The 109,798-nt window shown below is 40.0% G+C and overlaps 1 protein-coding gene and 1 pseudogene across 2 annotated transcripts; both read left to right on the top strand.

Moving 5' to 3' along the window:
* The first annotated feature begins 18,947 nt into the window (after window positions 1–18,947).
* On the top strand, window positions 18,948–108,520 carry GTF2E2 (general transcription factor IIE subunit 2). 2 transcript variants are annotated; one of them, XM_052661349.1, is made up of 8 exons: window positions 18,948–19,192; window positions 23,573–23,736; window positions 42,000–42,091; window positions 68,932–69,039; window positions 70,559–70,741; window positions 81,199–81,292; window positions 106,663–106,778; window positions 108,009–108,520. In XM_052661349.1, exons 2-8 carry the CDS (start codon window positions 23,577–23,579, stop codon window positions 108,123–108,125), a joined length of 870 nt encoding a protein of 289 aa, XP_052517309.1. In that variant the 5' UTR covers window positions 18,948–19,192; window positions 23,573–23,576; the 3' UTR covers window positions 108,126–108,520. The 2 variants fall into 2 exon arrangements, with proteins under 2 accessions (XP_052517309.1, XP_052517310.1); XM_052661350.1 differs by lacking the exons at window positions 106,663–106,778; window positions 108,009–108,520 and adding an exon at window positions 95,517–95,768.
* LOC128068232 (60S ribosomal protein L12-like) lies at window positions 48,135–48,682 on the top strand (annotated as a pseudogene).
* Window positions 108,521–109,798: the final 1,278 nt, after the last annotated feature.

The raw sequence follows: 109,798 nt of genomic DNA, 5'->3' as shown, positions 1-109,798 counted from the left end.
GACGAAGCCCAACTCCCCACACAGAACCTAGAAATGCTGGATGCAAGGCTTCCCAGTCTCCCTTGCAGCTAAGGAGGAGGCACGTGACAGACTTGGCCAATCAGACTCACCCATTCCTGACCATTCACGAAATCAGTGATGCAAAGGAACGGGGATAGGAGGCTCCATCCTAGTGGTAGGTGATAGTAGTCCTGGCAGTAAAATCAAGGGGCAGCCTGGCTGCAGCCCCAGTGCCTGTCTTGTTGGTTTCTAGCTATCGTGATTAGAGCACCATGACGCTAATGCTGACCTCGCGGGCCCATTTCAGAGTCATGGTTTTGGCCACTGTGACTCTGGCTGCCTAACTTCTGAATATGGGTCACCAGTCCTCCCAAGATTCTGTGAGCTACCCTACATAGGATACCATTCCTTTTGCTTAAATTAGTCCATGGTTGTCTGAAAGTTACACTGACCCTGTCTTATTTTCCTAAAACCATCTTGAATTTCAAGAGAGCTTGTCTATCTAGGTGCACTTGCTGCACTGCCATTAAATATTTTTCCACGTCCTTTGCTCCTTTCAAAGTCAGGGAGCACACCCTACACATTTTTGTGCTGTGTGTTCCTCTTGTTCACTGCAGCGTCCAGTACTGTTGAGTGACTGGGAGCAGTGGAAGATGACAGTAGAAAATTAGGTTGTGCTGTGCAAAGAGAACCTTGATAAATGGATGAGAAGATGAGTAAAAAGGAATCATTGAAGATCGTCAAAGGAGGAAATGTCACCAAAGTGGGGGTTAGAAGATGAAGGTGGAAATAGCAAAAAAGTAGAGAGTAGGATGGAGATCAGCAATGAGGCCGATACTGTCTTTGTGTGAGTCCATAAAGGGCCCAGACTAGGGTGGTGGCAGTGGGAGTGGAAAGGAACACACGCAAGAAAAATTGTATTAAGATGAACCTGCAGAATTTGTGAGCTGATTGAATTTAGGGCCTAAGGGGAAGGGAGGACTCAAAACTAGGCCTGACATTTCCAGCAGGAGGGACTGGGAGAAGGATGATACCATTCATAGAAAGACCATTAATAAAATACCAAGAACAGGCAGAGGAACTGGTTGACAGGGAGCAGATGCTCCAAGATTTGGGCATGTTGAGTTTGTGGTCCCAGTAGGGTCGTGAAGATAAGCTGGAGTTTAGAAGAAAAGTCAGGACTTGGGAGAGATTTGTGAATTACACACCTGGAGATCATAGTTAAAGCCACAAGTCTATCCATGACCCTTAGGGAGTGTGAAGAGAGACGAGGCCAGAGCATCAATAATGCCCACATTTAAAGGATGGATAAAGGGCTAAACTCTTGGAGGAAAAAGACAGGCTAGGAATAAGGTCATGGGGAAGGTGCTCGAGGAAGAGGGAGACGAGTCTTAGGCCACTGAACCTGAAGGCAGAGGAACGTTCACGGGAGTGTCGGTTCTTCAGCCAAGGAGCATCGCATCTTTGAACAAGTTTTGCATGCGTGCTAAATTGCTTCAGTTGTGTTCTACTCTGCGACACCATGGACTGTAGCCCGCCAGGCTCCTCTGTCCATAGGATTTTCCAGGCAAGAATACTGGAGTGGGCTGCCATTCCTCCTTCAGGGGATCTTCCTGACCCAGGGATTGAACCCAGGTCTCCTGCGTGGCAGGTAGATTTTTTACTGTCTGAGCCACCAGGAAAACCCCATGCTTGAGAGGGGGGAGGAATAAATACTAGAGTGAATAAGACATGCAAATCAAAAACCACAGTGAGATAGCACCTCTCACCTGTCAGAATAGGTATTGTCAAAAAGAACACAAATAACATGCTGATGAAGATGTGCAGAAAAGGGAATCCTATTATACTCTTGATGGGAATGTAAATTGGTGCAGCTAATATGGAAATAAATATATGGAGGCTTCTATAAAAACTGAAAATAGAACTACCATATCATCTAGCAATTCCACTCCTGGATGTATATCTGAAAAGAACAAAAACACGAACTCACACATACATGCACCCCAGTGTTCACAGCACTTGGAAATTATTTACAGTTTCCAACACATATGGAAGCAAGTGTGCATCAAGGGATGAATAAAGAAGATTTGGTGTATATATATGTGTATATATACATGTGCTATGCTGTGCTTAGTCGCTCTGTTGTGTCTGACTGTGTGCAACCCCATGGACTGTAACCCACCAGGCTCCTCTGGCCATGGGATTCTCCAGGCAAGAATACTGGAGTGGGGTGCCATGCCCTCGTATTTTACATACATACAGTGAAATACTACCCATCCGTAAAGAAGAGTGAAATAGCAACAACATGGATGGACTTGGAGGTTATTATGCTAAGTAAGATAATTCAGAGAAAGATAAATACTGTGTGATATCATTTGTATGTGGAATCTAAAAAATTAAGCGAACTAGTGCATATAACAAAAAAGAAACAGACTCACAAATGAGAGAACAAACTAGCGGTTACAAATGAGAGGAAAGGGGAAGGGGCAATATAGGAGTAGGGAATTAAGACATACACTCAGTTATGTGGAAAATAAGCTATGATGATATACTGTACAACCCAGGGAATATACCAGCATTTCAGAATAAGTATAAATGGAGTCTGAGGTCGGGGCGGCCGGGAGAAGACACCCTGCATCCAAGGTCAGGGGCAGCCGGGAGAAGCCACCTCTCACCCGAGGCCAGGGGCAGTGACCCTGAGGAGCCACCCCGAGCCCAAGGCCAGGGGCAGCAGCTGGGAGGAGCCACCCACACCCAAGGCCAGGGCCAGTGGCCGGGAGGAGCAACCCAGGAGCAGTGGCTGCACAAGCACAGGAAGGCCTAGAGGAGCTAGCCCACGTTGAAGGTCAGGAATGGCCACGGTAAGGAGATACCCCTCGTCCAAAGTAAGGAGGAGCGGCTGTGCTTTGCTGGAGCAGCCGTGAAGAGATACCCCACGCCCAAGGTAAGAGAAACCCAAGTAAGATGGTAGGTGTTGTAAGAGGGCATCAGAGGGCAGACACACTGAAATCATACTCACAGAAAACGAGTCAATCTAATCACACTAGGACCATAGCCTTGTCTAACTCAATGAAACCAAGCCATGCCAGCGGGGCAATCCGAGTTGGGCGGGTCATGGTGGAGAGGTCTGACAGAACGTGGTCCACTGGAGAAGGGATTGGCAAGCCACTACAGTATTCTTGCCTTGAGAACCCCATGAACAGTATGAAAAGGCAAAATAGTAAGATACCAAGAGAGGAACTCCCCAGGTCATTAGGTGCCCAATATGCTACTGGAGATCAGTGGAGAAGTAACTCCAGAAAGAATGAAGGGATGGAGCCAAAACAAAAACAATACCCAGTTGTGCATGTGACTGGTGATAGAAGCAAGATGCAATGCTGTAAAGAGCAATATTGCATAGGAACCTGGAATGTCCGGTCCATGAATCAAGGCAAATTGGAAGTGGTCAAACGAGATGGCAAGGGTGAACATCGACATTCTAGGAATCAGCGAACTAAAATGGACTGGAATGGGTGAATTTAACCCAGATGACCATTATATCTACTACTGCGGGCAGGAATCCCTCAGAAGAAATGGATTGGCCATCATGGTCAACAAAAGAGTCCAAAATGCAGTACTTGGATGCAATCTCCAAAATGACAGAATGATCTCTGTTCGTCTCCAAGGCAAACCATTCAATATCACAGTTATCCAAGTCTATACCTCAACCAGTAATGCTGAAGAAGCTGAAGTTGAACGGTTTTATGAAGACCTACAAGACCTTTTAGAACTAACACCCAAAAAAGATGTCCTTTTCATTATAGGGGACTGGAATGCAAAAGTAGGAAGTCAAGAAACACGTGGAGTAACAGGCAAATTTGACCTTGGAATGCAGAATGAAGCAGGGCAAAGACTAATAGAGTTTTGCCAGAAAATGCACTGGTCATGGCAAACACCCTCTTCCAACAACACAAGAGAAGACTCTACACATGGACATCACCAGACGGTCAACACCGAAATCCGATTGATTATGTTCTCTGCAGCCAAAGATGGAGAAGCTGTATACAGTCAACAAAAACAAGACCGGGAGCTGACTGTGGCTCATATCATGAACTCTTTATTACCAAATTCAGACTCAAATTGAAGAAAGTAGGGAAAACCGCTAGACCATTCAGGTATGACCTAAATCAAATCCCTTATGATTATACAGTGGAAGTGAGAAATAGATTTAAGGGCCTAGATCTGATAGATAGAGTGCCTGATGAACTATGGAATGAGGTTCGTGACATTGTACAGGAGACAGGGATCAAGAGCATCCCCATGGAAAAGAAATGCAAAAAAGCAAAATGGCTGTCTGGGGAGGCCTTACAGATAGCTGTGAAAAGGAGAGGCAAAAAGCAAAGGAGAAAAGGAAAGATATAAGCATCTGAATGCAGAGTTCCAAACAATAGCAAGAAGAGATAAGAAAGCCTTCTTCAGTGATCAATGCAAAGAAATGGAGGAAAAGAACAGAATGGGAAAGACTAGAGATCTCTTCAAGAAAATTAGAGATACCAAGGGAACATTTCATGCAAAGATGGGCTCGATAAAGGACAGAAATGGTATGGGCCTAACAGAAGCAGAAGATATTAAGAAGAGGTGGCAAGAATACACGAAAGAACTGTACAAAAAAGATCTTTACGACCCAGACAATCATGATGATGTGATCGCTAATCTAGAGACAGACATCCTGTAATGTGAAGTTAAGTGGGCCTTAGAAAGCATCACTACAAACAAAGCTAGTGGAGGTGATGGAATTCCAGCTGAGCTATTTCAAATCCTGAAAGATGATTCTGTGAAAGTGCTGCACTCAATATGCCAGCAAATTTGGAAAACTCAGCAGTGGCCACAGGACTGGAAGAGGTCAGTTTTCATTCCAATCCCAAAGAAAGGCAATGCCAAAGAATGCTCAAACTACCGCACAATTGCACTCATCTCACATGCTAGTAAAGTAATGCTCAAAATTCTCCAAGCCAGGTTTCAACAGTACGTGAACCATGAACTTCCTGATGTTCAAGCTGGTTTTAGAAAAGGCAGAGGAACCAGAGATTAAATTGCCAACATCCGCTGGAAAAAGCAAGAGAGTTCCAGAAAAAACATCTATTTCTGCTTTATTGACTATGCCAAAGAATTTGACTGGATCACAAGAAACTGGAAAATTCTGAAAGAGATGGGAATATCAGACCACCTAACCTGCCTCTTGAGAAATCTGTATGCAGGTCAGGAAGCAACAGTTAGAACTGGACATGGAACAACAGACTGGTTCCAAATAGGAAAAGCAGTACGTCAAGGCTGTATATTGTCACCTGCTTATTTAACTTATATGCAGAGTACATCATGAGAAACGCTGGAGTGGAAGAAACACAAGCTGGAATCGAGATTTCCGGGAGAAATATCAATAACCTCAGATATGCAGATGACACCATCCTTATGGCAGAAAGTGAAGAGGAGCTAAAAAGCCTCTTGATGAAAGTGAAAGAGGAAAGTGAAAAAGTTGGCTTGAAGCTCAACATTCAGAAAACGAAGATCATGGCATCCGGTCCCATCACTTCATGGGAAATAGATGGGGAAACAGTGGAAACAGTGTCAGACTTTATTTTTTTGGGCTCCAAAATCACTGCAGATGGTGACTGCAGCCATGAAATTAAAAGACGCTTACTCCTTGGAAGAAAAGTTATGACTAACCTAGATAGCATATTCAAAAGCAGAGACATTACTTTGCCGACTAAGGTCCGTCTAGTCAAGGCTATGGTTTTTCCAGTAGTCATGTATGGATGTGAGAGTTGGACTGTGAAGAAGGCTGAGCGTCGAAAAATTGATGTGTTTGAACTGTGGTGTTGCAGACTCTTGAGGGTCCCTTGGACTGCAAGGATATCCAACCAGTGCATTCTGAAGGAGATCAACCCTGGTTATTCATTGGAAGGAATGATGCTAAAGCTGAAACTCCAGTACTTTGGCCACCTCATGCGAAGAGTTGACTCATTGGAAAAGACTCTGATGCTGGGAGAGATTGGGGGCAGGAGAAGAAGGGGACGACCGAAGATGAGATGGCTGGCTGGCATCACTGACTCGATGGACGTGAGTCTGAGTGAACTCCGGGAGTTGGTGATGGACAGGGAAGCCTGGCGTGCTGTGATTCATGGGGTCGCAAAGGGTCGGACACGACTCAGCGACTGAACTGAACTTATAAATTTAGTATAGCCTTTAGGATTGTGTATCACTATACTGTACACCTCTAACATGTAATTTTGTACATCAACTATCCTTGAATTACAAAAACAAGAATGAAGTTCTGACATACTCTGTGATGTAGATGAGCCTTTAACACGTTATTCTGAGTGAAATAAGCCAGACAAAGAAGGACAGGTATTGTATGTGTCTACTTATACAAGGTGCCCAGAACAGGCAAATTCACAGAGACAGAAAGTAGGATAAAAATTGCCAGACTGTGGGGAGGAAGGTGTGGAGAGTTCACATTTAACAGGTGCTGCTTGGGATGATGAGAAAAAGTTCTGATAATAGGGAGTGGTGGTGGCTTCATAACATAGTGAATGTACTTAATCCCACTGAATTATGGACCTAAAATGTGTTAAAATGGTAGATTTACTTCATATTTTACCTCATTAAATTTTTTTTTTTAATTATGAGGGAAGAAAATAATATCTGGAACTGCTACAGCCACCTTGTGGCCATGAGGGCAAAATTTTGCCACAGTTAGAGGATGTGAAGATGGTTCCTAATTACGCTGTGGTGTTGTTGAATTAATGAGACCCCGAAATATCTGTCTCTGCATTTGTTATGTGAGATTAGAAATTACATATTATTTCAGCTATATTTAGATAGATCTTTTGTTACTTACAGTCAAAATATTCTAAACCATAGAATACATTTCCATAGTTCTGAGTTTGCTTATATTATAAGCAAAAAATAAACTTTTTCTTGTAAAAATTTAATTTATAAAACTGCATTTACAAAATTGTAGGAAATACCTTTAACATTAAAGAAACTAAATAGCAGGATTGTTTTCTATAGCAAGTTTCATATGTGATAGCATATGCAAAGTATTAGCAGTTATCAGACATTTAGGTAATACTCAGTAAAAGTTAGTTCCTTTTTCCTTAGTGTTTTAAAAATATATTTAAGTCTCAAAATTCTACTTATATAAAACCTCTGGAGTATATTGTACCACTACTGAATAAAGTAACCTATATTGTATATAAAACATCTGTAAAATACATAAAATATTTCATAAAGACTTTCTGTTGAAATTTTTATTCAGATGAACCCAATATCAATACCCCAGGGTTTTAATAATTTGAAAAAATGGAATATTTGGTTATAGAATTTGTAATAGTTAATAAATACTTTGAAAGCTCAGTCTGCTTTAAAGATTATTGGTATGCCTAGATATCTCTTTAATTGTAGCCTGCTTTATTTGTTTTTGCCCAACTTAAAAATTTCCTCCTTCTTTCCCTCCTGTTTGAGTTGTCTCTTTACTCATTGTCTTCATGGAAGTAAATGTCAGGGCAGAGAACAGAAAGATTTCTGAAAATCAAAATTTTTTATTTTCAGAAGCTTAACTCTCTAGAAATTTAAGGATACCCTTTATCCCCTTTCTTAGCATACTTTTTTTTCCCCCCCTGAATAATATCTTCTTCCTTTCCTTTGAAAACTCAGATACAAACTCATCAGCATAGATGTTGGTTTTTGTTTCCAATTTGACTAACAAAAATGACATCTCATTGTGGTTATGCTTTGCATTACTGGGACTCTATGAGAGTAGATCTATTTTCACATCTTTGCTATGATGGGTTCCTGGTCTTCAAATGTTAAATAGGATCAGAATGGAAAGTAAGAACGAGGTGAATATAGAAACAAGAAATTTGCTAGGCCAACACTACAGTAGACAGGGAACTTTCAGAAAATTATACTTAGCATGGAGGTGGAGGGTAGACCGACTCCTCCAAGGCAAACACTTGCAGTGAAATAAAGCCGCAAAGCCTGATGAGCAGAATGGAATCTGAGTGTCTAGAGCAACTTTGTGGCATATGCTGGAGGCTCAATTACTGACTGGGAAAGGGAGAGAAGGCTGAGGTTGGGCCGCCATGAGGTGGTATTGTGGGTGGTTTATAGGGTCTGGAGCCAGGGTGCCTGGCTCTGAGCCTATGGAATACTGTTTATCTGCTGGGTGACCTTAGATAAGTTACTTAATATATTGCTGCCTTCCTTTTTTCATATGTAAAATAGGGATAGTTAAAGTATTTACTTCACTGGGTTCTTGTGAGGATTAAATGAGTTAATGCAGGTAAAGAAGTTAGCGTATTAACTAGTGCATAATAAACTGGATTGCCCGTGACTATTCTTTGCTTTTAAATTTGATTAATTTATTTCCCCATGGGCTGTAGCCCGCCAGGCTCCTTTGTCCATGGGATTTCCCAGGCAAGAATACTGAAGCGGGTTGCCATTTCCTTCTCTGGGGGGGCACTTAAGTTATACCCAATCTTTAAAGTATTGCTGATTTGTTTTAAAATTTAATTAATTTATTTGAGCATGCTGCACGGCTTGTTGGATCTTAGTTCCCTGATCTGGGGTTGAACCTGCACCCTCATCAGTGAAAGCTGAGTCCTAACCGCTGGACCGCCAGGAAATTCTCTAAAGGGTTGTTCTTAAAATGTTCATCCTCTTTGTTGTCCTCCAGCAAACCTGGGTTTTTTCTCCTAAGAGTAGCTTTATCCATTCCCCAGATTGTTAGCTATCAGGAGGGAAAGCTCATGAATGCACAAGTGTGGTGAGAGCTGTGATAGGAAAGCTCAGGAGCTGTGGAGCAAACCATGGACAGGCACGACCCGGAGCCAGGGTCCAAGGAGGCGTCCGGATAGAGAGAATTGAGGACTTTGCTCCCTTCTCTCTCTGCATCATGAATTTCTCTTTCCTCATTGGATGAGAACCATCAACATACACAGTTCTGTAATCAGCTCCCATTGATTCCAAATCCTTTCTTAACCTTATATTCCTCTCTTGCTGCTGCTTCATCACTTGAATCTATTTCTAGCAAAACCCTTAAAAGAGTTGTCTGGATGTTCAATACTCAGGCATTCATCCTCACCACAGTAAGATAACTACCCTTGTGAAGGTCACTGATGGCCACGTGGTCAACCTTTTCTTCTTGAAACATTCCTTCACTTAGCTTCTGGGATCTTCCTTGGTTCTCTTTCTGCTTCATTAGTCCCTTCTCAGCATCCTTTCTGGTCTTTCTTCGAGGGACTTTGAACTCACTTCTTGTCTTTCTTTTCTATTTTCATTTACTCCCCAGATGAACTGAGCCAGTTTCATGGCTTTAAATCTTTTTTTGGCCATGGCACATAATTTGCCGGATCGTAATTCCCTGCCATGGATTGAACCCATGGCCCATGCCCCCTGCAATGGAAATGCAGGGTCCTAACCACTGAACCGTCAGGGAAGTCCTCAGTTCTGTGGCCTTGAATGCCATCTCTAAGCTGACTCCTGGGGCCAACTGCCTACCCAGCAGCTCCACCTAGGGACCTAACAGGCACTGTCAGCTTCATGTGGTCGAACGAACTCATTTCCTGCTCCAGAATCGCTCCTTTCCCATCTCAGTACATGGGTCACCACTCACTCAGTTATGCAAAATAAAGATTTGTAGTCATCCTTGACTTCACTCTTTGAGTGAAAGGTTTTCTGTTTTATTCATCTTTTGGATGTGCCCTGTGGGATCTTAGTTCCCAAACAGGGATCCATCCCACATCCCCTTCATTGGAAGGGTGGAGTCTTAACCATTGGCCTACCAGGGAAATCCCAAGTGAAAGTTTTTTGTGATGACTTACAATGCAGTTGCTGCCAGGCAAAGGGTTACTGGGACAGCTGACTTTCATATACGGACCCTAGTAGAGAAAAGGATGGTGTTGAAAGTAGCGAAAGTTAGTTACTCAGTAATGTGTGTCTGACGCTTTGTGATCCCATGGACTGTAACCCACCAGGCTCCTCTGTCCATGGAATTCTCCAGGCAAGAATACTAGAGTGGGTTGCCATTTCCTTCTCCAGGGGATTGTCCTGACCCAGGGATCAAACCCAGGTCTCCTGCATTGCAGGCAGATGCTTTACCAACTGAGCCAGCAGGGAAGCCACTGTTGAAAGTATAGAGACTAATTACAGCTGTTGTATGGGGAGACCAGTTGACCCCTCAGGAAGAGTCTCTGAGGACGTTGGTAGGACATAGGTTGGTGCTTAGCTCTATGGGCGCAAAAGCTAAGGTTTCAGTGCACTCCTCTAGCAGGCTAGGGATGAACCCAGTGGCTTTCAACCATAAAGTTTATTTCTCACTCATGCTCCGTGTCTATTGTGGATGGGTCATAGCTCTATTCCATGTCATCCTCACTCCAGGATCCAGTAGACACAGTGCCCCAACCTGGAATATGGCAAGTGAAAAAAAAACAAGACAGTGAATCACAAGCTAGCTCTTAAAGCTTCTTCTTAGTTATTACGTGTGTCACATTCCATTAGCCTAAGCAAGTCACATGCCACTCCTATGTTTAACAGGGCGGTGTAATCTTCCTTCAAGAAGAGGTGAGTAATTACGAACAATTACACAACTACCATAGAAGCCACTGGATTTGGCAATTGGGAAATCATTGGTGACCTTTGAATAGACTCACTGGAGACTTGGCTACTAATAATAATAGCTATAATTTGCTGATTGCTTGCTGTAATCCACATACTCTGATGAATGGCTTACCTTTATGGTCTCGTTTAATCCTTATTTGATAGCCACGATGTTTGATGATCCTGGAGTGAGGATGACATAGAGTAGAGCTATAACCCATCCACAATAGACATGGAGCATGAGTGAGAAATAAGTGATGAAGTGATCACTCACCTGGAGCCAGACATCCTAGAATGTGAAGTCAAATGGGCCTTAGGAAGCATCACTATGAACAAAGCTAGTGGAGGTGATAGAATTCCAGTTGAGCTGTTTCAAATCCTGAAAGATGATGCTGTGAAAGTGCTGCACTGAGTATGCCAGCAAATTTGGAAAACTCAGCAGTGGCCGCAGGACTGGAAGGTCAGTTTTCATTCCAATCCCAAAGAAAGGCAATGCCAAAGAATGCTCAAACTACCGCACAATTGCACTCATCTCACACGCTAGCAAAGTAATGGTAAAAATTCTCCAAGCCAGGCTTCAACAGTACGTGAACTGTGAACTTCCAGATGTTCAAGCTGGATTTAGAAAAGGCAGAGGAACCAGAGATTAAATTGCCAACATCTGTTGGATCATGGAAAAAGCAAGAGAGTTCCAGAAAAACATCTACTTCTGCTTTATTGACTACTCCAAAGACTTTGACTGTGTGGATCACAACAAACTCTGGAAAATTCTGAAAGAGATGGGAATACCAGACCACCTGACCTGCCTCCTGAAAAATCTGAATGCAGGTCAAGAGGCAACAGTTAGAACTGGACATAGAACAACAGATTGGTTCCAAATAGGAAAAGGAGTACGTCAAGGCTGGATATTGTCATCCTGCTTATTTAAGTTATATGCAGAGTACACCCTGCAAAATGTCGGACTGGATGAAGCACAAGCTGGAATCAAGATTGCTGGGAAGAATATCAATAATTTCAGATATGCAGATGACACCATTCTTATGGCAGAAAGTGAAGAAGAAACTAAAGAGCCTCCTGATGAAAGTGAAAGAGGAGAGTGAAAAGCTGGCTTAAAGCTCAACATTCAGAAAACTAAGATCATGGCATCTGGTCCCATCACTTCATGGCAAATAGATGGGGAAACAATGGAAACGGTGACAAACTTTATTTTGGGGGGCTCCAAAATCACTGCAGATGGTGACTGCAGCCATGAAAACATGCTTCCTCCTTGGAAGAAAAGCTATGACCAACCTAGACAGTGTATTAAAAAGCAGAGACATTACTTTGCCAACAAAGGTTCATCTAGTCAAAAGCTATGGTTTTTCCAGTGGTCATGTATGGATGTGAGAGTTGGACTATAAAGAAAGCTGAATGCCGAAGAATTGATGCTTTTGAACTGTGGTGTTGGAGAAGACTCTTGAGAGTCCCTTGGACTGCAAGGAGATCCAACCAATCCATCCTAAAGGAAATCAGTCCTGAATATTCATTGGAAGGATTGATGCTGAATCTGAAACTCCAATATTTTGGCCAACTGATGCAAAGAACTGACTCATTTGAAAAGATCCTGATGCTGGGAAGTATCGAAGGCAGGAGGAGAAGGGGACGACAGAGGATGAGATGGCTGGATGGCATCACCGACTCAATGGACATGAGTTTGATCAAGCTCCAGGAATTGGTGATGGACCAGGGAAGCCTGGGGTGCTGCAGTCCATGGGGTCACAAAGAGTTGGACATGACTGAGCCACTGAACTGACTGAACTAAATTCTTATGGGCTGTGTGTTTGTGCCCCCCTCAATTCGTACTTTGAAATCCCCAGTGGGATGGTATTAGGGGGTAGTGTCTTTGGGAGGTAATTAGGTGGGTGGAACCTTCATGGTAATACTGGTGCTTATAAGAAGAGAAGGGAGAGAGCTTGGTTCCTTTCTTTCGGTCACTTTGTTCTCTGCCACGTGAGGGCACAGCAAGAAGGCAGCCGTCTACAATCCAGGAAGCAGGCTCTCACCAAACACTGGTTCTGTTGACTCCTTGATCTTGGGTTTTCTGGCCTCCGGAAGTGTGAGATATAAATGTTTGTTATTTAAGCCACCCAGTCTATGGTAATTTGTTATAGCAGCCCAAGCTGCCTGAGAAGATCCTTTTCATCACAGGTGAGGAAGCACAGGTTTACAAAGATTAAATATTGCCTCAAGGCCATATGACTACTAGTAAGTGGTGGATCGTGCTTCCCAGGTAGAGCTAGTGGTAAAGAATCCGCCCACAGTGCAGGAGACCCGGGTTCAATCCCTGGGTTGGGAAGATCCGCTGGAGGAGGGCATGGCAACCCACTCCAGTATTCTTGCATGGAGAATCCCCATGGACAGAGGAGCCTGGCGGGCAACAGTCCATGGGGTCACATAGTCAGACACGACTGAGCGCACACAGCAGCAGTGGCAGCCCATGAAGAAAAGCTCTCTGGGGACTTCCCTGGTGGCCCAGTGATTAAGACTCCACCCTCCCAGTGCAAAGGGTACAGGTTTGACCCCTGGCCAGGGAACTATTATCCTACGTGCCACACTGCATGGCCAAAAGCAAACAAAACAAAAAATAAAGGAGAAGAGAAGAAAAACTATCTGCCCTCCCTCTGTTTGCTTAGAAGCGGGATATAAATTTGTGAAGGTTGCCCCTTCCTCTCTCTACCAGGAAGGCTGAAAATTAATCATTGGAGACAACTTTGGATCCTTGACATCACAGAGATGGCAGCAGAGGGAGGTAGGAGACAGACTTTACTAATGAGCCCTTCTTTTGCATTAGTTTCTCCAAATGTTTGCCTTTACACAGTCTACCATCCTAGAAAGGCTGAAAATTAATCATTGGAGACAACTTTGGATCCTTGACATCACAGAGATGGCAGCAGAGGGAGGTAGGAGACAGACTTTACTAACGAGCCCTTCTTTTGCATTAGTTTCTCCAAATGTTTGCCTTTACACAGTCTACCATCCTAGAAATTCAACGTCCTTTTAGCTCAAAACTCTCATCAGTTCTCTAAAAATGTATTGTTCTTTTGTTAAGATGCTAAGGGACTTCTCTGGTTATCCAGTGGTTAGGACTCTGCACTTTCACTGCAGAGGGTGAGGGTTCAGTTCCTGTTGGGGAAACTAGGGTCCCGAAAGCAGAACCGTGCGGCCAAAAACAAAAGGTGCTGAGTAAGTTCCACTTCTAACTGCCTCTTTGGGTTACTCATCTCTTGGTGCTCCGGTGTGTGTGTGTGATGCCCATGCTAATAAACTAAACTTCTTTTTCTCTGGTTAGTCTGCCTTTTGTTAGTCTAATAATAGGACCCCAGTCTGAGAACTTACGATGGGGTAAAGAGACTTTTTTCCTCCCTTACTGGGTAAATGATTGAGACGGAAGCAGGGTCCTAGAAAGATATTTTCAGGAATGGGCAGGCTGCATCAGAAGGCAGGGTAAATTCTCCAAGTGAGCAGAGACTGTCAATGCTAGAGAAACCTACATACGTTAGCTCATGATCTGTGTGGATGTGGGCTAATTTGTTCTGTCAGCTATTTTGAGAAGGTGCTTATCTACTTAATTAGTTGAGATGGATCAACTGGTGAGGAGAGTTGAAAGGTAGTAATTATTTGATAGAATGAAGTAAATTTTGTTTTTTGCTTTACCCAGTTTTCCTCTACCAAGCAATTATTTACTGTGAAAAATCAAAATGTAAAATTAAGCCACTACATAAAAAAAAAAAAAGATGTTCTGATACAGGCTATGATATAGTAAGTAAAGTAAAGTCACTCAGTCGTGTCCGACTCTTTGCGACCCCGTGGACTGCAGCCCAGCAGGCTTTTCAGTCCATGGGATTCTCCAGGCAAGAATACTGGAGTGGGTTGCCATTTCCTTCTCCAGGGGATCTTCCCGACCCAGGGATCAAACCAGGGTCTACCCGCATTGGAGGCAGACACTTTAACTTCTGAGCCACCAGGGAAGCCATTATATCAAGTGGAAAAGCCAGACACAAAAAGACAAACACTGTGTTGTTCCACTTATATAAAGTGTCTAAAATTAGGGTAAATTCATAGAGATAGAAAGCAGTTTGGGGGACTTCCCTGGTGGTCCAGGGCTGACACTCTGTGCCCCCAATGCAGGGGCCCAGGTTTGATCCCTGGTCAGAGAACTAGATCCCACATACTGCAACTAAGACCCAGTGCAGCCAAATCAATAAAAATAAGTATTATAAAAAGGAAGTAGATTAGAAGTGAGCAGGCACTGAGGAGAAGAGGAAATGGTAAGTTATCCCTTAATGGGTACAGGGTTTCTGTCTGAGGTGATGAAGACTTTTAGAAATTATGATGATAATTTCACAGTATCTTGAATGTGATTAACGCCACAAAATTGTATGTTTTAAAATGGTTGAAATGTCAAAATTATATATATATATATATATATATATATATATATATATATATATATATATATGAGACCTGGGTTTGATTCTCTGGTCTGGAAGATCCCTAGGAGAAGGAAATGGCGATGCACTCTAGTATTCTTGCCTGGAAAATCCCATGGGCAGAGGAGCCTGGTGGGCTACACAATCCATGGGGTCACAAAGAGTTGGACTTGACTTAGCAACTAAACCACAACCACAATATATCACAATTAAACAAAATGGTAAAAAATAATTAAAACACTATGTTGGAATTAATCATGCAGTTATATTCAGTTGTTCCTTGGGGTAAGAGGGTTCGGATAGGCCAGGAGGGAAGAGTTTTTTTTTAAAATATACAAAGTATATCTCCCTGAAGAAGTCACCACACTGTCTACCAAAGTGTATGCAGTATATTTGAAGCATTCATGAGATAAGACATAAATTGCTATTGCATTAGTAGCTTGGATCCTTCTTCATATAATTTGACATTCACCACACCCTTCTGACCTGGAAATATTGAGGCTATAATAATTAAACTACTATGAAGCATCAGTCATGGAGACGGTGTATATTACACAAATAGCCATTCCTATAAATCATCACGTCCCTCACCTCAGAGTGAAATGTTTTTCCTATTCCTTCCCTGAGCCCTGGCTAGAGGTTGCTTCAGAATCCATCCACATGGTGTCTATATTGTGTAACAAGGATGAGAAGGCAGAATGAAAGTCTGTGTGTTTAACCTCACATCTTTAATTGTCTGAAATCAGGCTAATTTGGGCTGATGTTTGGAAATGTGGTTATCATTCAGTCATCAACATTACCAGCAGACAAAAACGGAATCCTTTTCTAGTTCATTGGTAAGGGTGTTGTCCACGTGTAAGTATGTTTGACACAAAAATGGCCTATTTACAGGCCATATAGTGACTTAATTTTTGGTATCACTTGAAGAGTACCTTCAAAGTGCAGGATGTCACCCAAAAGTGTTTTGAATGAATGCAGTCATTGCTTTCAGTGTTATGACTTAGTCACAGGAAATAGCCAGAATAAAGAGAAATGATGCCACTGGTTGATGTTGTTGATCATTTATTTATTTTAATGATTTGCTGGGGTGTTTAGGAGAGGGTTTCAAGTTGGAGAATGATAATAATAGCTATAATTTTGGGGTAAAGGTGGGGGCAGTTGAGATTTGAGGGTTTGTATTATAAGCAACATATTCTAATAATGGCACGAGAAGGGTTAACATGTCCTATAGCTGTTCCAGGGCTTCTGGGATGGCTCAGTTGGTAAAGAATCCACCTGCAATGCAGGAGACCTGGGTTCAGTCCCTGGGTTAGGAAGATCCCCTGGAGAAGGAAATGGCAATCCATTCCAGTATTCTTGCCTGGGAAATCCCAGGGACAGAAGAGCCTGGTGGGCTCCGGTCCATGGCGTGACAAGAGTTGTACACAACTTAGCAACTAGAACACCACCACCACCACACAGGTGTTTCAACTGGCTGAAATGAGACAGAATATTGAAATAAAGGAATGCTTGTGAGCCTTTTGTCCAAGCACTTAAACAAGGAGGCCATAGACTTGGGTGGCTCCAAAGCCTTGGTAAGTCTACACGTGAAATGATAACCTAAGGCAGAGTCACTGGAATCCAAAGAAATGAAACTTAAGAACAAATCACCAACAGCCAACGAGGATTTCCCAATAAGGCAGCCACTTAAGAACTGTAACCAATCAATACTTTCTTTGATTTGCTTCCTTGTCTTCTGTGTAAAAAACTTTTCCCCTCATTTCTGTGGAGTGGAATGTTAATAATTTTTGGTTTGGGGCTAATTTGAATTGGCATTTGCTCAAACTCTTCAGAATTTTAATGTACCTTAGTTTATCTTCTGACTTCCTTGCATGCTGTTCTGTCAAAGTTCTGTCAAAGCATGATTCTCTAATTGTTAAAATCCTGTCTCAAGTGATTAGTAAGGAGCATATATGTATCCAAGTTTTATTCAGTTCGGTTCAGTCGCTCAGTCGTGTGTGACTCTTTGCGACCCCATGAATTGTAGCACGCCAGGCCTCCATGTCCATCACCAACTCCCAGAGTTCACTCAAACTCATGTCCATTGAGTCGGTGATGCCAAGTTTTATTAAACCCTAGTAAAAAACGAAGACCACTCAAATGAGAAGAGAGATCACATCCCTTGCTACAATGTTAAGCAAGAGAGTCAGCCACCATCTCTTGCATTTAGCAGAGATTCAAAGGCAATCATGGAGCGGGAAAGCTTTATAGAGGGGAAAAAAAGCGGCGGGGGAACGCTTCTAGTATGCGCTGGAAGGGGAACTTGGAGGAAGGATGTCTGAAATAGGGAAGTTGGCAGCTTTTAAGTAAATCTTGACCATTCTGAGCTGATTGCTGCAGAGGTTGTGGCTTGGTTTCTCAGGTGGGCCAGAGTTTTATCAGCATATATGGTCTAGCCGCTGTTCATTTATAGGAATTCTCTCATTCATTAAGAAGGAAGCTAGCAGAATGGTAGAATCGATTCCATGAGTAAATTGAGACTTATGTGGTAAATTGGTACTTACATAATCACTGGGGAAGGGATGAAATAAAAATAAATTTATACAAAACTGGCTTATGTTTCTCAGACAACGTAATTTTAAGCTTTGGAATTTTTTTTCAGTGTATGACTGCTCCTCCTCATTACACCTCATCAATTTTTCTTGGGTTATAAAACCTTTGAGTCCTAATAAATTGTTATCCAAATGAAGTTATGTTTCCCGAGGGTGTCAAATGAATATCAAGTGTGTTTATTACAAAATCCTATAGAATGAAATCAATATTAAAAAGCCATACAGGGACTTCCCTGGTTGCCTTCCAATGAGGGGGCCGTGGGTTCGATCCCTGGTAGGGGAACTAAGATCCCACAGGCTGCTGGGCAACTAACCCCTTGCACCACATAGTTGACAGCAGGAGCCTGCCTGTCACAATGAGGCCTCAGCACAGCCAAAATAAATAAAATAAAAACGTAAAAAAATACCCACACAACCATCTTTTGGCTTTATTCCCAAGTTTTGATTAAAAATTTATGTATTATCTCATTCAGTCTTCACAACAATCCAATGAAAGTAACCCATTGTGGTAGTTCAATTATTATTCCCATTTCCCAGATGTGAAAACCAAAACACAAGTAACTTGAGTAACCAGCATTAAGTAAAGGACAGCAATAAAATAGTAGAGCACTGGCCATGCGGTCGCTTCAGGCTGCAGGAGTGAGGCAAGGCCAGCGCCACAATTTGGCATGGTCCAATACATTGCAGGCTGTGGACAAGGGCAGTTGTCCTTTTCGCCGCTTTATTTTTATTTTTACCCCTTTACGCTGCTGCTGAATCCCAAATCCTTTTCTAAGAGAGTTTACAGGGATGGGGGTTCGGAGTTCAGAAATCGGACTTTGCTTCAGAATTTGCCATTGTTAGCGGGGCTGTCTCGAGCCAGTCATTTAGTTTCACTGGGCCTCTTGTTTCAGTTGTGTAGAGAGAGAGCTGGAACAATGTTCTCCGAATTTTAGGTGATGGTAAATAGCATTTAATGTAAAGTCGCACCATTTTAGCTGCGGCTACTCAACTCCGGGAGTTGGTGATGGACAGGGAGGCCTGGCGTGCTGCAGTCCATGGGGTCGCGCAGAGTCGGATACGACTGAGGGACTGAACTGAACTGACTCAACTCCTAATTACGTTCCGCCCCCATCATCCTCCCGTTGTCATGGAGATCGGGACGCCCAAGTTGGTAGATTTCCCTCCCGCGATACCTGGGCGGAGCGCGGGATGACGCATGCGCGTTCTCGGCGGCCGAGGCGCCGCGGTGCCTACCGGGACTGAGCTCCCAGCCGCCCGATCAGGAAGTGGCGGGCGGAGCCGGGGTAAGAGTCGCCGCTTCAGCCGCCGCCTCAGCAGCAGCCGCCAGTGCGAAGACCCCCGAGCTGGCGGGGCAGCGCTGGGCATGCGTACCGGGCGGCGGAGGCGCTGACAACGAGCTCGAAGCGGCAGCCACGCGGGCGTGGGCGGCTGGTCCAGGCGGAGGCTCTGGGAGGCGGCGGCGGGGCGCGTGGGGCGGCCCTTCTGGCTCAGGTAGAGCTACGGACGCCGGGTTTGGGGCGCGGAGCCCCAGCCTATTCTTCGGGGCCTCCTCCCATTCCCGGGGGCACCTCCCATTCCCGGGGGCACGCGGCCTCCCATCCCGCGGGAAGCCGAGGCTGCGGTTCCCTGCCCGAAACGCTTAACCCGGTTACAGCCTCTCGGGAGCATTGTTTCTGAGGCCGGAGGTTCAGTGAGCAAAGTTTTGGGTTGGAAAGAGGGCAAGTTCGAATTGGAGCGCTGGTCGTGCCTTTCCTGAGCCCCCAAACTTACATTAGCTGTAGCCGCACGGACCAGGTGTATGGAGTTTGGGGAACCGCGGCGCCCAGCCAAGTAAAGGCTGTGATTTAGGCGCTCCTTCACGGATTTTTTTTTCTTTTTTTTTTTTAGCTTCCTCTTGGAAACCTAGTTTGGAATGATTCCTGACCTTGAGTTATAATAGTTTTCTGCAAAGTCTAAAGACATTTTCCAAAACAAGTCGCTGCGGTACTTTTTTCACTTCCACTTCTACATTGCTGTCTTTTCAGGGTTAAGCAGTCTCTTATTCTCAGCTTGCCGGCTATTCAAAGCACTATTGGCCCCTGCGAGGCTCAGGCAGGCAAATGAAGCAAGAGAGGAAAGAGTTGGAAGGTTGAAAGAAATCAAATGATAAACTGGATAAATGATAAAGTCAAATGATAATATGGGAGGAATGTGGGCTTTGCAGTTAAAAGATTTTCACTGAACGTTTGGCTTCTCAGTGGGGGAACACGTGAACTCACTCAGTTGTGGCAGTGATGTGTGTTTTAATGTAAAACGGGGAAGTTGATGTGTCCTGTTTACTACACAGGACATATGAAACTCTACAGATGCGGAATAGTCTTCTGAGAAAAAGGTGGAAAAGTTAGAGCATGTGATGGTGAAAGACATTAAACCTTCTGTTCTAGGGACCATTGAACTTTACCCATACCACACAGGTCGCTTTTGTTTTGGAGGCTTTTACCAGCATTTTAGGTCTGGAATAAGGAGCACCTGGTTTAGGAATCAATCTCCTGGCATCCAGGCTGTGTACTTTCAGCTGTGTGATCTTAACTCTGTGTGATAGGATAAATACCTGGTATCTCATAGAGTTGTGAGGATCAAATGCTGTTAACATCCAGGTCTTTGTAAGGCTTTTATTTAAATCTATGTTAAAATCGTGATTATAAAAGCCTGGGTTAATAATCTGTCTTTACAAAGTGAAATCAGCAGATGTTAGTTGTTTTAGGCTTGTCTCCCCCCTCCCTTCCCCCACCACATCATTGGGGAATTCTCCTTTCTTGTTCTAATACACTTTCCCTCCCCCAAGACTGTCTTCTGCCTTCCTCACCTGAGTATAATCACTGGGTTATTTCTTTTCAGATCCAAATAATAGTTCTGAAATAACACGTTGGTCTAGCTTTACTACTTAAAAAATCACTTTCACAAACATTTTCTCATTTTATTCTTACAGTTGGGCTAGATGTAGGCAGCATTGGTAGAATCCTCATTTTACTTATGATGAAATTGAATTTAGAGAAGTCTAGTGGATTCCCTAGGTCATGTTACTGTTAGGGGTCAGAATTTAGGGAGGTCTTAGATTCGAGGTCCAGGGTCAGTGATTCTTCTTTCCTGAACTAAAGTTTGACAAGTTTATTTCTTATCAGTGCTTTTATAAAATTTTATTGAACTATAGTTAATTTACAGTGTTTCTAATTTCTGCTGTATAGCAGAGTGCCTTAGTTAAACATATACTCTTTGTCATATTCTTTTCCATTATGGTTTATCACAGGATATTGGACATAGTTCCCTGTACTGTACAGTAGGACCTGTTTATCCATTCTGTATAATAGTTTGCATTGGCTAATCCCAAGCTCCCAACCCTTCTTTTCTCTTCTCCCCGTCTTGCTTGACAACCACAAGCTTGTTCTCTACAATTGTGAGTCTGTTTTTGTTTTGTAGATGTGTTCCTTTATGTCATGTTTTAGATTCCACAAGTAATGAAATCATATGCTATTTGTCACTTTCAGACTTAGTGTGATAATCTCTAGGTCCATCCATATTGTGCATATAGAGTATTTCGTTCTTTTTCATGACTGAGTGATATTCAGTGCTTACATTTTTAACTTTTAGCGTGCTAAGTCACGTTTTATTTATTCATTGCTTTTTAAGCAAGTTGCTGAGTGCTTTCACGTTCTCAAACGTAAGCTGCTTACTTGCAGGCAAGGATTTATCTTCCAAAACTTTCCAAAGGCTGCAGTGCAGTACAGTGCCCCGCAAACAGAAGACATTTAATAAAGTCTTGTAAAACTTATTAACAGAGAGGCTAGGGCAATTTAAAGATGTTCTTCTGTTTGTTAGTCATTTACAAAATACTTATTGAGCTACCCCATGCCTGAAAGCTTCGAAAGTCTGAGAGTCTCTCTTCTCTCACAGAAGGGTGTATGGGGTTTGGCTACCTGCTGCTTAAAAGCCAGTAAGCAGGCCAGCTTGGTGGAAAGGAAAGTTTGGTTATTTGAAATAAAGCAGGCTGGGAGAGGGCATATGTCTGTCCAAAGGCCCATTCACTGCGCCGCCCCTCCCTGCCTCCCTCTGCCCCACCATTGGTGGTGGGGCAAGAGCTTTTATAGATAAAAGAAGGGGGCTGTTGCAGAAACAGCACAGTCAGCTCTGACAGTTATCTTCACTTTGGTCATCAGTGGTCTGACCAGCATCACCTTGGCTGCTTTAGGTACAGTTAATCTTCAGTTCCAGGGTCCATTTGTTCGAATTTCTCTGAGGCCAGTTCTCAGAATTGTGGCAGCTTCTGTTGTGGGTACAGTCTGGTCATCATGTAGTAACTTCTCCCACCTGGGGTTTCAGTATCTTTAAGACAAGCTCACAGGATATGGCTCAGAATATTATCTGTAGTCCTTGAGAAGGAACTAAAGGTCCTTGACTATGCTTAATGACTACATTACTATTATTTAGTCTCCTTTGATTGTTTTCCCTTGTTTCTTCATTTCTCACTTCTCTGAGTAAACTCTGAACCTTCCCACAGACAGAAGGCAGGCAGAGGACTTGGTCGGGGCAAGGGCCATAGGGTCCTGCTCCGTTTCATTTCCTCTGAGACTTTGCTTATGAGCTTATGAACACTGGTCTAAATAGCATAGAAATCGTTTACATAGTCATTTCGTGTACTTCTGAGACTCTCCATCGCGTTCTAGGGAGAGTTCAGACAAGAGAGGAGTGTTTTAAAAATACTTGTTGGATAACCTGTGGTTTCTCTGGTTGTATTGAAGTTGCTCAGAATGTTGAATTTTAAAACGGAAAAACCCCCGAAGAGATCTATCTAGTCCCACCTCCTTCCAAAGCAAGAGTTTTCTGTAGATATTTCTTAACAAATATTAATTCAACCTCTTCATTATTTATAATAGAGAGTCCACCAGTTTGAAAATATGCTGCTGCTGCCAAGTCACTTCACTGTCCGACTCTGTGCAACCCCATAGACGGCAGCCCACCAGGCTCCTCTGTTCCTGGGATTCTCCAGGGACAATGATACTGGAGTGGGTTGCCATTTCCTTCTCCAATGCTTGAAAATATACCTTTTAATTAACAATTAATTCTGATGGTTCTTTTTTTGCAGTGAGCCTAAATCTGTCTCCTAATTTCCTCCCAGTGCTTCTGAAGCTCCATTATCCAGTAGGAATACTGTGTGAGCTGTGAGTGTCAGCCACACATGTAATTTAAAATTTTCTAGTGGCCATAATTTAAGAAAAAAGAAAAAATAGGGCAAATTAATGTTTTATTTAACCCCGTATATCCCAAATATTATTATATTAATCTCTAGTTATCACATCCATTTAAAATATTTCAGTAATTTAAAATGTTTTTTCGCTATATTGAGTCTTTTTAGTTTTTTGGCTGCACCTCATGCCATTCAGGATCTTAGTTCCCTGACCAGGGACTGAACCTGTGTTTCCGGCATTGTCAGTGCAGTCTTAACCACTGGAGTATCAGGGAAGTCCCTGTATTGACTCTTTTTAAATCTGGTGTGTACTTTACACTTAGAGTACATCTCAGCTCTGTCCCCACTTAAGGTGCTCAATTGGCACTTCAGCCAGTGGCGGTCATCTTGGACAGCATAAGTTCTGGAGCTTTAGAGAATAATCCTGTTTTTCTTTACTAGAACCTAGGGCAGTGCTTGGCACATAACAGTCATGAGTTAAAGATTTTTTTTTTTAAGTGAATGAGTAAGTGAATGAATACAAGTCGTAGAGAACTAGTAATAAAAGGCAATTTTGTTTGGGAAGTAACTTTTGTTGAGACCTGTGGATTTGGCATATACATTTGAGTTACTTGAATCTATATTAAAAAAACTTATTTTTACCTTTGCAGCATTATGGATCCAAGTCTTTTGAGAGAACGGGAGCTATTCAAAAAACGAGCTCTTTCCACTCCTGTAGTAGAAAAACGTTCTGTGTCTTCGGAGCCATCATCATCAAAGAAGAAAAAAGCAAAGCTAGAACATGGAGGATCATCGGGCTCCAAACAAAATTCTGGTTAGTAGAATTGACAATTTAGTTTTTGTTTTTCAGGGAACCACTTAGTCATGGTAAGTTCATTTTTTAGTTCAACATTAATATTGATTCTTAGATAGTTTGTTAAGTATAAGGGCTGGAATGATGAGTTTTTTTGCTCTTAAGATGTTAATAGTTGTTTTGAAGTTAGAATTTCGGTTATTATCTCTCTTAAAAAAAACACACGTTCATTGAGGGTTAAATTACGTACCTTATAGTTCACTCATTTTAAGTGTATAATTCAAAGATTTTTAGTAAGTTTACAGTGTTGTGCAGCTGTTACTGCATTGAATTTTTGAACATTTCCATCAGCCTCAAAAGATTCCTTGTGCCAATTGGTAGTCACTCCTTGTTCCCACCTCAGCCCCTGATAACTGATAATCTACTTTCTGTCTCTTTGCCTTTTCTGGACATTACATGTAAATGAAATTGTACAGAATATGTTCTTCAGCATGTGGCTTCTTTTTCCTGGCATCTATTGCGATGATAATGTTGTTCTTGTTTTTTGTTAATATGGTGCTGTGTGCTGTGCTGTGCTCAGGCTTTGTGACCCTGTAAACTGTAGCCCATCAGGCTCCTCTGTTCATGGAATTTTCCAGGCAAGAATACTGGAGTAGGTTGCCATTTCTTGTTCCAGTTAATTAAATGGCAACCTACTCCAGTTAATCAATATGGTATTAATTAATTACTTGATTTTCAGATGTTAAACCAACCTTGCATTCCTGGAATAAATCCTACTTGGTTATGGGGTATAATCATTTGTTGTATGTTTCAGTTTGCTGATACTTTATTCAGTGTCCATCCGTGTCATCCCATATATCAGCATTTCATTGCATTTTTATTGCTGAAGAGTATTTCGCTAGATGGATATACCACAATTTGCCTATCCTTTTCCTGTTAATGGACATTTGGATTATTTCTACTTTCTGGCTGTTAAGAATAGTGCTGCTGGGAACATTCATGTACAAGTCTTTGTGTGGGCGTGTGTTTATTTCCTTTTGCAAAGAGACCTGAGTGGAATTTCTGGGTTATGTGGTAAATTTATGTTTAACTTTTTAAGAAACTACCAGAATGGCTGTACCATATTACATTTCACTGTCAATGCATGAGGAATCTGTTTTTTCTCATCCTTGCCATTTTGATTATAGCCTTTCTAGTGGGTATGAAGTGATGTCATTGTGGATTTAATATGAATAAAATTTCATGTGCTGTTGATCATTCATGTGTCTTTTGATGGAATGTGTATTCAGATTGTTTTTTGCTCATATGAATCACTTGCGTTGTCTTCCTATTGATTTGTAAAAGTTGTTGTTTTTCTGCGGGCAGGTAGAGGGGTATGTTATGGCTTGCGAGATCTTAGTTCGCTGACCAGTGATTGAATCCAGGCCTTGGCAATGAAAGTGTGGAGTTCTAACCACCGGACAACCTTGTGGAATTCCCTTATATGTGTTTCTGGTGTCAAGATCATAAAAATATTTACTCCTGTGTTTTCTTCTAAGAGTTTTATAGTTTTAGCTCTCATATTTAGGCCTGTGATCCATTGAGTTGATTTCTTAATGTGTGGTTTTAATGTAAGAGTCTAAGTTCATCTTTTTGTGTGTGGTTATTCAGTTGTCACTGTGCAATTTCTTGGTTGGGGGGGAACCACTTTCTTTTCACTTTTGACTTGCATTGGCACCCTTGTTGAATATCAGTTGACTACAAATGAGGTTTTTTTTTTTTCCCTTCTGGAATCTCAGTTAGTTTCCATTGACTCACATGTCTAGCCTCATGCAAAGATGGGCACAATAAAGGACAGAAATGGTATGGACGTAACAGAAGCAGAAGATATTAAGAGGTGACAAGAATAAATACACAGAAGAATTATACAAAAAGATCTTCATGACCCAGATAATCACAATGGTGTGATCACTCACCTAGAGCCAGACATCCTGGAATGAGAAGTCAGATGGGCCTTAGGAAGCATCACTATGAACAAAGCTAGTGGAGATGACGGAATTCCAGTTGAACTATTTCAAATCCTAAAAGATGATGCTGTGAAAGTGCTGCACTCAATATGCCAGCAAATTTAGAAAACTCTGCGGTGGCCACAGGACTGGAAAAGGTCAGTTTTCATTCCAATCCCAAAGAAAGGCAATGCCAAAGAATGCTCAAACTACTGCACCATTGCACTTATCTCACACGCAAGTAAAGTAATGGTCAAAATTCTCCAAGCCAGGCTTCAACAGTATGCGAATCGTGAACTTCCAGGTGTTCAAGCTGGATTTTGAAAAGGCAGAGGAACCAGAGATCAAATTGCCAACATCCGTTGGATCATCAGAAGAGCAAGAGAGTTCCAGAAAAACATCTACTTCTGCTTTATTGACTACATCAAAGTAGTGGATCACGACAAACTGTGGAAAATTCTGAAAGAGATGGGAATACCAGACCACCTGACCTGCCTCCTGAGAAACCTGTATGCAGGTCAGGAAGCAACAGTTGGAACAGGACATGGAACAACAGACTGGTTCCAAATAGGAAAAGGAATATGTCAAGGCTGTATATTGTCATCCTGCTTATTTAACTTAAATGCAGAGTACATAATTTAGAAACGCTGGGCTGGATGAAACACAAGCTGAAATCAAGATTGCCAGGAGAAATATCAATAACCTCAGATATGCAGATAACACCACCCTTATAGCAGAAAGTGAAGAAGAACTAAAGAGCCTCCTGATGAAAGTGAAAAACGAGAGAGAAAAAGTTGGCCTAAAAGTCAGCATTCAGAAAACTAAGATCATGGCATCCAGTCCCATCACTTCATGGCAAATAGATGGGGAAATGGTGGAAACAGTGATAGGCTTTAGCTTTATGACTCCCAAAATCACTGCAGATGGTTACTGTGGCCATGAAATGATGCTTGCTCCTTGGAAGGACAGTTATGACCAACCTAGACAGCATATTAAAAAGCAGAGACATTACTTTGCCAACAAAGGTCTGTGTAGTCAAAGCTATGGTTTTTCCAGTAGTCATGTATGGATGTGAGAGTTAGATTATAAAGAAAGCTGATCACTGAAGAATTGTTGCTTTTGAACTGTGGTGTTGGAGAAGACTCTTGAGAGTCCCTTGGACTGCAAGGAGATCCAACCAGTCCATCCTAAAGGAAATGAGTCCTGAATATTCATTGGAAGGACTGATGTTGAAGCTGAAACTCCAATACTTTGGCCACCTGATGCGAAGAGCTGACTCATTTGAAAAGACCCTGATGCTGGGAAATACCGAAGGCAGGAGAAGAAGGGGATGACAGAGGATGAGATGGTGGGTTGGCATCACCGACTCAATGGACAGGAGTTTGAGTAAACTCTGGGAGTTGGTGATGGACAGTGAGGCCTGGCTTGCTGCAGTCCATGGGGTCACAAAGAATTGGACACGACTGAGTGACTGAACTGAACTGATGCCAGTACCACAGTCTCTTGATAGCTGTAGCATTCTAGTAACATTTTGGAATTGGGAGGTATAAGTCCTTCAGTCCTGTTATCTTTTTCAAGGTTGTTTTGGTTTCTCCTGGATCCTTTGCATTTTCATATAAATTTTAGGATCAGCTTGTTTTCATTTGTGAAAGAGTCACCTGTGATTTTGATGGAAATTGCATTGAGAATTGCTACCTTAACAATAGTAAGTCTTGCAGCCAGTTAAAATGGCTGTGTTTGCATTTATTTAGGTTTCTTATTTCTTTCAGCTATGCTTTTAGTATTTAATGTGTAAGTCTTGCTCTATTAAATTCAAAATGGTTTTTTTTGATACTGTGAATGAAATTATTTTCTTAATTTGGTATTTGGATTGTTAATCGCTACTATTAGAAATACACTGTATTTGTGTACATTGATCTTGAACTCTGCAACTTTGCTGAACTCATTATTTCTAGTTTTTGTGTGTGAAGTTTTACGGATTATATGAGATTGGGGCTTCCCTGGTGGTCCAGCAGTAAAGAACCCACCTGCTGTAAAGGTCCCACCAGGGACCAGCATCATTCCCCGGGTCAGGAAAATCCCTTGTGGAAGGAAATGGCAACCCACTCCAGTATTCTTGCCTGGGAAGTCCCTTGGACGGAGGAGCCTGGTGGGCTACAGTCCACAGGGTTGCACAGTCAGTGCAGCTTAGTGACTAAGCACAAGCACGTGTAAGACAATGTCATTTGTGGATAGGAAGTTTCACTTCAGCTTTCCAGTTTGAATACCTTTTATTTCTTTTTCTTGTCAATATTGGCTACTAATAGTAGTAAGTGTAATATCTTTGTCTTATTCCTAGCCTTAGGGGGAAAGCATTCAGTCTTTCATGTTGTAATATGTTGTTAGCTGCAGGGAGTTCCTCTCTATTTCTGTTTAGTTTGTTGAGAACTTTTAATATAACTGTGTAGTGGCTACTATTAAATGCTTGCTTGGCATCCATGGACATGTTTGTTCTTTTTGTTATTGTGGATATTATGCTAATGCTAATTGATTTTTAAATGTTAAACCAACCTTATATTTTTGGAATAAATTATACTTGGTTCTGGTGTATAATCCTTTTTATTTGTTGTAGGATTCACTTTGTTGATGTTTTATACAGGATTTCTGTATCTCTATTTGTGAGGGGTATCATATGGTCTGTAGTTTTTTTGTGCCTGTTGGGGTATTTCTGGCCATAAAATGATTTGTGAGGTATTCCCTTTTCCTCTGTTCTCTGGAAAGTTTTGATAAAAATTTCTTCTTAAATATTTGATAAAATTCCCACGGAAAGCCTTTTGGGCCTGATCTTTCCTTTATGGGTTGCTCTTCATAGAAATTTCTCCCTATAGATCTGTTCAGATTTTCTGTTTCCTCTTGAGTTAATTTTGGTACTCTGTGTCTTTCTTAGGAGTCTGTCCATTTCATCATCTACATTGTCCAAAGTTTTTCAGACTATTCCCTTGCAATGCTTTGATTTCTGTATGATCAGTAGGGCTATCCCTCCCCACTTTTGTTTCTGATTTTAGGAATTTTGTTGTTGTTTATTTGTTTTGGTTAGTCTTGCTTAAAGGTTTGTCAATTTTGTTGATTTTTTTTTAAAAGCTAACTCTTGGTTTCATTGGTTTTTCTCTGTTTTTCTGGTTTTTAAAAATTTTATTTCTACTTCATAATTTCTTCCCTTCTTATTTTGGATTTAGTTTATATATATTATTTTTTAGAGAACTAGATCAGTGTAACTTAGTTCACAACAGAAATTATTTATCTACTTAAAAGTGTAGCGGTAGTAATCTTTACTGATGTCATCTTGTTATGTGGTTTTCAGACTGTTTTACTAACTGATGTTAAAGCAGAGCCAGTCTTTCTATCAAAGCAGGTTTATCATTCTTTAGCACATACATTAGGTTTGATTATCTTTCCTTTTAGTTAAATTTAAATCAAACTTCTTTTTGTTAAGTTTAATTTTTTGGCTGTCTTGTGCCCCCCAGGGATCCTGCCTGTGGCCCCTGCATAAGGACTTGGAGTCTTAACCACTGGAGTTTCAGAAGTCCCTTAATGAAATTTATATTGAGTTAACTCATAGTAAAGAAAATTTTGTGCTCCCCCAAAGGGGTTCAGTGGTAAAGAATCAGCCTGCAGTGCAGGAGATGTAGGAGATTTGAGTTTGATCCCTGAGTTGGGAAGATTTCTTGGAAAAGGAAATGGTAACCTACTCCAGTATTCTTGACTGGAACATTCCATGGTCAGAGGAGCTTGGCAGGCTACAGTCCATGGGGTCTCAAAGAGTCAGACATGAACGACTGACTAAACACACATGCACGAACAAAATTTTAGAAACTGTTTTAAGCATTAGCAGAAATCTACTCTTAGAACTAGTCTCTTTTGTCTATTTAAGAATATCGTTTGGAGAAGGAAATGACAACCGCCTCCAGTATTCCTGCCTGGAGGATCTCATGGATGGAGGAGCCTGGTGGGCCATGGGGTTGCAGAGTTGGACACAACTGAGCATCTGAGCAAGAATATTTTTGCTCCAAAATCTCAGTGGCTTAAAACAGCAAAGATTTGTTTCTGTTTCATATCACATGTTTGTCATGTGTTGACAGGGGTCTTAACTCATTGTAGTCACTCAAGGACCCAAGCTGACATAGTAGGGGATACTTCAGATGTTGTTGGTTTCAATGACTGAGGGAAAGAGAACTCTGGAAAATCTTGCCTGGCAGTTAAATGTTCTGGGTTGGACTTCCCTGGTGGCTCAAATGATAAAGAATCCACCTGCAATGCAGGAGACTTGAATTTGATCCCTGGGTCAGGAAAATCCCCTGGAGAAGGGAGTGGCAACCACTCCAATATTCTTGCCTGGAGAATCCCATGGACAGAGGAGCCTGGCGGGCTATGGTCCGTGGGGTCGCAGAGAGTTGGACACAGCTGAGAGACTAGGACTTGGAGGTGACACGTATCACTTCCTCTCACAGCTCATTGACCAGACCTCATCACAGGGCTATGTACCCCACCACTTCCATGTGCTGCATGAGAGGGGAGCTGGAAATACTGAGTGTGAACACCCAAGACTGCCATACCAGCCTAGCTTGGGTCCTTATCACTGGATTGCCTGGTCCGCTGCTTGCCAGGTCTCCTGGGCTCACCTCTCTCCTGGCCATTCTGTTCACGACAGTCAGTGATTCTCTGCTGATGAATCTGATAGCTCAGTGTTCTTACACTCGATGCTAGTGCCCCTGGCTTGGAGCCCCTCTAACATGCTTTGCTTTCTTCTGCCTCTTGGTCTTTGGTCATAATGTTTCCTCTTCATGGAACATTCTTTCTTACCTCCTTCCCTCTTTCCTTTGGTGAGCTCCTATTTCTCTTTTAGGTTTCAACCTAAAAGTCTTTCCCACTTGTCAATTTGTGTTCATTGTTTAGCCTTTGAATTCCCACAGCACTCCCTGTTCTGACAAAGCTGTTTGTGCTACTGTAATTGCATGATTGTGCTTAGTCCGCTCAGTTATTTCTGATTCTTTGCAACCCTTTGGGCTGTAGTCTGTAGTCTGCCAGGCTCTTGAGTCAATGGGATTTTCCCCATGGGAGATTCTCCAGACCAGAATACTAGAGTGGGTTGCCATGCCCTGCTCCAGGGGATCTTCCCGATGCAGGGATGGAGCTTGCATCTCCTGTGTCTCCTGCATTGCAGGCAGATTCTTTACCCACTGAGCCATGATTACCTGTTTGCTGTTGTAACCTAATCACTCTTGCATAGAAGCACGTGATACGTATTTTTTGAATGAGTTAAATAAATTACAGAGTAAGGTAGGGAAAAGATAGTGCTCATGATCAAAAAGTCTGTTTATTAAAGGACCCATATGCTTCCCATCTATGGCATGGACCCCAAGTTTTTCAATTTATGAAAATGTGGTTTTAACAATTGCTGAGAATTGCTCCTGGTTACCAAAATATTCTGTATATCTAAGTTTCAGAAGTCCTTTGAAAGTTGATTATGTGATTTGTGTTAGTTTCTAACATTAGAGGAAAAACATAGAAAAAAACAATACTCTAGGTACTTCCCTGGTGATCTGGTGGTTAAGACTTTACCTTCCAGTGCAGGGGTGCGTGCAGGTTTGATCGCTGGTCCGGGAGCTAAGATCCTACATGCCTAGTGGCCCAAAACAAAACAGAAACAACATTGTAACAAATTCAATAAAGACTTTAAAATAAATAAATACTCTGGATAAGGGATTTCAGACTGGCATGTAGGGCTCTTTAAATTGAAAACGATATTTATTTTTCACTTCACATATCAAATTTTTTCTGTTTTGCCATAATTTTCAGTAGCTTCTTAATCTTTTAAGTTGATATGACACATTTAGTTACAGGCTGTTGCTTCCATTTTTTGTTGTTGTTTTGAATAATGCTGTTGTAAACATCTTTGTATCTTGAGTTTTTTTCTTTGGAACTAATTTCTCAGAATAAATTTCCAGATGTTTCTGGCTTAAGGGCAGTTGTAGTGGTTAAAACCATGTTTGCTCATGGCTTGTAGCGAAGTAGTATCAGGGTTATAAAATTTAATACTGTACAGCCTTTGGCATTTCAAGAAATAAAACTGCCATATTAACAAGTGTTAAGTGGTCCTAACTTTTGATATTTTTAGCAGTTTTTTTGCATTGGGTATCTTAGTTCTTGAGAGTGTGAATATGAGAGGCATAATGAAAGGACAAGGTTAAGTGAAATTAGGAGGTGTGCTAGTGAGTTTCAGTTTGAAAATAGCTTGTCTTAGATCATGAATTTCTTACTAAAGAGTAAGTTGGTTTTATGAAATGTGTATGCAAGTGTCCTTGTGACCTTGCTGAGTATTTTGAGTCTTTCGCACTAATTCTGCATAAAACTTAAGTCTTTAAAACTATGAAAGTTGTCTGTAACTAACTAGAAAATATTGCTGCTTAATAAGTAGGGTCTTACATGTAAGTGGGAGTATTTTACTTTGGACTTAGATAAGCATTTTAAGTAGTGTTTTAATTACCAAAACACATTGGCAGTACTGTTTTTTAGTCCACATGATTTGTTTAGGTGTAAGTCATTTTGGGATCACTAGCCTTTCTTTTGTTTTTCAATTTACCTTTTAATGTTTCATATTGAATTCTAAGGATCTAATCCAGTTTTTGAAGTGTCATTTTACTTTATTTTTTAAAATTTATTTATTTGGCTGCACTGTGTGGCTTGTGGGTTCTTAGTTCCCCAGCCAGGGATTGAACCCAGGCTCACGGCGGTGAAAGCGTCCAGTCCTAACCACTGGCCTGTTGGAATTCCCTGAAGTGTCATTTTAAACAGGTTGGTCAATTACTCACATTTGTCAAAGTTTTATTGTATATTTAATGAAATAGATACAGACACAAAAAGTGCGTATTTAGCTTGTTTTTCCCTTCTGGTAGAAATCTTTTAATTATTCATAGTCAATATTATAACAACTGGTCTCAGAAATTCTTTTTTTCCTCAGTAGTTGAAGACTGTTTTCAAAGCTTTTGTTCATTCTGTGTAGAGTACTAGACCACTTCAGTTTCACGTTTTCTGATGTTGTCCATCATACTTCTGATAGGGTTTGGTTCATTTTTCAAGTCTTTTACAGTTTTGTTTTTCACAAAGCAGCAGCAATCAAGTACTTCATAAAGAAAAGCCAGCACCACTAAAGAAACCACTGTAAATATAAATAAAAGCAGAATGACAAAGCAGGCAGTGTTCCAGTTATCGTGGAAAGGGTAAATTTTTTGAACTTGAAAACCAAGGTACTGATAAACAGATGTAGTGGTTTCATTCCAGAGGCTGGAGCTCAGTGAGGCCATTCTTAGAGATTCTACTTCTTATATCGCTCCTTTGAACCTATAGAAGGTAGAAAATGAATATATGTAACCAAACTCAACAAATTTGTCAATTAAAATCTCAGTTCTAAGATTTGTTAGTCAGTTTATATAGACTGCGTGAATCTGCCTTATTTTCTGTCAGAATTAATACCAAAATGGTGTTCTTGAGTTTTTCTATATTTCTGTTTATACAGTATAAAATTCTATAAACCATACCATGGTTGTTTTTTTTTTAAATACGTATCACTTGTTAGACAAGTGTTTATCTTCAAGATTCATATATAGAAATTAACTGCTAATGGAGGGAGAAAAAAGGCAGCTGAATTGGTTTAAAATTTGACTAAAGTGGTAGTCACAGAACTTTTATCTAAAAGAAAAAAAAAAAAGAAAGCAAAACCAAAACAGCATTTTAGAGTTGTGTTCTTCAAACTGCCCCCAGAAAAGCTTTTCTCATACCTTTGTAGGTCCTTCTCACCTCCCTGGTTCAGTGTATTCTGTGTTAGTTCCACGCCTTTAAACTTCTAAGACAGGTGATGTAAATCAGGAGATAATGGCTGAGTGAAAAACAGTAGAGAAAGAAAAGCCAAATAAAAAGTTTTCAGAATAAGGATAATACAGTTTTAGATTAAAGTTGCCTATGAAGAGACCTTAATCTTAGGGTTTTTTTGTTTTTATATATATATATATATATATATATATATGCATATGTTAATCTTAAATGTTTCATAATACTTAAATGGCCTATGGACAGGAATAGTTAAGGGAAAAAAACCAGGCAGATTCAGCATTTCACAGGTATGTATTATTAAATTTTTATTCCATTTCACAAAATTACCCAGGGAATTAAAGTTTCACTATTCTTGCATTGAGCTTTGCTCCTGTTGAGCTGATATTTGTTGGGCCTTAAGTGGGACCATAAGGATTGAAGATTTGATAGTATTAAAAATAAAAAATGACTTTTTATTATCTTAATCATCAAATATAATCTTTTTAAGCTTTTTGAAAGACGTTCTAAAATACATAAGTACTAAGAAATTTTGAAATGAGAGGAAAAAACCCCAGAGTCCCACTTCCCTAATTCAGTGACTGTTGTCAGTTGTATGCTTTCTTTTATGAAAGAAATGAATTATTTAGTGTGTTTTTTTTGCTACATAGTTGTAAGTAGACTTTTATTCTTGTAAATAAGTGTTTATTGATTACCTGCTATGTAGCAAATACTATTCTAAGTGCTAGAGATAACTTGTGTGTGAGAGTATGTTTCATTTACAGACAATTTCAAGGTAGTGTGAAAGTGCGTGATAAATACCTCCATACTTATAACACAGCTTCATTTCTCAACTCTTGGCCAGTCTATATCTCTACCCACTTCCATCCCATGGAATATTTTGAGGCAGATTCCAGACATGTCACTTCATCTAGGAATATTTCAGTATGTATGTCTTAAGAGGTGAGGACTCTGTTTTTAAATATAACTGCAGTATCATTTTCAAAAATGATTAAAGCTTAAACCCCTTGCCCCCACAAATATAACAGTTTAATTCCTTAGATTTCTGTTTTCCTTATAAATATAACTAAAACTTTGCTGTTAATAAACTAATATTTTCCAAGCTTTTTTTTTTTTTCAATCTGGTTTGCTTGGCAAGTCCTTTCACTTCTGGATGGACTTGGTTCCTTCCTTTCCTCTTTCGTGTATTTTGAAGGTTAAATTGATGATCTGAGCGCAAAAATAAAGGTTTAAGTTCATTTTTTCTTGTTGGATTTAAGAATCCTTCCGTTTTATGATGCTTGGTGACCTTTCATCTTGAAATGAGAGACAGGAGACTAATGGACAGTAATTGAATCAGTTGCTTATGGGAGATACAAAAATACGTTGTCTGGCATGTGGGTATCTGATAACTTACAGTCTTGTGGTGGTTATTGTTTAGTCCCTTAGTTGTGTTCTACTCTTTGATTTGTTACCCCTTATTCTTTGCGACTGTAGCCCGCCTAGGCTCCTCTGTCCAGTGGGATTGCAGACTATGTCAGGAGACCCAGCCTTTCAAAGTTACTCTTTTATCTTTTGGTTTTTTCTTTTCCAAGTCCACCCTAGGAGAAGGCAGGGTTTCTGCGTTGCACAACTCCAGGGAGTATCAGTCACGTTCGGGGTGTGGTGGGTGCCTTTCAGATAGAATACAGTGTACCCTGGGGTTGTGCAGTGTGAAGGTCCTGATAGCCCACCCTTCCTCCTCTGCGTGGTCGCTGCCTCTGTTCTTAGCGCCTTTTACACAAACAGTCAAGTAACCTGTAGAAGCTAACTCAAATGGAAACAAAAGTTACCTCCTTTTGACCCAGCCTTGCTGATAAAGTAGTGTCATGTATGCGTGTGCACAAATGCCTGAATAATGGGAAAAAATCCTTTTGAATTGTTAACACTGCTAAAATAAAATGCAGATATTCCTTGGAGGGGTAACACAGATTGTTAGTTATTTTTGCTTCAGTATGAATGAGTTTTAGGTTCTTTTTGAAAAGCAGAGCGAATAGAGGAGAGGGAGAGGAAGAAGATGAAGGCCTCGGGGAAATCGGGGTAAGGGTGTCATATGTGGATGCGTAAGAACAGGAAGAATTGCCTGAGCCCTATCTAGTAATTTTACCTTGGTCCACCTAGCCCTCTCCAGCACACATAAAAGTATTCGTTAGGCCTTTCAGGTTGTGATGCAGGTTGTGTTAAGGCCTTTCAGGTTGTGATTCCTTTATAAAATTTGGAAATTTCTTTTGAAATTTCTAAATCTGACATTAGAACTGACTGCAGGGAGAATCATGGCAGGGGAGGGAGGAAAGAGTAGAGTCAGGCAGTTTCCACATTTTACCTCTCAGATTTAACCTATCCTAATAATTAATTTAAACTTCTGTTTTTCATGACTGATTTCAGAAACATTATTCTAGCAATTTTAAATTAAAAAGTGTCATTTATAATCTTATCTCCCTAACATATCAAACTTTTAATTTTTTTTTTTCTCCTAGAAATTGGCTGTGTAAAATGTGTAAGTCATACCTGGTTGAAATTATACTGAATTTACTCCTTTGTATTTTAATTTATTATGAGTAAGTCTTTTAAAATTGGTGGTGACTTTTTAAGACTGGGGAGAAATTATAGAGACTTAATAATTAAGTTATTTTTTCAAAATGAAGTTTTAGAATGATCAGAAAGTTGGCTTAAGGAACTTTGTATTCTATTTATTTTTGAGGTACAAGTGAACTGCTTAAAAATTTTTCAGGTCCCCTTCTCCCCTTAAAAAAGAAAAAAAGAGCGCGAGGGAGGGAAAGAGATGGAATGGGAGAGACAAGGAGAGGAGAGAAGGGGGCAGAGAGACACACACACACTGCATTCACTTACTTGAGGCTGACTTGTACCTGTCGTTGAACTGTTCTTCTGGTTACATTAATACAGTATAGTCACACAATCGAATGTTATGCGTGAATGCGCGACTGTAGTGACCCGGAAAGATCTTAGGATATGTTGTTAACTGAACAAAGTGCAGGACAGCATGTGGAGGAAAAAGGGAAATAATATGTATTTTTAGTTACTTGTATCTGCACAGGAATCTTGGGGATATACAGAAATTAATAACAATGGTTACTTGTGGGGTTGGTTGGAGAGTAGAGTCAGGTGATAGGAATGTGTGTGAAACTTGTCAAGGTGTACCTTGTTATAATACTTTGGTTTTCGAACCATTTGAATGTAGTTATTCAAAGCCAAAAGTACTCCTTGCCTTTGGCTTTTAATAGTTTATTGTGTTTAGATTATTTCTAAAATAGAATTAGTGCATCGTGACTTTGACTAGACTGTGTACTTTATCCACATGCAAACATGCTTATAATAATTATGCTTGGAATGGTGACTATGGATAGACGTATGTGCCACCTCCAAGGGTGCTTGTAAGTTTTTTGTTGTGGGTATATAAGCAGTTTTCAGAGTATATACATAGCAGGTTAATGTTGTGAATGATGACAGTTTGCCATTTGTGAATGTGTTGATTAACTGATGAGCAGCTCAGAACATTCACCCTTTAGTTAGCTTCAAAGGGCATAACCTGGAAAAAGTAAACCCTGTAATCTAGATTTATTTTCCACCTTACATGTAATGTGGTTTATTCTTTCATAATACACTAGAACTCGAATAATTTTGTGTGTTTAGGTTAAAATCTAAATTTTTGATGAATTAGACGTAATTAGATATGTATGTAGAGGGGCTTCCCAGGTGGTAATAGTGGTAAAGAACTGCCAATACAGGAGACATAAGAGACACGGATTTGATACCTGGGTTGGGAAAATCCCCTGGAGGAGGGCATAGCAGTCCACTTTTCGGTATTCTTGCCGGGAAAATCTCATGGACAGAGGAGCCTGGTGAGCTACAGTCCATAGGGTCGCATGGAGTCAGAGACGACTGAAGCGACTTAGCATGCACACGGATATGTAGAAAGTCATTTACCAATAGGATTCTCTTGTATTATGATACTGTTTTTGAAATTAAAATGTTAATTTATATGAAGCAAATGCTGTAAACATGCCTTAGAGAAAGTGAGAGAAAACAGTCAAAGGTGGGAACAGTCTGTTACACATATATACACAATTATATAGATAATTTTTAGTTTTTTAAAAATATAAATTCCCTTCACCTAATTCCTCCCATTTTAAGGCCCTAGTGAAATATTTGTGGGTATAGGACTTGGAACTGTTCTGGAGCCCTTGAATTGCCAGATCGAAATAAAGTTATGCTTTTGTTCTATTTATGGAAAAAGCCCTTGAATTGAATTTTCTGGTGCCTTTAAAAGCATATCCCTTTGAAATATGATCAATTAATCATAATAGCTTTTACATATAGAGTAGCTCACCCAACTCTGGAACTGTAGGCCATGTATCTAGTTAGCTGGGGGAAATGGCAATGAGCCTCCATCTGTATAACTATAGACCGTTACCAGTAAGATGTAGGCTGATAATAGCGTTAAGACAGTTTGGGAGGTAGGAGTTTCTGTCTGAAATTTGAGTTATGAGTTAACTGTTCTATTTGACAGTTATTTTTATTTGATCTGAGACTGTTTTTGAGCTCTCTTACTTTGGGTAGCAAGCAAGAATATTTCCTAAGCAATTAACCACATTGTACTAAGTCTGGAGAAATCTGCTTTCAGCAACCTTTGGGCTTTGTAGGGGATACTTTTCTCATGCTGGCAGAACACTGATTATTATAGAAGGAACAGAAATTATGAAAAAAAAAAAAAAACACCTTTAAAATAGATTTACCAGCAAAGAAAAGGGCAGAAAGGTCAGTATAGGTAATATTTTAGAACTCTAGCATTTACTAAATAGTTACATTTTCATGCTTGAATATTTCAAATTCATATAAGATTTGAAATTTGGTCAGCAAGTTGATAGTAATTCTTAGTAGACATGAATGATGACTCTGAGCTATGAAACTAATCTTATTACCTCAAAAGGTACCCTCCTCCCTCCCTTAACCAATTCTTCTTAGGACATATTTTCATTTTAAAATGTAGTTTACCAAAAAAGACTTACTGTTTATTTATTTTTGAAGATTAGTTTAAGAATACAACATTATATTGAAATACTGTGAAAAATACATATTTCTGTGGCATCTAAAAATGAAACATTAAGTAGATTTTTAATAATAGCATGACTTGTATGTTACAGTAATAAAGACTAAAATTTGTAGAAAATTATTTTAATTAAAATGTATGAAAATATAAAGCTCTGTCTCTGAAAATCATCTCATTTCTTACAGTATAATGTAGCCTAGTAATGGTACTTTTGTGGTCTTTTTATTTTTATATAAAAATCACAGTGTGATCATTGGCCTTCTCTGCATGTACACTTAAAAACAATTTTGAATATAGTCATACTTTCTAAAATATAATAAACTTTAATATAAGTGCTTTAAATTTGTATGTATAATCAGAAAGCTTTAGTCCTGGATTTGCTTTTAGTCTAGATTCTTCTTTAAGAAAAATCCTTTGTTAAGACAGAGCAAACTGCTGAAATGAAATAGCTCAGAGAAAATGAAATTTGCAAGTAATCTCTTAATATCAAATGCATATGGCTTACTCTAAGGTCTGGATATAGATCAGGTTCATAGAAAATATCATGAATTTTCCATTAAGGCACAGATGGTAAGCGTGCTTGTCAAATAGCAAAGGCGGTCCTCATATTTTCATAATAAAATCCTACCAGACAATGAAAAGAATAGAGGTTTTTTGGTCTTCAGCAGGAACAAAGCTTTCTGCCTGGGTTTTATGGTAAAATATTTACATTGTATCATAAGACCATGTATTATTAAATGAAAAGATCTCAGGAACCTACCTCTCGTCTGAAGGGCTGCCGTTGAAGAGATGGTTTCGTCTGTTTGTAATGCAGTCTGGTGCACAGCTAGGATGGAGCTGCGCCTCTATTGGCTGAACCACAGGGCAGCTGACAGTTTCCTCTATGTTCATTTGCAGTGAGTCCTGCCACCCTGAATAAATCATTCATAAACTTGAATAGAGCTGACTGGGTTCTCAACTGTCCCCCCCTCTTTAGGCCTAATTTTTTTTTGTTTTTAAGCTAAATTTCTGCATAGGAATTTGTGAGTTAGTAACAAATTGATGATTCCTTATTGTTTAGCTGTAGAATTTCTGATCCTTCAGTGATTATTTAAGTGCTCAGGCTAGAAGCTAATCTCGAGAGAGGCAGTAACCTGGGAAACCAGCAGTCCAGGTTCTCCAGCGTGGTGTTTCCTCCACGAATTGTGCATAGACTCTCATAAATGATATTCTCTTTTCTCTTCTTTCAACTTGCCATTTATATGAATCTGACTCTCTGGAAGTGATTATTTCCATGTGGTTTGCTTTAGATGAAATTCTGAGGGAGAAGAGAAAGAAAAAGAGGTTTTTATCTCTACTAATTGGGAGAGGGTTAACTTTGGTAGGTACAAAAAAACCATTTGTGAAAGGTAAATTGCAAAAGAACCCTCAGTTGGATGTTTAGAGATAGAATGATGTTTCTATTATGGTTTATTAGAGTTGTGGTCTAAGTGTTAACAGTCAAGGCTTTTATCTGTGAGAGTGGCTATTGGAACAGCAGCCGACTGGGTTAGTGCTTGCTATGCAGACTGACTTTTTAAAATTTTGAGTAAGTCACATTTGTTTCTAAGACCAGTAAAGGAGTATGTGGAAATAATCTTATTACGTTCATTTGTTCAGTCAACTAATATTTATTGTTTACTACTCCTGGCATTGCGGTTAAACACTGGAGACCTTATGGTAAACAAAACTGTATATGCTTCATGATTGACCATTTGCATGGTGCATATCCTCAGCATATTGTCCTTAGCTGTTATTCATAGTCTTCCCAGTTGTTTATTTAGTATTGTAGGATGAATGTACTACTTTAATAAGAATTCACTAAATATGTGTTTATGAATTCCTGTATTCTGAAAAAATATCCAGTTGGAAATGGAATAATTTTGTTAAATGCTAACTAATGATTCTTACACCAGGCACATCACAGTTGACCACTGGATTGGAATCTTGAGTCTGCCACTTATTAGTCTGTTTTCTTACTTTTAAAATGAGACAGTGAAAACCTCTTAAATAGGATTTCTGGGAGGGATTAAATGAGAAAACATTTTAGCATGATTCTTGGCAATAGTCAGTGTTCAGTGAAGGTTAGTTACTTCACTGTTTGTTATGAGTGTCCTGAACACCTTGGGAAAATGAGCTACATAGGAAGTGTATCATAACTGAAATAGCAAATGAGAAGGCACACCTGTAAGGCATTCTTAATGTTATTTCAGAAAACATAAAGTAGACTTTAATGTGTCAATTAAGTTTCATTAAAGTTGTAGCAGTTACTAAAGGAATATTGCATATGAGGTTTCATTTTAGTCTAAAAAAATCATATTCAATAAAGCCTTTTCACTAACTAATCTCAGAGGAATATTATGCTGCCTTCTAGAAGCTATTCTTTTGGATCTCTGACAGTTGTTCCATTTGACTTGCGGTTATTCTAATGCATTCTTTTGTTTAAATTATTATTACCAAACTGGTGCCAGAAATTGACTCTCCCCGCTTTTATTTAACCTCTTCCATTGTGGATCAGCCACATGGGAACTTTATAGCATGTGATCTGATTCCTTGCTAATAGAATGTGTACTTCTGAAATGTCTTCCTAGTATTTACAGTGAATTTTTCACTCTTGCTACCTATGACCTGTAGAACGCATTTGTGATGCAGTGGTAGCATTTGGATTTCTGCCTGTAAATATGCAACAGAATGGTATATGTTGTGAACCAAATGATCTATGTAAATTGCTCCTTGTATCATGCTGTCATCATTTTAAAGTCTTCATGTTTATACAGTGGTACTGCTTACATTTTTTTATTCCAATATATTTCTGAAGTTGATTTTAAAGTAGTTATGGGATCACTTTTTATTAATTCCCATTGATCAATACCTATTTGTTTTATGTTGATAAGCAGAAATTGATGTACTTGGTGATAAATTGAACTTTTTATCCCTTAGAAGTAGTCTGCCCACTTCTCATGGTTTTAAGGTTGTTAGAAAAGCACTATGGATCAGATTGTGATTTGTATTGTCCTCTTGTTTAAAAAACTTTACTTTTAATTTTGGAGGAAATCTAGTCAGGCTTAAGGAAGGAGTGAGATAAAGGTGCTTATAAAAGAAATATATTTTAATGCTTTTGAAGGATTTGTACTTTGTTTCCATTCTCAGAAAATAGTTACTACACATGCAAAGATTTTGAATTTGTCACCAAAATTTCATAGGGTGGAGTTTTCTAGATAGAAAAACTCAATAAATATTTTACCAGATTTAAAATCATCTTAGCTGCTTAAAAGTAGATAATCACATCTAATATGAAAATGTTGTAATTGTTTTTTGAACTTTATTTTCAGATCATAGCAATGGATCATTTAATTTGAAAGCTCTGTCAGGAAGCTCTGGATATAAGTTTGGCGTTCTGGCTAAGATTGTGAATTACATGAAGGTAAGTACTTTTCTCAACTAACAAAAATTCTTTTGGTTTTGGGCAGAAGAAGGGAATTGGAATTTTCAGAAGTAAATTTGTATATACATGTCAAAATTTATCAAATTGTATGTTTCAATATGTGGTTTATTGTATGCCTATTATACCTCAGCAAAACTGTAAAAAAATATTTAATGCTTCAAGGTTTTTACGTTATAGCAAGTTAGCTTTGCAGTGAGTCATCTATTTTATTTACATTGCAGAGCAGTAGTTGAAGTACACAGTGTGAGCCCACCATTTCACTTAATAAAATTGTGCTCAGGCAGTAGAGATAGCCACCTCTTAATTAGTCAATACCTGTTGGCAAAACCAATGAAAAAATGTGAATGATTTACAGGATCTTACTTCCATTGATGGTGAGAAGTAAAAAACACAACATAGTTCAGGGAGATGGTAGTAGTGGCTTTTCTACATCCTGGAGGGTGAAAATCAAGATTTACTTTAGAAAAGCTTTGACTTCAAAAGAATTAAAATTTAATGTTTGATGGGAGATTTAGTATTTTTTGAAGTAGATTTTGAAGTTTTGATGATACAACATTTGGCTTTACTAAAAATTCTGAACCCTAACTTAGTGTATCAAAGTGAAATTTCATTTAGCTAAAATGGTTAAGTGATTTCAGATTTAATCTCTTTGTCTGCCAAACTCATTTTCTGTTTAGTTACTACTTGCACCCCTTGAAAAAAAGTCATGGAAAATACTACTGATATATCTGTTGTTATTTCGTGTTTTAGCTGTTTGTTCCTTAGTATATAAATCAGATTTATGTGAAGGCTTTTCTTTTGTAATTTAAGAGAACTTGATATCTGTCTGGCTATATCTGAAATCTGTGGTTTGTATTTGATTTTTGGTAGAAATCTGTAATTTCCCATTATTGAGTAATATATGCTCATATTTAGGCATTCATCTTTCATTCCATCCATCCATTCCCCCACATGGTAAACACTTATTAAAACCTACTGTATCCTGTTAGGGGCAGCAGAGAATAAGATGGTTACATAGCATTACCAGCTCTGTGAACATGAATTTGAGCAAACTCCAGGAGATACTGGAGGACAGAGAAGCCTGGTGTGCTGCAGTCCATGAGGTTGCAGAGTTGCACATGACTTTGCAGCTGGACAATACTATATGCTAATTATGGCACGAATAGTATGAACACCCAGACGGATGTATGCCCTTGAGGCTATCAGCCTTTTGAGGGAGACTGACATTTAAGTCTCATGTTTTTGGTATTTTGCTAAAAGTTTTCATTTTATAGCTTTGTTAATCTAGAACAGCGATCTTAAAATTTTTACTCAAATGTTCCCTGAAACAGTTTTGAAAAACTGTGTGTTCCTTTGCACGTATTTAAATTGATAAGTGTAATTTTTCAGCAGAATTTTTGTTTAAATGAAATATAGTCGACCCACTCCAGTATTCTTGCCTGATAGAAAGAGTCAGACACGACTAAGTGACTAACTTTTCACTTTCACAATTTGTATTAGTTTCAGGTGTATGACAAAGTGATTCAGATGGGTTTCCCATTCTAGGGTACTGTAAGATACTGAATAAAGTCCCCTGTGCTATACAGAAGGTCCTTGTTGTTTATCTGTTTTATATATAATAGTGTGTATCTGTTGACCCCAAACTCCTGTTACTCCCTGCCCACCTCCCCACTACCCACTGTGTTCCCCTTTGGCAACCATAAGTTTGTTTTCTATGTCTCAGTCTATTTCTGTTTTAACAAAAGTATACATAGTGGCACAGAATGAAATTACTGGCGTATTTTAAATAAAATATAGCACTCTTAAATTTATCTTAGGGAATCTAAATGCCATTTTTTAAAATATAAAAACAAACTTCAGTGGTTGGAAATTTTAATTATTTTTCCTTTCAGCTTGTATGGTAGTTCTGTTACTCCTGGCAAATTCTATGCAAGTTTTACATATTGTCGTGCTCAGGAATCTTCTGTTGGTCATCTGTCTAACTCCTTTGTCATGGCACTATGTATATGCAGTAAGGGATGTTTTCCCTATGACCGTAAGACTTACATATTTTCTGGTTTGAGTTATAATTATTCTTACCACGTAGTTGCTTGGAATAACATAAATACATAAAAATTTTGATTAAAATGCACTTTGTATGTAATAATTATACAACAGAAATCCATTTTTAATGAAATAAATGGAGCTGTCTTTCTCCAGTGGTTCTTGTATCTGGAGATAATATTTATTAATAGAATGAAATCAGGTTTAACATCAATTTCTGGTCTTATTTTGAGATTTTGTAGTGCTGAAAAATAAAAATGTTGATATAAATATGTTCATTCCAATAGAAATTTTGTGGTAGAAAACCTTCCAAATTGTGTGCCAAAAATCACACGGTGACTTATCAAGCATTTCTCAGTTGACAGTTCTATTAATATTAGGTGCTCCTTCAGTTTTGTTGAATGCAGAAGAATGGGAATCACCTAATTAGCCAAAGAATTTGTTACCTTGTCTTCAACCATTTTTTCAGTTCTACGATGTATGTCAAAAAAGTTTTACTAAGACTTCAGTAAAATAAGTGATTATATCAGTTTCCTCCTCTTCTCTGTTTAGGCACTTTTGTTAATCTCATATATTCAGAAGCAGTTGAAAAATAAAAATATTAGTTTCAACAGTTTTGCCAATGCAATTTTTAATGAAATATTTTTATGTTTATAAATATACCTTTGCCAAAGCTGTCATGTTAAGGTTTAGCATAGTCAATTTATGGAAATTTTTTCTCGGTTAACAAAACTAGTTTCCACTGTCAGGCCAACTGTATATATCAAACTTATTTTTTATCACTAAATATCTTTTACTGTTGTTTTGTTCAGTTGCTCAGTCACCCAACACTTTGTGACCCCATGGGCTGTAGCACGCCAGGCTTACCTGTCCTTGACTGTCTCCCAGAGTTTACTCAAACTCATATCCATTGAGTCAGTGATGCCATCCAAGGATTTCATCCTCTGTCATCCCCTTCTCCTCTTGACTTTCTCTTCACTAGCATCAGGGTTTCTCCAATGAGTCGGCTGTTTGCATCAGGTGGCCAAAGTATTGGAGCTTCAGCTCCAGCATTTGCCCTTCTAATGAATATTTGGTGTTGATTTCCTTTAGAATTGACTGGTTTGATCTTGCCATCCAAGGAACTCTGAAGAGTCTTCTCCTGTGCCACAGTTTGAAAGCATTGGTTCTTTGGTGCTCAGCCTTCTTTATGGTCCAACTCTCATATCTCTACATGCCTACTGGAAAACCCATAGCTTCGACAACTTTGACTCTGTGTACCTTTGTCGACAAATCACTGTGGACAAGGACTGCAGCCATGAAATTAAATGCACCTTTAATCCATTGTCTAGGTTTGTCATAGCTTTTTTCCAAGGAGCAAGCGTCTTTTAATTTCATGGCTGCAGTCACCATCTGCAGTGATTTTGAAGCCTAAGAAAATAAAGGCTGTCACTATTTCCATTTTTCCCCCATCTGTTGGCCATGAAGTGATGGGACTGGATGCTATGATCTTACTTTTTTGAATGTTGAGTTTTAAGCCAGGTTTTTCACTCTCTTCTTTCACCTTCATCAAGAGGCCCTTTAGTTCCTCTTCACTTCCGGCCATAAGGATGGTGTCGTCTGCTTATCTGAGGTTATTGATATTTCTCCCAGCAATCTTGATTCCAGCTTGTGCTCCATCCAGCCCAGCATTTTGCATGATGTACACAGCATATAAGTTAAATAAACAGGGTGACAATATACAGCCTTGACATGCTCCTTTCCCAATTTGGAATCAGTCTGTTCCATGTCTGGTTCTAGCTGTTGTTTCTTGACCTGCATACAGATTTCTCAGGAGGCAGGTCAGGTGGTCTGGTATTCCCATCTCTTGAAGAATTTTCCACAGTTTGTTGTATCCACACAGACAAATGCTTTAGCATAGTTAATGAAGCAGAAGTAGATGTTTTTCTGGAACTCTTGCTTTTTCTGTGATCCAGCAGATGCTGGCAATTTGATCTCTGGTTCTTCTGCCTTTTCTAAATCTAGCTTATATATCTGGAAGTTCTTAGTTCACGTACTGTTGAAGTCTAGCTTGGACAGTTTTGAACATTACTTTGCTAGCATGTGAAATGAACACAATTGTGTGATAGTTTGAACATTCTTTAGCATTGCTCTTCTTTGGAATTGGAATTAAAACTGACCTTTTCCAGTTCTGTGGCCACTGCTTTTCAAATTTGCTGGCATATTGAGTGCAGTAGTTTAACAGCACCATCTTTTAGGATTTGAAATAGCTCAGCTGGAATTCCATCACCTCCAGTAGCTTTGTTCATAGCAATGCTTCCTAAGGTCCACTTGACTTCACATTCCAGGATGTCTGGCTCCAGGTGAGTGACCACACCTTTGCGGTTATCCGGGTTATTAAGTCCTTTTTTGTACCGTTCTTCTGTGTATTCTTCCTATCTTAATATCTTTTGCTTCTGTTCGGTCCATACCATTTCTGTCCTTTATTGTGCCCATCTTTGCGTGAAATGTTCCCTTGGTATCTCTGATTTTCTTGAAGAGATCTCTAGTTTTTCCTATTCTATTGTTTTCCTCTATTTCTTTGCATTGATTGCTGAGGAAGGCTTTCTTATCTCTCCTTGCTATTCTTCGGAATTCTGGATTCGAATGGGTATAATAACTTTCCTTTTCTCCTTTGCCTTTGACTTCTGTTCATTTTTCAGCTGTTTGTAAGGACTCCTCAGACAACCTGCCTTTTGGCCTTTCTTTTTATTGGTGATGGTTTTGATCACTGCCTGCTGTACAATGTCACAGACCTCAGTCCATAGTTCTTCAGGTACTCTATCAGATCTAATCCCTTGAATCTATTTGTCATTTCCATTGTATAATCGTAAGGGATTTGATTTAGTACATATCTGAATGGCTAGTGGTTTTCCCTACTTTCTTCAATTTGAGCCTGAATTTTGCAATGAGGAGCTGATGATCTCAGCCACAGTCAACTCCAGGTATTGTTTTTACTGACTGTATAGAGCTTCTCCATCTTTGACTGTAAAGAACATAATCAGTCGGATTTTGGTACTGACCATTTGGTGATGTCCATGTGTAGAGTCATCTCTTGGGTTTTTGCAAAAGGGTGTTTGCTCTGACCAACTTGTTCTCTTGACAAAATTCTCTTAGTCTTTGCCCTGCTTCATTTTGTACTCTGAGGCCAAACTTACCTGTTATCCAGGTATCTCTTGACTTCCTACTTTTGCTTTCCAGTTCCCTATCATGCAAAGGACATCTTTTTTTTTTTTTGGTGTCAGTTCCAGAAGGTCTTGTAGGTCTTCATGGAATCATTCAACTTCATTTTCTTTGGCATTAGTGGTTGGGGCATAGACTTGGATTACTGTGATATTGAATGGTTTGCCTTGAAACGAAATCATGCTGTCGGTTTTGAGATTGCATCCAAATACTGCATTTCAGACCCTTTCATTGACTATGAGGGCTACACCATTTCTTCTGAGGGATTCTTGCCCAAGTAGTAGGTATAATGGCCATCTAAATTAAATTCACCCATCCCCATCCATTTTAGTTCATTGATTCCTATAATGTCCATGTTCACTCTTGCCATCTCCTGTTTGACCACAACCAAACCTTGGATATGGACTTAACATTGATTTACCTTGATTCATGGACCTAACATTCCAGTTTCCTATGCAATGTTGTTCTTTATTGTATCAGAGTTTACTTTAACCACCAGACACATCCACAACTGTGTGTCATTTCCGCTTTGGCTCAGCCTCTTCATTCTTTCTGGAGCTATTTCTCTGTTCTTCTCCAGTAGCATATTGGTCACCTACTGACGTGGGGGGGTTTCATCTTTCAGTGTCACAGCTTTTTCCCTTTTCATACAGTTCATGGGGTTCTCAAGGCAAGAATACTTAAGTGATTTGCCATTCCCCTCTCCAGCGAACCACGTTTTGTCAGAATCCTCCACCATGCCTTTCGGCTTTTGGCTCGGAGGAGGCAAAGGTGTAACTTTCTTCCGTCGTCCTGAATCCGGGTTCATCCGACACCAGCCGCCTCCACCATGCCGCCTAAGTTCAACCCCAACGAGATCAAAGTCGTATTCCTGAGGTGTACCAGTGGGGAAGTCGGTGCCACGTCTGCCCTGGCCCCCAAGATCGGCCCTCTGGGTCTGTCTCCAAAAAAGGTCGGTGATGACATTGCCAAGGCAACTGGTGATTGGAAGGGTCTGAGGATTACAGTGAAACTGACCATTCAGACAGATAAGCCCAGATTGAGGTGGTACCTTCTGCTTCTGCCCTGATCATCAAAGCCCTCAAGGAACCACCAAGGGACAGAAAGAAGCAGAAAAACATTAAGCACAGTGGAAACATCACTTTTGATGAGATCGTCAACATTGCCCGGCAGATGCGGCATCGGTCTCTAGCTAGAGAACTTTCTGGAACCATTAAAGAGATCCTGGGGACTGCCCAGTCTGTGGGCTGCAATGTTGATGGCCACCACCCTCATGACATCATAGATGATATCAACAGTGGCACAGTGGAGTGCCCCGCTAGTTAAGAACTGCAAAGGAAAAAGAAAAATAAAGGATCATTTGACAACCAAAAAAAAAAAAAAAAGAATTCTCCACCATGACCTGTCCATTTTGGGTGGCCCTATACAGCATGGCTTATAGTTTCATTAAGTTACACAAAGCTGTAATCCATGTGATCAGGTTGGCTAGTTTTCTGTGATTATGGTTTTTATTCTGTCTCCCCTCTAATGGATGAGGATAAGAGGCTTGTGCAAGTTTCCTGATGGAAGGGACTGACTGACTCTGGGGATAACTGGGTTTTGCTCTGGTGGACAAAGCCTTGGTCAGTATATCCTTAATTCAGTTTTCTGCTGATGGGTGGGGCTGTATATCCTCTCTTTAGTTTGGTCTGAGGCCTAATTATGGTAGGGGTAATGGCAGTATTGGCAACCTCTGACCTCTTCCAAAAAGACTTATGCCAGTAAGTCAGTGTCCCTGACCCCACGGCAGGCCACTGTCAACCCATGCCTCCTCCAGAGACTCCCAAACACTCACAGCCAAGTCTAGCTCAGTCTCTTGTGGGGACATTGCTCCTTTCTCCTGGGTCCTGGTGGGCACACCGTTATGTTTGTGCCCACCAAGAGTCTCTGTTTCCCTAGCCCTGTGCAAGTTCTGTATCAAGTTCTGCTGACCATCAAAGTCAGATTCCCTGGAGATTCTCAGTCCCTTTGTTGGGTCCCCAGGTTGGGAAGTCTGTTGTGGGACCTAGAACTTTTGCAGCAGTGCAAGAACTTTTTTGGTATACTTGTTCTGCAGTTTGTGTATCGCCTTCTTGGCGGCTCTATATTTATAGGGACTAATGGTGACATCCTCCAAGAGGACTTATGCCACACTTCACACCTCCCAGGACTGCTGCTGTCAGAGCCCCTGTCCCCATGGCAGGCCACTGCTGACCCATGCCTCCGCAGGAGACTCTGAAATGATCACAGGCAGGTCTGGCTCAGTCTCTTGTTGGGGTCACTGCTTCTTTCCCTGGTTCTGGTGTGGACAAGGTTTTGTTTGTAACCTCCAAGCATCTCTGGCGGGTATGAGGTATTTGATTTTAAATGTGATTGTGTCCCTCCTGCCATCTTGCTGTGGCTTCTTCTTTGCCCTTGGACATAGTGTATCTTTGTTTGGTGGGTTACAACATTCTCCTCTTGAAGATTGTGCAGGAGCTAGTTGAGATTTTGGTGTTCTCACAGGAAAAGAAGAGTGCCATCTTCTAAGGTCTAATGCTCTTATGATCTTTTACTATTAAGTTTGAATAAACAGATTAATATTTTAAGTAATAATCACTGAGAAATATAGTATGGAATGAATACTAACAGTTTCTGCTAAGGTAGTTGAGTTTAAAATTACATGCATAAGAAGAATGAATTTGTTCATTTTTATAATAATTAAAAAAATATGTGGTTTGCTATCATGTTACATTGCATTGTTAAAAATGAAATAATCAAATGTTTATGAAGCAAGGGTGTGTTAAATCATGTTACTCTTTTTCTAAATGTGTGTATTTGTATCTTCTAATCTCTAATATCAGCCTTTAGTTATAAATAAAGGGGACTGGTTCAGAAATAACTGTAAATTTTAGTTTGGGGTGATTAATGAAGGAGAAGGTACTTTTGCTGAAAACGAATTGGTTTTGTAACTAGCAATGACTTATTTTTTCAATAGGAGGTAGAAATATTAAATATTAAAAAGATGTAATGAGAATTGACTAATTAGAATAAAAATTTTATGGTATAGTTTGATTGAGTAGGTTTTAACTACCACATTGAATAATGCACACTCAAGCTAAAACAGTTCATAGCTGGTTTTTGTCTGTACATTTTATGTAGCGTAATTTAAACATTTTGGTAGTCCCAGAAAATATTTGTTATATTTAAAAGAATCAACCTCCTTTACTGATTTTTCTCCAGTTGTTCAAATGTGCCTTTCCTTCAAGCTAATAAATGTTCAAGGAATGGATTTTGAGAATTACTGAAGAGATTACTTATCTGAAAATACTTGACAAAAGTTTACTTTTATCATTAGAGGTTTCTTATCAATGGTTCCTTTCCTTGGAGATTCTCCCCTGAAAGCAATGTGTTGTTGGACAGTATGGCATGAACATGGGGTGTGAGGAGATGGAAGAGACAGAATTATTGAAAGGTTTGGCTCTCAATTGCCCACAAACTGCAATTCATCAGAATTCAGAATTTAGAATGTCCTAGCAAGTCAAGCTGGTTTTAGGAAAGGCAGAGGAACCAGAGATCAAATTGCCAACATCTGCTGGATCATCGAAAAAGCAAAAGAGTTCCAGAAAAACATCTATTTCTGCTTTATTGACTATGCCAAAGCCTTTGACTGTGTGGATCACAATAAACTGGAAAATTCTGAAAGAGATGGGAATACCAGACCACCTGACCTGCCTCTTGAGAAACGTATATGCAGGTCAGGAAGCAACAGAACTGGACATGGAACAACAGACTGGTTCCAGATAGGAAAAGGAGTGCGTCAAGGCTGTATATTGTCACCCTGGTTATTTAACTTCTGTGCAGAGTACATCATGAGAAACGCTGGGCTGGAAGAAACACAAGCTGGAATCAAGATTGCCGGGAGAAATATCAATATCCTCAGATATGCAGATGACACCACCCTTATGGCAGAAAGTGAAGAGGAACTAAAAAGCCTCTTGATGAAAGTGAAAGAGGAGAGTGAAAAAGTTGGCTTAAAGCTCTACATTCAGAAAACGAAGATCATGGCATCCGGTCCCATCACTTTATGGGAAATAGATGGGGATACAATGTCAGACTTTATTTTTTTGGGCTCCAAAATCACTGCAGATGGTGACTGCAGCCATGAAATTAAAAGAGGCTTACTCCTTGGAAGAAAAGTTATGACCAACCTAGATAGCATATTGAAAAGCAGAGACATTATTTGCCAACAAAGGTCCATCTAGTCAAGGCTATGGTTTTTCCAGTGGTCATGTATGGATGTGAGAGTTGGACTGTGAAGAAACCTGAGCACTGAAGAATTGATGCTTTTGAACTGTGGTGTTGGAGAAGACTCTTGAGAGTCCCTTGGACTGCAAGGAGATCAGCCCTGGGATTCTTTAGAGGGAATGATGCTAAAGCTGAAGCTCCAGTACTTTGGCCACCTCATGTGAAGAGTTGACTCATTGGAAAAGACTCTGATGCTGGGAAGGATTGGAGGCAGGAGGAGAAGGGGATGACAGAGGATGAGATGGCTGGATGGCATCACTGCCTCGATGCAAATGAGTTTGAGTGAACTCCAGGAGTTGGTGATGGATAAGGAGGCCTGGCGTGCTGCAATTCATGTGGTCACAAAGAGCTGGACACGACTGAGCAACTGAACTGAGCAAGGGTCCTATTTTTAACTGTCAGAAAAATATTTAGGATGGGAAGAAACCAGAAGCCCTGACTATAGTGGATAATTTATGATACTTCAGTTATCATTTATGAAGGCTTCCCACAAACAGTGCTTTTTTTTTTTTTGACTTGAGTCCCTGGAGTTTAATTATACTTTCAGGCAATGCATTATAAATTCTGGGTGGAGATGAGAGTTATAACCTTTTTTTGTTTCCTTTTTTTTTTTTTTAGTGAAAAGGTAGCTCTCTTTTTGAAAGGGAAAGTGTACATATGAATGATGATCTGTAAACTCTTTTTTGAAAAGTCTTCAACTCTGAAGAGCTGATAAAGCCAAGAACTTTGGTGCTGCTGCTGCTGAGTTGCTTCAGTTGTGTCTGACTCTGTGCAACCCCATAGATAGCAGCCCACCAGCTCCCCTGTCCCTGGGATTCTCCAAGCAAGAACACTGGAGTGGGTTGCAATTTCCTTCTCCAATCCATGAAAGTGAAAAGTGAAAGTGAAGTCGCTCAGTCACGTCCGACTCTTAGTGACCCCACGGACTGCAGCCCACCTGGCTCCTCCGTCCGTGGGATTTTCCAGGCAAGAGTACTGGAGTGGGGTTCCATTGTCTTCTCTGCAAAAACTTAGAAAGTAAAAAAGGCAACACAAAATGCTCCTCATAGTTTATTCATTCACTGATGGAAGAGCTCTCTTTAATTGCTTGATGAGAATTAAGTAGAAATTATAGGGAGAAGGTTCAGTGGACACCATTAGCTCTGTATGGGACACTGTTCTAGTTCTCAGATGGCAAGTTAATGGTGCACTTTGCTTTTGATTGAATGATTTTTCTGTTGATCTCATTATATTACCTCTTTAGGTGGTTGTACCTTAGTTGTGTAAAACATCATGTTGAAAGCAGTGTGGTTTAGCCTAGCTCAGTGGTTCTCAAAGTGTCGTTCTCCAACCAGTGGCATCAGGATCTCTCGGGGATTTGTAAGAAGTGCATATTCTTGGGCCCTTTCCTGGGTCTACTGAGCTGAAACTCTGGGGGTGCAGCTCAGCAATCTGGGTTTTCACAAGCCCTTCAGGTGATTCTGATTCACACTGAGAACCACTGGGCTAGCTTCTGTCTGAATTAATTCAGACAATCATATTTGAATTTCAAAACTCTGAAGTTCAGAGAAGTTAAATGACCGACTCATAGACACAGCTTTGGTTGATAGCAAGGTTGGGTCAAGAACCTGGATTTATTTATAGTTTTAAGTGAATTTAAATTATAGACCAGTATCTCAGGTCTATACAGGTGTAAAAATCCTTAAAAAGATAGGAACAATCCAAATCCACTCATATTTAAGAAGTATAATATGTCATGATGAAGTAGAGTTTAAGAATGTTAGAGTTTTTACTATTTGGAAATCAGTCAGTGTGAGTCATATTAACAGAACAAATAAGAAAAATCTTAGGATCATTTTAGATACAGAAAATGCTTCTGATAAAAGCTGACACCTGTTTATGATAAAAACTTTTAACAAGTTAGTAATAGAAGCAGAGTTCCTTAGGAAAACAGAATGGCCTTTCTCAATCTTGTTACTCTGTAAAAAGCCTTGAAATAATTTTTAGGTCTCAGGGAACTCTTATTAAAAAATTGTTATACCTACAGCTCATGTAATTACTTAACTGTAAGTTGTGACTGTCATAGCCAATAATAATTGTTCATGTAAGTAGAGAATGCGAGTTTCTTTGTATATATTTTGCTCTATTTATTAGCCTACTCTTTTCATGTGTGTGAGGTTCCTCCTCTCCAGAAAGGATACCAACTCTAATGCAAGTCGGTGGTATGTAAGCTTCAGTTTTTTCTTTAATTTTAAAAGTTAGTTTGTTTTTGGCTGTGCTGGGTCTTCGTTGCTGCTCAGGCTTTTCTCTAGTTGCAGCGAGCGGGGGCTGCTCTCTGTGGTGATGTGCAGGCTTCTCACTGCAGTGACTCTCCTGTGGAGCGTGGGTCCTCGGATGCGAGGGCTTCAGGAGTTGTGGCTCCCAGGCTGCAGAGCACAGGCTCAGTAGTCGTGGTGCACGGGCTTAGTTGCTCCACAGCCTGTGGGGTCTCCTCAGATCAGGGATCAAATCCACTGAGCCACCAGGGAAGCTCCTTTAAATTTTTTTTTTTTAAACCTTACCCAGGTAGGGAGTTTACTTATTCACGAATGAGCAGACGAGCCAGAGAAAGAAAGAGTCCTTCAGCCAGGCATACTTTTTCATTGAAAGGAAGGGAAAATACGGTTTGATTTTTGTCATGTCGTCCTTCTCCATCTACATTTCAGTAACACTTGAGACTTGCTGACATCCTTCCTCACTCTCAAGCCCAAACAGCAGGATTTCCTTTTGCTACATGATTTTTCCAAAGATTCTGTTTTCTTTTGAAAATCAGAAGCCACTGTAAGTCAGAACATTTTTTCTAGAGTCTTGCAGAAACTTGTTCAACTGGTTCATATAATTAAAAAAAAAAAAAGTCTGCAAAGAAAGCTGGCTTCTGCAGTCCTTTTTCATCTTCAGAGCACTCAGTGAAGTATGGTCTCCTATTTTCTTGAAAGCACTTCTGTAACTCACCTGTCAGCTTAAATGTTCTTTGAGAGAAATCTGCTAAGCCACTGGATTTCTGTATGCAGCAGATTTCTGTGCCCAAGTGTACTGGTCTTTGTGTAATAAAGCAGACCATTTTTGTACCATTATTTAAGACATTTTTCATTTCATTTCCAAAGGTTTTTGATACTGGTACCTCTCTGAAGAAATCAGTGTGTTGTGATAACATCATTATTTATATATGTGTGTGTGTGTGTGTGTGTGTGTGTGTGTGTGTGTGTGTTTAAACAAGAGGTAAAACCTTGTACTGAGCCAGCCATTGATCGGACACATCAATGAGAATACCAGCACGGTTCCTCCAAGACAGACCTTTGTTTCCAGATATAAAGACACCACCTAAATGTCCTTCTCTTTGCTTGTTCATGGTGGTTCTTTGCAGTAGCAAAGTTTTTCTTGAAATTCACCATCATTTAAAAACTTTACAGATGTTACTTCATGATATTTATTGGTGAAATCTGTTGGTTTGTCAGCCTAGATAGACAAGCTGCTGTTTCTCAGTTTATTAAATATGCCTCAGCAGCACCATGTGATATGTCATCAGTTCGTTGACTTAAACTGTTTGATAACGTTTCAGTTTCTCATAATATGCATTTTACTCACTGTCATTTGATAGGATGGCGTTATTAGGGTTCCTGCTAGCAGTGGGATATCCCCTAATCCCCCTTTTCTGGGTAATAAGTTTTACTGTAACGTGCTTCCTGAGCCTTTTCACTCAATGTAACTTTTTAAAATGGAACTTTTACTCTGTTTGGTTTGAGATTTCCAATAGCTATTTAAAATGGTGAGTACCTTGACTTTTCCAGTGCCTGTTACTTCTGCTTAAGTGTCTTTTCAGTTTTACTGGAACCGTTATAAGTTGTTTGCCGTAGTGGTGAATAATGGACTAGGACTCTGTGGATGATCAGGCCATGTAAAATACATTGGTTACTAGCTCTCACTGTAATGGTAGGCTCTTTTGGTATCTCGTTGCACTGGTGCAGTGAAATGGCTTAGAAGATTATAGTTCTACAGTAAAGGGTCCATCTGCCAATGCAGAAGACACAGGTGGAATCCCTGGGTTGGGAAGATCCCCTTTAGAAGGAAATGGCAACCCACTCCAGTATTCTTGCCTGGGAAATCCCATGGATAGAGGAGCCTGGTGTGCTGTGGTCCATGGGATCACAAAGGGTCGAACACGACGGAGCGACTAAAGAACAGCAGCAGCCTGATTAGGATTGTTCATGGGCTTAGGCTTAGATTCTTCTATCACAGATCTCACCTTCAGAAATCATCACAGTGAACTGTTGGACACGTTTATAAAACAGTCTCTAATAAAGGATAAAACAGCAAGTAATACTAACTTTGCAAAAAATGTCTCAAAAAATATGAACAACTCACAGAATTTTACTTTTATTACTGCATGGTCATGTTGTGCAACATTTACAACAGCAGATCAGAAGGAGGCGGTTGAGTCTCAGTATGGAAGATTCCTTGTTTAGAATTTCCGCCAAATTTCCTGTTAGACAAGCAGAGCTGCTTTTTTGCTCCTGTAAGTCATTTTTTAAATCACAATTTCTTATGGTACACCTAGTGACATCTTATGGATCCCTAGATTTCTGTGGAACAATGATGGGGAAACCCTGTAATGGGGGAGCGGTGATGGAAACCTCCATGCATGCTAAGTCTCATCAGTCATGTCCGACTCTTTGCAACCCCATTGGACTGTAGCCCACCAGGCTCCTCTGTCCATGGGATTCTCCAGGCAAGAATACTGGAGTGGATTGCTGTGCCCTTCTCCAGGGGATCTTCCTGACCCAGGGATTGAACCTGTGTCTCCTGCATTGCAGGCAGATTCTTTACCACTGAGCCACTGGGGAAGCCCAGTAAAAACCTCCATACTTACGGTGAAATAGTGCTTTTCCTCAGAAGTCATAAAAAGATAGTTACTTGTCACTTCTATACTATGCTGGAAGTCCTACCCAGTGCAATAAAGCAAGAAAAAAGAAATGGCAAATGTAAAAGTTGTAAAGGAAGAAGTGAAACTGTAGACATGATTAAGTACATGGGAAAGCCAAGGCAATTTGCCAACTGTTGGAATTAAATATGTTTAATAGGGTTGCTACATACAGAGTCAGTATTGCTAAAATCAGTCTCTACAAAGTAACAAGAAAAAAATCAGTAAAATTACAAAGTGTAGTGCTGGGGTCCAGCCCCGGTGGATCCAGGGAATTCAAAGTGGGGACGGCGTTGGCGTGAGAAAAACTTATTTATTTATTAATATAAGATTAGATTAGGAAGAAATAGTGTAGTAGGAAAATTAAGTGGAGAGAAGAGGCTGATTAACTTGGGTTACGTGGAAAACCAATAAAGTTCCAGACAAGGAGCTTGCACCATCTACGTTAGGCCACCGGCACTCGCTTGAATATCTAAGGGTGCCTTGCCTTAGGCTCCCTTTCGCGCGGGTCTTAACAGCCAGGGCAAGTAAGTAGACTTGGCGGGCCTCCGCGCCCCAGATGGGAATTCAGCCTGAAATTAAAGAGGAAAAGGAAAAAGAGAGAGAGGGAGACATGGGGGAAACCAGTCCACCGACTGGCTCTCCTTCTATTGTCCTTCAAGGCCTTTTATACTTTTGATTATACATAGAGATCAATGGGTAATACAAAATTATGTAGCGTTAGCAGCCCAGACTCTTTCTGTGTATCTTTGTATACAGAGTATCTCAGGTGATTTACATTATCTTCTGGCCAAGAGGCTTGTTAACACTTTTTGGCTCTCTTCCTTAATGAATGTTAATTTCATTTCCCCTGAAGTGTTTTTCTTTAATCTGCATCTCTTTAAAGCATTAAAGTTACATCTCTATAGAACAAAGGTGCAGTGGGTTGTAAGAAAGAAGGTACTTAACTCAAAGATCTAATGTTGCTAATACCAGGCCTACTACTTGTTTTTCTATACACCAACTATATCTAGAAATAAAGGATATGAAAATTTGGCAGCAAGTATTGGCTCAACAAATGAAACTTTTAATCAGTCCTATTCTAATGATTTGACTCTTCGGAAGCCCCTACATTCCTAGGATGTTTTAAGCTTCCTGTGCCTCCTGCCGTCAGGAGGCCTCAAACAATCATGTGCGCAGCAGCAGGCAGGCTAGAAAGCCATCAGAGGGGTTTTTGGATTGAAACACTCTTTCAAATGCAGAAGACTAAAGCCCTGAATTGACTTTTTCCAGAGAATGTCAGAAGAGTGGAAAAGCAGGCAGATTCTTATTTTTTGGGGGGGTGGGGGGGGGTGGATGCTCAGGAATTCAAACCTGAGGTCTGATTAGCCTTGCCATCAGAGCTCTGCCACATGACCTTGTCACGGGTGGAATTCCTCATGCTGGCTCCCGGAAGTGTAGTACACCAAAAATCATCTAATGACCAGGAAGAAATTGAACAAAGATGTGTAATACCCTTCACTGAAAACTGAAATCTTTAGCTCTACAGTATTGAGTATTCTCTTTAGGTGCTCCCCCATTTTTCTTAGTTCTTGATCTAAGAGCAGGAAATAAAAGTAATTTTAAGTTTCTCAGGTTTATATCTCTTGTTCTTTTTTTTTGTTTTTTTTTTCCTTTGCTGGTCACTCGTATTTTCTTATCTTTTCCCTTGACAGTTTGATAGCTGTGTTTCTTGGCTTCTCTCTTTACATAGTTTCAAAATGGTTAGGCTTTTGTATCTTGAGTATTCCATCTTTGTACTTTTCTAATTTTAAAAGTCCCACTTATTTTAAATATTAAAACGAGTAATAACAGACATGGCTAGTGCTTTCTAAATTTTTTCTTGAGCTGTCTTCATTCTTACTTGCTTCTGTTTCCAGATTAACTTAGCCTTTTGATAATCTTACGTGATAGTATAATGGGGGAGAAGTTTTTAATGTGAAGAAAATTAGGAAAATTATAAAATTTGAGAATTAGTGACAATGAAGAGTATGGAATAATTACTTTGAAGGACTTGATTTGGCTGTCCTTAAACAAGTAAAATTACCCTAGACTCCCTTATTCCTTCTCCTTTAGGCTAGGCTTTTCCAGGTCCATATGTCCAAAATATGTACAAATATATTACATATATCCAAAGTAAGCAAAGTACCAGTGCAAAATGCACTGATCTCCACCTGTTTTATTTATTTATGGCTGTGCTGGGTCTTTGTTGCTGTGCATGCACTTCCTCTAGTTGCAGTGAGTGGGGGCTGCTCACTAGCTGAGGTGCCAGGGTTTCTTGTTGAGGTGACTTCTCTTGTTGCAGAGTACAGGCTGTAGGTGCACGGGTGCAGTAGTTGTGGTACACGGGCTTAGTTGTTCCACAGTATGTGGGGTCTTAGTTCCCTGACCAGGGATCGAACCTGTGTCCCCTGCATTGGCAGGCAGATTTTAACTAGTGGACCACTAGGGAAGTCCCAGTCTCCACCTGTTTTTGATTCACCACCCCCAAATTAAATTTTTTCTGGCCTACTGTTTTTATATGTGCTAATGTACTACTGCACAGATAAAGTGTGTATGTTTTAAACTTGCACAGAATTAAGAATTTTTGAAAGTTGAGATTAAAAAAATGAATGTTTTCTTAAAAGCTGTTTTGCTAAGTAAAGCAATATGTCATTCATCATGTCTGAAAATCTTCATTTAGCTTTTTCTGTAAAGTAACTTGTGTCTTAAAGATTAAGTTTAGTGTATTTGGATCCTGGGTTTCAATTTGCATTCATAGCTATAAATACATAGATTTTTAGATCTGCAGGGAAGAAAGTCCTTATCTTGGTTTCTTATTGCTGCTGTAACAAATTACCACCAACTTGGTGGCTTAAAATAACACAAATACGTTATCTTCCAGTTTTGTAGGTCCAAAGTCCAAAGTCAGTCTCACTGGGCTGTATCCAGGTGGTTCCTCTGGAGACTGTGAAGAGATCTTCTGTTCTCTTTTCTTTTTCAGCTTCTGGAGACCAGCTGTGTTTCCTGACACATGGCCCCTTCCTTCCATCTCTCCAGCCTCTTATTTCCATTGTCACATCTGCTACTATTCACATTCACTGTGACTTTTCCCAGGACACTTGTGATTACTGCCTATGCAGTAAGCCACAGTAATCTTTGGTCACATCAGTGAAGTCCCTTTTGCCATATATGGTAACACTTCAGGTTGCAAGGGTTTGGACACGGATATCCTTGGGGGAGAGGATGCAGTATTTGGGGGAGAGGATTCTCTAGTGACACAGTCACAGTATTACATTACAAAAATTTGTGTGTGTGTTTTTTTTAATATTCTTGTCAACTCATTAGGCATTTTGGTTAGTACATTTCCATCTTTGTGTGTCATTCAGTTCATGCAAATATGTCAGAAGGATTTATAATTTTTTATATTTTTGATGTATTGATTTGAAATTCACTGAAGGGTTTTGTTAGAAGTGTTTTTAAAAATAAAGGTTAAAAATAAAAAATTTCTAAAATTTTGAAAATAGGCAGGTATGAGTTTTTATTCTTAAATATTTTAAACTCAAGTCACATACTGATGGAAGTATTTCCTAAAGGTTCTTTTTCAATGTGCTCTTCCTTCAGCATAAATTTCTTTCCAAAATACTTGCTTTGTTACTTTCAAATGTTAAAATGCTAGTTTTACTTTGAAGGAATTGTTAGCAAACTATGAATAACCTCTGTAATCTTAGAAATAGCTAACAAATTTGAAACACTTGCCTTTTTGTAAAACAAATTTGTGACTCAGTTTTAAGTGGATGTTCCTTAATAGGTTAATAAAATCATTATACAGTCTCTATTTTAAAGGTCTTAAAAAAAAAGATTCACTGCAGTGCTGGAATCTTACAGTAGATGAACTATAGTGTGCTGCAGAAGGCTGAGAGTGAATGAGTGAGGCCATGCCCGTCAACCCCCTTGTCATGTGGGATTCCCACTCTTTTCTCAGGCTTCCTCCACGCGCATCACTATCTGAAATGTGGGTCATCTGACATGAAGCCAGGGGAGTCTTCTGGTGTCAGTTCACATTCAGTATTAGTAAAACATAATTTGTAAGTGGAAATTTTAAATTAAAAAATTTAATAAAGCTTTCAAATGGATCGACCTTCGTAGCTCTGGGTTGTGTGCACTTGGCTTTGGAGCCCCCTGTGCTTTGCTGTACTGCAGCTGCTGCTCCTTCCTGTTTCTCTAGTCACCATTCAGAGGTTTGTCCACATTCAGCTTTCTCTTTCATTTCCTCTGAATGTCCCTGTGTTTTTGGCAGATAATTAGATACCTAACTTTCATACATGTGCATTTAGCTCTGACCCTATTTTGGGAGCTCTTGAAAGGCAGAAGTGGTTTGCGTTTCATTGTGTGTCTCGTTGCAGTACTTTTGGCATATGGGAGTTATCAAGTAAGTGAATGAATTAACAGCAAATGCTCAATAAATGGTTCTTCATGGTATGTCTTCAGTTTTACATATTTTTGTTTCTTGGCCATGCTCTGCAGCATGTGGTATCTTAGTTTCCTGACCAGGGATCGAACTTATGCCTCTTGCCTTGTAAGCACAGAATCTTAACCAAGGACCACCAGGGAAGTTGCAGGCTTTATATCTTTATATGCTTTCTAAACATACCTTTGAAATATTTTTGTTCTAGTTATATAGTGGCCTGACTGAAGCCCAGAGAGACTCAAAAACCTGCCCAACAGTGGTGAAGCTTAGGGCCTTGAATATTTCTTTTTAATTTAACTCTTTTTTTGTTTACATAATATGTCTCTAAATATGAAAAACAATATGAGAAGGTATAAATGAAGAAATCTTGTTCTTGGCTGTATTTCTACTTATTTTCTCTCCTGGTTTACTTCCTATCAGTTCCGTTCAGTTCAGTTGCTCAGTCGTGTCCGACTCTTTGCAACCCCATGAATCACAGCATACCAGGCCTCCTTGTCCATCACCAACTCCCAGAGTTCACTCAAACTCATGTCCATCGAGTCAGCGATACCATCCAGCCATCTCATCCTCTGTCATTTCCTCCTCCTGCCCCCAGTCCCTCCCAGCATCAGAGTCTTTTCCAATGAGTCAGCTCTTTGCATGAGGTGGCCAAAGTATTGGAGTTTCAGCTTTAACGTCAGTCCTTCCAGTGAGCACCCAGGACTGATCTCCTTTAGAATGGACTCTTTGAATCTTCTTGCAGTCCAAGGGACACTCAAGAGTCTTCTCCAACACCACAGTTTAAAAGCATCAATTCTTCAGCGCTCAGCTTTCTTCACAGTCCAAGTCTCACATCCATACATGACCACAGGAAAAATCATAGCCTTGACTAGATGGACCTTTGTTGGCAAAGTAATGTCTCTCTCTGCTTTTGAATATGCTATCTAGTTTGGTCATAACTTTCCTTCCAAGGAGTAAGCATCTTTTAATTTCATGGCTGCAATCAACCATCTGCAGTGATTTTGGAGCTGAAAGAAGTAAAGTCTGATGCTGTTTCCCCATCTATTTCCAATGAAGTGATGGGACCAGATGCCATGATCTTCGTTTTCTGAGTGTTGAGCTTTAAGGCAACTTTTTCACTCTCCTCTTTCACTTTCATCAAGAGGCCGTTAAGTTCCTCTTCACTTTCTGCCATAAGGGTGGTCATCTGCATATCTGAGGTTATTGACATTTCTCCCAGCAGTCTTCATTCCAGCTTGTGCTTCGTCCAGCCCAGCGTTTCTCGTGATGTACTCTGCATATATAAGTTAAATAAGCAGGGTGACAATATACACCCTTGACGTACTCCTTTTCCTATTTGGAACCAGTCTGTGGTTCTATGTCCAGTTCAAACTGTTGCTTCCTGACCTGCATATAGGTTTCTCAAGAGGCAGGTCAGGTGGTCTGGTATTCCCATCTCTTTCAGAATTTTCCACAGTTTCTTGTGATCCACACAGTCAAAGGCTTTGGCATAGTCAATAAAGCAGAAATAGATGTTTTTCTGGAACTCTTGCTTTTTCGATGATCCAGCAGATGTTGGCAATTTGATCTCTGGTTCCTCTGCCTTTTCTAAAACCAGCTTGAACATCTGGAAGTTCATGGTTCACATACTGCTGAAGCCTGGCTTGGAGAATTTTGAGCATTACTCTACTAGCATGCGAGATGAGTGCAATTTTGTGGTAGTTTGAGCATTCTTTGGCATTGCCTTTCTTTGGAATTGGAATGAAAACTGACCTTTCAGTCCTGTGGCCACTGCTGAGTTTTCCAAATTTGCTGGCATATTGAGTGCAGCACTTTCACAGCATCATCTTTCAGGATTTGAAATAGCTCAACTGGAATTCCATCACCTCCACTAGCAGCAACTAAATTGTTTGTGGTCTCCATAGTTTTGCTTTTTCAGAATGCCATATAGTTAATATGTTGTTTTTCAGTCACTAAGTCGTTTCTGACTCTTTGTGACCCTGTGAACTGCACCACGCCAGGCTTCCCTTTCCTTCACTATCTCCCTGAGTTTGCTCAACTCAGGTCCATTGAGTCAGTGATGCTATGCAACCATCTCATCTTCTATCACCGCCTTCTCTTACCCTCAATCTTTCCCAGTATCAGAGTCTCTTCCAGTGAGTTGGCTGATTGCATCAGGTGGCCAAAGTGTTGGAACTTAAGCTTCAGCATCAATCTTTTGAATTAATCAGTCTTTTTCAGTGAATATTCAGGTTTGGCCCACTTTAGGATTGATTGATCTCCTTGCTGTCCAAGGGACTCTTCAGTCTTCTCCAGCACCACAGTTCGAAAGCATCAGTTCTTGAACCCTCAGCCTTCTTTATAGTCCAACTCTCACATGTGTACGTAACTACTAGAAAAGCCATAGCTTTGATTCTAGGCACCTTTGTGGGCAAAGTGACGTCTCTGCCTTTTAATACACTATCTAGATTTGTCATAACTTTTCTTCCAAGGAGCAAGTGTCTTAATTTCATGGCTGAAGTCACTGTCCACAGTGAGTTTGGAGCCCAAGAAATGAAGTCTGTCACTGTTTCCACTTTTTCCTCACCTATTTGCCATCAAGTGATGGGATGCCATGAAGTGATGCCATGACTGTAGTTTTTTGAATGTTGAGTTTTAAGCTAGCCTTTTCACTCTCCTTTTTCACCTTCATCAAGAGGCTCTTTAATTCCTCTTCGCTCTCTGCCTTTAGCGTGGTATCATCTGCATATCTGAGGTTATTGATATTTCTCCTGGCAGTTTTGATTCCAGCTTGTGCTTCATCCAGCCTGGCATTCCCATGATGTACTCTGCATATATTTTCCATTATAAGGTACTACAAGATATCGACTACAGTTCCCTGTGTTATATAGTAAAAACCTTTGTTGCTTCTTGCATATCTATTTTTTTTCAGTTAGAAATTGAGCTTTCTGTTTATACTAAGTCAAGCAAGTGGAATGAACATGTCATAAATTTTTTAGCTATGCAAAAATTCATAAGTTTTCTAAATACATGTATTATACATAGTATGTATATATATATGTATTTGTGCCTGATAAAGAACATCAAAAGAGAAAAAAACGATGAAATTGGAAAACATAAACTGAATTAAACGGGAGCACTGAATATGAGATAGAAAAGTGAAACAACCTAGATAAAAGTAAAAGATCCTCATATAGTTCAATTGTTTTTAAACATGACTGCTCATTAGAAACATATCTGGAGCTCTGGCAAAAAAAAAAAGAACAATCCCTGGGCATTTGTATTTTTTCAAAAAATCAATAGCCAGACAAAAAATAAAAGATAATTACAGTTGCAAGCCGTACTGGGAACGTGATTAACCTAGCAATATGAAATAATTCGGAGAAGGCAATGGCACCCCACTCCAGTACTCTTGCTTGGAAAATCCCACGGACGGAGGAGCGTCCGACTCAGCGACTTCACTTTGACTTTTCACTTTCATGCACTGGAGGAGGAAATGGCAACCCACTCCAGTATTCTTGCCTGAGAATCCCAGAGATGGGGTAGCCTGGTGGGCTGCCGTCTATGGGGTCGCACAGAGTTGGACACGACTGAAGTGACTTAGCAGTAGCAGTATGAAATAATTACATACAACATGGGGGGTCAAGCAGAGTGATGTGCTAAGTGGAAGTGCATACAAGCACGTGTTTTCATCTGCTCAGCTGGTCTGTGTCTTTTGGTTGGTGCATTTAATCCATTTACATTTAAAATAATTATTGATGTGTATGATCCTATTACTGTTTTCTTAACTATTTGGGGTTTATTTTCTTTATGTAAAATTTTTCCTTCTCTTGTTTTCTGTCTAGAGAAGTTCTTCATCATTTGTTGTAAAAGCTGGTTTGGTGGTGCTGAATTCTCGTTGCTTTTGCTTGTCTGAAAAGCCTTTGATTTCTCGATCAAATCTGAAAGAGAGTATTGCTGGGTAGAATATTCTTGGTTGTAGGTTCTTTCCTTTCATCACTTTAAATATATCCTGCCATTATTTCATTCTGACTTGTAGAGTTTCTGTTGAGAAATCAGCTGATAGCATGATGGGAGTTCCCTTGTATGTTGTCGTTTTTCCCTTATTGCTTTTAATAGTTTATCTTTAATTTTTGTCTGCTTGATCACTATGTGTCTCGGTGTGTTCCTCCTTGAATTTATCCTTCCTACTTCCTGAGTTTATCCTCTGTGCTTCCTGGACTTGTTGATTATTTCCTTTCCCATGTTAGGGATGTTTTCAGCTATTATATCGTCATATATTTTCTCAAGTCCTTTCTCTCTTCTCCTTCTGGGAACCCTATAATGTGAATGTTCGTTTGTTTAGTGTTGTCCCAAAGGTGTCTTAGGCTGTTTTCATTTCTTTTCTTTCTTTTTTTTTTTTGTATATTCTGTGGCAGTGATTTCCACCATTCTGTCCTCCAGGTCATTTATCCGTTCTTCTGCCTCAGTTGTTCTGCTGTGGAATCCGTCTAGTGTATTATTCACCTCTGTCTGTTCTTTGGTTCCTGCAGATCTTTGGTAAACATTTCTTCCTTCTTCTCAATCTTTGCCTCCATTCTTTTTCCAAGATCCTGAATCATCTTCAGTATCATTATTCTGAATTCTTTTTTTGGAAGATTGCCTATCTCAACTTCATTTAGATGTTTTTCTGAGGTTTTATCTTGTCCCTTCATCTGGGAGTTACCTTTCTACTTTTTCATGATGGTTAACTTTCTGTAATGTGGTTTTGTTTTACTTGCTGTGGGATTGTGCTTCTGCTTGCTTCTTCTGTCTGGCCTCTGATGAAGGAGGCTAAGAGGCTTGTGTAAGCTTCCTGATGCTAGGGATTGGTGGTGGGAAAAAATGGGTCTTGGTCTGGTGGGCAGGGCCTTGCTCACTAAAGTCAGTCAGTCAGTCAGTTCAGTCACTCAGTCATGTCTGACTCTTTGTGACCCCATGGTTTGCAGCATGCCAGGCCTCCCTGTCCATCACCAACTCCTGGAGTTTACTCAAACTCATGGAGTTTACTCAAACTCATGACCATTGAGTTGGTGATGCCATCCAACCATCTCATCCTCTGTCATCCCCTTCTCCTCCTGCCTTCGATCTTTCTTAGCATCAGGGTCTTTTCCAGTGAGTCAGCTCTTTGCATCAGGTGGCCAAAGTATTGGAGTTTCAGCTTCAGCATCAGTCCTTCCAATGAATATTCAGGACTGATTTCCTTCAGGATGGACTGGTTTGATCTCCTTACAGTTCAGGGGCCTCTCAAGAGTCTTCTCCAACACCACAGTTTAAAAGCATCAATTCTTCGGTGCTCAGCTTTCTTTATAGTCCAACTCTCACATCCATATATGACTACTGGAAAAACCATAGCCTTGACTAGACGGACCTTTGTTGGCAAAGTAATATCTCTGATTTTTATATGCTGTCTAGGTTGGTCATTCATAATTTTTCTTCCAAGGAGTAAGTGTCTTTATTTCATGGCTGAAGTCACCATCTTCAGTGCTGAGTAAAGCTTTACTCCAATTATCTGCTGATGGGGGTAGGGTTGCGCTCCCTCCCTGGTAGTTGTTTGGCCTGAGATGACCCAGCCGTGGGGTCTGTGAGCTCTATGGTCCAGTTAAGTGTGACCTCCAAGAGAGTTTACACCAAAGGGGACCTTCCCAGACAGCTGTTTGCCAGTTCCCCTGTCCCTGTGGTGAGCTGCTGCTGACTCAGGCCTCCACAGGAGACTCTCCAGCATGAGCAGGTAGGTTTGGTTCAGTTTCTTGTGGAGTCACTGCTCCTTTCCTCTGAATCTTCGTGTACGCAAAGTTGTTTGTGTCTTTCAAGACTGGAGTCTGCTTCCCCTAGTTCTGTGAAAGTCTTAGAATCAAATCCTGCTGACTTTCAAGGTCAGATTCCCTGGGGATTCTCAGTCCCTTTGTTGGGTCCCCAGGCTGGGAAGCCTGATGTGGGGCTTCAAACCTTCACAACAGTGGGAGAACTTCTTTGTTATTATTGTTCTCCAGTTTGTGGGTCACCCACCTGGTGAGTGTGGGATTTGATTTTTTCCTGATTGTGCCCCTCCTACCGTCTCACTGTGGCTTCTTTGCCTTTGGACATGGGATATCTTTTTTTGGTAGTTTCCAGAATCCTCCTGTTGATGGCTGTTGAACAGCTCGTTTTGATTTTGGTGTTCTCGCAGCAGATGAGCAGACGTCCTTCTACTCTGCCATCTTGAGCTGGAAGTCCTCCTTTCCCAATATTGTTGCATGTCCAGTTGTAACTGTTGCTTGTTGACCTGCCTACAGGTTTCTTAGGTAAGGTGGTCTGGTATTCCCATCTCTTTTAGAAATGTCCACAGTTTGTTGTGATTCACACAGTCAAAAGCTTTAGCATAGTCAATGAAGCAGAAGTAGATTTTTTTTGGAATTCCCTTGCTTTTTCCATGATCCAACAGATGTTGGCAGTTTGAGCTCTGGTTTCTCTGCGTTTTCTAAATCCAGCTTGTACATCTGGGAGTTCTTGGTACATGTACTGTTGAAGCCTAGTATGAAACATTTTGAGCATTACCTTGCTAGCATGTGAATGAGCACAATTGTGCTGCAGTTTGAACATTCTTTGGCATTGCCTTTCTTCGGGATTAGAATGAAAACTGACCTTTTCCAGTCCTGTGGCCACTGCTGAGTTGTCCAAACTTGCTGACATTGAGTGTGGCACCTTCACAGCATCATCTTTTAGGATTTGAAATAGCTCAGCTGAAATTACATCACCTTCACAAATTATATCACCTCCACTAGCTTTGTTTGTCGAAATACTTCCTAAGGTGCGCTTGACTTCACATTCCAGAATGTCTGGCTCTAGGTGAGTAACCACACCATTGTGGTTTTCTGTGTCATTAAGACCTTTTTTATACAGTTCATGATGTACTCTGCACATAATCATTTGCATTTCCACCAGCAAAGAAGGAGAGTCCTTTTCTCTACATCCTCACCAGCATTTGGTCTCAACATATTTTTCTTAATAGTTTGTATTGGACATCTTTGCAGATCAGCACATTGCGAACACCTGCATTTTCTTTTTTAACATCTGTATAGTAGCATTGATATGCTGTAATTTAATCGGTCCTCTGTTGATGGGCCCTTGTTCAGACACTCAGTCGTGTCCAACTCTTTGCGACCCCATGGACTGCAGCACGCCAGGCTTCCCTCTCCTTCACTATCTCCTGAGGTTTGCTCAGACTCAGGTCCATTGATGGCTACTTGAGTTGTTTCTAGTATTTTCCTTTTAAAAGGATGCTGCAGGTAACTTTTCTGCTTTTCTATGTTGTAGTTCTTCTAGGGTGAATGCTCCGAATTGGATTTGCTAGATTAAGGTTTTCAGTGCATTTCTGTTGCCAAATTCCCTTCCAAGGAATCATATCAATTTGCATTGTTTACCAGCAGTGTGTTAGAGGGCCTGTTTCCTTATAGCCTTACCAATTGAGTTGTCAAATAAGGATTTTTGCCAGTGTAATAGATGAGAAATGTCTTAGTGGAAGTTGAGTATCTTTTCCTCCATTGATGGTCATTAGCATTTCTTTTTTTGTGATTTGTATGTTCCTGTTTTGGGGTCCTTTTCATGTTAGCTTTTTGGAACTGTTCAAATGTTAGGAAGGTTAACTTTTTGTGATAAGAATTGCAAATATTTTTTCTCATTTTATTGTTTGATTTTATGTAGCTTCAAGTTTGAACTCAGTTCTGATTTTATAGTCCATTATTTTATAGTCCATTCTCTTCTTCACTATAATTGTACTGCTTCAAATAATTACACATTCTACATTCCTGAAAAGATTCATTTACCCTGTTATTTAATACACCTAGCATTTTAAAACCGTCTTCAAATAGCAATTTCTTCCTTCAATAGACACGGCATCAGCGAGGAGATACACATCCTCTTACTTTAGAAGAAATTTTGGATGAAACGCAACATTTAGATATTGGACTCAAGCAGAAGCAATGGCTAATGAGTGAGGTAAGAATAGTCTTAAATTATTGTAAATTTTTTTTACTGTAGGGTTTTCATATACTGAAATTGATAAGTTTTTTCTTGAATTGGTATAGGGTTTTTTTTTTAAAACACACATTTTGAGATTGATTTGTTTTTGTATATTCTGTGTATCTGTTTTAAAATGTTGGAGACAGTAGCATTAAAGTTGTAAAGAAGTCAGTCACTACTAATTTTTAAGTTTTTACAGAATAATTGATGCTTATTTTGAATTGCTTAATTTGTAATGTATGTATTTGACAGATTGTATTGTTTCTATGTTTTGGGACATATAAAGCTTGAAGTATTATAGGGAAAGCAAGATTTTTGTTAAGAAATGTATTTGTCGTACTGCTACTGCTATTATGAGTTGACAGTGATGTTACTGCATCTGGCAAGTCACTTGGAAAAATAACCACGAATATTTTGTATATATACACACAACGTGTGTATCTGAAAACAGTGACTGTGTTAATTTGGAAATGAGTAGCACTTTAAAATAAAAATTGAGATATTTGTCTCTTTTCTGGCTAAGTATGAAATGACAATTCATTAAGGCAACTTTCTAGGAACAGTGCTGATTTTAAATGTAAACTTCCTAAAATAGAATTCAGTTTATTTTACCAAGCAAGATAGTCTTGATTTTCATAATGTAAAATGAACTAGTTAGGCAGTACCATTGTGGCTCATACTAGTGATATAAGAATGGTGGTAATCCACATTTTTGATGCTTTTCCTAATTTTGAAATTTCATGGATTACTGACATTAGGTAAAGGTTATTTTAATTACTGTTCTGTTCTCATTTCTTCTTTCTGTTTTTTTATCCTTTCACGGTCAGGCTGGCAGCTGTAGAAGAAAATAAAATGGTTGCTCTTTCTTGAAGAGCTTTCCTTCTGGTATTAGTTATACAACAGGACTGACTGGGAACATAATTATATTCAGAAATTTCTGTGTTCCTTCTCAGTTTCAGTCTCAACTGACAGTTTAGGTAATTTCGTATCTGCACTACTCTGGTCCTTTTGAAGTCCTCCTACAGCTGCTAGTGCCATTTGATACCATGTAGACAGACTGATTTTTGATATGTTCATCCCAGGGGAATGCTTTTCACGTTATAATCCCGATATGTGATACTTTGAGGGTGGGTAGGCAGTGGCTATTGATGTTAATAGGTGTGTTTTTGATTCTCACCTCTTTTGTCTTCTGAAACAATATGGGTACATTTTCTTCAAAGCAGTTCTAATAAACTGGTTTCTTTCTTATCCAGAGATTCTATGTGAATAATTAAGTTTGGTTTTTTTTTTTAATAAAAAGTGAGCACCGTGCTGATCTCTGCCTGTTGTTTTAGATCCTGTTGATAGATAGCCTGTTGTTTAGATCTGTTGATATCCACAAGATACTTTTAATTTGCCTCTGTATTAGATATTGTTGTTTTTTTAGTACAAGTAGAATTAAATTATGTATGGTATTTCCTTTTGTTAATACGTTGAAATTGTGTCACTGTTTCAGGCACTAGTCAATAATCCCAAAATTGAAGTAGTAGATGGAAAGTATGCCTTTAAGCCCAAGTACAACTTAAAAGATAAGAAGGCTCTGCTTAGGCTCTTGGATCAGCATGACCAGCGAGGCTTAGGAGGGATTCTTCTAGAAGACATCGAGGAAGGATTGCCCAATTCCCAGAAAGCTGTCAAGGTAACCCCTCTCTTCTTTCTACACCTTAATATAACTTGAATTGATACTGTCTTTTGGCTTTAAAAAACATCAAGACTTAAAAAAATTATTTTAAAACCATCTCCATCATCAGTTGAAGATTTGAAATTTGTGTTTTGTGCTACAACAGGACAGAGCATAGTCATTTTTGTGTAACTTTGACATCTTTCTCGTGTTGTTGTATATAATTGATTCTTCAAAATGTGTGGAAAGATTTCCTCAATGGCATAAGTGTTTTTCTTTTAAGTTGTTACTGTTTGTATTCAAGGACTCCTTCAACAGCACTGGAGCACATTGCCAACCCAAGGGAACCAGAGGCTTTAAAACACAAAAGCATTAACTAATAACTTGGTTTTGCATTCTGAAAGGGGCAGTCAGTAAATGTGATAGAGATTATATTTCTAGTTTGAATTTTCGACTCTCTTGGGAAGGCTCCTAGTCTCTGTTAGTCACAGTTGCTAATGACTGCTGCTAATCTGGAAGCTTTAAGTTCTTTTTTTTTTGCTACCCATGGAGAAAGCTTGCTTCTTTCTCTCCTCTTCTTGGTAGCTCAGTTACATGTGTTAGGTCTTTTTGGTATTGTCCCACTGGTGCCTTGGTGGGGAGGTGGGGGAGGTGTGTGCGTGCGTGTGTATGTACGCGCATATGTGTGTACCTGCTTTTGGATTTTTTTTGTCCTATTGATCTGTTGTTAATTATACTGACTTTTCGTTTTTACCTTCAATTTGTTATTAAGCCGATTTGGTAAATGTTTTTTTTTCAATAGTAAAGATGTTTTATCAATGTTCATAATCAGTAGCCAGACAAAAAAATAAAAGATAATTACAATTGCAGGCCATAATGGGAACATGATTAACCTAACAATATACAATAATTACATACAATTTGGGGGGTCGAGCAGAGTGGTAAGCAAAAGTGCATAAATGCACATGTTTTCATCCTCTCAGCCAGTCTGTGTCTTTTGCTTGGTGCATTAAATCCATTTACATTTAAGATAATTATTGATATGTATAATTTGTTTTGGCTTCCCTGGTGGCTCAGAGGTTAAACCTTCTGCCTGCAGTGCTGGTTCGATCCTTGGGTTGGGAAGATCCCCTGGAGAAGGAAATGGCAACCCGCTCCAGTAGTCTTGCCTGGAGAATCCCATGGACGGAGGAGCCTGGTGGGCTACCGTCCATGGGGTCACAAAGAGTTGGACACGACTGAGTGACTTCACTTACTTACTTCACTTATGATTTGTTTTGGGTTTGTTTTTTTGTAGGTCTTTTCCTTTTCTTGTGTTTCCTGCCTACAGAAGCACCTTTGGCATTTGTTGTAAAGCTGGTTGGGTGGTGCTGAATTCTCTGAACTTTTGTTTGTCTAGAAAGCTTTTGATTGCTCCATCAAATCTGAAGAAGAATATTGCTGGGTAGAGTATCTTGGTTTTAGATTCTTCCGTTTCATCACTTTAAATATATTGTGCCATTCCCTTCTGGCTTGTAGAGTTTCTATTCAGAAATCAGCTGATAGACTGATGGGAATTCCCTTGTATGTTATTTGTCATTTTTCCCTTGTTGCTTTCAGTATTTTATCTTTGTCTTTAATTTTTGTCAGCTTGATTACTATATGTCTCGATGTGTCTTGTGATTATCGTTCCTGGGACTTCTTGTACTTCCTGGACTTGGTTGACTATTTCCTTTCCCATGTTGGGGAAGTTTTCAGCTATTATCTCTACATATATTTTCTCAGGTCCTTTCTCTCTCTCTTCTCCTTCTGGGCTCGCTATAATGCAAATGTTGATGCATTTAATGTTGTCCCAGAGGTGTCTTAGGCTGTCTTCATTTCTTTTCATTCTTTTTTTCTGTATTCTGTTCTGTGGCAGTGATTTCCACCATTCTGTCCTCCAGGTCATTTATCCATGCTTCTGCCTCAGTTATTCTGTGGATTCCTTCTAGGATACTGTTCATCTCTGCTTGTTCTTCAGTTCTTGTAGGTCTTTGGTAAACATTTCTTGCATCTTCTCCTTTGTTTTCCCTAGATCTTGGGTCATCTTCACTATCATTAATCTGAATTCTTTTTCTGGAAAGTTTCCCATCTCCATTTCATATAGTTGTTTTTCTGGGGTTTTATCTTGTCCCTTCATCTGGTAGGTACCTTTCTGCTTTTTCATGATGGTTCAGTTCAGTCGTCACTCAGTCGTGTCTGACTCTTTGTGACCCCATGAATCGCAGCACGCCAGGCCTCCCTGTCCATCACCAACTCCCGGAGTTCACTCAGACTCATGTCCATTGAGTCAGTGACGCCATCCAGGCATCTCATCCTCTGTCGTCCCCTTCTCCTCCTGCCCCCAGTCCCTCCCAGCATCAGAGTCTTTTCCAATGAGTCAACTCTTCACATGAGGTGGCCAAAGTACTGGAGTTTCAGCTTCAGCATCATTCCTTCCAAAGAACACCCAGGGCTGATCTCCTTCAGAATGGACTGGTTGGATCTCCTTGCAGTCCAAGGGACTCTCAAGAGTCTTCTCCAACACCACAGTTCAAAAGCATCAATTCTTCGGTGCTCAGCCTTCTTCACAGTCCAGCTTTCACATCCATACATGACTACTGGAAAAACCATAGCCTTGACTAGACGGACCTTAGTTGGCAAAGTAATGTCTCTGCTTTTGAATTATGCTATCTAGGTTGGTCATAACTTTCCTTCCAAGGAGTAAGTGTCTTTTAATTTCATGGCTGCAATCACCATCTGCAGTGATTTTGGAGCCCAAAAAAATACAGTCTGACACTGTTTCCACTGTTTCTCCATCTATTTCCCATGGAGTGATGGGACCGGATGCCATGATCTTCGTTTTCTGAATGTTGAGCTTTAAGCCAACTTTTTCACTCTCCTCTTTGACTTTCATCAGGAGGCTTTTTAGTGTCATCTGCATAGCTGAGGTTTGTCTCGGCAGTCTTGGTTCTAGCTTGTGCTTCTTCCAGCCCAGCGTTTTTCATGATGGTTAACTTTCTGTAATGTGGTTTTGTTTTACTTGCTATGGGGTTGTGGTTCTACTTGCTTTTTCTGTCTGGCCTATGATGAAGGAGGCTAAGAGGCTTTTGTGTAAGCTTTTTGATGGGAGAGTGGTGGTGGGGAAAACTGGGTCTTGCTCTGGTGGGGATGCCCTTGCTTACTGAAGCTTTAATCCAATTGTCCACTGATGAGTGGGTTTTCGCTCCCTCCCTGGTAGTTGTTTGGCCTGAGGCGACCCAGCCCCCAGCTCTATGGTAAGCTTAATGGCTACCTTCAGGAGGGTTTACACTGAGGGGGACCTTCCCAGCCTGCTGCTTCCAGTGTCCCGTCCCTGTGCATGGTCCCTGCCGACCCACACCTCCCCAGGAGAGCCTCATCCCAGCAGGTGGTTTCGGTTCAGTCTCCCGTGGAGTCGCTGCTCTTTTCCTCTGGGTCTTGGTGTGCGCGTGGTTTGGTTTGTGCCCTCCAAGACTGGAGTCTCTGTTCCCCCAGTGCTGTGGAAGTCTTGTAATCAAATCCCGCTGGCCTTCAAGGTCAGATTCCCTGGGGATTCCCAGTCCCTTTGTTGGGTCCCCAGGCTGGGAAGCCTGATGTGGGGTTCCAGACCTTCACAGCAGTGGGAGAACTTGTTTTGTATTACAGTTCTTACGGTTCTCCAGTCTGTGGGTCACTCACCTGGTGGGTATGGGATTTGATTTTATTGTGATTGTGCCCCTCCCACTGTCTTGCGGCTTCTTTGTCTTTGCATGTGGGGTATCTTTTTTGGTAGTTTCCAGTGTCCTCCTGTCAATGCTTGCTCAACAGCTAGTTGAGATTTTGGTGTTCTCTCAGGAGGAGGTGAGCGCACGTCCTTCGGCTCCCAGTTGGTGAATTCTTTATTTTATAAATTGTATTTTCAGTTGTAGGCTTTTCATTCTTTCTGAATGAAATGGTTTCTGTTTCTTTGCTGAGATACTTTTTTTTTTTCTGTTCATCACAAGCATATTTTCCATTACACCCTTGTGAATAATTTCTGTTGCTACTTTGAAAAAGTGCTTTAAAATCTAATTTTAAGAGCTGGCTCATATTGGGGATGGTCTGCACTGAGACTTTGTTTCTTGAGTATGGCTCTTGTTTTCCTGTTTCTTCAGATACCTAGTTTCTATTGAATTTTGAACATTGTGAATTACATGACTCAGGATTCCATGATAGTCCTCAAAAGAGTTTTTTTATTTCGTTTTTAAGTGGGCATATGTCTTGACTAGACTCAATCTTCAGACTTTCTCTTCTCTATGGTAGGTACCATATGACACATCTGTTTTGTTCATTTAGCTCTTTTTTTCCTCTTTGGGTCTTTTTTGGAGCCACATCACACAGCTTATGGGATCTTAGGTCCCCAACTAGGGATCAAACCCGGGCCCTCAGAATGAGAGTGCGGAGTCTCTAACTGCTGGACTGCCAGGGAGTTGTTGTTTGTGGGAAGGAGGCTTCTGTTTGAAATACCTTGTCCAGAGACTATAGTAGCTGTCTTCAAGTGGGCTGGTCCCTTAGGAGCTACTTGGCCATTACCACATGAAGAACCCTTTTGAGATTTCAACTTAAGTGTCTAAACTTATTATTTTGCAAATAATATGTGACCAGAGTTGATAAGTTGCGCTTTTATAGCATGTTGAAAGGTAGAAGTATTGAATTGTAGCTTACTGGTTGGGAATTCTGGGTGCATTTCCTGCTCCATTCTTTTCCTCCAGTTTGATAGGCGCTAGTATTGTTAGTTTCAATAGGCCTTTCATTACATTCTAAAGTAGAATGGTGATGTAAACTTACGATTGCTTATTCTGTTTTAAATAGTTCTGTGATGTAAAGTCACTTTGACATCCTGTTTTTAGTGGTTCTTTTCCTTAAGGAATTGAAGGGGTCATGAAAAGTGGACAGTCTGTCATTTTCAGGCAGGATTATTTCTAAATTGTTAAAAACCCAAGTTTTTAAAAACCCCACACTTAAAAAATGTGAAGATGTGTTCTAGCCTAAGTAATTTCTCAAGGGAGAAATTTGGCGTAATTACATTAAATCCCTTCTGGGTTGTTTCCTTTTCTTCAGTTCTTGGCAGAGATAGAAGATAACTGTTACTGTCATTTTGTTGACCATACAGTGCTTTGAAGAAATGTATAATGCTAGCAAGGAAGAAAAAGGAGTATGCAAAAGCCAGAAGAGAAGAGAATGAGAGAAAGCAGTGATTGTTCCAGATTATTCTTCTCTAAGTAGCTGTGTTCTGGAGATTAATAATGAAATGAAATAATGAAACCAGTATGATATTAAATAGGCCATTCTGCGTTAGTGATAGGATTTTAAATTTTAAGATGGTATATTGAATCAGCTACTCAGGTTTTGTTTTTTTTTCAATTAAAGATTGTTTTTAATCTTTTAATTTAAAAATGATCATAGTAAGTCTGGTTAAATTTGTCACCATACATAGTTATAAAAAAATTTATTTTGTAATAAGAACTTCTAAGATTTGCTCTTAACAGCTGTACATCCCCATGACTGACTGACTTGGTAACTGGAAGTCTGTACCTTTTGATCCCCTGCTTGTATTTTACCCACCCCTTAACCTCTTGTTTCTCGCAACCACCAACCAGTCTATTTTCTGTATCTGTAAGCTTTTTTTTTTTTTGAGGTTCCACATATAAGTGAGTTCATACAGTATTTTGTCTTTTTTATTCTGACCTCCTTGGCTTAGCGTAATGCCCTGGGGGTCCATTGTTTATATATAACACATTTTCTCTATCCATTCATGCCTCCAATTTCATTCTTTTGAATGTGGCTGTCCCATTTTCACAGAACCATTTATTGAAGGGACTGTCCTGTCCTTGTTGTATAGTCTTGGCACTTTTGTTGTAAATTAATTCACGATAGATGCACAGGTTTATTTCTGGATTCTCTGTTCTGTCCCATTGATCTGCATGCTTGTTTTTATGTCAGTGCCATAGTGTTTCAGTAGTTTTCCTTTGTAATATTGGGAGTGCGATGCCTCCAGATTTGTTGTTCTTTCTTAAGATTGCTTTGGCCTGATAGGATCTTTCGTGATTCCAAATAAATTTTAGCACTGTTCTAGTTCTGTGAAAAATCCCATTGAAATTTTAATAAGGATTGCATTGAATCTTGGTATTCATTTGGGTGGTAATAGATATTTTACCAGTATTAACCCTTCCAATTCATGAACACAGAATATCTCCATTGTTTGAATCTTCTTCAGTTTCTTTCATCATTGTCTTGTAATTTTCAATGTAGAGTTTGTTCATCTTGGTGAAATGTATTTCTAAGTACCTTACTCTTTTTGATGCAGTTGTAAGTGGGATTGTTAATTTCTTTCTGATAGTTGTTAATTTATAGAAACTCAAAATTTTTGTATATTGGTTTTGTATTGCAGCTTTACTGAATTCATTATTTTAATAGCTTTTTGGTAAAGTCTTTAGGGAGGTATATAAAATATAGTCTGTAAAAGGTGATATTTTACTTCTTTCCAATTTGTATGCCTTTTATTTCTTTTCTTTGTCTGACTGCTCTGATTAGGACTTCACAATACTCTGAATAAAAGTGGCAAGAGTAGGTTTCCTTGTCTTGCTCCTGATTTAGAGGCAGTGCTTTCAGCTTTCAACTGCTGATTTTGAGGTAAACTGTGGGCTTGTCATATATGGCCTTCATTATGTTGAGATATGTTACCTTGGTATCCATATTGTGGCGCATTATGGTCAGTGTATTTTGAATTTTGCCAAGTGCTTTTTCTGCATCTACTGAAATGAGCACGTGACTTTTATCTTTCATTTTGTTAATGTGCTGTATTATGATTGATTTGCAGATACTGAGCCATCCTTGTATTCTTGGAGTAAATTCGCTTGATCGTGGTGTGAGGTTATTCTAATGTACTGTTGAATCTGGTGTGTTAATATTTTGTTGAGGATTTTTGCGTGTGTTCATCAGGGATGTTGGCCTGCAGTTTTCTTTTCTTGTTGCATATTTGTCTCATTTTGGTATCAGGGTAGTGCTGGCCTCAGAATAAATTTGATGCGTTGGTTCAGGTTTTTGGGAGAGTTTGAGAAGGATTGATCCTCTTCTTTGAATGTTTGGTAGAACTAATGCAGTTGTCCTGGACTTTTGATTGGAGATTTTTGATTACTTATTCTGTCTATTAATTATTGATTTGTTCAGAATTCCTATTTATGGTTCAGTCTTGATAGTTTATATGTTTGTAGAAATTTATTCATTTCCTCTAGGTTTTCCAGTTTTGGCACATGTTCATACTAGTCTCCTATGATTTTTTGTATTCTGTAATATTGGTTGTAACATCTATTTCATTTGTGATTTTTAATTGGAGGATAATTGCTTTACAGTATTGTGTTGGTTTCTGCCATATGTCAACATGAATCTCATTTCTGACTTAATGTATTTGAGTCTTCTTGTCTTTTTTTCTTGGTTAAGCTAAAGTTTTGTTTATTTTTTCAAAGAATCAGCTCATAGATTCATTAATCTTTTCTGTTGTCTTTTTTAGTCTCTCTCAAATTTATTTCCATTCTAATCTTTGTTAGTTCCTTCCTTCTACTAACTTTGGGCTTCATTTATTCTTTTTCTAATTCCTTGAGGTGTAAGTTTAGGCTTTTTTGAGATTTTTCTGGTTTTTTAACAGGCATTTATAACTGAATTTCTTCTTGAGTTCAGTTCAGTTCAGTCGCTCAGTCGTGTCAGACTCTTTGCAACCCCATGAATTGCAGCACGCCAGCCCTCCCTGTCCATCACCAACTCCCGGAGTTCACTCAGACTTGCATCCATCGAGTCAGTGATGCCATCCAGCTATCTCATCCTCTGTTGTCCCCTTCTCCTCCTGTCCGCAATCCCTCCCAGCATCAGAGTCTTTTCCAGTGAGTCAACTCTTTGCATGAGGTGGCCAAAGTACTGGAGTTTCAGCTTCAGCATCATTCCCTCCAAAGAAATCCCAGGGCTGATCTCCTTCAGAATGGACTGGTTGGATCTCCTTGCAGTCCAAGGGACTCTCAAGAGTCTTCTCCAACACCACAGTTCAAAAGCATCAATTCTTGGGCGCTCAGCCTTCTTCACAGTCCAACTCTCACATCCGTACCTAACTACTGGAAAAACCATAGCCTTGACTTAGATGGACCTTAGTTGGCAAAGTAATGTCTCTGCTTTTGAATCTGCTATCTAGGTTGGTCATAACTTTTCTTTCAAGGAGTAAGTGTCTTTTAATTTCATGGCTGCAGTCACCATCTGCAGTGATTTTGGAGCCCCAAAAAATAGTCTGACATTGTTTCCACTGTTTCTCCATCTATTTCCCATGGAGTGATGGGACCGGATGCCATGATCTTCGTTTTCTGAATGTTGAGCTTTAAGCCAGCTTTTTCACTCCCCTCTTTCACTTTCATCAAGAGGCTTTTTAGTTCCTCTTCACTTTCTGCCATAAGGGTGGTGTCATCTGCATATCTGAGGTTATTGATATTTCTCCCAGCAATCTTGATTCCAGCTTGTGTTTCTTCCAGTCCAGGGTTTCTCATGATGTACTCTGCATAGAAGTTAAATAAGCAGGGTGACAATATACAGCCTTGACGTACTCCTTTTCCTATCTGGAACCAGTCTGTTGTTCCATGTCCAGTTCTAATTGTTGCTTCCTGGCCTGCATACAGATAACCTCTCATAAGTTTTGGTACATTGTATTTCTATTTTCATTTTTTCAAGGTGTTTTTAACATTTCTTCTTTGACCCAGCAATTAGCAGCATACAGTAAGTCCCCTACATAGCAACTTTCAAGTAGTAAACTTTCAAGGAGGCAAATGTGTGTTTCCATGTCCAATCACATAAGGCACAGGTGAACTTGTAGTGGGACCTCCATCTGCTCTTGCTGACAATCCTGACTCCTACCTCCTCTCCTTCCTCCAGTCATTTAGCTCTTCTTGCCTGTTCACTTGATGCCAGCCCTGGTATGCCAGCTGTTGTACTCTACTACTAGACTTTTCATGAAACTGTTCTGTAAGGTTTAAAATGTTTTGTTTGTTTTCTGTGTATTTTTTGTATGAAAGCTATTATAAATCTATTACAGTATAATCCTGTATAACCTGTTGTGTTAGTTGGGTATCTAGGCTAGCTTTGTTGGACTTAACAGACAAATTGGACTTAGGAATGCGCTCTCAGAACAGAACTTGTTCATATGTAGTGGACTTATTCTGTTGTTATTTGTGAATCCTCCAGCTTCTTATAATTGAGTTTTAGTTTTATAAACCGTTGTGGTCAGAAAAGGTGCTGGATGTGATTTGTTAAGGCTTGTTTTGTGCCTTATCATATTAACTAGTCTGGAGAGTGTCACGTGGGCACTTGAGAATAGTATATATTCTTTCTGTTGTCTTTGGATGGAATGCTCTTTATGTATCTGTTAAGTGCATATGGTTCACATGTTGATGCCTAAAGTGTTAGTCGCTCAGGCATATCTGACTCTTTGAAACCCCATGGACTGTAGCCCGCCAGGCTCCTCTGTCCATGGAATTCTCCAGGCAAGAGTACTGGAGTGGGTAGCCATTCCCTTCTCCAAGGAATCTTCCTGACCCAGGAATCAAACGTAGGTCTCCTGAATTGCAGACAGATTTTTTACTGTCACTGCCAGGGAAGCCCTTGTTGATGCCTAAGGTTGAGATTATTCATCTGTGATGTTGTCATCTAAAGACTTATAGTTTGAGAGTGTATTTCTGTGATGAATTTTACCATCATTATAGTCCAGAGTATTATCAGACTTTTTGCATTCTTGTTCTCATTAATTAATAATAATGAAATATGTTGATTTTCTTGTCCTCGCTAGAGCAGTGAGTGAAAATTTTAATTGTCAGTTGTGTTCAATCAAAGCTAAAAGACAACAAAAACTAGTCAAGCCCTTTATTTTTTTCTGTAAAGATGCAGTATTTTGGGCAATGCAGTAAGAAAACTGAAGGATGGCTATTTATCTCATAGCCACACAGTTTAGATGACTTAATCATTCTTCCATTATCTTAGGGTTCTAGCTTTTCAAAGCATGACTGGAAATAACTGATGGATAATGATGAATAAGTAAGTAACAAAATATTTCAAGGGCAAGTAAGAACATTGAGATCCATGGTTTTCTTCCCACAGATTAATAAGAGCCCGCTATACCAAGTTGTAATTGTCAGATGGATTGACTTTTGTCCTGATATTTAAAACAGTTTTTCTTCTTTTTGAACTGTGAAGGATCTCTCAAAGTTTCAAAATATCAATCCTTAAAAGTCAAACTGCTCAAGAAAGAAACTTTAGAATTAAAATTTGGTCTAGTGGACCCTATTGGTATGCTGAGAGTTAAAGAAGCTGGAAATCCTTTGTTGTTTAAGAAAAAATCTTGAGTGATGTAATTTGGAAAAATTTTTTTGGAATTTAATTTGGAAACTGAAAAGTTTTTCTTTATCTTTAAGGCTTTAGGGGACCAGATACTATTTGTAAACCGTCCTGATAAGAAGAAAATTCTTTTCTTCAATGATAAGAGCTGTCAGTTTTCTGTGGATGAAGGTGAGCCTTCCTTTCTAGATACTTTCTGTAATATACAGACATGTTACAAATTTAGGATGATAGAATTCATACTGTTCATAATACAATTAAAACTTTAAATGGTATTATACTGCTGTTTTAGCATTATCATCTCTTAGAGTTAACAACTTTATATGTCTAATGTATTTCTCGCAATACAATTTGAAATATGTAATTTGAAAAATTTTAGGTTAATTGTACTTGTATTGTAACAGTAACTTCCTGTTCTCATACTTCAGCTATACCAAACAGGAGTTTATTTCTGTTTTACAAATACTACTTCATATCTTGGTATGAAAGCTCGATCCATGATGGGGAAAAAAATACTAACTTTTTGTGGAAATGGATATTTTCTTAAAAAAGTTATGAATTTTTGGTTATCCAGTTGGATAAGAAAGGAGATTAATGTTTTTCTTTCTGGCGGTTGTAGAGTTGGATGCTAATAAGCTCTATGCTGTCTTCTAAATGCATGATACTTATATTTTGGATTTTAGTTTCAAATATTTCATCAATATTTTCATATAAAATAGAAGTGAAAGAGTTTAGTTTTGAGAAATTTCTAGACAAGTAGATATTCCCGTTTAAGCAAATATCTTTTACTCTAAATTTGTATTAACTTTGAAGTTTTATTAAAAGGCAAGAAAAATTGAACATTTTAATTATAAAATTTCAAAAGTAATTCAAACTCCAGCAAAATATTTTAACAATATAGAAAGACGCAAAGTGCAGTAGAGTGAAACTATTGCTGTCCCAGTTTGGTAATCCTATTGACTGTTTCTATGACATTTTTTTTTTCCCTATGACATTTTTAAAGGAGATTCTATTGAATGAATAATTTTGTAAAAGAAATGCATTTCCTGGAGAGCCCTGCCTTGCTTATGGTTTGTAATTTGTGCAGTAACTCCAGGTTTTTCTTTTAGGTGTTATCTAGCTGTGGATCCTGAGTCTTGTGGTGCTGTAGTTTTATCAACCGAAAGTTACTTAGATGACCGTGATTTTTTAAAACTTACTTATTTTTGACTGTGCAGCATCCTTGTTATGCACGGGCTGCTTCTAGTTGTGGTGAGTGGGGGCTCCTCTCGAGTTGCCATGTGAGGGCTTCTTAATACAGTGGCTGCTCTTGTCACGGAGCACGAGGTCTAGGGCACGTGGGCTCAGTAGTTGCAGCTCACAGGTTCCAGAGAGCAGGCTCAGTAGTTGTGGCACATGGGCTCAAATGTCCCAAGGCATGTGGGATCTTCCTTCCCTGACCAAAGATCGAACTGGTGTCCTTTCATTGCAAGGCGGATTCTTTACCACTGGACCAGGGAAGCCCCGACTTTTATTTTTAGTAGGAAATAGAATGTTATATTTTTGTGAGAATCCTCATCAAGAGTGCCTTGTATACAGTTGGTTCTCTATTAATGTTTGTTAGTTAAGTGAAAATTTGCAAAGTATTACGGCTCTTCTATAATGCCATTTCTCTAAATAAGCTTCCTGTATGTAAAACAGGGTAGTAGTCAACTCCTCCTGTATATTGTAGTGATAGGTGCTCATTCAAGAAAGATTCAGCTGAGCAATTTTTGTTTCGCCTGTGTTTCTCTTACTTGGAGTTCTGCTGTTATAGAGACTTTTATAATTGTCAGATTGAGTTCTTCCTATTTAAAACCATAAAAATGGACTTGATCTTTAAGTCCTTCTGAGTTTAAATAAACAACTGATTCCTTAAGCATAATTAATCCATTTGAAAAAAATTTTTCATAGTCTTAAACTTACCACTAGTATCACATTTTCAAATAGTAAGAAAGATACAGAAAAAAGCAGATGTAGTTTTCCTTTCTCTGGTTCCAGTCCCTTTATTTTATGGCAAGTAAGTTAACTGGTTTTACTTTAAATTCTTCCAGTGGTTTTTCCCATATTGCTAAATAATATGTTTATACTGTTATTTATTTTTAACTTGAAATATTGTCTAATGACTTGTTGTCCATAAGTCACTGTGTCGTATCCAACTCTCTGCAACCCCATGAACTGCAGCGTGCCAGGCTTCCCTGGCCTTCACTACCTCCTTGAGTTTGCTCAAACTCAGGTCCATTGAGTCAGTGATGCCATTCAACCATCTCATCCTCTGTCGCCCGTTTCTCCTCTTGCTCCCAGCATCAAGGTCTTTTCCAGTGAGCTTCCTTGCATCAGGTGGCCAAAGTTTTGGAGCTTCAGCATCAGTCCTTCCAGTGAATATTAAGGACTGATCTCCTTTAGGATTGACTGGTTGGATCTCCTTGCAGTCCAAGGGACTCTCAAGAGTCTTCTCCAGCACCACAGTTCAAAAGCATCAATTCTTTGGAACTCAGCTTTCTTCATGGTCCAACTTTCACATCCATAGATGACAACTGGAAAAACCATAGCTTTTACTGTATGGACCTTTGTCTGCAAAGTGATGTCTCTGTTTTTTAATACACTGTTTAGAGTTTTCATAGGTTTTTTTCCAAAAAGCAAACGTCTTTTAATTTTGTGGCTGCAGTTACCATTGGCAGTGATTTTAGAGCCCAAGAAAATGAAATCTGACACTATTTCCACTTTTTCCCCATCTATTTGCCATGAAGTGATGGGACTGGATGCCATAATCTTTGTTTTCTGAATGTTGAATTTTAAGCCAGCTTTTTTCACTCTCACGTTGACCTTCATCAAGAGGTTCTTTAGTTCTTCTTTGCTTTCTGCCACTAGAGTGGTGTCATCTGCATATCTGAGGTTGTTGATATTTCTCCTGGCAGTCTTGATTCCAGTTTGTAAGTCATCCAGCAGAGTGTTTCATATGATGTACTCCGCATATAAGTTAAATAAGCAGGGTGATAGTACACGACCTTGATGTACTCATTTCCCAATTTTGAACCAGTCCATTGTTCCATGTCCAGTTCTAACTGTTGCTTCTTGTCCTGCATACAGGTTTCTTAGGAGACAGATAAGATGGTGTGGTATTCCCATTTCTTTAAGAATATTCCAGTTTGTTGTGATCCACGCAATAAAAGGCTTTAGCATAGTCAGTGAAGCAGAAGTAGATTTTTTTAAAATTCCCTTTGCTTATTCAGTGATCCAGTGTATGTTGGCAATTTGATCTCTGGTTCTTCTGCCTTTTCTAAATCCAGCTTGTACATCTGGTTCTTGGTTCACATATTGCTGAAGCCTAGCTTGAAAGATTCTGAGCATAATCTTGCTAGCATGTGAAATGAGTGCAATTTGCAGTAATTTGAGCATTCTTTGGCATTGCTTTTCTTTGGAGTTGAAATGAAAACTTATCTTTCCCAGTCTTGTGGCCATTGCTCTGAGTTTTCCAAATTTGTTGGCATATTGAGTGCAGCGGTTTAACAACACCATCTCTTAGGATTTGAAATAGCTCAGCTGGAATTCCATCACCTCCAGTAGCTTTGTTCATAGCAATGCTTCCTAAGGCCCACTTGACTTTTAACTCCAGGATGTCTGGCTCTAGGTGAGTGTTCACACTATTGTGGTTATCTGGGGCATTAAGAGCTTTTTTTGTATAGTTCCTCTGTGTATTCTTGCCACCTCTTCTTAATCTCTTCTGCTTCTGTTAGGTCCATACCGTTTCTGTTCTTTATTGTACCATCTTTGCATGAAATGTTGCCTTGGTATTTCCAATTTTCTAAAAGAGATCTCTAATTTTTTCCATTCTGTTGTTTTTCTCTACTTCTTTGCATTGTTCACTTAAGAAGGTTTTCCTGTCTCTCCTTGTTTTACTCTGGGACTCTGCATTCATTTGGGTATATCTTTCCCTTTCTCCTTTGCCTTTTGCTTCTCTCCCTTTCTCAGGTATTTATAATGCTTCCTCAACCACTTTGCCTTCTTGCATTTCTTTTTCTTATCGATGGATTTGGTAACCACCTCCTATACAATGTTACAAACCTCCATCCATAGTTCTTCAGACACTGTCTACCATATCTAGTCCCTTGAATCTGTTTGTCACTTCTGTATAATCATAAGGAATTTGATTTAGGGCATACCTGAATGGCCTAATGTTTTTCTCTACTTTCTTTAATTTGAGCCTGAATTTTACGATAAGGAACTGGTGATCTGAGCCACAATAAGCTCTTGTTTTTGCTGGCTGTATAGATCTTCTCCATCTTCGGCTGCAAAGAACATATACAATCAGTCTGATTTCAGTACTGACCATCTGGTGATGTCCACAGCAGTCGTCTGTTGTTTTGTTGCAAGTGGATGTTTTCTATGACCAATACATTCTATTGGCAAAGCTCTGTTAGCCTTTGCCCTGCTTCATTTTGGACTCCAAGGCCAAACTTGTCTGTCTGTCACTCCAGGTATTCTCTTGACTTCCTACTTTTGCTTTCCAGTCTCATATGCTCAAAGGATATCCTTTTTGCTGTTAGTTCTAGGAGGTCTTGTAGGTCTTTATAGAACTGTTCACCTTCATCTTCTTCGGCATTAGTGGTTGGGGCATAGACTTGGATTACTGTGATATTGAATGGTTGGTTTGTCTTCAAGACGAACCGAGATCATTCTGTCATTTTTGAGATTGAAGCCAAGTACTGTGTTTCGGATTCCTTTGTTGACTGTGAGGGCTACACCATTCCTTCTAAGGGATTCTTGTCCACAGTAGTAGATATAATGGTCATCTGAATTAAATCTGCCTCTTCCCGCCCATTTTAGTTCACTGATTTCTAAAATGTCCATGTTCACTCTTGGTATCTCTTGTTTAACCACATCCAACTTTCAACAACATAAACTTTCTCAGAGAGAATATGTAGTATTAATTCTGCTCTCTAGATGGCAGCATAGTGTAGCATATCTGTCCTGGAAGTAGATGTTTAAATTGAAGGAAGTGTTTGATTTCGGGGCTTCCCTGGTAGCTCAGCTGGTAAAGAATCCTCCTGCATTGCAGGAGACCCTGGTTCGATTCCTGGGTCAGGAAAATCCACTGGAGAAGAAGGGTAAGGCTATACATTCTAGTATTCTTGAGCTTCCCTCGTGGCTCAGATGGTGAAGAATTCACCTGCAATGCGAGAGAGACCTGGGCTTGATCCCTGGGTCGGGAAGATCCCCTGGAGGAGGGCATGCAACCCACTCCAGTATTCTTGCCTGGAGAATCCCCATGGACCAAGGAGCCTGGCGGGCTACAGTCCATGGGTCACAAAGGGTGGGGACACAACTGAGCAACTAATAAGCACAGCACGTGTTTGATAGGAGAGAGATTACAGTAGTTCTGTAAGAATAGCCTGAATGTGTTTGTCTTGTTTCTGGTGGTAGCCTGTCATGACATGTGTGTAGCAAGCAGGTATTTTGCGATAAAATTGTTGCGTAGTGCATGCTCTTTGTGGAATTCAGAGGAAAATCCAGATTTAGTGATTAACAGTGCCAGAAAATGCAAGCAGCTAGCCATTATTCAAATAACAATGGTGCTGTTTCTCCTTTGTGACCTTTTAGACTTTCATTGCCCTAGAATTCTATTTTATTGGGAACCCATTTGCCACCTGCTCCTTCTTGACAAGGGTTTTTACCTACTTTAAACAGTTTCTAAATAAAATTCTGTATGTCAAGAGAAAAAAATAGCCTGAAACTGTAGGGTTTCTTGATTGTATTTCATTGGAAAAATTGTAGGGAGTGCACTTAGAATTTAGTAGTAGCTGTCACCCTAGTCCTTATATTGGGTTGTGATTTTTCTGTCCCTTGTGTGTGCTTTCTCTGGATACTGTTGTTGTAACTTTGCTCAGCCTTTTCCTGTTTCGTACCTTTTACGTAGAGTTCTGTTCCCTAGTGTTAACCTCTTTTCATTTGCTGTGTTTTATGGCCTCTACTGGCTTAAACTCTTCCCATCACCTCATTATTTGTCTGTAAATGCAAAATAAGCATTTTCACTACACTCCCCCCCCAGATTATATGTGCTTGTTAGATATATTTCTAGGTGTAAGTTCTGTAAAATTTTCCAGTTTATTTTCTCTGTACTGCAGTTATTCTGTGATGCTGTGTGACTATTTAGTATTTCGTTTTATAGATTAGATGTGTCTGATTGATAGATATATTTTCAAACATTTAATGTTGCTGCAGCAAATATTCTTACAACCCTTATACAGTGAGATATGTATATGTAATTTATATTAAATACATATAATTTAGGAAGCTATTAGGAAGATTAACAGTAAATTATTTTTGCATCTTTTAAGATCTTGACTGCCCTTGGTGAACTATATTACTAGATTTTTCAGTATTGAACCATCCTTTTAGTCCTAGAGTAATACTTGTTTGGTTTATGTATTTGTGTGTTCTTTTCTTACTAATGTATTTAAGGATTTTTGCTTTTTTCTTGCTGTTTGGTGTGGGTATAATGCTGGATTCAGAAAGGGAAGAAGAGTTTTTCCTCCCTTCACTGCCTTTTCTCCTTACTTGTCTTTTAGGAGAATATTGGATTCCTTAAAGATTATTTGAAAGCATACACCTGTGAATGTATCTAGCATGCTTTTTTAGATATTCTTAGAATCTTCTTTCATTATGTCCTTCTTTAAGAATTATTGCCTGTTATTTTCCCTTGTTATTGCTAACTTTTTGTGTTTGGGCTTTCTCCCTTATTTACCTGTTGGTTTATCTGTCTTACTTTAGTTGCTGTTGTGTTTTTGTTTGAAAATATCAGATCCTCCTTTACATACTGATTGTTTCACATCTTGATATGAGAAGTGACTGAACAAATGTTAACATTTCCTGTTGCTTTCCTATTTCTTGTTAATTTAGCCAGTACTTCCAATAGTTTCTGCTTTATATGTTTTCCTGCAATTTTCAGTTTATAAGTGTTCTTGACAGTCATAGTTTAAGGATTGTATCGTAATTATTATTCATATTTGATGTTATTTTACTTGAACTCTAGCTTTATATCCTGTTATGTCTAATCTTTTAAAGAACATTTTGAGATAGTTTTGCCTGTTCTTTTGCTTTGTACCTGCGTTCTTTTGTTTTAGATACTTCCTTTGTAGATGGCATATAGTTAGTCTTAACTCTCTGAACCAGTTGTGAGTGTCATTTTGTATTTACCATTTTTGTTATCTGATGTTTCCTCACCCTTATTTGGAAATTGTATAATTTACTTTTGGTTATTCATATATAAAGTATTTCTCCTTACAACTTTAAGTAGTTTGCTTATTTGTGGTATCAGTTTATCAACTTCATTCTCTTTTTACTCTCTAGTTATACATTATGAGAGTTTTGTTACAGTCTGTTATCATTTATTCATGAATCCACTTTTTGACAAATACTCATCGATTTCCTGTTGCATTCTTTGGTCATCTTGGTAATGTAGGGGGTACAGTGGTGAACAGCATAGGATAGTTTTAGCCTTTGTGGAGCTTACTTATATTCTGAAGGGGAAAATAGATGATATCACACAAAATAAAAAGTGATTGCAGAGTGTATCAAATGCTAGGAAAGAATTCAATGAGGTATGTGCTGAGCTAGTAAAATAATAGGCAGGGTGGAGCTCAGAAAAGACCACTGTGGGAAAAAAGAGGAAGTATGAGCTGGAGCCAGCCTGGTGAAGTGTTAGGACAGTGCCCATGTGTGCAGTTGTGCAGGGAGAGATCTTTCAGGTAGAAAACAGCAAACGCTGAAGGAATGACTGATTTTTTTTGTTAACCTGGTGGTTTTTAATTATTTAATCAGGTTCAGTGGACTTTTTTTATACAGACTAGAATATAAATGAAGAAGTTGTTTACATTTTTATGTAGAATTAACCATTGAATGTTATAGCTACAAGTGAACTAATGTATGATTCATTTGATTCAGTAAATGTGTGATTCATTCGTTTATGAAAATACCATTCATAATTGGTATTTTCCTAAAGTGATAAAAATTCTTGGTAAAGTTCTAAAAAAATTCATACAAAGTATAGCTTTTCTGTGATATACAAAGGTTATTGATAGTACATTCATATACATTATGCACCGTATATTCCTAGAAAATCAACTGTGTACTTAACCAATGTAAGAAATACTTTATATATGTAAACCACAGTTGGGTTCTAGCTCAGTTTCTTATTTTGTTGTTCAGTCGCCAAGTCGTGTCCAACTTTTCACAGTCCCATGGACTGCAGCACACCAGGCTTCCCTGTCCCTCACCATCTCTGAGTTTGTCCAAGTTCATGTCTGTTGAATCGGTGATGCCATCTAACTATCTCACCCTCTGTCACCTGCTCCTGCCTTCAGTCTTTCCCAGCATCAAGATCTTGTCCAGTGAGTCAGCTGTTAGAATCAGGTGGCTAAAGTATTGGAGCTTCAGCTCAGTCCTTCCAAAGAGTATTCAAAGATGATTTCCCTTAAGATTGACTGGTTTGATCTTGCAGTCCAAGGGACTCTCAAGAGTCTTCTCCAGCACCACAGTTTGAAAGCATCAGCTCTTTGGCTCTCTGCTTTCTTTACTATCCAGCTCTCACTTCTGTACATGACTACTGGAAAACCCGTAGGCCTTGACTATGCAGACCTTTGTCGGCAAAGAGATGTCTTTGCTTTTTAACACACTGTCATAGCTTTTGTTTTGTCATAACTTTGGTGCTGAGAAGCAGTAGTCTTTTAATTTCATGCCTGCAGTCACCATCTGCAGTGATTTTGGGTCTCAAGAAGAGGAAATCTGTCACTTTTCCCCTTCTATTTGCCATGAAGTGTGCCATGATCAGGGGCTTCCCTGGTGGTGCAGAGGTTAAAGCGTCTGCCTGCAATGTGGGAGACCTGGGTTCGATCCCTGGGTCCGGAAGATCCCCTGGAGAAGGAAATGGCAACCCACTCCAGTATTCTTGTCTGGAGAATCCCATGGACGGAGGAGCTTGGTGGGCTACAGTCCACGGGTCGCAAAGAGTCGGACACGACTGAGCGACATGATCTTAGTTTTTTTAACATTGAGTTTTAAGCTGACTTTTTCACACTCTTCTTTGACCCTTGTTAAGAAGCTCTTTAGTTCCTCTTTGCTTTTTGCCGTTAGAGTGGTATCATCTTTTATTAGTTATTAGTGGTGTTATCAGTTTATTATAAATTTATATTTATCATTAATCTGTATACTTTTTACTAAAGATGGTTGGGAGGAAGCATGATTTTTCAAGCTTGGCAGTGTTGACATTTGGAGCTGGATACTTTTTTTGGAGTCACGGCTGTCACAGTGCATTGTGGGACGATTAGCAGCATCCCAGGCTGCTCTTGGTGCCAGTAGCAGACTTTCCCTCACAGTGTGAGTCCCAAAAATGTATCTAGACATCACCAATGGTTCCCTGGAGAGTGGAATTGCCCGGGTTGAGAGTTATAGTAAAGGTATAGTTTACATTTATAAAACAGAAATGCTACAGTATGTTGTCTTCCAGCTTCTTTTCATGTGTTCTTCAGCACATTCAGTGATAGCAAAGACAGCAAAGTGAGTAAGATTTCTGTCCTTGAGCCCAGGCAGAAGGAGGAATGACATGGGTACACATATGGTGCAACATGCCACACAGCATGTCACTGTGGTGTTCATAACAGTGCTGTAGAGCCCTGGGGGTCACAGCTACCACAGGAAGCTCAGGGCTAAGATGCCCATTAGTTGAAAGTGTTGGCGTTGCCTAAATCACTTCAAATTTTTTTTTTTAATCACTTAATTTTAAAAACTGAGGTTTTCTGTTATTGACTTACATTATGTGTTTCCAGAGAAGATCTATTGAAAAGTGATGCATATTTTAACATCTGTCTTTCTCACTGTCCATCTGTCTCTTCTTTTGTATTTTATTTCTCAAAATGTTTTGTTTTGTGCTGATGAGGCTATTTGTTTTAGCCCACTAGGTGGCAGTCTTAGCTGTAGAGAGGACATCTTGAGTGGGCAAGCTTTCCAGTCACACTGAAGACTCACCCTTCATTCGTTCTGTGATAGAAGCAGATGTCCAAAAATGAGATATAGCATAAGTACGGAGAGAGTCTGTTGTGTGGTAATTTAAAACATTAAATAGATAAGTGAATCCAGAGTAGTTGAACCTTGGTATGTGTTTTATTTCACAGAGGTGATTATTTCCTTAAGTCAGAATCTTACTAATTTAGCGGCATTACAAATGCAGAGGTCCAGAGGGTGGGCTGAGTAATTGATCTGTTGGTATAAATCTTGGCTCTGCTCCTTACTAGCGAAGACAAGATGCTCTGTCTGAGATTTCTTATCTGTTGGGTTGGCCAGAAAGTTTATTTGGGTTTTCTGCAAGATGCTATGGAAAAACTTGAATGATCTTTTCAGCCAATCCAATATAAAACAGGAATAATGGTGTCTGTTCATTTGTGGTCCTTATGAGGTTTAAATGAGTAAATATAAATAAAAATGCTTAGAGCTTGGAATGGAACCTGGCACATAGTAAGAATAATAGTAACATCAGGCTAGCTACTATTAGCAGCATTAAAAATATAAAGTAGTACCAAAATACTTGGTTTAATCTTCACTCAGTGAATCTGTGGCTTGGCAGTTGGTTAGTGAAGTGAGTAAAAGTCGCTTAGTCGTGTCTGATTCTTTGCAACTCCATGGACTATATAGTTCATGGAATTCTCCAGGTCAGAATACTGGAGTGGGTAGCCTTTCCCTTCTCCAGCAGATCTTCCCAACCGAGGTCTCCTGTATTGCGGGCAGATTCCTTACCAACTGAGCCAAAAGGGAAGCCCAAGAATACTGGAGTAGGTAGCCTATCCCTTTTCCAGTGGATCTTCCTGACCCAGTAATTGAAGTAGGATCTCCTGCACTGCAGGCGAATTCTTTACCAACTGAGCTATACAGACAGCAAAGAAACCAAGTCAGTTTAGCAGTTAGTTGGAATTGCTGATCTGTGGCAGTGAGGTAATGTTAGGTGGTATTCCTTGGAGGAAGTCTGATGACAATCTGGTTGTTCCTTCTGATTGCCAGTAAATTGTTTTTTTATGCCTGGAAGCTTCAGCAATTTCAACTTTATCCTTAGAATCCAGGACTCCTCCCAGTGGCTAGCCACTCTGCCTGGGGCCCTGATGCTGTCTTAGTTCATTTCCTAATAGCTATATGGTATTCCAGATATGACCATACTTTAAAACACTTTTTCTGATGTTCCACAGAGAGAAATTTAATTTTTTTGCTATATGCTATTATAAGCTTTATAAATAATGCTCAATCCTTCTACATAAATATATTGTGTGTACACTTTGCCTAGTTATCTTCTTATTTTGTTTTCTTAAAGTATAATTGATGGGACAAAAAAAAGATAAGGCATACTTGAAAAAATTTCAATAGCCTGCCTAATACCCAACCTATTTTGGGGGACCAGTTTTTATGCAGAGGTTTCCATTTCTTGACCTTCACCAATACTGGATGTTTTTAGTTGACCTTGCCAGCCTTCCAGAACATAAAGATTATCTTGATTTTAATTTTTCTTTCAATGATTTTAATAAAATTTATACCAGTTTATTTCATTTTATTTTTTGCACCTGTGACAGAAAATCTGAGCATTCTCTGTCCCTACATACATTAAACAGTAATTAAATTTGGAATCCTGTGAGATTCTGTCTCTATTTTAGGCCCTGCCTTCCAGTGTTCATTTTAAGTATTTATGCAGCTGTAATACATTTACATAGTAGATATATTATTTAAATACTGCAATAGCACTGAGCTAAGGAAAGCCAAAGATTAAAGTAGAAATGTCTTATTGAAACAAAGACATTGAAGAGTTTTTATTGAGATATTTTCCTCTGAATACAGCTCAAATGATGTTTCTTTTAGTGAAAGGAAGTAGTTACATTTTGTTTTAATGTACTTTCAATTCTGTTGTGCTTAGAAGAATGTATATATAGCATTGTATATTCTTTTTGGTGGTACATTAACAAAGATTGGCTTTCCCGACCATTACTGTCAATAGTGTCTCTGTCGTTGTGTCGTGAGTGCCCTGAAGTACATAACCTCTGTACATGTCAGGCACAAAGTAAAAGTAGTTTGTCTTCAAGGAACTGAAATTTTGCAATCCTGGCAACACAGGCTTGGTAAAAAGTGAACTGAATGAAATTTAACGCTGGGTGAAAAGTGTTTTTATTATATGTATTTTTTTCTCCTTTTTTTATACAGAGATGTCCACAGTATAGCTGTTATACAGTTATATCATGTTTTACCTACTCTAAATAAGTGAATGGAGTTTGTACATGTTGATAGTTAGAATTTAGCAAGTCACATTTAAAATATCAGAACTGTTCTTTTGCTGTGGTAAAGTTGGCATGTAAAATCCCAGTTATGATATACATTTTAAAACAATTTTGTGTGCTTTCTTGGAATTTGATGTTTTATTGCTGACGTGGAAGTTTGAAGCTATTTTCTCTCATATATACCTGTTGTGATCAGACCTAGTCGTGGTCGTCACATTGTTCTTCAAGTTTGGCTGAAAAGTAGATAGTTGGGGCTTTCAGCTTTCACTTAGAATGGAGGAAGCACTGTTCCCACTCTGGCAACAACAACAAACCCTAGACAGCTACAAATTTACAGTTTTCTTGACTCCATCCGGGGCTTCCCTGATAGCTCAGTTGGTAAAGAATCTGCCTGCAGTGCAGGAGACCCTGGTTCGATTCCTGGGTCAGGAAGTTCCCCTGGAGAAGAGATAGGCTACCCACTCCAGTATTCTTGGGCTTCCTTTGTGGCTCAGCTGATAAAGGATGCGCCTGCAATGTGGGAGAGCTGGGTTTGATCCCTGGGTTGGGAGGCTCCCCTGGAGAAGGGAATGGCTACCCTCTCCAGTATTCTGGCCTGGAGAAGTCCATGGACTGTGTAGTCAGTGGGGTTGCAGAGAGTTGGACACAACTGAGCGACTCTGACTCCATCAGAGAGCTGAGGTGCAGGGCAGCCACCTAACCTGAAATTGAAGGAAAACAGACACCAAGAAAAGATGGGCTACAGACACTTGTACACCTGGGACATGAATACTGAGAACGTGAATACTGGTGAGAAGAATTCAGTTTTAAAATGTTTAATGAACTGCTAAAGGCTTAGTGTAGGCTAGCCAGAGACTGCAGAAGCCTTGGGCTGCAGACACTTGGGAGTGGACACCCACTCATGGCACTTCTCCACAGACTTCCCTGGATTGCTTACAAAGCAGAGGCTAGGCTGGGGGTCCTGGCCCCGCCAGGCAGGGCTGGAGAAGGGGACGGTAGACACTTCAGAAAAGACATGAAGCCATCTCTTCCCTCCCTGTCTTCTGTGAGACAAAAGTCTTAAACTTCCATGAGAAGAAAAGAAAGAAAAACCTTCTGTCAAGGGGAAAGGCGAAATATATGCTGGACCTAAAACTTGGCAGAGAGGACAAGGCAGGAACACTGAGGAGACCCCGTTTAGGTGCCGTGGGACGCAGGGCTTGTCTGAGCCGAGGCTTAATTAGAATATCAGAACTCCCACCCCAGGCTGACAGGCGTGCAGTGACAGGCAGCAGTGGAACTCTGTGAGAGTCGCAAGAGCGTGGGGGCTGACAGGCCAGCCAGGGTTATAGCATTAAGGGGGGGCCCTAAAAGAGCAGGTTGAGCAGACACTGAGGCCAAACCCTCTGGCGAAGCGGTCTTTCCACTGAGTGAAGGGTATGGCTGGAGGAATTTGGAGCCTGTGGTGCACTGTGGATAACCATAGCAGCAACAGATTTCAAACCAAGTTCATGTTCTCATCATAGACTGCCTCAGCCTCCACACGCTGAAAGCCTAGCAGAAGGAAAGGCATGCCCAGATCCCAGCACAGAACTATCAACCTCAGTCTCAGCTGTTCTCTAGAGGATATTCTGCTGTCAAAATATTGCGAGGCATAAAAAGAAGCAAGGAAAAACAAAGCGCTTTTGAGAGAAGAGAGTTTATAGAACCAAATTCTGAGGACATGGGTATTGGAACTGTCAGACTGGAAATTTAAAATAAATGAAAACAGAGCGCATGCATGATCAGGTAGGATATTTCAGTGGAGAGGTAGACATTATAAGAAAATCAAATAAATTCTAGAAATGAAAGGCACAGTAACAGAGACAGAGAATGCCTTCTGTAAGCTCATCAGTCAACTTGGCATAACCAAGGAAAGAATCTGTAACCTGCAAGATGCTGCTGCTGCATGCATGTTCAGTTGTGTGTGACCCCATGTCTTTGTGACCCCATGGACTGTAGCTCGCCAGGCTCCTCTGTCCATGGAATCCTCCAGGCAAGAATACTGGAGTGGGTTGCTATATCCTCCTCAAAGGTTGCTATTTTCTACACAGGGATCGAACTCATGTTTCCTGCGGCTCATGCATTGCCGGCGGATTCTTTACCACTGAGCCCCTGGGAGAGCCCAAACTGCAAGATGGGCCAGTAGAAATTAAACTGAAATGCACAGAGACAAATGGGAGGAAATACAGCAGAGTCTCCATTAACTGTGAGATAACATCAATGGTCTGAATGTATAATTAAAATCTCATAAGAGAAAGAATGGGGTAGAAGAAATAATGGCCAAGTATTTTCTAAAATTAAAGATGAAAGTGAAATTCACTCAGTTGTGTCTGACTCTTTGCGACTCCGTGGATATACAGTCCATGGCCTTCTGCAGGCCAGAACACTGGAGTGGGTAGCCAGTTCCCTTCTCCAAGAGATCTTCCCAACCCAGGGGTTGAACCCAGGTCTCCCGTGTTTCAGGCAGATTCTTTACCAGATGAGCCAGCAGGGAAGCCCAAGAATACTGGAGTGTGTAGCCTATCCCTTCTCCAGCAGATCTTCCCAACCCAGGAATGGTACCGGAGTCTCCTGCATTGTAGGTGGGTTCTTAATCAGCTGAACTACAAGGGATACCCCCACCCCCAAATTAAAGATAGGCACCAAAACAAAAGTCCAGGAAGCTCAGAGAACAGGAGGCAAGATAAGCCCTCCCAATAGAAACAAATGACAGAAAAACATCTATGCATATCGCATTCAAAATGCTGACAACTGATGGTGAAGAGAAAATACCTGAAGTAGAGGCAAAAGCTCATTACAAAGGAAAAAAGAATTAGAGAACACTTGTCATTTGACCTTATGCAAACCAAAGCACAGTGTTGTGACATGTTTGAAGTGCTAAAAGGGAAAAAAGTTTTCAACCCAGAATTCCATCTGCAGTAAAAGTAATCTTTAAAAATCAAAGTCCTGTCTCAGAGGAATATTCTCTCAGTATCACAGAAACAGAGAATTCCTTGATATCAGACTTGCATTGCCAGAAGTCCTCGGGCAGAAGGGTATGATACTAGACAGAAGCTTGGATATATATAGGAAAATGTGCTAAAGCTGGAATAAATGAAAATCAATTTTAAAATTCACGTGTGTCTTATTAAAAATTTTTGATCACTCTGAAAGATAGCTAACTTATAAAGCAGACTATTAAGAGATAAATTTGTGTTTCGAGCATATGTAAAAGTGAAGTTTTTGACGGTCACCGCAGGTCAGGAAGGGTGTGCTGTTTTACATTTTCATATGTGATCTGGGATAATTTAATTGAAGTCAGGTTCTGGTTAACTCAAGGTGTGTATTGTAAACCCTAGGATAACCACTAAAACCATTTTTTAAAAAGTAGCTATAGTTAACAATACCATGTTGTACATTTGAAAGCTAAGAGAGTAGATCTTAAAAGTTCTCATCAGAGGAAAAAAGTTATGTTAACTAAACTTCCTGTGGTAATCTTTTCACTATATATATATCGAATCATTATGTTATATATCTGAAACTAATGCAATATTATGTCAATTACACTTAATAAAGAAAAATAATAATAGAAATAAAGTGGAATCATAAAAATGTTTAAAGTGCATGAATTAAAAATAGACAAACATCATTAAGATTAAAGTTCATAGCATTCCTCTCAGCTGTTGAACAAATAGATGGAAAATAAGTATATAAAAGTCTTAACTCTATTAACCAACTTGCCTAATTGACATTTATTATAAAACAAGATGACCCAACAATAGAGTATATATGTTTTCCAGTGTACTTGGAGGACTCACCAAGACAGATGGTATTCTACTGCAGAACCTTAAAGGAATTTAAAAGAGTTGAAAGCAAACAAAGGATGTGCTTGGGTCATAATGGAATCAAACTAGAAATCAGCCATATTTGGAAACTCTCCAAAATATTTGGAAATCAAATAACACTTTTAAGTAACTCATGGTTCAAGGAGGAAATCACAGGGGAAGTTAAAAAAAAAAGTATGTTGAATTAAATGAAAGGGAAAGCATAACATATCAAAATTCATGGGATGCGGCTGCAGCAGTGCTTAAAGTGAAATAGAGCATTAAATGCTTACATTAAAAAGAACATTACCAAAAAAAAACAACACTACAAAAAAAAACATTACATTTGGATATAACACTTTACTCATGCATTCACCAGTTGATGGACATTTGAGTTGTTTCTACTTTATGGCTATTGTGATTAATGCTACTGTGAACATGCATGTACAAGTTTTTGTGTGGCCATAATTTTTCCTTTAAGTATAGGAGTGGAATTGCTGGAACATGTGGTAATTCCGACGGCTAACTTTTTGAGCAGTTGCCATACTGTTTTGCAAAGTGGCTGCCTCGTTTTACATTCCCATTGGCAGTGCACAAGGGTTCCAGTTTCTCCATATCCTTGCCAACACTGAGTTTAGCTATTTAAGATACCATTTAGCAAAATGGAATTTTATTGTGGTTTTGATGTGCATTTTTCTAAAGATCATCTTTTCATGTGCTCAATGGCCAGTTATATATTCTTTATTTTTTATTAAATTTATTTAAATTTTTATTGGAGTATACTTCATTTACAGTGTTAGTTTCAGGTGTACAACAAAGTGATTCAGTTATCAGTTCAGTCGCTCAGTCGTGTCTGACTCTTTGAGACCCCATGAATCACAGCACGCCAGGCCTCCCTGTCCATCACCAACTCCTGGAATTTACTCAAACTCGTGTCCATCGAGTTGGTGATGCCATCCAGCCATCTCATCTTCTGTCGTCCCCTTCTCCTCCTGCCCCCAGCCCCTCGCAGCATCAGGGTCTTTTCCAGTGAGTCAACTCTTCTCACGAGGTGGCCAAAGTATTGGAGTTTCAGCTTTAGCATCAGTCCTTCCAATGAACACCCAGGACCGATCTTCTTTAGAATGGACTGGTTGGATCTCCTTGCAGTCCAAGGGACTCTCGAGAGTCTTTTCCAACACCACAGTTCAAAAGCATCAATTCTTGTATATTGTCTTTTGGAAAATGTCTGTTTAAGTTCTTGGTCGATTTTAAACTTTTTTAAATTACAGAATTTTAAACAGTTCTTTATTCTGGATACAAGTCTCTTAGAAAATTTATACTTTGTGAATAATTTCTGCCATTCTTTGGATTGTCTCTTTACTTTCTTATATTGTTTGTGATACAAAAGTTTTTTATTTTGATGAGATACATTTTATTTGTCTTTTGTTGCTTGTGTTTTTGATGTCATATCTAAAAAACCATTTCCTAATCCAACAACACAAAGATTTACTCCTGCTTTTTCTTCAGGGAGTTACTGTTTTAGCTGTTAACATTTAGATTTTATCATTTTGAATTAATTTTTGCATATAGTGTGAGATGTGTGTCCAGTGTTGTTTTTATTTTTGCATTATGATATGTGTAATTGCATGACCCGTTCATCCCACTCAGGTTTTTACCCAGTTTTGCTCAAAATCCATGTGCATATCAATTTTATTCATTTCCTCCAAAATCTGGAAACTCAAGTGCCCTTTAACTTGTCCCTTTGTTGCTCCCAGGTGTGGTACATCCTTACAGTGGAATACAACTTTGAAATAAAAAGGAACAAAGAGCTGACATGCCCACCAACATGGGTGGAGCTCAGATGTGTCATTCTTTCCTTAAAGGCAGTAGCACTCAGAAATAAATGATCAACGTCAGATGATAATGGTAACTGAGAGATACAGATAGTGCTTTTTCCTTTGTGGGCATTAAACTCGGTGCTTTATATAAACCCATTTAATTGCCACAACTCTGTGAAATACATATTATCATCCCAGTTTTACAAATCAGAAAACTGAGGCAAAGAGGTGTAACCTCTTTCGTGTGTGTGTGCGTGCGTTGGTCGTACAGTCATGTTTGACTCTTTGTGATTCCATAGACTGTAGCCCACCAGGCTCCTCTGTTCATGGAATCTCCAAGCAGGAATACTGGAGTGGGTTGCCATTTCTTTCTCCAGGGGATCTTCCTGACCAAGGGATCGAACCCAGGTCTCCTACATTGCAGGCAGATTCTTTACCTTCTGAGGACATAGTCAAAAGGGTTCATTGGCTTCCACATGCAGGCCATGTTGCTCCATACTCTATTCTCCTGCTACTGCATGTCACAGGAAAGCTTTGGGTGCAGGCAAAGAGTTATTTGGGAATTTAAGCAAAGCCTTATTAAATAACTTGCTTATTTTCTTTCCTTCCTGGCATACTGTGATACAGTTTTCAATCTTAGCTTCAAGTTAGGACAGGATTCCCTTCCATTGAAAGGGTCAAATCTGAGTTCCGAATTCTAGCCTGTTTTCTTCTTTTCTGTTAAAATACAGCAGGTTTTAAAACAGTTCCTATTTTACTTACCTGTATAATTTAGAGTTTGACTGACTTTCATGATACTTGGAAATAATCTGAAACAAATCATTTGTCTTTAAATTTGATGTCCTCTAATTATTTGCTGTTTTCAAAAAAAGAAAAATGATTGCTAGATAAAGAAAATAGGTTGCCTCGATCTTGGTTTTACAATACCATTCTCCAGTGAAAGGAGTCAGGACTTTTTGATTCCAAGTTTGTGGAAATGCAAGCTGAGCTTGAAACATGCTTTGGTATCAGAAATTGAGCAAGTGCTCAAAAAAACCCCAAAACAAGTAACAAAAAAGGGACAAATCAAAAAGACACAGGAACAATTTAGAGGGACTCAATATCCAAAGCCAGGATAGTTGAAGAGCAAAGTAACTGATAGTAATGGATTATAATCCATTGAAGTGAAGTAAAATAAATATCCATAAATCCATCTAAGTTAATTAAATAGATTGTATCGAGAATAGTCTCCTCCCTTAGAGTGGAATTCTAATCCATATGTATGAAAGGAATGATGAAAATAACGTGCCTTTAGGCAAACCCACAATTAACACTTGTAGTTGGCAAGAGGCATTGATGGATGCTGAAATTAGTGAGCTAAAGTATGCAGAGAAGCAGTAAGTTTGCATAGTCTTAGTGGATCTCTCCAAGGGATGCTTATTAATTACAGAGGGACAAACAATAGCTTCATGGTGGAAAAATCTGATAGACAACCAGCAATGAGTCTAATAGCCCCAGTAAAAAGACGTGTGGACATCACGGACCCTTGATGTTATTAGGCCCTGAGAAGGGCACAGTATCGTCTCTGTGATGTTCTTGCCCAGAAGGTAGAACCTCAGTTTCATCATGAGGAAACGTCAGACAACCCCACATTGAGGGGCATTTTATAAAATAACTATCGGAACTCCTCTAAGGTGTCACGGTCCTGAGAGATGAGCAAAGAGACTGGTCATGTACTTAGAGCCTGGAGCAAGGACACAGCAGCTAAACATGGTGGGATCCTGGGCCAGGGTGGGGATTTTGCTGCTAAAGCTGGATGGGAGAATAAGGTCTATGGCTTAGTTAATAGGTTTGTATTAGTTTAAATAGTTTTGTTAAGGTTATATAGTGTTAACATTAGGAAAAACGGGGTCAAAGCATGTACTGGAATTGGGTATCCTAATGATGCAACTGAGGTTTAAAAAATGTAAAAGGAAAACAGATACTCTCTGATGCCCAGACAATAGCATTTCATGCTTTCGGTGGTCAGATTGTTGAGGATGTACTAATAAATAAGGTTAGCGCCAACCATAGTGGAAAACTTATGAAATAGAATCCCCCTCCCAAGGAGCTTCAAGAGACTGAGAAAGTCGTGCAAACAAATAATTGCCACCTGTTAAGTGGTTTCTGGAATCTATGCAGATGGAAGTTCAGGGAGTATAAGAGAATGAGTCCCTAATGTATCTATAGAAATGTAGAATATTTTTATTTAGAGATGTTTTGTGTGGAAATAACTTTGTGCTCAGATTGGGGACTTCCCAGGTGGTCCAGTGGCTAAGACTCTGTGCTCCTAATGCAGGGGCCCAGGTTCGATCCCTGATCAGAGAACTAGACCCCACCAGCTGCAACTGAGGGTGTGTATGCTGCAACTAAAGATCCCGAGTGCCACGACCAAGACCTAGTGCGACCAAATAAATATTTTAAAAAACAGGAAAAACCCCAAAACATTTTGTGCCTAAGTTGAATTCTTTGTAGTAGACTGTCATTTTTGCATTTGGTCATCAACCAAAGTTTTTTCAAGACAGGTTTCTTAAATATCAGTGGCACCCCAGCTATTAGGGCATCGTTTGCTTCATGTAGTTTGTATTGAGACAGGAAAGAGAACAGTCTGCTCCAGCGGTATTGTGTGCTGATTTTATTTACAGCTTGTGAATGGACTGTACCCACGGTCTACCTGAAGGTTGAGGGCTCTGCAGCGATAGTGACAGGTGGGGCGTCGCTGGCGCTGCCTGGATTAGGCCTCCAGATCCTGTGGCAGGGGTGAGGGAATTGAGGGGGATGTGTCCTGATCTGAGCAGAAGGCTCACCTCAGGGCACCCAGGGAACTTTCCTTTTTTTTTTTTTTTTTGGTCCTTCAGAGTACATTTATCTTCTGATTTTCCATCATAAACTTTCTGTGCATTGGCAAGTAGATGATGTGTGTTGGCAAGTAGATGATGTGTGTTGGCAAGTAGTTAATGATGAAGTGAAACCAGGCTATCTGAGTCTGTCTTTGTTACCTGCATGCTCAGTTGTGTCCAACTCTTTGCGACCCTATGGACTGTAGCCCGCCAGGCTCTGTCCATGGGATTTCGTAGACAAGGGTGCTGGAGTAGGTTGTCATTTCCTTCTCCAGACGATCTTCCTGACTCAGGGATTGAACCTGAGTTTCCTGTTCCTCCTGCATCTGCTCCTCCTGGCCACAGGCCCTGGCCTTGGGCGTGGGTGGCTCCTCCCAGCTGCCGCCCCTGGCCTCGGGCTCGGGGTGCCTCCTCAGGGTCACCGCCCCTGGTCTCGGGTGCGAGGTGGCTTCTCCCGGCCGCCCTTGACCTCGGACGCGGGGTGTCTCCTCCCGGCTGCCACTGGCCTTGGACGCGGGGTAGCTCTAGGAGAGGTGGCTGCGCAGGCACAGGAGGGCTTAGAGGAGCTATCCCACGTTGAAGGTCAGGAAGGGCGGCGGTAAGGAGATACCCCTCGTTCAAGGTAAGGAGCAGCAGCTGTGCTTTGCTGGAGCAGCTGTGAAGAGATACCCCATGCCCAAGGTAAGAGAAACCCAGTAGGATGGTAGGTGTTGCAAGAGGGCATCAGAGGGCAGACACACTGAAACCATACTCACAGAAAACTAGTCAATCTAATCACACTAGGACTACAGCCTTGTCTAACTCAATGAAACCAAGCCATGCCTGCGGGGCAACCCAAGACAGGCAGGTCATCGTGGAGAATTCTGACAGAATGTGGTCCACTGGAGAAGGGAATGGCAAGCCACTTCAGTATTCTTGCCTTGAGAACCCCATGAACAGTATGAAAAGGCAAAATGATAGGATACCAAAAGAGGAACTCCCCAGGTCATTAGGTGCCCAATATGCTACTAGAGATCAGTGGAGAAATAACTCCAGAAAGAATGAAGGGATGGAGCCAAAGCAAAAACAACACCCAGTTGTGGATGTGACTGGTGATAGAAGTAAGATCCGATGCTGTAAAGAGCAATATTGCATAGGAACCTGGAATGTCCGGTCCATGAATCAAGGCAAAGTGGAAGTGGTCAAACGAGATGGCAAGGGTGAACGTCGACTTTCTAGGAATCAGCGAACTAAAATGGACTGGAATGGGTGAATTTAACTCAGATGACCATTATGTCTACTACTGCGGGCAGGAATCCTTTAGAAGAAATGGAGTAGCCATCATGGTCAACAAAAGAGTCCGAAATGCAGTACTTGGATGCAATCTCCAAAATGACAGAATGATCTCTGTTCGTCTCCAAGGCAAACCATTCAATATCACAGTTATCCAAGTCTATGCCCCAACCAGTAACACTGAAGAAACTGAAGTTGAACGGTTTTATGAAGACCTACAAGACCTTTTAGAACTAACACCTCCAAAAGATGTCCTTTTCATTATAGGGGACTGGAATGCAAAAGTAGGAAGTTAAGAAACACGTGGAGTAACAGGCAAATTTGGCCTTGGAATGTGGAATGAAGCAGGGCAAAGACTAATAGAGTTTTGCCAAGAAAATGCACTGGTCATGGCAAACACCCTCTTCCAATAACACAAGAGAAGACTCTACACATGAACATCACCAGATGGTCAACACTGAAATCAGATTGATTATATTCTTTGCAGCCAAAGATGGAGAAGCTTTATACAGTCAACAAAAACAAGACCAGGAGCTGACTGTGGCTCAGATCATGAACTCCTTATTGCCAAATTCAGACTCAAATTGAAGAAAGCAGGGGAAACCGCTAGACCATTCAGGTATGACCTAAATCAAATCCCTTATGATTATACAGTGGAAGTGAGAAATAGATTTAAGGACCTAGATCTGATAGATAGAGTGCCTGACGAACTATGGAATGAGGTTCGTGACATTGTACAGGAGACAGGGATCAAGACCATCCCCATGGAAAAGAAATGCAAAAAAGCAAAATGGCTGTCTGGGGAGGCCTTACAAATAGCTGTGAAAAGAAGAGAGGCAAAAAGCAAAGGAGAAAAGGAAAGATATAAGCATCTGAATGCAGAGTTCCAAAGAATAACAGGAAGAGATAAGAAAGCCTTCTTCAGTGATCAATGCAAAGAAATAGAGGAAAAGAACAGAATGGGAAAGACTAGAGATCTCTTCAAGAAAATTGAGATACCAAGGGAACATTTCATGCAAAGATGGGCTCAATAAAGGACAGAAATGGTCTGGACCTAAAAGAAGCAGAAGATATTAAGAAGACGTGGCAAGAATACACAGAAGAACTGTACAAAAAAGATCTTCACAACCCAGATAATCATGATGATGTGATCGCTAATCTAGAGACAGACATCTTGGAATGTTAAGTCAAGTGGGCCTTAGAAAGCATCACTACAAACAAAGCTAGTGGAGGTGATGGAATTCCAGTTGAGCTATTTCAAATCCTGAAAGATGATTCTGTGAAAGTGCTGCACTCAATACGCCAGCAAATTTGGAAAACTCAGCAGTGGCCACAGGACTGGAAGAGGTCAGTTTTCATTCCAATCCCAAAGAAAGACAATGCCAAAGAATGCTCAAACTACTGCACAATTGCACTCATCTCACATGCTAGTAAAGTAATGCTCAAAATTCTCCACGCCAGGCTTCAGCAATACGTGAACCGTGAACTCCCTGATGTTCAGCTGGTTTTAGAAAAGGCAGAGGAACCAGAGATCAAATTGCCAACATCCACTGGATCATGGAAAAGCAAGAGAGTTCCAGAAAAACATCCATTTCTGCTTTATTGACTATGCCAAAGCCTTTGACTGTGTGGATCACAAGAAACTGTGGAAAATTCTGAAAGTGATGGGAATACCAGACCACCTGACCTGCCTCTTGAGAAATCTGCATGCAGGTCAGGAAGCAACAGTTAGAGCTGGACATGGAACAACAGACTGGTTCCAAATAGGAAAAGGAGTACATCAAGGCTGTATATTGTCACCCTGCTTATTTAACTTCTATGCAGAGTACATCATGAGAAACACTGGACTGGAAGAAACACAAGCTGGAATCAAGATTGTCGGGATAAATATCAATAACCTCAGATATGCAGATGACACCACCCTTATGGCAGAAAGTGAAGAGGAGCTAAAAAGTCTCCTGATGAAAGTGAAAGAAGAGAGCGAAAAAGTTGGCTTAAAGCTCAACATTCAGAAAACAAAGATCATGGCATCCGGTCCCATCACTTCATGGGAAATAGATGGGGAAACAGTGGACACAGTGTCAGACTTTATGTTTTGGGGCTCCAAAATCACTGCTGATGGTGACTGCAGCCATGAAATTAAAAGCCGCTTACTCCTTGGAAGAAAAGTTACGACCAACCCAGATAGTATATTCAAAAGCAGAGACATTACTTTGCTGACTAAGGTCCATCTAGTCAAGGCTATGTTTTTTCCTGTGGTCATGTATGGATGTGAGAGTTGGACTGTGAAGAAGGCTGAGCACCGAAGAATTGATGCTTTTGAACTGTGGTGTTGGAGAAGACTCTTGAGAGTCCCTTGGACTGCAAGGAGATCCAACCAGTCCATTCTGAAGGAGATCAGCCCTGAGATTTCTTTGGAAGGAATGATGCTAAAGCTGAAGCTCCAGTACTTTGGCCACCTCATGCGAAGAGTTGACTCGTTGGAAAAGACTCTGATGCTGGGAGGGATTGCGGACAGGAGGAGAAGGGGACGACTGAGGATGAGATGGCTGGATGGCATCACGGACTCAATGGACTTGAGTCTGAGTGAACTCCGGGAGATGGTGATGGACAGGGAGGCCTGGCGTGCTGCGATTCCTGGGGTCGCAAAGAGTCGGACACGACTGAGTGGCTGAACTGAACCTGCATCTGCAGGCGGGTCCTTTACCACTGGTGCCACTTGGAAAGGGGCTTGTCTTTAGGGACAGAATTTAAGGTGCACATGAGTTTCATTCTGGACACGTCCCAATTGTGATCCCTTTTGTTTGCAAAAATAGTTATGTGGCAAAGGGGTCAAGGGACTCTGAGAACAAGGTGTAGGAAGGTTTTTGTCCTGCTTTGCAGGCATGAGAGAAGCAGTGTTACTGCCTCAGCCTCCCTCCCTTCACTTTAATGACCTCCTAGTCACCCATCCCCGGTTTATTTCAGAAGACTCTTTTGCAAATAGGCTGTTATAACTCCTCACTCATATAAAACTTCGGTTCCTCATCTCCCTGCGTGTTTCTCTTCTCCTGTAGGAAAGGAAGTGGGATGTACTGGGCTCATGGGAGATGAGCAGGAATTTGAACTATTTCAGTGGAGAGAACTGATTTTGGGGATAAAAGGAGAGTGTCAACTGCCTGTCTTCCCAGGAAAGCGGGGAGGCCTCAGTCACATGGCCCTTCATTTATAGACTCTAAAAATAGAGCAGTGCTGATCTGGCCTAGGGATGCAGCTCGTGTTCCCAGGCCCTTCTGCTGCTCAGTGTCCAGCATCTGAATGTTCCTGTCTTCCTTCAGTTTTATAATGAAATCTCAGATGTGCTAACGCAGATCAGAGGAGATAATGTGGAAGCCTGATTTTGATCACCAGTATGTTACAGTTTATAAACATCTATTGTATGGTAACTACTTCTTGTTGGCGCAGAGTTTCAGAAACTGTGGAGGAGTGTCACCGTGGATTCAATGGACGAGGAGAAAATTGAAGAGTATCTGAAGCGACAGGGTATTTCTTCCATGCAGGACTCCGGACCAAAGAAAGTGGTATGTCGTCTCTAGGAGAGAATGTAACGCTGTGCCCTTTGAACTGTTAGCCTTCCTGTGCAGCTCTCGGAAGAGCAGGTAGCTGGTTCTTCCTTCCAGTTTTTTCTCCGTGTCCTACCCCTCTGACCTTGGTCAGATGCTTTCAGGTCACGTCTGGTGTACTCCTTGCCCTCAGGTGCCACTCCCAGGTAAGGGGCTTCTCCCCTTGCCCCACCCCTGTCCTGGCAGTGCCTGCTCTGGCTGCAGCCGGGCATGCCTGTGATGTCCTCCTGGTTTCTGCCGGGAGCCTGCTCCATCCCCCTGGCCTTCATGATCTTCATCCCCTGACCCGGTTCTTGCTGGTGCCTGACTTTGCCTTAGTGCTGATCACACTCAGTTGTCCTTGATGACTCTCAGATCCTTTAGGAACCAGATTTTACTGTCTTGATAACCCCGGATCCGCTCATTTGGAAGGATTTGTAGCTGGATGAAGATTTGTTGAATTGCCTCTACCAGCTAACCGGCTCTCTGCAGTCCAGAGACAAAGCCAGAATGAGGGATATTTCACTAACACCCTCCTTCCCCTGGCCACCATCATGCCTTGTAGCTTGTCTTTTTTTTGTGATTTTTTGTGTGTGCGTGTGTTTTATTCGGTGAAGTTTAGGACTCCTTTAAAGGGAAAATTTATTGCCAGTGATCTCTAAGAATTAGTGTGATTGAAGCACTTCATGGTTTCCTATCATTGCTTAGTTTGTTGATTTTTTTTAAAAATTATGTGATGCAGTAAAGAGAATACTACCTAACAACTCTTTCTGTGCCCATTCACTCCCCAATTTTGCTGTGTCTCTATGCTTTGTTGTATTTGGTTCAGGTTTTTGTTTTATGGGTAATTAATGGTGGATAAAATTTTTTTAACCTGATAACAGAGATGAAAAACAAAAGAGCTGTACTGCCTCTCTTTTCACTCACTTAGTGCCTAGCGTAGTTGTGGTAAGTTGTGCCAGCCCGTTCTTTCCAGGTGGATGGAAGTACACATGCTTCACTGTAACGGAAACCGCTGGTTGCTGTTTGTGGTTGGGGATGTACTGTGGATTGGGGCGGTGGGGGGGTGTGTGTCTGTGTGTCTGTGTCTGTGTGTTGAGGAACAGAGAAAAGGTTACAAAACCCTGCATCTCTTTGCTGCATCTTTCGTAAATCCTCCCCGTATCACTGCTCTGAGTAGCTGTCATTTCTGTTTTTACCTTCCTGTAGGCCCCAATTCAGAGAAGGAAAAAGCCTGCCTCACAGAAAAAGCGACGGTTTAAGACTCACAATGAGCACTTGGCTGGGGTGCTGAAGGACTACTCTGATATCGCTCCTGGCAAGTAGTAAACAGTTTGGTCTGAGAGCAAAGAGTTTCAAAGTCAAGATCTTCCGTGTTGACGCTGGCATCTGCAGGCTGATCATCTTCCTGTTCTCCCACCTAGGACTGAGGAGAGGAGCAGTTCGGTTTACAGAACTAGGGCAAATTACCAAACTCGAAGCTTGTTTTCCTTAAGGGGCTAATGAGAAATGTGATGTCCCCTGTGAACCTCCTGTCACTTCTCGGGGGAACGGCGCTCAGCATGGCGTGCAGGCATCTTTGCTATTTATCGCTACTTCTAAGTGGCTCCTGGTTCCATTTTCCCCTCTTTTATTACTTTAGAACAAGTTTGCTGGTAGTCTTGAATGCAATATTTGTTTATTCCAAAAGATCATATTTATAATAAAATCATTGTAGAAGGAGCTCTAAGACATCGGTGATTTTAGTTTGCTTCTTCCATTCTTGGCAGTTGCAGGTGGTCTTTGAGTCCTGCAGGTGCTGGTCTGGAATGTTGTTGAAGACTGTGGTCTGGGCTGTGTCACTGAGTGTGTGGATTTCACAGGTGGAACCAAGGTGTGCCTCTTGTTGGCAAGTGAAGCAGTAAAGGTACACTTGACATGATTCTTAATGCTTTCTTTTAAAAGGATAGATCACTGTTTAGTCTCCTGGATGTCCCAGGTCATGTTGTCAGGCTGTTTACAGCATGGATGGGCTGTGTCTGCTTGCCAGCCTGAATGTCTGTGTTATGGTGTCCCAGCCCTGGTGGTGCCTGGCCCCAAGGTTCTCACTAACTGAGCTCACGAGAGCTGTTACCACGTATGTAGGTTCCTAAGAATCGTCATGACTTTTGGGGAGATCTGTGGTCATTCCAGCATTCTACTGTAAATGACCCGTTTTCCTTCTCTGTGCTTGTTTATGATTTGTAGTGGCCCTTTGGGTTGGTTGATAAGGTCCTCATATCACAAATTGAAACTAGTGGATTATAAGAACAGGGTTTGGTGTTCCTAAAAAAGGCATAATGATAACCCAGAGCAGTAACTACTCTGTACACATGACAGGGAGCCACTTTGTTTTATTTACGTCTCATTGATTTTGAGTGTTATCATATCTGTTTCTTATACCCAAGCCCCAAAAGACATCATAAGAAGATGTAAAACTGAGATGCCTCACTGATTAATGATGTTGAGCATCTTTTCAGGTACCTGTTCGTCATGTGTGTATTTTATTTGGATGAATGTCTATTCAGGTCTATTTGAGTCCTTTGCCTATCTTTTAATTGGATTATTTGTGGAGTTGTTTTTTGCTACTGAGTTGTATGAGTTCTTTATGTATTATGGTCATATTAACCCCCTTATCATTGTAAGATAAATGATTTGCAAATATTTTTATTCCATAGGTTATCTTTTCAATTTTTTTTTTTTTTTTAATAATTTGCACTGGATCTTAGTTGTGGCATGCAGGATCTTGTTTGTTTTTTTTTTTTAATCCATTCAACAAGTCTATGTATTTTTATTGGAGAATTTAATCCATTTACATTTAAGGTAATTATTGATAGGGGAGGACATTGTACTGTTTCCATTTTGTTGTTTTCTGGCTGTTTTGATATGTGGAGAGTGAGATAGTCTTTGTGGCAAATTGTGATAGGAACCCAGTTGTGTTTGAAGGTTGTAATAGAAGTTCTTTACCAGTTCTTCTGGGT

Source organism: Budorcas taxicolor, chromosome 24 (assembly GCF_023091745.1).
Source record: "Budorcas taxicolor isolate Tak-1 chromosome 24, Takin1.1, whole genome shotgun sequence".
Taxonomy (NCBI): domain Eukaryota; kingdom Metazoa; phylum Chordata; class Mammalia; order Artiodactyla; family Bovidae; genus Budorcas; species Budorcas taxicolor.
The sequence above is the reverse complement of the archived record's forward strand: the minus strand, read 5'-3'. Positions and strand labels throughout refer to the sequence as shown.

Excerpts from the sequence above, each read along its gene's own strand:
- GTF2E2 (XM_052661349.1), top strand. The coding sequence starts at position 23,577 with ATGGATCCAAGTCTTTTGAGAGAACGGGAGCTATTCAAAAAACGAGCT. Across the intron at positions 69,040-70,558 it reads AGCAATGGCTAATGAGTGAG|GCACTAGTCAATAATCCCAA; the intron begins GTAAGAATAGTC and ends TCACTGTTTCAG. Across the intron at positions 70,742-81,198 it reads ATTCCCAGAAAGCTGTCAAG|GCTTTAGGGGACCAGATACT; the intron begins GTAACCCCTCTC and ends TTTATCTTTAAG.